This window comes from Equus caballus, chromosome 15, assembly GCF_041296265.1.
Source record: "Equus caballus isolate H_3958 breed thoroughbred chromosome 15, TB-T2T, whole genome shotgun sequence".
Lineage (NCBI taxonomy): Eukaryota > Metazoa > Chordata > Mammalia > Perissodactyla > Equidae > Equus > Equus caballus.
This window is the reverse complement of record NC_091698.1, coordinates 28,243,827-28,386,428: the sequence shown is the minus strand read 5'-3', so window position 1 is coordinate 28,386,428 and position 142,602 is coordinate 28,243,827. Positions and strand designations below refer to the sequence as shown.

Genomic DNA, 142,602 nt, shown 5'->3' with positions numbered 1-142,602 from the left:
AGGCAGAATTTATGCAGAACACAGAGACCACAGGCCATCTCTCTCCCCCATCAGTTCCCTCTCTGGTGACCCAGGTTTAGAAGCTGTGACATGGAGCTGGGCAGTATGCATGGCCTCACACTGGGCAGCCCAGGCCAACCCCCAGGACCCTGCTCCCAGGAGATGGAAACCAGCACTCCTGGATGATTGGAGGTGCCAATAGGCCCCTGGCAGGTTCAGGTGCTATGGGAGAGGGGTTGGGCAGCTGGTTACCCAAGAAAAAGGCAGTCACACAGGAGGAAGCAGAGGAGACGGTGACAGTCAACTTCTGCCGTCCTCTTCTCCTGACCTCCTGGCTGCAGGGAGCCCTGGGCTGCTGTGCACAGCTCGGAGCTGAAGGCCCAGCCAGCTCAGCCTTGGAACACGGGTGGCAGATGGCTAGGGAACAGCCTCACCCAGCACTGGAAAAGCCAGCCCCTCAGGGGAGATGGTCCTACCCACCCCCCTCAAACATTCAGGGCTGGGACTCACCAGGGAGACCCAGGAAGTCTCACCGCCATGGGCACCAGTTAGGTACAGGAAGAGCAGAGCACCAGTGCCTATGAAGCAGAACACAGACACGAACGTCACCCAGCCCTGGACCAGGGGGTTAGGCAGCTGGGATGAGGTGATCAGCATCCACACGAGGCCCCCAAAGACCTGAGGAGGAAAGGAGGGCAGGGTGAGCATCGGGCCAGGAGATCCCACGCCCAGGAAGGGCCAGACCCAGAGGTCACACTCGGGCACGAGGGGCAGAAAAACAGGAAGGAGGCAGAGAACAGCGGGGGGCATTTCCTCACCAAGAGTGACTCTTTCAGCCCCAAGGCTGTAACTTGATCTCTAATCTGAGTCTTGCCCAGTCCTCTGCTTGTTTGCCTTTATTCACTATTTAAATATAATTTATGTTTTTATTTAAGAAGCACTTATATCACGTTTATGTGCCAGGTACTGTCCTAAGCACTTTACAAATATTAACTCAGTTAGTCGTTACACAACCCTATAAGCAAGGTACTGACCCATTTGTCAGATGGGGAAACTGAGGCACATGGAAGTTAAGTAATTCATCATCCAAGAAAGGACTTACACCATCCAGCATTATCATTAGAAGGGCTAATTCCGGGATTATATCCTTCCTAGTATTTTTGATACAAAAATATCCTTTCTTTTATGAAATGGTAGTGACCAGATGATTCTTTTGGTCTTTATTGTCAAATAAATTAGCCACATTGTGTCAGTAGCATTTTTAAAATAATGGACCCCTTAAATCCCCAAGTCTCACAAGTGCTCTGAGTGCTGGCATTGGGGCTGGAGAGAAAGCCCAGCTCAGCCAGGCTCCTCGGGTGGCCGAGGATGGCATGAGAGCAACACTTACCCGTCGGCACCCAGAAGACACCCAGTTATGTTCGCAGGGTCAAAAGCCCCAATCAAAGAGGAGCATAAGGACAGACCTAGGGGTCACAACACCCCTCAGTGCCACAGTCCAGCTCCCCTGTGGACAAGCACACCCCAAGCTGGGACTCTCTATATGTCTCTTCCCTTCTCCTTGTCCCTCTTTATCCCAATGACATCAGCTCAGCCTCATTTACCATCCCCATCCGGAAAAGGGTTGTGCTGGGTGTGGGCTGGGACACTGGGGAGATGGCTCTACAGTCAGGGTTCTGAGGTAATGTGACCCTTGCACCATCGTCTTGAGCACCTGGGGGCTGAGGACAGGCTGCTTCCCAGTCCTACGTCCCCTTTGGTGTGAACTCAAGCAGCACCTTGACCTCACCTCCCTATCCCCCAGCCTACCTGCTGGGTAAGAGACACCACTGTCCTCACAGGGGTTCTCCAAGCCTCTTAGCTGAGAAGCATCAGGAGAGAATCACATTTAGTAGAAAAATCAGTGCAATGAAGAATCTGGAGTTAGCAAAACCAAGCTGGGCTTAATGAATCAGATCTGGGCATCTCTGCCCAGAAGACTTCCTCTACTGATGAACCTGAGATGGCCTGAAGGAAGGCACGTGACAGAGCCAGAGGGACACACTTTACAACTTAAAGTCACTGGAGCAAAATCAGTTAAACACAAATCGTCAGACTGCCACAGATGAGACGCGTGTGTCCATCTCATCCACAGTTGCCTTTAAGATCAAACAGGTTACCTGGCCTTTTCCATCACGGGCACTGACACAGGGACATGAGTGAGCCGATGGCTGAGACGGTCTTGGATTTAGGAGGCACGAGAGTGTGGCACGGAGGAGCAGGAGGATGGGGCATGCCCATCCCATGGGCAGAGGCAAGGGCCTGGGACACGCTTCTCATAGGCATCCTTTGCCCAGTCAATGGGTGACAATCCAAAGAGGACCAATCTAAGTTAGGTCCCCATTCACGCGCTCTCAGGGAGCCCTGCTCTGCCCCTTTGCAGCCTGCAGCACAAGACAGGTGCATCTGGTTAGTCACAAAGTGGTGCTGTCCCTGACCAGGTGAGGGAGGGGGTGAGGTCCCCCTTGCTCAGGGCTGACTCTTGGGTGTGGGACACAGGGAAGACCGTCCAGCAGTGTGTCAGGGTCCGAGTTAGTTCCCTGGCCTTCAGGGCCTCCTGGGAGATGGGTGTGCCTAAACAAGCGGCTGATGGACCAAATCCCAGAGGAGCAGCTGGCCCTGCATGCAGAGGGGAGAGCCCTCCATGATGGAATCCCACGTGGGACCCAGTGGGCCTGAGGTGCTTGTATGTGGCCAGTGGACATGGGACTGAGGGACACTAAATGCCACGTGGGGGAAACGGTTCGTTTTGTCACTCTCTTCAGTTTTTCTGACTAAGGCAAGGAGAAGGGCTCAAGGGGCAGCCAGGGGTCTGGAGCTCCCCCAGAGCATGAGCTCCAAGGACGGGCAGGCAGAGGTGACCTGGAGAAGGGCATGGCTTTTATTCTTAAGGGAGTGACATAGTTATTCTGGAAAAATTAACTGTAAAACACATAGGAGGTAAATTAAGGCACGGGGTTCCCGGAAGTGGCACAATCTGAGAAGGCTCTCAGACCCTGGTCTCAGGCTCAGTGCCCTGCACCTCGTTCAGCTCGATTCCTCCCCGTGTGGCTCAGTCAGGAATCAAAGGCAGGAAGAGTGAGGGGAAGTCAGAGCGCAGTCCCCACACTGAGTGCTCGTCACAGAGTCCTGAGTGAGCGCCAGCGAGACGGGGCCGCAGCTCTGGGCTGAGCTTCCGGCCCCCAGTGCAGAGGGAAGCTTCGAGGTTACCCCAACTCCCCACCTGCTTTGGGTGTGCGCTTCCACCAGTGTGAGGAAGAGTATGTTCCAGCTCCCTAGGAATGCTCTCTCTCTCACATACACACACTCACACACTCACACACCCTTATCCAGATTCCTAGGGTCTCTGGTAAGAATTCCGTCCACAGGAGCAAAGCCCACCCTGTGCTCCATCCCAGCCCTGACCCCTGGGACCTCAGGACCCTGTCCCAACTCTGGGTGCACCACCTTGCAAAGGGCCTTTAAGAATCATGCTGACTTTTTCTTTGTGTGGTTTCTCTGTAGCACTGAGTTTCATGGTAAGATGGCGGGGAGAAGTTCTCTCTCTGTTAGACAGCTTTAATGAGAGAGAACTCACACACTACACAGCTCACCCATTTAAAGTGACAATTCATGGTTTAGGATGATCACAGACATGTGCAGCCATCACCTCCAGAGCCAATTTAGGACATGCTCATCACCTGAAACCCTGTGTCCTTTAGTTATGGCTCCCTCCACCCCTCCCGGGCCTAAGCGACCACTGACCCACTTCCCATCTCTATGGATTCCCCTATTCTGAACCTTCACATGAGCTGAATCATATATAAAAGGTGGACTTTTGTGACTGGCTTCTTTCATTTGGCATAACATCTTTCAAGGTGAGAAATTCTCTCTCAAGGGGACCTTTACGAAATATCTCCACCATCACAGCACAGCCCACCGGCCATCCTGACACACCATGTGGGGACACTGAGTGAATTTGGATCAGCTCTCTGGAGCCTCCAACTGGAAAGAGCTGAGGATCCTCTGGTGCCCAGGGACATTCTCATGGGAAACAAGCCAGCAGGCCCCGTTTGTCCCAGAAACATATTCTAAGTGACATATCATGTGAAGGGAATGTCCTCACACAGAGGAAATGATTAAACCCTGGGGGTTTTGCTCCCAGGAGATGGGCAGTGGGCCTGCCCTGTACCCCTCACGGCCCTGCCCAGCAAGTGCCCAGGGAGAAATGTAGGGCGACCTGCACAGGGGACCATCTGGGAGGGGACCATCTGGGAGGTGCAGAACACCCCTGAGAGAGGATGGGTGGAGCAAGGAAAAGAGACAAGGCTGAGAAGAGAGGGTCTATTCCAGCTGGACATCTGTGAGCAGTATCCTGGACACAGACACAGCTGGAGCTGCTGTGCAGGTGTGAAGGCCCCGCTCCTTCCTGGCACATGTCAGTTCCCGCAGCACCTGCACCACGCAGCGTCTGCACGGGCGGGGGCGCATGTGAGCCCTGGAGAGGGGCTCTCCCAGCATGCACTGGAGGAGCTGGAGCACGTGACTCGGCCTCTTGGGCCTCGGCTTCCTCGTCTGTAATGGCATTTTGCAGCTGTCTCCCCACACTGCGGGCTGGTGCAAACTGGCTGAAACTATGGGGGTGAGTGTGAAGCTGCTGGCAACATGCCCAGCACCACCCAACAACTAGGGTAGGACACTGCTCACCCAAGAGCCCACAGACCGGGATAGACAGACGCAGAGGCAGCCTGTTACAATGCAGGATGACATCCAGCCCCAAGTGGGCCAAGCAGCCTGGATTGGGGCAGGTCCCCATCTAGCTTTGAAGGAAGAGGTGGACAGCACTAGCTGTTCTGGCCACAGGGTCACCAAGTAGCTCTTCAGGGGGAGGGAAGAGTACACGCTGACTCCAGAGGATGCTGGAGCACCAGTGAGGGCTTCCGAAGGCCAGGGAGCCACGCGCGAGGTGGGGGACAAGGAGCTCGAGGGAGGGTGAGCCTGAGACAGAACTCATCGCTGGGCCAGTGTGGAGGCCTCCAGGCCCCGCTCAGTGCAAAGCTGGGATTCGGCGGGAATCACGGACACAGCCAGCGCCTGCCGCCCTCCCCCTACTCAGTGTGCAGAGAGCATCAGGGAGAGCGGGCGCTGTGCCCAAACCCAGGGAGACCAGGCCTCCTGGGCAGGGAGCAGCCCACCCCATCCTGTCCTCAGGACCCAACTGGACAAATACTTCCCAAGAGCAAAGGGGTAGGTGAGGGTTCAAGCATTTTCCTTCGTGAAGAAAACTCTAAGCAGCTCCCAGCTTCCAGGCAGTAAATGCTCAGAGGCGATTACCTTGAAACATCAGGCGCACAAGTGGAGGCACGGCCTCAGTTTCCCTTCATCTCTGTCTACAGAACAGGCTGGACTTCCTCCACCCCCGCCTGCCCCTGGGTCACCGTCCTCCACACCAGAGAGGGTGCAGCTGGCTGGTGTGCTCTCAGACGAAGGTCTCTAAGTCAGGGGGCTGATAGTCACCTGGGTGGAGCTCTCTCTCTGGGCCCCAGGTTCCAAGCTGGAAAATGGGGGCAGGGCCTGGGCTAACGCTCTGTGGTTCTCAGCCCTCAGTCTACACTAGAATCACTGACACACCTGGAAAAATACCAATGCCCAGGTCTGGGCCCAGGGTCTGACTAGACTGCAGAGAAGCAGAGTTACAGGACAGGGAACAGACACCCGGGCTCTTTGTCAAAGGCCTGGGGATGTGTCTACACCACACGAGCCTGTGGACGATGCTCTGGTGACCCCATCAGACAGAAGAAGAAGCGCCTGCTGTCTGCACGCCCTGCCCGGCTCAGCGACGCCGGCCCAGATGCTCTGCAGTTCCCGCCTGGACATGGGCAAACTCAGGGTCTAGGTGGAAGACTGACCACAAGCAGGAGCCTGCAGGACAGGAAACGGGTTCCCCCAGGGTGGGCTTCTGGCTGGAGGTTTTGGGTAAGCTGGGCCTAAAGGACAGAGGACTCAGCCCCACCATGCCACCTGCACCAAAGGAGCACCACATATGGAGACCAGTGAGAACTGTGGGGCTGGTTCTGCAAAGTCCTAAGATATAAAAACTGGTGGCTCCTTCCCGCCAGGGCCCTCAGTCCAACGGTCCCTGGCTTATCACCAAGCAGCTGCAGGGCGGGATGGAGGCTAGGGAGGTGGGGACAGTTTTGTGCCAGAGGCTGCCTCCTCCCTGAACCACCACCCTCACAAATGGTGATGCACTGACACCGATGACAAATCAGTTTTAAATGTTTGTTCCTGGGCCCACTGGTAACTGGTCCCTTCGCCTTCGGGCAGATGCAGCAATTTGCTTCACTCTCAGAATTCACACAGCTTTACCCGACCTGCCCTGGCACCAGGCTGGCAAGGCAGTGCAGACGGAGGCTCAGGAAGTCCCCACCCCCAAGGCAGAAGGCAGGACAGGACTGCCACGGCCCCCTCTTCCCTTTGGCCACCCCATCAGGCAGATTAGGGGCAGCTCCGAGCACAGGAGCCACTGGAAAGCCCTACAGAGGGTGCTGTCTGTACAGTACTTGGGGACCCCAGGGACAAGTCATGTGTGCCCTCCACAGCCCCGCCCACCCCCTAATCTCACTCTCCCCCTGCCTCGCGCACCCTGCCCGGGAAGGGAATCAAAGGTCAAAGGTGGTGGGGATGAGCCTCACGGCCCCTCCTGTAGGTGCCCCCTTTAAGTGCGGATCATCGGCCAGTTGATGGGAGCAGCTGTTTGACTTATTAGTAAATTAATGATAATTGCACCTAATGGCTACTGAGCAGGAGCTGCGGGCACCACGTGGTTTGAAGAGCTTTGTGTATATTACACTCACTCAGTCCTCACAGCAATCCTTGAGGTGGGTGCTATTATAACCCCATTTCATTGATGAAGAAACTGAGGCACAGTGGCCCGCTCACACTCCCACAGCTGCTGAGGGCCAGCTCTGACAGGCTGGTTGTGGAGCCAGGTCAGGACGTCCATGTGTGTGGCAGTCCCCCAAGGTCATGCACAGGCGGTTCACCATGAAACCTCCCGTGTTTAGGGCCGGCTCTGGAAACGGCCATGAGAACAGTAACACGGAGGGAGAGGAGACTGCCCGGTAGCCTTCGTCCTGCTCCCAGGCGCCCTGGGTCTAGAGGAGCAGAGAACCCAAAGGAGGCGGCCATGGGAGGCAGCCTCCCCTCCCCCACCCTCCACTGGCTAACAGGCTCTGTCCCTTCAGAGGAAAGAACACCAAGGTATGTGACTAAGACCAAAAACAAGCAAAAGATCCGAACCCTGAAGGACATCGCTCCCCCTTCGGCAGGCACAGGCCTGGGGGTCTTCATCCCCGGGGCCGTCAACAGGACCTTTGTCACCCCACCCCTACCCCTACTACCAGGGTCAGGATGTGGCCTGCATCTCCTGTTCTTCCTCCTTTACTGTTTTCCTGGAGTGTCTGCCCCCAAAGCCTGTGCCCTGGGCCCTCTAAGGGCCTCCTTCAAAGGTGGATCCAGGAGTTTGAGGGTCCTCCCCCTCCTCCTCCTCTTCCTGCACCCTCCCCTCCAGCCCAACTGCCTTCTAACAGGAGGGCGGGCTCTGGGGTGCAATTTCAGGTCAGCTGAGAGGGGCTGGGTGGCCCTGGGCCTTCCTCTTCCACTGCCTGTGCAGATCAAGGTGTGATGGCGGGTGACAGGCTTTTCTTCTGGTTCCTGCATATTCTTCTCAGGCCCCAGGGCCTTGGTGCACTACAGGGATTCACCACAGGGGTGGTTCTGCCCCAGTATGGAGAGAACAGCAGCTATTAATGTGCTGGGAGTGCTAGAGAGCCTGGAGCAGAGACTCAAGGCCAGTCCATCCCCCTAGGAAGTCATTATGCTGCTGGGGCCCAGCAGGAGCCAACCAGGAACCAAACCTTCCACCAGAATGCAGAGGGCAAGTCAGGGCCCAGGATGCAGAGAACCCAGGGAGCTGCTCCTGCTTCCGGGACAGTCTGACACCTGTGAGGAGTCTGCCACACTTCCCCATGGCAGCAGTGCTCCAGGGACAAGGGGGTCCACCCACTGTCCTCATCCATCAGCACCCGAGGAGGACACCTGCTGGGCCATCTCATAGGGCCTGCCCTTGGTGGCCTTTGGTCCAAAACACCATTTCCAGGGACTGAGACTTGAGAGACCAGGAGGGAGCCCAGTCGGGCTTGTGTCATAGGTGGAGCCAGGGATCAGCTCTGGATCCATCAGGAGTCAGCCCCCAGCCCCCATCCAGTCTAGACTGGCTGCCCCCTCCAACCTCAAGGCAGGCCCCAGGGGGCCCAGACCCCCACCCCAGCCCTTCCCTCAGAGGATGTGCCTGAGCCCAGAGCAAAGCCATCCATTCCTAAGGCTGCAGACCCAGCCTCGGCCAGCAGCCCAATGCCCTCTCCCACTCTCTGTGGGCCTGTGGGTGCAACAATCAGCCTTTGTCCTGCCTGACCTGAGCCTGAGCCATGGCATCTGGGACCCTCCTGCTCTCTCCTGAAAGCTCTGGGACAGAGAGATTACCCCACCTGCGTCAGGTCAGGTTGAGGAGTGACTTATGGAAAGCTTAGGAGCAATCTTTCTCAGTGGAGCTTGGTTGTGATGACACACGCATGAGCCCCACCATCACACTTAGCAGTTTCCAGAGAATAGCTCAGACTCACTGACTGTTGATCAAGGCAGGCCTCTGGTTCTGGAAAAAGTGGAAAAGTCACTTCTCAACTCCCAGAACAAACCCCTGAGAGACCTCTGCCTGTAATTCTCCCCCTTTAGAGAGGAGGAAGGAGAAAACCCGGGCAGTGTCCTCACCCCTTCCAAACAGCCAAGAGAGGGGCCCACAGCACAGGAAGATGACACAGGGCCAGGGGTCAGTGGGCACAGCCAGGGAAGGCCAGCCTCGCCCACTGTCCTGCACCGGCCAGCAGGGCCGCCCCTACTCCCTGGGGACTGTATGAGGGTCCCAGGCTGGGGCAGCACAGAGAGGGTGCCTGCCCTGAACTTGGGAGACTCTCAGGGGCCCCTGGCTCCCTGCCCCAGCTTCTCACTGAGAACTGTCCCCACTGTCCTCGCCCCCATAACAACGTCGAGGGGGTGGGCTGGCCTACCAATGACCACTCCAGACTTCCCTGGATCCATGCGGGCTGGGCAGTGACTATCAAATGCAGATTCCTGGGCCCACCCTGGACCTAGTGACTCAAAATCTCCAGGCTGTGTATGTGACAAGCAGGCCGAGGAGGGTGTGAGCTGCCCAGTGGCTCTGAGCTGTCCCTTCACTCCCTGGGGGGAGAGCAGGGAGCCAGGCGTTGCCCAGGGCTCCCAGGTGGGCGGGGTCCCCTGTTCACGATCCCTCCTGCTGCGGGCAGTTCATCCCGGGTGTCCGGGTGAATGCAGGAACCTGGACGTGACCTGCTGTCACCCAAGAAGTCCCACCCTGGAGACCGGGGCATCTGGGCAGCTGCCGCCCCTCTCGGAGCCTCAGTTTCCTCCCAGCTCTGGAAAGTCAGGTTTCTGCTGCTACATCTCTCAGCCCAGGAGTCCTCATGGGGCCTTCTCCGTGGAACCGGAATGTGGACCACCCACCAGAAAGCTGCTCTGTCACCCTGCCCGCCACCCCACTGCCTGATCCTGGTCTGGGGGTCGTTTTGGCCGATAGGTGAGCATCTAGGGCAGGTCCCAGGTCACTGTCAAATAATAAAAAGTCCCCAGTCACCTTGGGTCACAGACATAGGCTCATGTTAGTAACTACTGTGTCCAGTTCACTGTAACAATGGAAACTGCAAACCGACTCCAGGTGGCTCCCCCACCGCATCCCAAGAAGTGCACCCTACAAGTGCTGCCTCCCACCAGGTTACCCTACCCCTCTGAGTCCCCAAGCTCCTGAGGGGCAGGCAAGGAGGGGGTGCCCTGGAGAGGGGGTGGCACTCCAGCAGGCTCTATCCAAAGAAATGTTCTCTCCATTCCAGCCATTCTTTTAGGGGCTGCTCTGCACACAGGCTGGGGGGAGGGAGCTGGGCTAATGACTTCACTGCCCCTTTCCAGGCATTTCCTTCCCAGATTCTGAAAGTGGGGGGTACCTCCTGGTATTTTGAGAGAAGTTTCCTCTTGGGGCCTGGCTGGAGCTGAGACAAACAGCGTCCTACATTAACATCCTGTGCTGTGAATGGTGTCCCAGGGTCAGGATGCCCCTGGCTTAGAAGGGAGGAGGAGGAGGAAGAAACAGAGACTGTGGTTCCAAAAGGAATGTCCCCCTTGGGTGGGGACAGGGAACAGGCCAGAAGCAGAGCCCTGGGTGCAGCTGTTGGGGAGGGGAGACCCTGGACGTTCCACCGGGGCCTGTGTGGGTGCACTGGGACCCCACCGCCTGCAACAGCAGCGTGGCCTGTGGGCTCCAGGGGCTCAGAGAGCCAGGGTCACAGGCCTGGCTGGGCTGCCTTCCACCTCCCGTGAGGACCCTGAGCTTTCAGAAGGCAGGAGCTCTGGGGTGGGGTGCTGGGCAGGGCAAGGTTGCCAGGCCCCACCCTGAGCCATCGCCCTTCCTGCTCTGGTGGGCAGTGTCCCTGCCTTGGGAGGGGAGGGGAGCCCCATCTCTTGGCCCTGGAGGCCAAAGGAGAGACTCGGATGTGATCTGCTGATCTATCTGTAAACGGTGGGGCTGGGCGTAGAGGTGTCCAGGGTTTCTTCTAGATGCCACTTCCTTGACCCTGGCTGGCCCCAGGACTTGACGTCACTCTGGATACACGCAGGTGTGAGCTCCACTCAACCCTCACAGATGCAGTGATACGGGGCCACCAGGCGACCTCAGTCCCCTTAGCCCTTTTCCCCAAACCCTCCATGGATGACAGAACCTGCTCCCTGTGCTGGTCACACCCTCCCGCCTCCAATCAGGCAAGAATAAGTTGTGGTCCTGTTTTTAAACTGTCATGTTTTTTGGACAAACTCTTTTACAACCAACTATTCCACACGGGGATGGGGGGCGAGGGTTGCCGGGAAAGGAGTCTCCGTGACTGCATCACTGGAGGCCCACAGAACACACACAGCAGCCCCTCCCAGGTAAGGGCTGGTGGCCCCTGGGGGGTTTAGGCTGAGGGTGGTCTGAAGTTCCTGATGCAGTGAGCACTGTACTCTGAGCCCAGGGTAGCAAGCGCTTTCAGGCAGCCACCAGTGGAGCTGTGTGGCTCAGCCTGAGGAAGAACCCACCACAGGTAGGGAGGCCCTTAGGACTGCTCAAGGTCAGCCAAGGCAGGGGATCCCTTGCGCCAGCCCTCTCCCCTCCTCCCACTCCACACACAGGGCCGAACGACTGTGGTAGAGCAAACCATGGCCTGTTTTATTATTTCCAGATCCAAGTTGTGGAAAATATGTTCTTTCCCCTGAAACTTGCAAAGGCCAGAGGAGAATACTCCAGATTCGGCTCCTCCCTCACCAACCCAATCTCCAAACCTGGGTTGGTGATGCTCAGGCTTCTTTTGCTGATATTTGTAAACGAAATCCTAACCCTGGACAAAGCTGGGCACCTCTACAGGGACGTCGCTCTCCCATAAGAGCTTCCTCTGCGCCCATGGGAAGCGGGTCAGAGCGCAGCTTCGGAGCAAGCGCGCAACGGATGGACCCTAGCCGGCTCCCAACATCTGACCCATGTTGCGAATTTGGTTTTTCCACCTAAATCCTGGAGACTGTTTCCCCCATTGTAGTTGTTCTAGGAGGGGCCAAACGAGTGGGTTAGGGGAGACTTTCCTCACCCTGGCCCCGCCATCCCGATGTTCCTGGGACCAGCGCTACTTGTGCATCTGGTCCGGACGGGTGTGCGGAGCCCCAGCGACAGCTCGCGGCACGGTTCGTCCCGCCCCCTCCCCGGCTCCGGCGCGCCAGCCACTCACTCACAAGCTCGAAGATGAAAAGCAGTTCGGGGAAGGTGGTGAAGACAGCGAAGCCGCTGGGCAGAGTTCTGCCGTCCATGGCGGCATGCTGGCTTATGTGTCGGGACAGGACGCGCGGGGCTCCGGCTCCGCGCTGACCACTCGCTTGCTCGGCGGAGCCGGGTGGCCTGGTCGCCCCGCAGGCGGGTTGAGATAAGAGGCGTTCGGGGCTCAGGGGGGAGGAGCCCGGGCCGCCGCCCGCCCCGCCCCCAAGGGACCCTGCCGGAGTGCCTCGGGCGCCGCCCTGAACCACCCGGAGGGCGCACAGAGGGCTTGCCGAGCTGGGGCGGGGGCCTGACTGCTGTGTCCCACCTCCGAGCGCTATTTCCCGTGGGGAACAGGAAAAGCCACTTTAGCGACGAGTTTCGCACGCTTTGCCCTCTTCGCGGGGCATCACCATCCCTTAAGAATGAGAACCATCAATAACTAGGCTCCCAAAACTCCCCACTGCGGCACCGCTCGGGTCACGATTACTTTAACTGTTTTTGAGTTGTGTCTCCATCTTTCAGTCGGTGCGTTAATATGAGCGATCTCCGCGTCCAAACTCGCCGTGGGACGAGCTCCTGGTCCTGCCCGCAGCTGCAGGCTGGGGGTCTGCAGGGGCGTCGTTGGGACCGGCTCTGGCCACCACTCCTTCGCCCTGCGGCTTCGGAGCGCCAGGTACTCTGCACCCACAGTCCGCTCCACTTGATGCTGGAGCTTCAGTCTGTCCGTCTGAGGGGAGGAGGCCGCTCTCAGCCCTGCCAGCCCCGGAGGAGGGCGGTGGAGGCGGCGCTGGGGCCGATCTGCATTGAATCCAAGGGACAGGAAGGGCCTCCTAGAGCACGTCCCTACCCTTCTCTCAGAGGGGGCGGCCCTGCGCCTCCGCGGTGGGAGGACTCCCCCTCCCCACGTCCTTCTACTACCCTATGCTGCTGGTTTTTTGTTTCTGGAGCACAATTTCGTTCCTCTATTTTGACTGTATTTTTAAACAAGTATCACACTCCAGGAGTTCGCCTGTTTATTTTAATGTAGACATGAGTACTGGGTTTTCTCCTACTGTCCTAAAGCCGAAAATCTGCCCACAATCCCTGGCAGGCCGCCAGCTCAGACTCCCCAGCACTTCTGTGGCTGCACCCACAGCCCCAGCAGGCACTGCCCCCTCTCCCCAGTGGGACCCTCACCCTTTCCCTCTGCACAGCTCTGTTTCCTTCCCAGTCTCTGTGGAGAGAAGTCAGTTCCTGGACACATTTTCAGAAAAACAAAAACTCTCATGACCATGAGCTGTCCATTCTGACTCTCACGGAGAGAGACCAGGCACCTGAAATGAGAACATCCCACAGTTCCTCTGTGAGCCTCCTCGGGGCTGCTGGCCTTGGTGGCCTGAGACCCAGGGTGTCCATCTGCTTCATCTTAAGGAGACTCTGGTGGGGACAAGCCACAACTGGCGGAAGGTGAGATAACACTCAAGCAAATCCATCCAAAGCCATTTGGCAATTTCTCTGTCAGTACTCACCAATGAAATACACAAAGGTGTTCCCAACTCTTAATAACCTCTTCACCTGGCCTTGAAGTTGATTGTTTGGTTTTCGGTTGGGTTTTCTGCTGGCTGTTTCAAACCTTTGCTGCTAAATTCCACAGCCTTGGGCTAGTGACTTTGGTGAGAAGGCCCAGCTCCCTGGTGCAGCCCAGTGAGGCTGATGGGCTCCAGCCTCCTTTGATGAGGCCCAAGAGCCACAAAGGATTTAGGAAGGGCCCTTTCTCTGTGACCCTCATCTCACCTGCCATCTTTGCTTGATGGTCCTCTTCCTGACCACACTCTGCCCTCTGCAGGGCAGCCCCCACCCTGTCCCCATCTGCCCGTCTCCTTCCTGCCATATCATGTCCTCAGTGCCCAACCAAGACCCCAGCCCATGCACGGTGCTCAGTAAATGCCCGTCTTCTGCCAGGATGGACCCAGCCTTGTTGGTGCTTGATCGCCCGAGGAGGAAGCACAATGACTCTGTTTGAACGTAGAGTATGGTCAGTAGAGACGGTCTGTCTGCATGTCACAGAGCTGCCCCAGGGTGCTCTGGGCCACGAGCCGATGATGTAGGGGGTTCATGTCCATAAGACAGGACCACACTTTGGTTTCCAGCAGGACATGAGAAAACACACTCAGCCCATAATGACTCACTGCAGGGTCCTCAGTCCTCCTAGCAGCATAGTAGGTGTGAATGTGGGGACAGGCTGGGAGGATCCGGAACTTCTGTCAAAATAAGAACATGGCCTATGGTGGGTTTCTACAAAGTAGGAACTAGAAAGTGACGATTGCTGTGCCAGCCTGCGGGTGGAAGAGGTCACCTCCAGCCAGTGTGTGTCGGGGGAGGGATTAGGGGGTGGGAGAAGGGACTGGGGGACAGGGACATGTCAGGGAAAGATTCATGGGGCAGGACTTGCCAGGAAATCATAGTAGGTGGGATTTACTTTTGGGGTCTGCAGAATGACCCCCATTTTACCGATGAGGTGATGGAGGCTCAGAAAGGTTAAGTAGCTGCCCAAGGCCACACAGCAGGTGAGTGGTGGAGCTCAGCCTTGAACCTGAGTGACGCTGTGCCTCCACAGCTGCAAGCCCCTGATCAAGACCGTACTTAATGGATGGATGGATGGAGGAGGAAGTCGTGGTGTATACAGACAATGGAATATTATTCAGCCATAGAAAACGAGGAAATCCTACCATTTGTGACAACATGGATGGACCCTGAAGGCATTATGCTGAGTGAAGTCAGACAGAGAAAGACAAATAGTGTATGACCTCACTTATATGTGGAACCTAAAAAAACAACAAGAAAAATCCCACCAAACTCATAGAAAAAGAGATCAGAGTTGTGGTTACCAGAGATGGGGGCTGGGGCAGGCGTCATTGGAGGAAGGTGCTCACAAGGTACCAACCTCCGGTTATGAGATAAAGAAGTACTTGGGATGTAATGTCGAGCACGGTGACTGCAGCGAACACTGCTGTACGATGCCTCCCGGCCCCTGGAGGCCTGGCTGATGAATACCTCAAGCTCTTCGCTTGCTCCGGCTCCCTCAATCATGGGTGGCGACTGCACTCTTGCCTTGGTTTCCTTCCCAAAGGAAGGAGCTGAGCATTTGGGCACCTGTTCATTCTGAACTTTTGCGTCGGTGTCAGGGCTGCACCTCTAATTTTATCAAAATCATTACCCTCCCTCTGGCCCCACGTTGAATAGAAACAGAGACATTGGGGAGCCCTCAGACTATAGAGTGAACTCGGGACCTGGGTTAAGAATCTCCCTTCTGCTGTTCACTCGCTGTGCAACTTCAGACAGATCCCTTGGTTTCTGAGCCTTGGCTTTCTCATCCACAAATAGCAACAGCGCTCCCTCCTCACAGGGCTGTTTGTGGATTGAAGGAGACAACGTGTGTCGAGTGTCCTGTGCAGTGCCTGCTGGGAGGCAGCTTCAAGATGTGGAAGCTGGTGTCAACAGATGCTCACAATCCCCGGGGACTCGTCACCATCACACGTGTGTGCCCTTCCACTCTCAGAAGAAAAGTGCTCTCCCCTATTGGACACAGATTCCATTAGAGAACATTCTGGTTCTTGCTCACACACCTGCGTCCCACCTCATTTCCTGGCAGTCGCCTCCCGGGCCTGAGGCTGTTGCTGTCCCTTCCTTTCAGCAAGTGGCAGTTTCTGTTCTGGTCCCTGCAGGAGCCACCAACCACGAATTCCTGTAACTCAGAAGATGGGAAGGCCATGGAACCAATCCCACAGTCAGCTGCTGAGAGCTGAACCAGAGGATGACCCATGTGAGAGGCCCCCCCGCCTAGCTGGGAGCACTTACACGGGGTCCTCACGGCCTCGCAATGCTGGGGAAGGAAAACCAATTCGAAAAGGTCCTGGAACTTTCACCAGCAAATAGAATCTCAGCCCCAGTAGGAACCGCCCTTGTGGATGCGCTTCTTCCGTGGGTCACCCCCGTTGCTGCCACTGTGCCATCAGTGGCACCACGTGATGACATGGACCAGGTGACACCTAGGGCGGCAGCTGGATGCCTGCTCCTCTGTCGGGCCTTAGTCACCGGGCCAGCCTGCTCTGACATTTCACTCTTGGGCCGGTGGGGTAGATGGGGGCCCACTCAGCTGTAATGTAGGGGACAGAAGTAGTATTGCTGAGACAGAATAGGGACAGGACTCTGCCCCTCACCCTTAACCACCAGGTCCGGCACCTACCAGCTCAACTATTTTTGAAGTCAACTTAAGCACTCTTCCAACCACAAATCTCCCCTAAGCAGTCGCCCTGACTCCCGCATGCGCACAAAGCCTCGAGATGACCTGTAGACGACCTTCCTGGGGTGGTGTAGCAAGCAACACCGCCATGTTGGATCTTCTGGGCAGGCGCAGATGACACCACCAGGGAGAAGTAAGCAGAATGCCTGTGGAGGAGAATCATGACTGACACCAGGCTGCTCCCTGACCCCATAAAAGGCTCAGGAGGGCTTCCTTCTGGGAGCCAGCCAGAAAGCCACTTCTCCTGTGCTGCCTCCCTTGTGCTGGAACATGAGCCACAGTAAAACCTTGTCTGAGAGGTTGGTTGAGCCTCTTGTCCACTAGGGTCAATATCATTGCCACTGGCAACCCTTCTGGCTCTGCCTTGGTTCACTGGGGTCCTGAGCACTACCTTCAGCCCAGAAGGCTCCATGTTGCCTCCGTGAAAACCTCTTGTCTCCCGCTCCAGCACCGCCCACTAAGGGGGGCCGCGTCCTCTCACCACCTACAGCTACGCCCCGCTGGCCTCTGAGTCCTGCCCTGGGATGTAGAGCAGGACAGCAGGACTACCCTAACCTGCTCCTTACCCCTCCGCCTCCCCACCCCCACGTCCCACTCACACTGTCCTGCCATCGCCTCCTACCCCCACCACCATCTGCAGGAGCCCCTCCCAGCCCCCAGGCTCCTCTACAACCAGGCCAGGGCCAGCTCAGTCACAGATTCTCTGTCCCTCTCAAGAGATGTCTTGTAGTTCACAAAATAGGCTGACATCTTTCTTCTGGTGATGCAGTGTGCGCATGCACTGTTGCTAATTATATGAGCAATACCCGCTCCCTTTGGCTCAAGTGTTTCCACATACTCGCTATTTTACATACGTTATCTCATTAATTGCCCAGCAACTCAAAAAGCATTTGTGTTTTATTGTGGTAAAATACACTTAACATAAAGTTTACCGTCTTAACCATTTTTCAGTGTACAATTCAGTGGTATTAAGTACACTCACATTGTTGCACAACCATCGCCACCATCCATCCCCAGAACTGTTTTCATCTTGTGAACCTGAAACTCTGTGGGCCTTAAACAGTAACTGCCCGCTCTGCTGTCCCTCAGCCCCTGGCAGCCCCCACCTCCTTTCTGTCTCTGATTTTGACTGCTCTAAGTACCTCATGTAAGTGGAGCCACACAGTATTCATGTTTTTCTGACTGGCTTATTTCACTTAGCATGATGTTCTGGAGGTTCATCCGTGTTGTAGGAAGTGTCAGAATTTCCTTCCTTCTTAAGGCTGAATAATATACCATTGTATGTATAGACCACATTTTGCTTATCCAATTATCTGTCCATGGACCCTTGGCTTGCTTCCACATTTTAGCTACTGTGAATAATGCTGCTATGAACATGGGTGTACAAATATCTCTTCAAGACTCTGCTTTCGATGCTTTTGCTATAGACCCAGAAGTGGAATTTCTGGGTCACCTGGTAGTTCTAATTTTAATTTTTTGAGGAGCCATATACTGTTTTCCATAGTGGCTACATCAATTTACCTTCCTACTTACAAGTGCACAGGAGTTCCAGTTTCTCCACATCCTCACCAACACTAATTTTCTGTGTTTTTTTAATAGTAGCCGTCCTAATGGGTGGAAGGTAGTATCCCATCGTAGTTTTGATTTGCATTTCCCTAATAATCAGGGATGTTGCAAATCTTTTTGTGTGCTTATTAGTCATTTGTACATCTCCTTTGGAGAAATGTCTATTCAAGTCCTTTGCTCATTTTTAAAATTATTTTATTGAGGTCATAATAGTTTATAACATTGTGAAATTTCAGTTGTACATTATTATTCCTCAGTCACCACAGATATTGCCTCTTTACCCTTATGCCCACACCCCAACCCCTTTCCCCTCTGGTAACCACTAATCTGTTCTCTTTGTCCATGTGTTTGTTTATCTTCCACATATGAGTGAAATCATATGGTGCTTGTCTTTCTCTGTCTGGGTTATTTCGATTAACATAATACCCTCAAGGTCCATCCATGTTGTTGTGAATGGATGATTTTGTCTTTTTTTGTGGCTGAGTAGTATTCCACTGTGTGTATATATCACATTTTCTTTATCCATTCATCTGTTAATGGGCACTTGGGTTGCTTCCACGTCTTGGCTATTGTGAATAATACTGCAGTGAACATAGTGGTCTACAAGTCTCTTTGAATTGTTAATTTCAAGTTATTTGGATAAATACCCAGTAGTGGGATAGCTGAGTCATATGGTATTTCTATTTTTAATTTTTGAGAAATCTCCATATGGTTTTCCATAGTGGCTGCACCAGTTTGCATTCCCACCAGCAGGGTATGAGGGTTCCTTTTTCTTCACATCCTCTCCAACATTTGTTAGTTTTGGTCTTGGTAATTATGGCATTTCTAACAGGTAGAAGGTGATATCTTAATGTAGTTTTGATTTGCATTTCCCTCATGATTAGTGATGATGAACACCCTTTCATGTGCCTGTTGGCCATCTGCATATCTTCTTTGGAAAAAAGTCTGTTCATGTCCTCTTCCCATTTTTTGAGCAGGTTGCTAGTTTTTTTGTTGTTGAGTTGTATGAGTTCTTTATTTATTTTGGGAATTATCCCCTTGTCAGATGTATGATTTGCAAATATTTTATCCCATTTGGTGGACTGTCTTTTCATTTTGTTCCTGGTTTCCTTTGCCTTGCAGAAGCTCTTTAGTCTGATGAAGTCCCATTTGTCTATCTTTTCTTTTGTTTCCCTTGCCTGAGTAGACATGCTGTTCAAAATATCCTTCTAAGACCGATGTCAAAGAGTGTAATGCCTATATTTTCTTCTAGTTTTATGGTTTCATGTCTTACATTCAAGTCTTTAATCCATTTTGAATTAATTTTTGTGTATGGCAGAGGACAATGGTCTACTTTCATTCTTTTGCATGTGGCTGTCCAGTTTTCCCAACATTGTTTATTGAAGAGACTTTTCTTTCTCCACTGTATGTTCTCAGCTCCTTTGTCAAAGATCAGCTGTCCCTAGATGTTTGGTTTTATTTCTGAGCTTTCAATTCTGTTCCATTATCTGTATTTCTGTTTTTGTACCAGTACCATGCTGTTTTGATGACTAGAGCTTTGTAGTATGTTTTGAAGTCAGAGATTGTGATACCTCCGACTTTGTTCTTTTTTCTCAGGATTGCTTTAGCTATTCAGGGTCTTTTGTTGCCCCATGTGAATTTTAGGATTCTTTGTCCTATTTGTGTGAAGAATGTCATTGGGATTCTAACTGCAATTCCATTGAATCTGTAGATTACCTTAGGTAGTACTGACATTTTAACTGTGTTTATTCTTCCAATCCATGTGCATGGAATATCATTCCATTTCTTTATGTCATCATGAATTTCTTTCAGTAATGTCTTATAGTTTTCATTGTATAGGTCTTTCATCCCTTGGTTAAATTTATTCCTAGATATTTTATTCTTTTTTGTTGTGACTGTAAGTGGGATTGTATTTTTTTTTTTTTAAAGATTGGCACCTGGGCTAACAACTGTTGCCAATCTTCCTGGTTTTTTTTTTTTCCTGCTTTATCTCCCCAAACCCCTCCTGTACACAGTTGTATATCTTAGTTGCTGGTCCTTCTAGTTGTGGCATGGGGGACACTGCCTCAACGTGGCCTTGTGAGCGGTGCCATGTCTGAGCCCAGGATCCAAACCCTGGACCGCCTCAGCGGAGCGCACAAACTTAACCACTCGGCCATGGAACCGGCCCCTGGGATTGTATTCTTGTGTTCTCTTTTCTGTTAGTTCACTATTAGAGTACAGAAATGCAACTGATTTTATTTTTTTTAGCTTATTTTTGTAAGTTGACTTTGTACCCTGCAACTTTGCTGTAGTTGATTATTTCTAATACTTTTCTGATGGATACTTTAGGGTTTTCTATAAATAAAGTTATGTTGTCTGCAAACAGCAAGAGTTTTGCTTCTTCCTTGCCAATTTGGATACCTTTTATTTCTGTTTCTTGCCTAATTACTATGGCCAAAACCTGCAATACTATGTTGAATAAGAGTGGTGAGAGTGGACACCCTTGTCTTATTCCTGTTCTCAGAGGAAGGGCTTTCAGCTTTTCCCCATTGAGTATGATGTTGGCTGTGGGTTTGTCATATATGGCCTTTATTTTGTTGAGGTACTTTCCTTCTATACCATTTTATTTGGAGTTATCATAAATGGATCATGGATCTTGGATCTTGTCACATGCTTTCTCTGCATCTATTGAGATGATCATGTGATTTTTATTCTTCATTTTGTTAGTGTGGTGTATCACATTGATTGATTTGTGGCTGTTGAACAATCCGTGTGTCCTTGGTATAAATCTCACTTGATCATGGTGTATGATCGTTTGGGTTTTTTTAAAAAAATTGGCACCTGAGCTAATATCTGTTGCCAATCTTCCCTCGTTTTTTTTTCTTTCTTCTTCTCCCCAAAGCCCCCAAGTACATAGTTGTATGTGCTAGTTGTAGGTCCTTCTGGTTCTGCTATGTGGCACGCCACCTCAGCATGGCTTGATGAGTGGTGCTAGGTCTGTGCCCAGATATGAACAGGCGGACCCTGGGCCACTGAAGCAGACCATGTGAACTTAACCACTTGGCAATAGGGCCGGCCGGCGTATGATCCTTTTAACGCATTGCTGTATTTGGTTTGCCAATAGTTGGTTGAGGATTTTTCCATCTATGTTCATCAGCAATATTGGCCAGTAATTTTCCTTCTTTGTGTTGTGCTGGTCTAGCTTTGGGATGGCAGTGATGTTGGCCTCATAGAATGTGTTAGGGAGTGTTCTGTCTTCTTCATTTTTTTGGAATAGTTTGAGAAGGATATGTATTAAATCTTCTTGAATGTTTGATAGAATTCTCCAGAGAAGCCGTCTGGTCCTGGACTTTTATTTTGGGGGAGGTTTTTGATTACTATTTAAATCTCTTTACTTGTGACTCATCTATTCTGATTCTCTATTTCTTCTTCATTTAGTTTTGTGAGGTTATTTGAGTCTAAGAATTTATCCCTTTCTTCTAGATTGTCCAGTTTGTTGGCATATGGTTTTTCATAGTATTTTCTTCTAATCCTTTGTATTTCTGTGGTATCCATTGTAATTTCTCCTCTTTCATTTCTAATTTTATTTATTTGAGCCTTTCTCTTTTCTTCTTAGTAAGTCCTGCTAAGTGTTTGTCAATTTTGTTTATCTTCTCAAAGAACCACCTCTTAGTTCCATTTATCCTTTCTACTGTTTTTTGTGGGTTGTTTGGCTTCTATTTCATTTATTTCTGCTCTAATTTTTATTGTTCCCCTCCTTCTGCTGACTTTGGACTTTGTTCTTCTTTTTCCAGTTCTGTGAGGTGTAGTTTAAGATTACTTATTTGAGATTTTTCTCGTTTGTTAAGGTGGGTCTGTATTGCTAGGAATTTCCCTCTTGGGACCACTTTTGCTGCATCCAATATAAGTTGGTATTTTCATTTTCATTTGTCTCCAGATATTTTTCTATTTCTCCTTTAATTTCTTCATTGATCCATTGGTCATTCAGTAGCATGTTGTTTAGTCTCCACATATTTGTATCTTTCCCAGCTTTTTTCTTATAGTTGATTTCTAGTTTCATAGCATTATGGTCAGAAAAGATGCTTAACATGATTTCAATCTTCTTAAATTTGTTGGGGCTTGCCTTGTTTCCCAACATATGGTCTATCTTTGAGAATGTTCCATGTGCACTTGAGAAGCATGTGTATTCTGCTGTTTTTGGATGGAGTGTTCTATATATATCTATTAAGTCCATCTGGTCTAGTTTTTCATATAATTCCACTACTTCCTTGTTGACATTCTGTCTGGATGATCTTTTCATTGATGTTAGTGGAGTGTTGAGGTTCCCTACTATATTGTGTTGCTGTGAATTTCTCCATTTAGGTCTGACAATAATTGTGTTATGTACTTTGGTGCTCTTGTGCTGGGTGCATATATAAGTGTTATGTCCAGTTGGTAGAGTGTCCCTTTTGTCACTGTATACTGCCCCTCTTTGTCTCTCATTGCCTTTTGTATCTTGAAGTCTACTTTGTCTAAGTATGGCAACAACACTTCTCTTTTTTTTGTTTGTTTTTTGGTGAGGAAGATTTGCCCTGAATCAATATCTGTGCCAATCTTCCTCTATTTTTTGTATGTTGGATGCTGCCACAGCATGGCTGATGAGTGGAGTAGGTCCATGCCTGGTATCTGAACCTGTAAGCTCGGGCTGCTGAAGTGGAGCATGCAGAACTTTAACAATTCAGCCATGGGGCTGGCCCCTCCACCTCCTTTCTTTTGTTTGCCATTAGCTTGGAATATCATCTTGCATCCCTTCACTCTGAGCCTGTTTGTCTTCAGATCTGAGATGTGTTTCCTGGAGGCAGCTTATTGTCAGGGTTTGTTTTTTAATCCATCCACCCACTCTGTGTCTTTTGATTGATGAGTTCAATCTATTTACATTTAGAGTGATTATTGATACATAAGGACTTAATCCTGCCATTTTATCACTTGTTTTCCATTGTTCTGTATTTCCCTTGTTTCTCGTTCTGTGTATGTCTGACTGCTAGTTCAGTTTCGTGATTCTCTATGATTATTTTCTCATTATCTATCATTTGTGTCTCTGTTCTGATTTTTTGTTTAGTGGTTACTGTGAGATTTGTGTAAAAGATCTCTTAGATGACAAAGTCTATTTTCTGATAGCCTCTATTTCTTCTGTCTAAGCAGCTTCCATCACTTTCCTCTTCCCTGTCTAACTTATTGTTGTCACAACTTATTCCATTTTGTGTTGTGAGTTTGTGATTAAAATGAGGTGATTATAATTATTTTTGATGCATTCTTTCCTTTTATCTTTGAAGTTATAATTGTTTGCTAACCTATTTTGATGGAAAGCTACAATTTTCTGATTTTGTCTGTCTATTTATCTCCTTGCTCAATGCTTTGTAAACCTTTTCTCTTTTTTCAGATATGAGGGCTTTCTTGATCATTCCTTTTGTCGGGGGTGGGGGGCCTTGTGATGATGAACTCCCTCAGCTTTTATCTTTGAAAGTTTTTATTTCTCCATCATGTCTGAAGGATATTTTCACTGGATAGAGTATTCTTGGGTGAAAGTTTTTGTCTTTCATAATTTTGAATATCTGATTCCACTCTCTCCTAACCTGTACAGTTCCCACTGAGAAATCCACTGAAAGCCTGATAGGGGCTCTTTATAGGTTATTTTCTTCTACCTTTCTGCCCTTAATATTTTTTGTTTATCCTTGACCTTTTCCAGTTTTACTAAAATATGCCTTGGAGAAGGTCATTTTACATTGATGTAATTAGGAGTTCTGATAGCTTCATTTACATGTAATTCCAGCTCTTACCCCAGGTTTGGAAAGTTCTTAGCTATTATTTCTTTGAACAAGCTTTCTGATCCATTCTCCCTCTCTTCTCCTTGTGGAATATCTATAATCCTTATGTTGCATTTCCTAACTGAGTTGGATATTTCTCAGAGAATTTCTTCATTTCTTTTTAATCTTAGTTCTCTCTCCTCCTCCATATGAAGCATTTTTATGTTTTTGCCCTCTAAATTGATAATTCTGTCCTCCATAATATCAGCTCTGTTTTTTAAGAATTCCAGGTTTTCCTTTATCTCAGTCTTATGTTCTTCATCTCCAACATTACTGATTTTTTTTATAGTTTCAATCTTTTTTTTGTGAAGAATTCCCTCTGTTCATTAATTTTATTCCTGAGTTCATGGAACTGTATTTCTGAGTTTTCTCATAACTCGTTGAGTTTATGATAACTATTTTGAATTCTTTGTCATTTACATTGTAAATTTCTGTTATTTGAAGATTGATTTCTATGTACTTCTCATTTTCTTTCTGGTCCAGAGTGTTGATAGACTTCCTCATGCCATTTGATAGGGTCAACTTTTGCTATCACATAGTGGTAGTATCTGGTCACAGATTCCACCTGCCACTACTGTAGGGGGCAAGAGCTGCGGTTTCTGAACCCCCCACAACCCCTGGCAGTTGTGCCTGTCTGTTGGAACCTGTGCCAACAGGCCCCATATGAATTTTCCTGCTGGCCACCCCTGCTTTACACACGTAGGCACAGGCACTCTGGCAGGGATACCCTGCTCTGGCTGACTGGCCAAGCTGGTGTGCCAGGCTGGAGGGAGGGGTGCTTTCTTTTGCATGTGCGATCTTTTGTGCTTCCACTCTGCAATCACTGTCTGCCCACCTGGGCTGCTCAGCTTGGTGGTGACACCCCCATGATTGCTCACCCACATCGGTGTAGAGCATTCCTACAGGCTGGGAGGAAACTCTGAGAGTGAAAGCATTCCCATGGAGGGCTGCCTTTTTCCCCTTCTCTTCTCAGAGTCATGGGCCAGCTGCCACATGAGGTCCCATGCCATAGATCACTGGCACTCAGGAGGGTGAAGAGATCCACTTACCTCCTGCCACTGCTTCCCAGTGGGGATCAAACACCCCCACATTCAGATGTATCACTTTTTGGATCTCTCAGATGTCTGTTGTGCTGTGTAAATGTCCTGTTTTGGTTTATGAATGTCCTGTTAGTTGTAGTTTATGGGAGAGACCCTAAGAGAAAAGCTCACTCTGCCATAATCCTAATGTCACTCTTCCCTTTGCTCATTTTTGCATCATGTTGTTTTCTTTTTTGTTGTTGAGTTATATGAATCCTCTCTATATTCTGGATATTGATCTCTCATCAGATACAGGATTTCAAATATTTTCTCCCATTATATGGATAGCCTTTTTACTCTGTGGATAGTGTTTCTTGATATACAAAATTTTAAAATTTTCATGATGTCCCATTTGTCCATTTTTTCTTTTATTGCCTCTGCTTTTGGTGTCCTGCCCAAGAAATCATTGCCAAATCAAGTGTCATGAAGATTTTGTCTTATGTTTTCTTCAAAGAGTTTTATGTCTTACATTTAGATCTTTGATCCATTTTGAGTTAACTTTTATATATCATGTTAGGTAAGTGTCCAAATTCATTGTTTTGCATGTGGATATCAAGTTTTCCCAGATCATTTGTTGAAAAGTCTATCCTTTCCCCATTGAATGTTCTTGGCACCCTTGTCAAAAATCATTTGACCATATATACAAGGGCTTATTTCTGGGCTCTATATTCGATCCCATTGATCTATATGTCTGTCTTTATGCCAACACTGTGCTACTCTGATTACTGTAACTTTGTAGTGGGTTTTGAAATCAGTAAGTGTGAGTCCTCCAGTTTGGGTCTTCTTTTTCAAGATTGTTTTGGCTACTCAGGGTCCCTTTAGATTCCATATGAGTTTTAGAATGGGTTTCCCTGTATCTGCCAAAAAAAGCATTAGGATTTTGATAGGAATTGCATGGAATATATAGATCTCTTTGGGTAGTAGTGACATTTTAACATTAAATCTTCTATCCATGAACATGGGATGTGTTTCCATTTATTTATATCTTCTTTAATCTCTTTCACTAATGTTTTGTACTTTTCATTGTACAAGTCTTTCATCTCCTTGGTTAATTCCTAAGTATTTTATTCTTTTTGATGCTATTGTAAATGAAATTGTTTTCGTAATTTTCTTTTCAGATCGTTCATTGTTAATATATAGAAAAGCAACTGATTTTGTGGGTTGACTTTGTATCCTGTTAATTTGCTTAATTAATTTTATTAGTTCTAACAGTGTTTTGGTGGAATCTTTACTGTTGTTTATATATAAGATCATGCTGTCTATGAAGAGAGATAATTTTACTTCTTTCTTTCCAATTTGAATACCTTTTATTTCTATTTCTTGTTTAAATGCTTGGCTAGATCTTCCAGTACTAGATGGTATAGAAGTGGTAAGAGCAGATATCTTTACTTTGTTCCTGATCTTAGAGGAAATGCTTTCAGTGTTTCACGAATGAGTATGATGTTCACTGTGGGTTTTCATATATGGTTCTTGTTATATTGAGGTAATTCCTTCTATTCATAGTTTGTTTATCACTAAAGGGTGTGAATATTATCAAATAATTTTTCTACTTTAATTGAGATTACGATGGGGTTTTTTTTCCTTCATTCTGTTGATGTGGCATATTACTTTGATTGATTTTCATATGTGGAAACATCCTTGCATTCTAGAAATAAATCCCACTTGGTCATGATGTATAATCTTTTTAATATGCTGCTGAATTCTGTTTGCTAGTGTTTTGTTTAGAATTTTTGCATTAATGTTATTAATGGATATATAGTTTTCTTGCAGTGTCTTTGGCTGTGTTTTCAGGGTAATGCTGACCTCATTGAATGAGTTTGGAAGTGTTTCCTACTCTTCAATTTTTTGGAAAACTTGAAAAGGATTGGTAATCATTCTCTTTAAATGTTTGGTAGAATTCACCAGTGAAGCCATCAGGTCCAGGGCTTTTCTTTGTTGGGATATTTTTGATCACTGATTCAATCTACTCACTAGTTATACGTCTATTTGGATATGCCATTTCTTCTTGATTCTGTCTTAGTAGGTTTTGTGTTTCTAGAAATTTGTCCATTTCGTCTAGGTCATCCAATTAGTTGGTGTACAATTGTTCATAATACCCTCTTATTATCCTTGATATTTCTGTAGAGTTGATAGTAATGTCCCCAATTTCATTTCTGATGTTTGCAACTTGAGTCTTCTCTTTTTTCTCCTCGTCCATCTAGCTAAAGGTTTGTCAACTTCATTGATTCTTTTGAAGAACTCCTTTTGGTTTCATTGATTTTCTCTATTGCTTTTCTAGCCTCTTTTTTTTTAATCTCTTCTTTAACCTTTATTATTTCTTACTTTCTGCTAACTTTGAGTTTACTTTGTCCTTCTTTATCTAGTTCCTTAGGTTGTAAAGTAAGGCTGTTGATTTGAGATCTCTCTTGTTTTGTAATGTGTTTCTAGCTATACATTCTCCCCCTTAGCACTGCTTTTGCTGCACCTCATAATTTTTGGTATGTTGTGTTTTAGGTTTACATTTATCTTTAAGTATCTTCTAATTTCCTTTTTTATTTATTTCTTTGACTCACTGATTCTTTAAAAGTGTATCATTTAATTTCCGCAATTTTATAAATTTTCCAGTTTTCCTTTTGTGAAGAAACTTCGTCTTGTTGTGGTCAGAGAAGATACATTGTATACTATCTGTCTCTTTAAATCTATTGAGACAATTTGTGGTCTGACATATGGTCTATCCTGGACAGTGTCCCTTCTGCACTCATTTGAGAAGAATGTGTATTCTGTTGTTGTTGGGTAGAATGTCCCGTATACGTCTGTTAGATCTGGCTGGCTTATTGTGTTGTTTAAGTCCTCTATTTCTTTACTTATCTTCTGTCTGGTTGTTCTAGCCATTATTGTGAGTGGGGCATTGAAGTCTTTCTCAAGTCTTCCCCTGGAAGTTGCAAGGCTTCATGATTCCAGAGTTCCCAAATAGTTACATCAGATGGATTCTACCACTACAGCTGTTGTCCAGGTGGGAAGACAGATTCCTGGTGCTTCCTACTGCTCCATCTTCCCAGAATCCTCTGACTGACAGCTGTACTTCTTAAGTGGAAACTTTGTCACCTTTGTAAATGGAAAAACAGCATCATTTAACATATATAGAAAGGAACTTTGAAAATAGATACCATGAACCCAAACAGCAGGATTACATTCCAGAAGATTCTGTGGCCAAACCAAGGTGTCCATCAGGGCCTGAGAAAGTGTGGAGATGTGGTCCCAATGACAGCATGAGGAGGATGAGATCTGCTGGCCCTCAGAGTACAGCCTCATCTGCAGCTCCCTGTGGAGTGGGGTGAATTGACTCTCCCTCCCTGAGGGCAGGGCTCCTGTCACTCCACATCTCCAATATGTAGCATTGTCAAGTTCTTTAAAGTTTCCCAATCCAAGGGATCTGAGATGGTATTTATAGGAGTTCTTTATATTTTCAAGTATTAGTCCTGTAACAGTTTTATTCTTTGCAAATATCTTTTCCCAGTCTGTGACTTCTGGGGCAGAAGTTTGTTGGTTTTTTAATGAAGTAGACTTTATCAAGCTTCTCTCTTATGGTTCACATTTTCTATGTCTTAAGAAAATCTCCCCTACACCAAGATCATGTTTTTTCTTTTCTCATGTAGGACTTCAATACCGATGGGATTGACATTTGTGTGTGATGAAGGTAGAGAACCAATTCCATTTTTTCATATGATGGATCATTGTCGCAGCAACATTCACTGAACTGTCCAGACTCCCCCACTGCCCTGGAATCTGCTTTTAGATGCCTGGGACATTTTGGACACATGCACAAGAAGTTGGTAGCAGCAGTTGCTTCCTGGGAGGTCAAGTGGGTGATTGGGGGAAAGAGGTAGAAAGAAAAATTATTTTTCCCCATAAACTATGTTGCACCTTTTGAGTTTTCTTTGAACTAATCAATAAAATAAAAAGAATGATTTATTTCAAACAATGCAAATTGGAATACTTTACTTACCATAATTTGATGCTACTTACAACCTGAAATCCCCTGTCTCAGGCACTCAGTTTGAGTGAGAGAGGGAGTGTAAGGAGTCAGTCACACCACTAAAAGAAGAGATTGGCTCAAGTAGGGCCCCTGGGGAACTGTCAGGCTACTCCCCACAGGCCAAGAACTGACTAAACAAATCCTCCCTGAATCTTTCTTGGTTGTTCATGTTCTCAACAAGCAAAAGACACCTGGCTCCCTGGACTTTCCAGGTAACTTGAAGACACCTCACGGAGCACCTCCTCAGTGACTTTGTTAGCACTGCTAAGGCTGGTATTCATAAATGATAAGTTTGGTACTAGAGTTTTCAGAGTTCTTAGTTCAATGTTTCCCTAAGAAATCTGTCGGGTGAGGAGTGTTAGGCTAAGGTGCCCACTGCTAGGTGTGCACACGACTTTTACAATTTTGAGAAAGGTCGTCATATCACAAGAGTCACCCTGAGTTTCTCATGAGTTAGTTGCTACTTCACCTGTATTAACTAAGATAGTCTTAGAGCAATTTATGCTTTCTTTTGTTGATTGCTTTGTTCCTGTGTCAATGTATCATTTCTACTTTGTTATGGTCTCTGTGGTCACCAAGTTTTTCCTGCATTGGAAAGCAGGAACCAGTCTGGTGGCTGGCCACCAAAAACTTTGCAACCTTTGGCTCAAAAGCCCACAGGGACCAGAAGGGAAGCCGGTTCTTAGCTCCTTGTTCTGGGTTCTGTCCGCCAGGGGCATTCAGCAGAGAAAGACAATGAGTCAGGTTTATTTTTATCAGTTGTGGTCTGATCAGAAGAGTCGACAGCATGGAGAAGAGAGCCCAGCTCTTGAGCAAGCAGGAGTGGAATCTGGGGCTCTGCACAGGGCAGGGGACGGGGTGGGACAAATGCATAAAAAGGGTGGTGGGGAGGGGCTGGCCCCGTGGCCGAGTGGTTAAGTCTGTGCACTCCGCTGCAGGCGGCCCAGTGTTTCGTTGGTTCGAATCCTGGGCACGGACATGGCACTGCTCATCAAACCATGCTAAGGCAGCGTCCCACATGCTACAACTAGAAGGACCCACAACGAAGAATATACAACTATGTACTGGGGGGCTTTGGGGAGAAAAAGGAAAAAATAAAATCTTAAAAAAAAAAATCTGATAAAAAAAAAGGGTGGTGGGGAAGTAGGGCGTGTGGAGCCCTAGGAAGCAGAAGTGAGAGTGAGGCTGGAAGGCGCCTCTCTCCTGCTCTAACCCAGGCCTGTGGACACCCATCAGGCAGCATGATTTACTCTCATCAGCTCCGCACCAAAGCCTGTATATCCATTGTCATCGTTCCAACCCTTCTCTCCTCACCCTCACCGCCCTGCTCCAAGCCTGAGGCCTCCCTGGTTGCAGCCACTGAGCAGCCTCCTTGCAGGTCTGGAGGAGCCTTCTAGAACTATGCTCAGGGTACTTCAAGCCCATGCTTGCACATTCTGATGGCCTCTCCTCCACAGTGCTGCCTGGTTCCCCCTGCCCACCCAGCCTCATCTCGGTTGTTGGGCTGTTCAGGTCTCTGCCCCCCTCCTCTCTACTCCTCAGACAGAGGAAGCCTGTCCCCACCTCAGGGCCTTGGTGCTCTCTCCACCCGGAACCCCTCTTCTTGGAGGACTCAGTCACATGGTCTCCTCTTAGAGAGACCTTCCCTGACACGCCCACCCAAGAAGCCCCTTCCTCCCCACATCACTTATTGTGTCCCCCTGATCACTTCTCATGGCACTTTCTTCTCTTGAGAATTGTCCAATGTTTACTTGTTTAATGAACGCTCACCCTCTGGAAGGCCTGCCTTGTCTTCCATCCTGGAATAACGCTGGCACAGAGAAGGCCCTCCACAAACAGCTGTTGGGTGAGTCAATGCATCTCATGGGGTAATGCGGTGAGATCCTTTGAGAGGCTGGAAGCCTGCCTAGTTCAGAAAGCACGGCTGGTCCTTTCATTCATACCGATGAGCATTGATCTGTGGTTAGCACTTGCTGCTGAGCTCTCTGGAGCCAGTGCCCATCACAGGGTCCTGGGATGGAGATGCTGGGTCTGTGAGCGGGGTCAGGTGGCACCATGTTCTGAATGATCTACAGTCTGGCTCATGATCTGTGCTGCTTACATGGGGCTGCCCCACTTTCTTGCATCTCTGATCAACATCATCATTTTCTCAATGCATATTTCCTCTCCCTTGGAGATCGGTCAGAATTCCCTCAGTGTGCACTCATTGTGCCCTAGAACTGATGTCTGTGTGATGCTCACAGGTCCCTGCATGGCAACCAGAACTTTTCTGCCCTTCTCTGTGCCTGTGCACTCACCTACCACCCTCTCTTCCACTTGATGCCTCTTGAGCTCAGACACCACCTTAGTAGCCCCCATACCTCTCCTTTCTGCACCCCCTAGGGCAGCTCCTTTGCAAGCCTCTCGATACACTTTATTCATCCAGGATTTTTTCTACATTAATTATTTATTAACCCCTGAAACAGACCTGGGAGCTTTTCAAGTACAGAACAATCTTCATCATCTTTCTATCTTTAAGACCTAGAGCATACATGTTTGATAAACCAGTGAATGACCGAGTCCATGAATGAGTCAGTGAGTGAATGAATGAGTGTGTGAATGAGTGAGTAAATGAATGACCTATCCTTTCTGGTTGACATGCGACCCACACGGTGGTGCTGACACAGGACTCACAGGGGACCGATGTGGGCTGGCAGCAAAGTTTCTCCTTTGGGGCTGACCTTGGAGGCAGCCTACCTACAACCATCCCCATCTTCCTTCTTCCTTGCTCAAGACCCAGATTTCCATCAGGTCCTGGGCCCCCATAAGCTCCATGGCACCTTTCCAGACCCAGTGCTTCCCAACCTTCCCTGAGTCAAAGAGCATTTGGTGCACTGGTGTTTTATAAAATTTAAAGATTCTTTGATGGTGAACACAACATGCTGACACTTGGACAGATGAAAAACATCTGGCAAGGGACAGAGGACAGGGGAGGCCGCCCCCTCCTGCAGGAGGAATACGTCAGAGGGCCCAGGGGTGGCTCCATCCTAGATCAAGGAGGCCTCCGTAGCTGTGCTGAGTTTGTGGGGTGCTGCTTTCACGACCCGAGGGCAGCTCGGTGCAGAGGGTCACAGGCTCAGGTCCGTGAGGGCCTCTGTGTGCAGGAGAGCCCGGGACGTGGTCAGCCATTGGTGCTCCACTGTGGGCAGATGGAGCTGAGAAGGACAGGCTCTGCATCAGAAGGCCAGGGGCAACTGCTGGGCAGCACAGGCTGCCCAGAGACCCCAGGAGCCCGAGGGGAGGCAGTGACCGCCTCTGCAGGGAAGGAGTTTCTAGAGCCCAGGCAGGAGAACCTGTTGATGGTCATCTGGAAGCTTCCAGAGCCTTTGGTTGGTGAGAGCCCCACGGAAGGAGGGCTGGTTTGTAAGGAGCAGCGCCAGTGAGATTAAGTAGAATTTGTCAATGAGGAATTGTTACCTCCAGAGGCCAAATGGACTAAAAAATACTGGATTGTGTCCTCAATGAAGCATTAAGTACAACTCCCTGGAGGAGGACGTCATCCCTGTAACGTCACAGCTGTGCTCCTGGGCAAAGGGGGTGCAGGTAAGATCTTGCCCAGAAGACTGTGCAGTGGCAGAGCCATGGGGGGACCCCTGGGTGGCCCAGAAAAGGTGCATCGTGTTCCTCTGGAGTGTTTTACAGTGTAGATTTTATGATTATTCAGGTCTGGGGAGGCCAACAGCTCAGTGTTCAGATGCCACTGAAAAGACAGCTTGCAGCTCACAGTCCCAGGAGGAGGGGCACGCCCCAGCACAGGGGTCACGTGGGGAGGCATCAAGGTCAGTGAGGGGGCAGAGGGAGCAGGAGCCTTGTTGTGGATTCGCAGGAAGGAACGGGCAGGGCAGGGCAAGCAGGCTGACGATGGGCCACTTTGAGTCACTTCCGCGGGCTCTGGGGCAAAGCGGTGGCCCTAGGTGTCCTGTCCCTGGCCCTGGGGATGAGGGAGAGGAATGCTGGCTTCTGGAGGGTGAGAGCCAGGCAGAGGAGGGGTGGGGCACGGGCTTTGGACTGAGTGGTTTGCAAGTGAGTCGTCTGTATCTCTAAGAATTGGCCCTGGGAGGGGCCGTCTCTCCTTATCAGCAAGACCTCAGATGCCAGGGCATCAAGAACACAGAAAATGAGAAAACACAGTTACTCCACAGGAGCAGGCAACCTGCAGCTGGGAGGCTACTGAAATAGGCTCTGAACAGCACACACCATCCAAATCCACAACAGCAGAGAAGTCACTGGCTGCTGACTCGATGGAGTCAGTGATTTCAACAACGGGTACTGGGCATGGGGGTCTGACTGGATGGACCACAGCGTGAAGGCTGCAATAATTCACCATGAGGGGCCACATATCTTTTCAGGGGTCAGAGCAGGCAAAGTTGGGCTGGCAATGGAGAATCAGCAGGAATAACCACCCAGTCATTCCTTAGAGCTTACATAAGAAGACTTAATCCTTCACGGCCTTGTTATAACTTACATAGGACCATGGTAACTGATATAGCTGGGGGTCCATGGGGTCGCATTTTGTCAAACCTACTTTTAAGTGCTAAAATCTTAATTTTATTATTCATTGTGTCAGAGCATCTGTGGGATATTTTAGGGCAATGGGACTATAACTACGTGTAATTTAGCCAAGGCTGCAATCAAAAGGAGACACACCTATCTTTTCTTTATCTTATATTTAGTTACCTCCTAAGATTATAGAGGTATCATGTTTAATTGTAATGGGGTCCCTAGATGTAACTATAATTTGAGCCCCGTGATTGATTAAGCTCATGGTAGTTTGTCAATTGGTGCATTTACACAAATGTTAAAGTTAATTTAGAATCTATGTAGCATAGGCAAAAAGCCAATGAGCACTCTTTTATTTTTTTTGTTACATAATATTTTAAAGCAAAGTTTAGATTTTCAATTGAGTCAGAGTATGGACTTTTGTTTCAATTTAATTTTACATATATGTATATATTAATATATAATTATGTACATATATAATGTTACCTCCTTCCCAACCCCACATCCAGGTTTCTTTTTTTTTTTTTTTTGGAAGGGAGTCTCCCAGCAGCCTAGAGCCCTGGTTTAGTCGCTCTTTCTGAAAACTGATGGTGCGGCCTTCTAGGAGGTTACTGGAAAAGGAGAGGGAGGGGCGTCCCCTCCCAGGGGTCCGGGTTTGCTCTGAGGAGAGAGAGCAGCCTCTCCTGGGACAGCACAGTCAGCCCCCATCTGAGGTCTCAGGCCCTTTGAATGTTGGCAGGCACCGGGGCACCATTTCTCTACCATAGAGGAGGCTAACCAATGCCTTCTTCCACAGGGGTCACCCGAGACACACCAGGGTTCTGTCCCAAAGAATAATAAAGACCAAACAACACCAAAGCAGTGCCCTAAAGTGGGCCTCACCTGACCTGGCATGCAGCCCCTGAGTTGGGACAATTAGCACCATCTGGAATATCCCCACACTGAGGAAACTGGGGTGAGGAGAGAGTGATGAGCACTGGCAGACACAGCAGCGGGCAACAAGGCCAACGGATGCTCTGTGCCAAGCCCCTCTCCATGGTCTGGACCAATTAACAAACCAAGAGCAGTCTCCCCATGAGGCCATCCAGGAGCCAGAGGTCACGGCCACGCCATCCTGTCACAGCACCAATTGTTCCATGAGATCTAAAGGTTCCTCTGGTGGGGGACAAAATACAAAGACCCTCAGAGGAAAGGCAGGCTCCTTGTCACTTACAGCTCCAACAAGGGCCAGCTGCCAGGCAGGGCCACACAGGGGCTTGCCCCGGGACAGGGGACAGGCAGCTGGAGCTGTAGGGGCAGCCTGTGTGTGGCAAGTGCACCAGGAGGAGGTGAGCGGCAGGGGCTGTGGGAGGCAGGCTTCCCAGCAACCAGGGGTCAGGGAAGGTTCCCAGAGGAGGCTGGATCGGCCTGTCTGAATGATCCCCTGGGCCATAAGGGGGCAGACACCTGCTGCTCAGGGATAAACAGGAGCCATGCCTGGTCCCTTGATAAGGAGGCTGGTTGGGCAGAGGCCTCAGCCACAGGCAGAGCAGGGAGGGGAAGGTGCGGTCATACCAGTCAGTCCTCCCGTTTCACCAGACCTCAAGGTGGCACATGACATTGGGCCTTAGTTTTAGGCCTCACAACACAGAGGGGTGCTCTGCACCATGGCGTTTTCATGTCCTTGGATATTACTGTGTGAAGATATGATGCTTGGAGCTGTGGCAGCCTCCATGAGATGATGAGGAAAAGCCATGGAAATAACAGATAGGCTGAGCCAGGACCTGACTGGGGCTGAGCTACAGAATTAATTCACCCTGCAGGCACCACGCTTTCAGGATGTGAGATCCAGCACTAGATTCCTTAGAGTCTGAGCCACTTTGGTTGGGGATTCTGTTCCCTGCACTCAGAAGCAGCCTGATTCATTGTCCACACTGCAGGATTCTGTGCATTTCAGGGACCGAGAAAAGGGCTTGCTCTGACAGCTGTGATCTGAGCCAATTAATCACAATGAATTAGGGATCGATAAAGGAGGTTTTCATTTGATCGGCAGCCATAATCAGAACACAGGTGGCTAATCTCTCAAAAAAACCATCTTCAGGGATCACAGAATCTCGAGTCAGTTAGATAGGGACATTGGGCAGTAAGGAGGGTTCAGAAATGTCAGGCTTCAGGGAGGATGGACTCCGGGCTCCTTCACTGTTCTTTTCTTCTGTCAGTGATGAAGAATATCTTGTAGGTGTGTTTCCCACCCGTGGTCAGCCTGTTCCTGAAGAGAAACTCATAGAACAAAGTTTTAATTTATCAAGCTATAGGGGAGTACATATGTAAGCTGAGGCCATAAATGAGGAAAACGTGAATTATTTTCGAATACGTGCAGAGCAGCAAGTAGGCACACACAGGGGCTGGGGCCATTTAGTGTAACAAGATGGCCTCACTTATGTTCACTGACATTAACTCTACTTAGAGCAGCTGTGGGTCCCTCTGTATCTCTCTGTGTGTCTCTGATGTGCCGTTTATACAAAGTCCCACAAGCCCCCAGTCTCCTGGAGTGTACTGGGGCACAGGGCCCCGGGGCCGCCCAGCCCTGGAGAGGCCGGGTGCAGTCCCAGGCAGGACGCCCACCTCTGACTTGGAGTCAGCGAGGCTGAGGGCAGTCACGGGCCAGCCTGGCAGTGGGGGAGGTCAGAGTCAGTGACTCACTGAACCAGACCAGGGGAAGCTGGAGGAGAGGGGACTGTCCCCTCTGCTGTGGTCACTACCTGAGGGTCTGAGGAGAAGGTCCAAGTGTTGACCACCATGAGGTCAAGGTGTTGGGACCAAGGCCCTGAGGCCTGGGCCACAGGGGGCTCTGCACCCAGGAGGAAGGGAGCCCCTGGGAGGGTGAGGCCCTGGCAGCCTGTCCCAGGGCCAGAGAACACTCCCCGGTGGGCTGGGCGCTGTTGGGGGCTGTCCCTTGCAGCCCATGACTTCTAGGCAAGGTCGTTGGTGCAAGGAGCTGTGTGCCAGGTTTCCTGTTGGTGGCTAGAGCCACGTCCCAGGTCCCTTCTGAGAGTTAGAGAGTGGGAGTGGCCATTTATTGGCCTTGTATTAAGTGCGAAGGGCTTTTTAGCCATGATCTCCAATCTTCACAACCATCCTTATTCACAAAGAAAGTGATGCTCAGAGAGGACAAGTGACTTCCTTAAGCTCACACACCAAGCAAGTGGGGAGCCTGATTTGTCCCAGATCTGGCCTGGAATGCAGAGTCTGCTCTTCCTTCTGGCCATCAGCCTGGGTATCCAAAGCCTTGGGCAGTCGCTACAGTTGCCAGCGTGGTGATGAGGACAGGTGGGGATGTTACTTCATCCCTGAGCTTCATCTGTAGAGTGGATCCCTCATCTGTAAAGTGGGGGTGGTCCTGCTGTCATTAGAGTTGACAGGGATGTGTGTGGGGCCTGGCACAGAGCAGCCCTTGACCACTGCGTGACTGGCCTCCTGCTGGACCGCCTCCTTTAAAATTTACCTCCATCCACTAAAGGAAAGTGAGGAGATGGAGCTATGATGGCAGCATGGAGTCAAGCCCTAGGCCTTCGAGAAGATCATGGGTGACCCCATCATCTCGTCTCCCCCACTGCAAAGCCAAGGTGCAGAGCCCCTTGTCCTCACAGCCCCCAGTGTGCTGGGAGCTGAAGTTACACAGGCCACTGTGCACACACAGGGGTGGGGCTGCCAACATGCTCCAGGGTTTATTGGCTGGCAAGAGACCTTGGAATTTAATCTTTGTTTTCATCACTCTGCAGCCAGAACAGGACTGGTCAACACTGGTCCCTGTTGGTCACTGGGCACCTCTAATCCTCCGTCCAAGGCTGATTGGTAGGTTTGGAGCCTGGTGAGCCCATGGCAGGACTCACTGACTGACTGGGGAGAGAGCTGGGCCCCGAGCTCTGCAGGCTCCCACAGCATAGGATGGAGTGGACGTGGGAAGGCCCACTCTAACTCCTGGAGCCTGGAGTGGAGGGCGTGGTGGCTGTGGGGTGAGGACAGAGGGGGTCTAAGGAATGGGTCCTTGGTGGGTGCTGTGAGGCCTGCTTGGCGCTGGGTGACAGAGCATGAGTTAAGTCCACTTCTGTCACCTGGAAGCTGAGGCAACTCACTTCACTCCCCCAGCCTCAGCCTCCTCCTTGTGAAGCAGGTGCACTCATGGTCCCTCCCCTTGGGATCCTTAGGGATTCACTGAGTCTTTCCTGTGTCGAGTGTATCCCATCTGAGCAGCTAACAAAGGAGAGCCTCAGGCACTAGTTATCACCCAGAATCCTCCCCATCTCTCCCTGCACTGTGCATCCACCCAGCCTGCATTCCCACCCCTGGGCCTTCCCCCTGTCCTGGTCCAGGACGGCCGCTTCCTCCCCACCCTCAAATCCTGCCCCTCCCACAAGCTCCTCCATCAGCCTTCCAGCCCGCAGGAGCCTCAGGCACAGAGTGGGACACTCATCTGAGACACCACTTTGCCCACAGTGGGAGGAAAGGCAGCAGCGTGCAGTGAGAAGACCATCTCCTGACAGAAGGAAGCCCTTGTGTGGCCCTGTCTCCTGGCCTACTGTGTCCTGGATGTGCTCCTGCTGTCTGTCCTCCAGGCCTTTGCTCAGCATGGTCTCCCCCTGCCATGTGCACTCCCTCGACACTCATCCTCCATGGAGCCTGCAGCTGCCGAGGTGCTATGGGCTGAACTGTGTTCCCCCAGGTTCCCAGGGGGAAGCCCTCACCCCACTGTGATGGTAGCTCGAGGGGGCCTTGGGAGGTGATTAGGTTTAGAAGAGGACATAAGAGTGGGGCCCCATGATGGGATTAATGTCCTTATAAGAAGAAAAGAGAGACCAGAGCTCCCTCTCTCCACCACGTAAGGACAGAGGGACAAGGCAGCTGTCTGCAAGCCAGGAAAAGAGCCCTCACCAAGGACAGAATCTGCTGGCACCGTGATCCTGGACATCCCAGCCTCCAGAACTGTGAGAAATGAATGTCTGCTGTTGAAGCCCCCAATCACTGGTGTTGTTACGGCAGCCTGAGCTGACTCACACACAAGGGGAGAGTCTCCACCCTTGATTCCAGCTGTAAACCCACCACGTCCACTAAGAGCCACCAAGTGTCCTGGGCAGCAGCCACTGCACTGAAGCTGATGGAGACGAGCCCACACCAGCTCTATCAGGAAGTCTGCAGGAACGCCCACTGTAAGGACAGGAAACGGGGGCACAGAAAGATGGAGTCACTCGCCTGAAGTCACACAGCCAGAAAGCCCGGATTTGCACCTGTTCTGCTGGGCTCCAGAGTCCATGGTCTTAACCACAGTGCTGGATTCTGCCCCAACCCAGAAAACACACCTCTGGGTCTCAGTAATTCAAATTTAGAATTGTTATTTATACACTCACAGTTTGCAAAATTTACATAAAACTTAGCTACTTGAGCCCAATACTAGGGTCCCCTCCCTGGGCCATGGAAGGGCCTGGAACCTGAGGCTTCACAGCTTCACAGCCAAGTCCTCCCCTGTCCTGGTCTAGGCCAGCAAACCTTACAAACAACTGAAGAGCAGATTGATTAAATAATAGGATACATGATGGATTTTGAAATTACTGCCTAGATAATGGAAATTTAGAGCAATATATAAAAACTGCGGCTCCTAGAGAGAAATCAGGTCTTACTTGGACCAAACTTCCCCTGTTTTGATCACGGCTCCTTCTTCTTTTCATTGTTTTTAGTCCGTTTCTCTGCCCACAGGGCTTGGGCTTTGGGGTCACTGTGGTCCCTCTCCAGCCCCCCAGGAGGCCTCCTCCATGGCCCCTGTCATCGTCCCTGAGGGAGGGTTGGTGCAGGACCCGTCAGGCAGAGCTTCCTCCACTTTACAGTTTAACACCCAACCCACCAGACTCACAAACTCAACACCTAGTGTTACTGAAGCATTAATTTCAGCCAACACATTTTTAAATTTTACATATTTTATCTTACATATTTAGCAATCATTTTAAAGGTGACTTTATTTCTTTGTTTTTAAATTTACGTCCTTTTAATCTGATTTCATTAACTATCATTATTCAATTCATCCTCAACCTAATTAATGTGCACAACTGAGGATATTTGGAAACACCATGATCAGAGAACAGAAGTGGAAATATCTTAGGGAGAAGTACACTATATGGCTGATACTATATTGATTATTAAAAATATTTGAGTGCTATGTCTTTTTAATGGCTTTATTGAAGTATAAACTGCACATTTTTAAAATTTTGGTCCTAGTAGTTTATAACCTTGTGAAATTTCAGTTGTACATTATTATTTGTTAATCGCCATATAGAGGTGCCCCTTCATCTCTTGTGCCCAACCACCAACCTTCTTCCCCTCTGGTAACCACTAAACTGTTCTCTTTGTCCATGTGTTTGTTTGTCTTCCACAAATGAGTGAAATCATATGGTGTTTGTCTTTCTCTGTCTGGCTTATTTCGCTTAACATAATACTCTCAAGCTCCATCCGTGTCATTGCAAATGGGACAATTTTGTCTTTTTTATGGCTGAGTAGTATTCCATAGTATGTATATATATATATATATATATATATATATATATATATATATACACCACATCTTATTTATCCATTCATCACTTGTTGGGCACTTGGGTTGCTTCCACTTCTTGGCTATCGTGAATAATGCTTCAATGAACATAGGGGTGCATACGTCTCTTTGTATTGTTAATTTCAAGTTCTTTGGATAAATACCCAGTAGTGGGAGAGCTGGATCATATGGTATTTCTAATAGCACATATTTTACGTGTAGGATTTGATGAAAATTTTGACATAAATATGTGCCTGTGAAACCAGCACGACAATCAAGACAATGAACATATTCATCAGCTCTAAAATCATCCCCCCCATCACTGATAACTGATCTGCTTTCTGTCACTGTTGCATAGTCTACACTTTCTATAATCTTATGTAAATGGAATCTTAGAGTAGATATTATTTTGGAGGTTGGTCTGACTTCTTTCACTCTGCATAATTATTTTGAGATTTATCCATATTGCTACATGTATCAATAGTTGTTCCTTTTGATTGCTGGGAAGTATCCACTGTAAGAACATACCACACTCTGATTACCCATTTACCTGTTATTAGACATGGGGTTGTTTCCATGTTTTGTCTATGGCAACTAAAACTGCTACAAATGTTTGTATATAAGTCTTTGTGTGGACCTGTTTTTGTTTCTCTTGGGTAAATATCTAGAGTGGCATAGCTGGGTGGTACAGTAGGTGCATGTCTAACTTTTTAAGGAACTGCTAACCTTTTTCCAAAGTGTTTTTACCACTTTACATTCCCCAGCAGATGTGACAGCTCCAGATGCTCCACATAGCACCCTCGCTTGGTATAGTCCGTCGTTTCAAAACTTAGCCCTTCTAGCGGGTATAGAGTGCTGTCTGATTGTGGTTTTAATTTGCATTTCTAATGCTTAATGATGTTAAGTATCTTTTCTTGTGCTCATTTGCCAAGATAGATTCTTTGGTGAAGTGTTTGTTGAAATCTTTTGCCCATTTTTTATTGGGTCATTTGTCTTCTTTTAATTGAATTGTAGAGCTTCTTTATAGGATAGGATGCAAGTCTTTTGCTGGATATATGTTTTGCAAATATTTTCTCCCAGTTTGTGCTTTGCCTTTTGATTTCATTTCATTTTGAGGAGCAAAAGTTTAAAATTTTTTTAATTGAGTTAATGATAGGTTACAATCTTGTGAAATTTCAATTGTACATTAATATTTGTCAGTCGTGTTGTAGGTGCACCCCTTCACCCTTTGTGCCCACCCCCCACCCCACCTTCCCCCCCCCCCGCCCCCCCCCGGTAGCCACTAATCTGTTCTCTTTGTCCACATTTTTAAATTCCTCATATGAGTGGAGTCATACGGAGATTATCTTTCTCTAACTGGCTTATTTCACTTAACATAATTCCCTCAAGGTCCATCCATGTTGTTGCAAATGGGATGATTTTGTTCTGTTTTACAGCTGAGTAGTAGTCTATTGTATGTATATACCACATCTTCTTTATCCAATCATCTGTTGATGGGCACTTAGGTTGCTTCCACGTCTTGGCTATTGTAAATAATGCTGCAATGAACATTGAGATGCATAGGACTTCTGGAATTGCTGACTTCAAGCTCTTTGGATAGATACCCAGTAGTGGGATAGCTGGGTCTTATGGTAGTTCTGTTTTTAATTTTTTGAGGAATCTCCATACTGTTTTCCATAGTGGCTGCACCAGTTTGCATTCCCACCAAGCAGTGTATGAGGGTTTCTTTTTCTCCACAACCTCTCCAACATTTGTTACTATTAGTTTTAGATATTTTTGTCATTCTAATGAGTGGAAGGTGATATCTTAGTGTAGTTTTGATTTGCATTTCCCTGATGATCAGCGATGATGAGCATCTTTTCATGTGCCTGTTGGCCATCAGTATATCTTCTTTGGAGAAATGTCCATTCATGTCTCCAGCCCATTTTTTGATCAGGTTGTTTGATTTTTTTGTTGTTGAGTTGTGAGACTTCTTTATATATTACGGATATTAAGCCTTTGTCAGATATATGACTTGCAAATATTTTTTCCCAGTTAGTGGGGTTTTTTTTGTTTCAATCCTGTTTTCATTTGCCTTGAAGAAGCTCTTTAGTCTATTGAAGTCCCATTTGTTTATTCTTTCTATTGTTTCCCTTCTCTAGAAGACATGGTGTCTGAAAACATCCTTTTAATACTGATGTCAAAGAGTGTACAGCCTACGTTTTCTTCTAGAAGCCTTATGGTTTCAGGTCTCACCTTTAGGTCTTTGATCCATTTTGAGTTTATTTTGGTGAATGGTGAGAAAGAATGGTCAATTTTCATTCTTTTACATATGGCATTCCAGTTTTCCCAGCACCATTTGTTGAGAAGACTTTCTTTTCTCCATTGTATGCCCTCAGCTCCTTTGTCAAAGATAAGCTCTCCATAGATGTGTGGTTTTATTTCTGGGCTTTCAGTTCTGTTCCATTGATCTGTGCACCTGTTTTTGTACCAGTGCCATGCTGTTTTGATTACTGTAGCTTTGTGGTATGTTTTGAAGTCAGGGATTGTGATGCCTCCCGTTTTGTTCTTTTTTCTCAGGATTGCTTTAGCAATTCGGGGTCTTTTGTTGCCCCATATGAATTTTAAGATTCTTTGTTCTAATTCTGTAAAGAACGTCATTGGGATTCTGATTGGGATAGTGTTGAATCTGTAGATTGCTTTAGGTAGAATGGACATTTTAATTATGTTTATTCTTCCAATCCATGTACATGGAAGGGTGCCCTTATTTCTTGATAATTAAATTCCCTTAAGCCTTTAAAGTTGTACTTACAAATGCAATAATTTCTTTTTCCTTTTAAGAATTCCAATTATTTGATTTATATAAACCTTTCTGAGTATTTAAATTACTCATAGAAGTAATAAATTAAATTTTGAAATACTGTGTGTTTAAGTTCTCTGAAATATTGTAATACTGCTGATAAATTTAGAATGCTTTAGCTTAAAACGACAAACCTCAATTGACACATTTTAAACTAATCAAAACTTTTAGTCTACGAGGCCAAATTCTTTTAAACTTTACATCTAGAATGTGAAACATGTACAAATTTACATGCAACATTATTATCAAAGGTTTAATTCTCAAACAATTCTGTACTCCATTCTAGACCCTCCTGGGCCCTGGTTGCACAGACAAGGCAGAGCGAAGACAGCAGAGCAGAGGGAAGGCTGGAGCAATGGCGCTGGCAGAGGTGACCAGCAGGGCTGAGGGGCCGGCAGCCCTGGGTCAGGCCTGGCTAGTGGGAGGAGCAAGGCAGCCACGGCTCGTCCCTGCCCAGGAGGGGAGACTGGTTCCCTCTCAGGCGCCACACTGCTTTCCAGGCGGTGGCCACAGAACCAGGGGCCTCAAGCCAAGCTGGAGGGCTGTCATCGCCCCTGCCTCGCAGGGATTCTGGGATCTGCCCTGTGGAAACTGCAGTGTGAACCTACAGGAACATGGAAAGATGTTCCAATCCGCTACACTGAAGGGCGTGTGCAGTGTGAGCCCATTTACCCTCCCACGTGTGCAGCAGGTGTTCCCATGGAAACGTCAGTGGAGGCACCCACACTTCACAGAAGGGGCTGGACATCTGGGGCACAGCAGGAGGAGGGGCCAAGTGTGACCCACCCGAGCCCAGAAGCCAGGTTCTCGACTGGACCATCTGAGGATGTAGAGGATGCTGGGGCGCAGGTGCGCAGCTGTGCAGGAGGAAGATGCTGTGGAACAGAGACCAGAGCGCTGCTCAGAGGGGGACCATCTTTACGTGAGTGTGCACAGCACCATGACGTCACAAGTATGAATGTGCGTTTGCTGGTGGATGAACCTCAGAGAGGGCCTTGGAGGTGGGACTGCAACAGCGCTGCTTTAGGAAACATCAATTTTGTCTTTTCTAAGAACCAGCTCTTTTTTCATTGATTTTTTCTCGTTTTTTTTAGTCTCTATTTCATTTATTTCTGCTTTGATTTTTATTATTTCCTTCCTTCTACTGATTTTGAGCTTTGTTCTTTTTCTAGCTCCTTTAGGTGAATTTTTAGATTTTTTATTTGAGATTTTTCTGTTTGTTGAGGTAGGCCTACATTCCTATAAACTTCCCTCTTAGAACCACTTTTGCTGTATCCCATAAATTTTGGCATGTTATATTTTCCACTTTCATTTGTCTCCAGGTATTTTTTGATTTCTCCTTTGATATCTTTGTTGGCCCAATCATTGTTCAGTAACGTTTTGATTGATCTCTACATATTTGTGGCTTTTCTGATTTTCTTCCTGTGGTTGATTTCTAGTTTCATACTGTTGTGGTCAGAAAATATGCTTGGTATTATTTCAATCTTCTTAAATTTATTAAGACTTGTTTTGTGGCCTAATATGTGATCAATCCTGGAGACTGTTCCATGTGCATTTAAAAATAATGTGTATTCTGTGGTTTTTGGATGGAATGTTCTGCATATATCCACTAAGTCCCTCTGGTCTAATGTGTCATTTAAGGCTAATATTTCCTTGTTGATCTTGCGTTTCGATGATCTATCCATTGGTGTAAGTAGAATGGTAAAGTCCACTACTATTGTTGTGCTACTTCTGTTTCATGTTTTATGTCTGCTAATAATTGCTTTGTATATTTAGGCGCTCCTTTGTTGGGTGCACAGATATTTACAAGTGTTATATCTTCCTGTTGGATTGTCTCCTTATTCATTATGTAATGCCCTTCTCTGTCTCTTGTTGCAGTTTTTGTTTTAAAGTCTATTTTGTCTGATATCAGTATTGCTACCCTAGCTTTCTCTTCATTGCCATTTGCATGGAGTATATCTTTCCATCCCTTCACTTTCAGTTTGTGAGTGTCTTTAGGTCTGAAGTGTGTCTCTTGTATGCAGCGTATACATGTGTCAGTCTTTTATCCAGTCAGCCACTCTATGTCTTCTGATCGGAGTATTTAGTCCATTGACATTTAAAGTAGCTATGGAAAAGGACGTACTTATTACCATTGTGTTACTTTTTTTCTGGGTGTTTTAGTAGCTCTTCTCTTTTCTGTTCTTCTCTTGCTCTCTTCTTTTGTGGTTTGATGGCTCTCTTTAGTACTATGTTTGGGTTCCTTTCTCTTAAGTGTTTTGTATATTTATCATAGGTTTCTAGTTTGTGATTACCATGAGATTTATATATAGTAACCTAGGAATATAGCAACCTATATTATGTTTATGATCTCTTAAGTTTGGCTCCTTACTAAAAACTCTACTCTTTTACTCCCCTCCTCCCACATTTTATGTTTTTGATATCACATTTAACCTCTTTTTTGTGCATGTGTATCCATTACCCTCTTATCATGGAAATAGATAATTTTAGTACTGTTGTCTTTTGACCTTCCTATTAGCTTCATAGGTTGTTGATCTTCTGACTTTACTGTATATTTGCCTTTACCAGTGATATTATTGGTGTAGCCACAGATTGTAATGTTCCATAGCCATTAAAGAATTATGGAAAATCACTTACAAAATAATACTAAATTTAAAAAGAATTTAAGACAATATAATACAAACCCAAACTTTGTTTTTTTTTAAAAGTATGTTATATTCAAAGAAAAGACTGGAAGATATGCCATAAAAAGGGTAATAATGTTTACTCTGATTAGTAGGGTTGTCAATCATTTAAATCTTCTGTATAATTTTCTGTAAAGTTTCCGCAGTGAACGTCTGTTTTTTGAATGTATACATGAATAGTTAAGGGAAAGAAAACTGGAAAATTGTCCACTTAACCCATATTGGCACTTTCAAAACAAGTACTAGGTCTAGACAGTATTTGCCAAAGGATACCAATCTGAAGTTGCTTTTGTATCTTTCTAGATTTCTGTATTCATATATCACCATATATCTTTTAAAAATTGACACAAAGGAATCCTGTCATATCCATAATTTAGCCCCTTGCTTTTTGTGCTTAGTATTATACCGAGATCTTCCTTACCAGTATAAGAGATTTCCCCCTCATTCTTTGCACTAACTGCATAATACTCCATTGTGTGAATAAACATAATTTTTGTAACTTTTTCCTTATTGCTGAATATTTGCATTGTTTCCAATTTTTTACCATTTATAAAAAATAGTGAGCTTCTTGTATATCTAATTTGTTGTACTTTTGCAAGTATATCAATAGGGGAAATTTGTTGCTGAAATTGCTGCCTCAAAGTTCTGTGCATTTTAAATGTTGATGAGTATTGGCAGATTGCCCTCCCAAATGTTGCATCAGTTTATCTTCATCCATACCACCACTTCCTTGGGGCCCAGGACACAATCAAATGTTAATGATTGTCAATATGATATGGGAAACATATCTCTTAGTTCTGATTTGCATTCATTTAATTATGTGTTTGGACACAATTTCATACATCTATTGGCTGTTATTATTTCCTTTTTGAGATCTGTTAGTTCATGTTTTACCAATGTTTCTATTGGGCTATTGTTCTTCCTTATTGATGGTATAAACTCTTTGTAAGTTAAGGACGTTCACCCTTTGTGTGTCATATTTGACTTAGTTTTAAATTTTTTTCTACACATTTTTAAATTCACAGAAGTTTTAACCCTCTATATAGCGAGTTTATCACTCTTTTTATCACTTCTGGGTTAGTGTTTTGCTTAGAAAGCCTTCATTTGAAGCTTATAAATATGTTCACCCATATTTTCCTTCAGGACTTACATGGTTTAATGTTTTGTTTCAACTGAGAACTGGAATCCTGAGCCCTTTTTGTCCCAGGTTCTCAGGTGTCTTGCGTAACTCATGGAGCAGTATCCTCTTATGTTACTTTCCTGTGTATAATTTAAACATAAAAATACATCCTTCAAAATAAATAATTAATGATGACAGCAAGTAATGGAAGCATTTCTGTTAACTTGTGATAAAACCTCATTTCACGGGGTTGGGCATTCACAAACAGGAATCGTTGATTTTATTTCCTAGTTAATTGAAGTCTGAATTGCATTTGAAAGTTCCAGTGAAACTGTGGTTTTACTCTATAACAGTGTATGTTTTTTCCCAACCTTCCTGGTTATTTTAATCTATTTTCCAAAATGTTCAAAACCATCTACTTTATTAATTTAGAGCATGGTTAGTTTTTTTTTATTGAGCATACTTAATTTTATCTAGAGATTTATAAAGGTAATCTAACCTTGGATTTCACAGATGCTTCCAAATGTAATGTTTCCCAAATGCCCCAACACAGAGAAGCAGACCTCCGTAGCCTCCTGCTCTGTCATTCGTTTTGCACAGCAGCTTTTCTGTGGGCAGAAGAAAAATGAAGTGCGATGAAATATTGTAGAAGCTCAAACTTAAAATGTGAAAGACATTATGTGCCAAATTCATGTGCCTTGTCATATTTTTGCTTTTTCTCTTACAGGTTTTGCCATTGGGAAAGCCACTGAACACATGGATGCTTTCAGAAAAGTAGGTACATTTTTCCTGTGTTGACAGTAAAAGATCAATAAGCCATGTGCTAGTCACCATCAGAACCACACACAAAAAAAAAGAACTCTCCCCTGAGGTTCACTGTCAAAGGTCACTTATCCCATAAAAAGCTGTTTAGAAGTGCCTGTATTCTTTTGCATCATTTTTATCAGATTTGTGATTGTGACAAGATTATGAGACAACTGGGAAAGTTTGAAAACTGACAGAGTGTTGAAAGATACTAAGGAATTATTCCTAATTTTCTCAGGTGTGATAGTGATACGGGGCTTGTGATTTCTTTTAGTAAATCCTTAGCTTTTAGAAGTATATAATGAAATTTTTGTGTTTGAAATTTTCCATAACAAAATATTTTATGAAAGCTATTTTTTGAAATTTCTGAGAAATTGTGAACTCCAACAATAAATTTAAGAAAAATATTTCCCTTCTTTCAAGCAAAGAACAAAGCAGTTCACTATCTGCATTATATAGAACGATACAAAGACCACACAAATGAGTGTTAGTCGTTTCTTTTAAAATTCGCAGGATTACACTTGTTTCATTATGGGAGGCAGTGTATCTCTACAGGTGTCTTTGTGTTTCTCTGCTTGTTGCTACGTTCTTAAAAATCAATATATAAAGTGTAGAAACAAACTTTCTCTCCCGAGAAGGTTAGTAATAAGTGACATCAGAGTCTGTCGCTCATCCTCGGCCAGTGTGTGCTGTCTGCTTGGGGTGGTATTAGCTGCGCTGTGATATTTGGAAGGGCATTAATACTACACACCCAATCCTTCTTGTGTTTATGTGTTTACCATCCAGTATTCCACGATATTTCTTTAACATTTAAAAGGATGCATATCAAGATGATGAAACAACCCAGAGATAAGTAAAAAAAAAATTCTTATAATCTGTTGAAGATAAAGCAGAGAAATCTCACACCCATCCTGTCCTCTAATTTTGCTCACCTTTGCTAGAACTCGTTTAGAAAATACCAGAGTCGAAAGGCCTAAACTAGATTGAAGCAGGCTGAAGCTCTCAGGGAAATAAAATTAGCCAACCTACCCAGGCTCCCATGAGCACAGGCATGTTCCAGGGGTAGTTCCAGGTGGAAAGAGCAGAGCATGAAGAGGAAATAGCCACTGAGTGAGTAGCTGGGCTTGGATGAGCGGGAACCTTAGTTCCTGCAGAGAACTAAGACGGTTCTGTTCTTAGAGCTCATTCGGTTCCAGTCATGACTCTCATCATTGGGGACTGATGGAATGTCTCTGTGAGCCAGGTGCTGCGCCAAGCTGTGTGGATGCAGAGAGGGACCTTCCTCCTCTCCTGTGAGGGAGCAGGCGGGAGGGCAGGCAGTGCCCAGAGTCCCGGGGCTGTGGCGGTCGTGCCCAGTGGACTCCGAGTGTAGAATTCTTGAACATTCTGATTTGTGTTTCGCCTGTGGTTCCACAGTAAAAATATCGTCTAACTCTAGGTATATCTTTAAAAGTTTGCATCAGAAGATAAAACATTATATCTAAAATTTTTATTTGAAAGTTTCCACTATAGCTCTGCTAGAGCTAAGGCATGGAAATAAATTTTTTTATTGAGGTCATAATAGTGTACATCAATGTGAGATTTCAGTTGTACATTATTTCTTGACTGTCACCACATAAGTGCTCCCCTTCACCCCCTGTGCCCCCCACACCTCCCTTCCCCTGGTAACCACTGAACTGTTTTCTTTGTCCCAGTATTTGTTGATATTCCACATATGAGTGAAATCATCTGGTATTTGTCTTTCTCAGACTGCCTTATTTCACTTAGTGTAATTCCCTCTAGGTCCTTCCATGTTATTACAAATGGGATGAATTTGTCTTTTCTTATGGCTGAGTAGTATTCCATTGTATATGTATACCATATCTTCTTTATCCAGTAATCAGTCGATGGGCACTTGGGTTACTTCCACATCTTGGCTATTGTGAATAGTGCTGCAATGAATGTAGGGGTGCATATGTTACTTTGGATTGTTGATTTCAAATTGTTTGGATAGATACCCAGTAGTGGGATAGCTGAGTCATATGGTAGTTCTATTTTTAGTTTTTTGAGGAGTCTCCATACTGTTTCCATAGAGGTTGCACCAGTTTGCATTCACCAGCAGTGTGTGAGGGTTCCCTTCTCTCCACACCCTGTCCAACGTTTGTTATTTTTAGTCTTAATGATTACAGCCATTTTAACAGGCATAAGGTGGTATCTTAGTGTAGTTTTGATTTGCATTTCCCTGATGATTAGTGATGTTGAACAACTTTTCATGTGTTTATTGGCCATCTGTATATCTTCTTTGGAAAAATGTCTGTTCATCTCCTCTGCCCACTTTTTGATTGGGTTGTTTGCTTTCTTATTGTTCAGCTGTGTGAGTTCCTTATATATTATGGAGATTGGAGATTAACCCCTTGTCAGATATATGATTTGCAAATATTTTCTCCCAATTGATGGGTTGTCTCTTTGTTTTGATCCTAGTTTCTTTTGCCTTGCAAAAGAAATTCCCACTTGTTTATTTTTTCTTTTGTTTCCCTTGTCTGAGAGGACATGGTATTTGAAAAGATCCTTTTTAGTTTGATGTCAAAGAGTGTACTACCAATATTATCTTCCAAGAGTTTTAAAGTTTCAGGACATATCTTCAAATTTTGATCCATTTTGAGTTTATTTATTTATTTTGAGGAAGATTAGCTCTGAGCTAACTGCTGCTAATCCTCCTCTTTTTGCTCAGGAAGGCTGGCCCTGAGCTAACAATCGTGCCCATCTTCCTCTACTTTTTACATGTGGGATGCCTACCACAGCATGGCTTGCCAAGTGGTGCCATGTCCGCACCCGGGACCCAAACCCACAAACCCCAGGCCGCCAAAGCGGAACATGCACACTTAACGGCTGCGCCACCAGGCCGGCCCCTTGAGTTTATTTTTGTGAGGTAGTGGTCTACCTTCATTCTTTTGCATGTGGCTGTCCAGTTTTCCCAACACCATTTACTGAAGAGACTATCTTTTCTCCATTGTATATTCTTGGCACCTTTGTCGAAGATTAGCTGTCCGAAGATGTGTGGTTTTATTTCTGGGCTTTCAGTTCTGTTCCATTGATCTGTGTGCCTGGTTTTGTACCAGTACCATGCCATTTTGGTCACTATGGCTTTGTAGTACATTTTGAAGTCAGGGATTGTGATCCCTCCAGCTTTGTTCTTTTTTCTCAGGATTGCCTTAGCAATTTGGGTCTTTGATTGCCCTATATGAATTTTAGTATTCTTTGCTCTATTTCTGTGAAGAATATCATTGGGATTCTGATAGGGATTGTATTGAATCTGTAGATTGCTTTCGGAATATGGACATTTTAACTATGTTTATTCTTCCAATCCATGAGCAAGGAATCTCTTTCCATTTCTTTAAGTCATTAACAATTTCTCTCAGCAACGTCTTATAGTTTTCATTGTATAAGTCCTTCACCTTCTTGATTAAATTTATTCCTAGGTACTTTATTTTGTCAGTTGCAATTGCAAATGGAATTATATTCTTGAGTTCTCTTTCTGAAAGTTTGTTATTGGAGTATAGAAAAGCAACTGATTTTTGTAAGTTGGCTCTGTACCCTGCAACTTTCCTGTAGTTGTTAATTATTTCTATTAGTTTTCCAATGGATTTTTTGGTGTTTTCTATGTATAAGATTATGTCATCTGCAAACAACAAGAGTTTCACTTCTTCACTCCCTATTTGGATTCATTTTATTCCTTTCTCTTGCCTAATTGCTCTGGCCAAAACCTCCAGTACTATGTTGAATAAGAGTGGTGATAGAGGGCATCCTTGTCTCATGACTATTCTCAGGGGGATGGTACACAGTTTTTGCCCATTGAGTATGATGTTGCCTGTGGGTTTGTCATATATGGCCTTTATCATGTTGAGGTAATTTCCTTCTATCCCCATTTTGTTAAGTTTTTATCATAAATGGCTGTTGGATCTTGTCAAATGCTTGCTCTGCATCTATTGAGATGATCATGTGGTTTTTATTCCTCAATTTTTTTTTTTTTTTGAGGAAGATTAGCCCTGAGCTCACTACTGCCAATCCTCCTCTTTTAGCTGAGGAAGACTGGCCCTGAGCTAACATCCATGCTCATCTTCCTCTACTTTATACGTGGGATGCCTACCACAGCATGACTTTTGCCAAGCGGTGCCATGTCCACACCCAGGATCTGAAACGGCAAGCCCTAGGTCACCAAGAAGCAGAATGTGCCCACTTAATTGCTGCGCCACTGGGCCGACCCCATATTCCTCAATTTGTTCATGTGGTGTATCACATTGATTGATTTGCAGATGTTGAACCATCCCTGAGTCCCTGGTATGAATCCCACTTGATCATGATGTATGATCCTTTTGATGTATTGCTGAATTCGGGTTGCCAAAATTTTGTTGAGAATTTTTGCATCTATGTTCATCAGCGATATTGGCCTGTAGTTCTCCTTTTTTGTGCTGTCCTTGTCAGGCTTTGGTATCAGAGTGAAGTTGGCCTCGTACAATGTTAGGAAGTGTTCCATCTTCCCTAATTTTTTGGAATACCTTGAAAAGGATGGGTATTAAATCCTCTCTGAAACTTTGGTAGAATTCCCCAGGAAAGCCATACGCTCCTGGAGTTTTATTCTTTGGGATGCTTCTCATTGCTGTTTCAATCTCTTTCCTTGTGATTGTTTTGTTCAGATCATCTGTTTCTTCTTGATTCAGCTTTGGGAGATTGTAAGAGTCTAAGAATTTATCCATTTCCTCTAGGTTATCCATTCTGTTGGCATATAGTTTTTCATAGTATTCTCTTATAATCCAGTTTATTTCTGTGGAGTCTGTTGTTATTTCTCCTCTTTCATTTCTGATTTTGTTTATTTGAGCTTTCTCTCGTTTTTCTTTGCAAGTCTGGCTAGGGGTTTGTCAATTTTATTTATCTTCGCAGAGAACCAGCTCTTTGTTTCATTGATCCTTTCTACTGCCTTTTTTCTTTGAACAGCATTTATTTCTGCTCTGATTTTTATTATTTCTCTCTTTCTGCTGACTTTGGGCTTTGTTTGCTCTTGCTTTTCTTTCTTTCTTTGTTTTTCTTTGAGGAAGATTAGCCCTGAGCTAACATCTGTTGCCAATCCTCCTCTTTTGGCTGAGGAAGCCCAGCCCTGAGCTAACATTCGTGCCCAAACTCCTCTACTTTTATATGTGGGACACCTACCTCAGCATTGCTTGCCAAGCAGTGCCATATCCACACCCGTGATCCAAACGGGCAGACTCCAGGTTGCCAAAGCAGAATGTGCAAACTTAACCACTGCACCACCAGGCCAGCCCTTGTTCTTGTTTTTCTAATTCAGTTAGGTGTAATTTGAGATTGCTTATTTGGGATTTTTCTTGTTTGTTAAGGTGTGCCTGTATTGCCATGAAATGCCCTCTTAATAGAGCTTTTGCTGCATCCCATATGAGTTGGTATGGCATGTTATCATTTTCATTTGTCTCCAGATAACTTTTTACTTCTCCTTTAATTTCTTCAATGACCCATTGCTTGTTCAATATCATATTGCTTAGTCTCCACATCTTTGTCCCTTTCTCAGCTTTTTTCTTGGAATTAATTTCTAGCTTTGTAGCATTATGATCAGAGATGCTTGTTATTTTAATTTTTTAAAATTTATAGAGGCTTGCCTTGTTTCCCACATATGGTCTATCCTTGAGAATGTTCTGTGCTCACTTGAGAAGAATGTGTGTTCTGCTGTTTTTGGATGGAGTGTTCAATATATGTCTGTTAAGTACAACTGGCTTAGCTTTCTGTTTAATTCCACTGTTTCCTTGATTTTCTGTCTGGATGATCTGTCTAATGATGTGACTGGGGTGTTGAGGTCCCCTACTATTATTGTGTTATTTTCAATATCTTCTTTTAGGTTTGTTAATAGTTGCTTTATGAACTTTGGTGCTCCTGTGTTGGGTGCATATTTATAAGTGTTATTTTCTTCTTGATGGAGTGTCCCTTTGATCATTATGTACTGCCCCCCTTTGACTCTCTTTACCTGCCTTATCTTGAAGTCTACTTTGTCTGATATAAGTATTGTGACACCTGCTTTCTTTTGTTTGCCATTAGCATGGACTATCATCTTCCACCCCTTCACTCTGAGCCTGTATTTGTCATTGGAGCTGAGATGTGTTTCCTGGAGGCAACAAATTGTTGGATCTTGTTCTTTAATCCATCTTGCCACTCTATGTCTTTTTATGGGAGAGTTCAATCCATTTACATTGAGGGTGATTATTGATGTATGAGGGCTTAATGCTGTCATTATATCACTCATTTTCCAGTTTCCCTGCATCTCCTTTGTTCCTTGTCCTGTGTGTTTTGGTCTACCTATTGAATTATGCAGTTTTTTATGCTGTGTTTCTTTGTTTTTTCCTTATTTATTTTTTGTGTCTCTGTTCTGCTTTTTAGTTTAGTGGCTACTCTGAAGTTTGTACTCAGAATCTCATGTATAAGATAGTCCATTTTCTGATAGCCTCTTATTTCCTTAGCCTAAACTGATTCAGTCCCTTTCCTCCTCCCCTCCTAAGTTATTGTTCTCATATCTTATTCCAACTTGTGTTGTGAATTTGTGGTTAAAGTGACAGGATTGTCTTTGTTTTTGGTGTTTTCCTTCCCTTTATCCTAATGCTATAGTTGAATATTTGCTATCCTATTCTGATTCTATTTGTCTCCTTACTCTGTGTTTTATGACCCCTTTCTCCCTTTTTTTTCTTTTTTCAGGTATGAGGGCCTGTATGAGGATTTCTTGTAGGGGAGGTCTCATGGCTATGAAGTCCCTTAGCTTTTATTTGGGAGAGATTTAATTTCTCCCTCATATCTGAAGGATATTTTTGCTGGATAGAGTATTCTTGGTTGAAGATTTTTATCTTTTAAAGTTTTGCATGTCATTCCATTCTCTCCTAGCTTGTAAGGTTTCTCCAGAGAATCTGCTGAAAGTCTGATAGGGGTTCCTTTGCAGGTCGTTTTCTTCTGCCTTGCTGCCCTGAGTATTCTTTCTTTGTCATTCATTTTTGCCAGTTTTATTACTATATGCCTTGCAGTAGGTCTTTTTACATTGAGAAATCTAGGAGATCTGGAAGCTTCCTCCACACATATTTCCCTCTCATTCCCTAGATTTGGGACGTTCTCTGCTATTATTTCTTTGAACACGTTTTCTGCTCCATTCTCCTTCTCTTCACCTTCTTGAATGCCTATAATTCTTATGTTGCATTTCCTCATTGAGTTGGATATTTCTCAGAGACTTTCTTCATTTCTTTTTAGTCTCAGTTCTCTCTCCTCCTCTGTCTGGAGCATTTCAACATGTCTATCTTCAATTATGCTGATTCACTCCCCTGCGATGTCCACACAAGCATTCAGAGAATCTGTATTTTGTTTTATCTCTTCCATTGCATCTTTCATCTCTAATATTTTTGATTGATTTTTCTTTAGTTTCACTCTCTTTTGTGAAGTACCTCCTGAACTCATTGAATTGTTTCTCTATATTATCTTTTACCTCATTGAGCTTTTTGATGATAGGTTTTTTTAATTCACTGTCATTTAGTTTACTTACTTCTGTGTCCTCAGGACTGTCTTCTGGGTGCTTATCGTTTTCTCTCTGGTCTGGAGATTTGATAAAGTGCCTGATGTTGGAAGGACCAGACTTTCCCATTTTGATATTATTCGGTTGAGGTTACAGCCTATTGCCACTGGGTGGGGGTGCAGAGTCATGTATTCTGAGCCCTCCGCCTTCAGTGGAGATGGCATGGTGTGGGTCAGAGGAGGGGCGCTTTCTCCTGTGTGCAGTCCCAGGTTTCCCAATCAGCTCTTGCTACCTGGTCTCCTGGGGTTTTGGTTTGATGGGGTCACCACTACTGAAAGCTTTTGCCCTATTAGAGGGCTTCCCTCTAGGCTGCCAGGGACCCAGGGAGACCTGGGTGATCCTGCAGATATGCGGCCCCTCCCCGACTCCTTCCCTCACACATCCTCCCATGGCAGCAACCACAGTCTTTCAGGGAGGAAGTTGTCTCTTACTCTGTTCCAGCTCCTCTGAGGGGGACTGCAGCCTCTCTGCCCTCCATCATGTGGCCTCTGTGACTCTCCCAGGAATTCTGTGCTGTTAGGGTATTATCTGTTGGAATATGGTTGCTCCTTTTTCTTTTTTTTAAAGATTGGCACCTGTGCTAACAACTGTTGCCAATCTTCTTTTTCTTTTTTTTTTTTTAAGGATTGGCACCTGGGCTAACAACTGTTGCCAATCTTTTTTTTTTCTGCTTTATCTCCCCAAACTCCCTCTCTACACAGTTGTATATCTTAGTTGCATGTCCTTCTAGTTGTGGGATGTGGGACGCCGCCTCAACGTGGCCTAGATGAGTGGTGCCATGTTCGCGCCCAGGATCCGAACCCTGGACCGCCACAGCGGAGCGTGTGAACTTAACCACTTGGCCACAGAGCCGGCCCCTTTTCTTGTATGTTGGAGGAGAGAGAGTCCCAGGCAATTTCACTCCACCATGACACTGACATCACTCTGGAAATAAATTTTTAAGAAATCAAATACAGGACAGATTGTGCTAGTATGCCAGATCTTGTCTTCTGCTTTGAAGTCATAATTAATCATTCATATGCCTGATAAAACTACTTATTTCATCATTAGAGAAAGTGCTGAGCAGTTAGACACCAAGGTGTAGACCTGTGCAGGCCCACATCGTAGATACTTGCCTGAGTGGCTACTGAGCACTTGAAATGTGGCTACTGAGGTCGGCTGTAAGCATCACAGACACACCATATTTTAGACCCAGTATGAAAAAAAGAATGCAGAATATCTCAAAAATGTTATTGTATTCATTACTTGTTGAAATGATGTTCTGAACATTGGGTTAAATACATATATTTCTAAAATTAATTTATTTTTTTACTATGTTTTAATGCATCTATGAGAAAATTTAAAATTATACGTATGGGTGGCATCCTATTTCTGTTGGACAGTGTTGGTTTAGATACATTTATGTCTGAATGATTTTTGTAAGACTGCTACAATTTTAATTGCAGAAGTTACCTTTCTTATCTCCCCTGTCACCTAATCAAAGCTGTATTTTTCAGGTTGCTATATATTTAACGAATTACCTGGGCATTGGGGTTAAACACATTGATCTTGAAGCTAAAACTGTACGATAAGTTATAAATAGCATTTCCTAAATTATGTTCCTGTGCATCACTATTTCTAAGAGGAGATATTAATAGGTGTTACTCCGTAAAGGTGCCAAGTGGGAAAACTGGATTAAAGAAAGTCAAAAAGGCGTTTGTATGTGTTTGTGAATGTCACAGTCTTTAATGCACTACTGTGCAATGTGAGCATCCCAGAGGGGGATAAAGAATGCAACATCACAAACTTACTAACCATGGTACACTTCTACCTTGGCTGCAGGACAGCACTTAACTCCTCACACAGCACTGCAAAGCATTTACTGTATAACACACACACACACACACAGACATTAATTTGACTTTTATTAAACAAGTGTTCCTTGACACAGTCCCTGCCTGGGAGTCTTCACGATTGCAGTACAGTCCAATAGTTACCACAGGACAGTGACCACTATTATATGGACATTTGTGTATGTGCTAAACAGTGGCTGCCATTCATGGAGAGCCTCGGGTGCTCCAGGTGCTCTGCAGTGGGCGTGCTCCCCCTGGAGCTCACCTCCAGCTCTGCTAAGCAGGTGTCGCAGGGAGGGGTGGATCTTGCCCAGGGTCATCCAGCAGGCGGTGGCAGGGGACAGTCTGCCTCCCAGGCCCTTCCAAAGGTCTGCCTTGCACTCCCCTGTGTGTGCACCTCTCTCTCTGTGCATCTGTACACATGTGTGTGCATGCATGGACACATGTTCTGTATGTGTCTAACTCCACACAGAGAAGAAGAACCACTCCATTGTTACCTTTCCTGGAACAAGCTATGCTCTGCAACACCATCTGGCTGTCCTACAACTTAACTCAGTTTTGACACTATCTACCTGGAAATAGCATCAGATCCCACAGGTGAAGGGCTCAGTCCCACAAGACTGTCCCCACCCCACTTCAGATGCCAGTTCCAAGTCTGCTTGTCACCTGTGCTTCTGACCAATTGGCTATAAATCAGAGGTTCCCACAACTCCCTCGTTGGTTTACATTAATTCACTAGAAAAAGTTTTAATATGCTAGGAAAAAAGTTTACATGCTGTTTACCAGTTTATATCAAAGGGACATGATACAGGATACAATGAACATCCAGGTGGAAGGGACGCACAGGGCAGGGTGTGGGGGAAGGGTGGAGCTTCCACGCCCTCTCCAACTGCTGTTCTCCCAGCACCTCCACGTGGTCACCGACCTGGGAGCTCTCAGAACCTGTACTTTCAGGATTTTATGGCGGCTGCATCACACAGGCGCGATCAATCGTTAACTCCATTTCCAGCCCCTCTCCCCTCCCTGGAGAATGGGAGGTGAGACTGAACATGCCAAGCTTCTCATCACAGCTTAGTCTTTCTGCTGAGCAGCCCCCACCCAGGAGCCCACCCAGAGTCACCTCATTAGAACAAAAGACTGCTATCACCTGGGAAATTCCAAGGGATATTGTAACTCTGCCAGGAATCTGGATCAAAGACCAAATATTAGAACAAGAGATGCTCCTAGTGCTCTTGTCACTTAGGAAATTACAAGGGTTTTACGAGCTCTGTGCCAGGAACCAGGGGCAGAGACCAATATATATATTTTCTATCATCTCACACATTTCCTTTCTGCTTTGAGAACTTTAGCTATTCTTTAAGGATATGTCTATTGACAATGAATTTGTTTCCTTCATCTGAGAATGTATTTTCCTTTCATTCCTAAAGAATAATTTCACCAGGTAGAGAATTCAAGCCTTTTCTTTCACAAGGACAGAGGCATCCAAGAATTCAGTTCTTTTCTTTCAGCACTTGAAAAATGCGTCACTTCCTTCTGGCCTCCATGGTTTTTTATGACAAATCTGCTTTCATTTGAATTGTTTTCACCTTACAAACAAGGTATTGTTATTCTCTCTGGTTTCATGAGTTTTCATTTGCGTTTTGTCTTCTGAAGTCTGTTTATGACATGTCTTGGTATGAATTTCTTTCAGTTTATTCTATTTGGGGCTTGCTCAGCTTCTTAAATCTGCAGGTTTATCTATCTTTTGCCAAACTTGGGAAATTTTCTCCCATTATTACTTCTTCTTTTTTCTCAACAATTCAGAGGTTTTTAGCCACCGTCAACAACATGTGTCAACAAACCCTCTAAAAGCACGTCATCCTCAGGGCCAGGGTGAGAGGCTCAGAATGGGTACTCTCTGCCTCCTGAGGCCAGGCCTGGGAGAAGTCTCTTGGGACAGATGCCAGGGGATGCGTCCCATCAGCGTGGTCAAGGTCATTCCTTGAAGGCAAACAGAAGCCCAGGAGCCGGGTTCTCTATGGCCCTCAGGAAACCCTTGGATGCCTCTGTCCTTTGCAAGGGGAGTTGAACCTCACTCAGGCCCTCTGTTAACGCTGGGACCATAGCTGTCTTCAGAGGAAACCCACAGTTGCATCCTTCCTTTTGTCTCCTTGGTGACCAGCTGTCCCACCACCTACACCCTCCTCCTGCTTGGTGCTGTCCTGCCCTTTCCAGAGACCCAGAGAGATCTGGGTGGTGCTGCCCTGCTGGGTCCCAGCCTTCTCCTAGGGAGCAAGTCTCCCCGTCCAGCCCCGAGCTGTCCTCACCCACCATCCTGAGGGCCTTATCCCTGTTTACCCCAAGCCCATAGGCCGTGACCAGGCCACAACAGCCCCCACCCTCTGCTCCCAGGGTTGGGGAGGGCCTCTCTCCTTCCAGAGCCATCCTGGCAGCCCTCAGACTGGCAGCCCCACCCCAAAGCTGGCAGCCTCCACAGAGCAAGAAACCGCTCCCCCCACCGGGTCTGTCCGGCCCCTCGTTCCCTCTGCTGAAATCAACATGACCTGGAGGAACTCCTCGTTGTGACCCTGACGGCAGGGACGACAGCTGCCAGAGGGCCGGTGTCAAAGTGCCAGAGCAGGAAAGGCCTTCACAAGATTGGGGCTGCAGGCCCTCTGAGCGCCAGGGCAGAACTTCTGAGAATGGAAACAGGAGCAGAGTCCTAAGCATCCTGTCAGGCAGGTTCTAGCAAAACGGGACAATGGTTGGACAGGAGCCAAAACAAAAGGACCCTGAAGTTTCCTTGAGAAGGCAGGAGTGATTATTTCTCAGAAGCTCTGCGTTGACTCAGGACCAAATACAATTTCCAGTTGGGTGAATGGGGCTTGGGGAAAAGACTGTGAGAAAAGGGGTTCCAGAGAGTTCAGAATACAGACTTTACCTCACACCCACGCCTCCGGTGTCCCGTGTGCTCTGGAGATGGCAGCACGGTCAGGGCTTCTTGTGTCCTGGGACTCACAGAAACAAGGTCTGATCTCTCAGCAGGGGCCATGTGGGACTTTCAGTGGCCATCCGATTGAGCCAGCAATTCAGACACTCCCCAGATCCCCCTAAATCCATAGCTTGCTTGCACCTGGGGAAGGGCCGTGAGGTTGGTGAGGTAATCTCAGACACCCTGCCCTATGCCTCTCTTCCATCTGGATGTTCATCTGTATCCTTTATCATACCCTTTTCTAATAAACTGGTAAACGGTATGTAAACTGTTTCCCTAGCAAATTAAAACTGTTATTCTAGCAAATTAATCTAAACCAATAAGGGAGTTGTGAGAACCTCTGATTTATAGCCAATTGGTCAGAAGCACAGGTGACAAGCAGACTTGGAACTGGCATCTGAAGTGGGGCGGGGACAGTCTTGTGGGACTGAGCCCTTCACCTGTGGGATCTGATGCTATCTCCAGGGAGATAGTGTCAGAATTGAGTTAAATTGTAGGACACGCAGCTGGTGCTGCAGAGAATTGCTTATTCGGGGGAAAATCCCACAACATTGGGTGTCAAATGTTGTGAGTGTGGTGGTGTTATGAAAGCAAACAAGAAACACACAAGAAGAACTCAGTTTTCCCAACTCAAAATGTCAGTGGAACCGTGAAACACCAGCAAAGAAGAAAGAACAATTGGAAGGGCAAAAATCTGGGTAAATAGGCTTTTTTTCTTCTTGAGTTTTCTATAGTATGTTTGCTGGTTGAAGCAAAAACTGTAACATTGGCTAATGTGGTTCTCAAGGCAGGCAGACGAAATTTTAAAACAATTATAGAACCGAGGAAGGGTAAAGGGATCTAAAGGGAGGTAAGATTTCCAGGCTTCACTTGAACTGGCACAAAGCCAACCCCAGCAGCCAGGTGGTAAGTGGTGTCTGTATAATGTGATACCTAGAACAACCACTAAAATATTTATACAAACAGGTTTAATACAAAGAATTTCCAGAGTCAAAAAGAATAAGGTTTGCCTGTTTTCCTCTACTTTCTAGCTGTGTGACTAGAGTTAAGTAGCTGTAACTTGACTGCACATTATTTTTGATTAGGTCAGACTACAAGCCCTATCTCCCTGATTCATTCATTTTTGTCAGTTTAAATGAATATTTAAAGGTGCCTTGAACTAAGGTGTGTCTGTAAAGTTCCTATTGCAGTGACTGGAATATACCATATGCTCAATGAATTAAAGCTATATTTATTTATTATTTGTAAATAAAGAATGTTGGCCTTTCCTTTAAATAAAAAGGTGACATTCCAAGGAGTGAGGGGCCGAGCATCTTTCAGGGGCTCCAGACACTGCGGCCGCACAAGGCCAGAGGGGCGCTCAGGTGGCGGCTCTCTTTAAACCCAACCACGCTGAGCGCTTCATTCCCTGTGCGGCCTTCACTTCTTCCCAGTCCAGTCTGACGTCTGGAACCTCATCTTCTGGCTCCGGATCCTTTCTCAAGGGCCCCTGGGGGGAGGCGACCACGATGGGCAGAGGGCCGCATTCCTCCCGGAATTCCACCACGTGGAGGCTCTTCTTATCAGCCAGCTGTTGGTGGGTTTCCTGGGCAAGACCCGAGTGAGAACGGCAGGTTAGCTCTCTGAGGTGCGTCTCTAACTTAGAGCGGGAACTTCCATCAGCCAGAGGGAAGTCAGCAGTGGAAATACCGGACCACTTGGGGAACTTAAAGACCATTTCAGGTAATTCTGGGCAATGCATTTTGTGGGCAAACTCTGGTGACCTGTCGTGGATGAACCACCTCAGCACCACCCCCCACCCCCACCTGGGATGGCGGAAGGGCCTTGGCCTCTTGCCTTCCAAACCCTCGTAATTCTGTGCCATGCTGTGCCCCACACTGCCAGCTCTAGCTGCCAATTACAGGACACGCAGAGAGAGAAGACGGTGAGGACCCACAGGAACTGAGTCAGCACCAGACTAGGAAACTACAGACAAACAACCTGGTTTCTGCAACAAAAGAGTTGCAAGAAAAAGAAGAGTCACAGACTACAAGTGACTTAGAAGACATGCAAAGACCTACCATGTATTGACCTTTCCTGCAACCTGATTCAAACAAGTTGTATAAAAAATATTTTTTAATTCTGACAAATGGATACGTTTCTATGAACACTGACTAGATATTTGATGATATACTAGATTAGTATTAACTTTTTAGGTATGACAATAGTATTGTGGGGTATTTTTTAATTCTTGTCTTTTAGAGATACATACTGAAATATTTATGGATGAAATAAAATGCTGTCTGAGATTTGGTTCAAAATAACTGGGGCTGGGTTGGGGTGGTATTGAGAAACAAGACTGGCCACCAGCTGTTGACTGTTGACACTGAGTGAGAGGGCCGTGGGGATTCAGCAGAGAAGGGAGCCACAAAGTCTGGAAACAGGCAAATAATGCAGTAGACGGCTTACTGAAGAACACTGAAATACCTGACATGTTCAATCTCACCTTTCCAGACTTTATGGCCACCTTGTACGATTCTAACTCTATAGATGATTGAAATTGGAAGAGATGCTGTTTCATAAAAACAAAATAAAATAACTTAAATTTGCGTGTCTTACAATCAATGGCATGTTGCTTACATTGGTGGCATTTTTTTTGGAGTGGCACATTGCAATAGTGCAACTTTTTTATAGCTGATGGCATTCTAGACGAGAGGATACATGGTAATTACATCAGAACATTCAAAGTGCTAAAATAAATAAAAAATATCATAAGAAAGGACAAGTCTATGTGATTATAAATATGACCTATCTAGAACCAATAACCTAGTTACATGAAACAATTAAACCTCTGACAATGAGTTTGGATTCAGAAGTGCTTTAGAAGGATGTTTTAGATAGTACCAAATAGACACACGCACAAAGCAGTTCAAAAAAAAAGAGCTTTAAGCAAAGCTTTCGTTTTCTTTTAATTAATTTTCCTATTTTAAAGAGAGACATGGAAAACTATTCCATGGATCATTTTATTCAGAAACAGCCATCACACTAAGTGTCAGGAAGTCTGTCAAATTCCTCACCAAATGGAGGTCAGCAGACAGAGTCTCATGAACCTGGTCATCTTTCTGCTCATCAGCTCTAAGGTCCACTCAACCTTTCGAGGAATGGGCCACCCGTGCTGAGAGGCAGGAGGGCGGCCCAGGATGAGGGGGCCGTGCAGTCACAGGCCTTCCTCTCTGCTGTGGAGTGGACTGACTGTGAGCCAAGCCCATGCTGAGGGGCCGGCTGGGCAGTGGTCCAGGCCTCCATCCATGAAGAGAAATACCCTAGCACATCGACGCTCATGGTTCCTACTGACTCAGGTGTCCGTCTGAACAACCTGTGCAGGTGACCTGTGGACTGACTGAGCTGCTCCTGGAGACAGCTCTCCTGAGAGGAGGTGCCCCAGGTCACCCCAGTCTCAACTGGAAGGATGATTAGGAAACGGACCTTTTCCTTTCACTTTATATGTCTACACTGTTGGAGTTCTAGAAAAACCATGTGTTCTTTTCATAACAAAACACAGACTCTAATTACTGGCCTTTAAAAACACTTAATTTTGAAACTTCAGAACACCCATGAGGTATTTCCTAAAGGCTAAACTTCATGAACTGACTCTTCAGTTGGATTAACTAACCCAGTGCAGCCACAGACAGCAGAGAATGCCCGAGTCCTCAAGGGGCCCTGGGAGAGCCACTCCAGGAGGACCCCAGGACGTCATGGTCCCAACGCACACAAGTGAGGCGCAAACTAGAAGTTCTGTTTCAGCCCCCAGGGAAGGGTTACCTGGCGGGAGAGTCCACGGAAGAGGCCCCGGGTGAGGTTGAGCATGTTCATGGATCCCGAGACCTTGGCGTACATGTCTTTGATGCCAATGAGCCGGCAGATGGTGATGATGGCCCGGTGGCAGCGGAGGCCGTAGCCTAGAAATGGGAAGAAGACACATCTGTCACCCTGCTGGCTTTCACACCACTTCAGGCTCTGGGTGCAGGAGACCCTGGTTCCCATTCTGGCTTCATCACCTCCCAGCCAGGTGACCCCTGACTACTAAACATCCATAATGACACTTATTAAAATGAGATATTGTAAGGATTAAAGAAACAATACATATACATTTCTTGAACACGTGGGCAAAGAACACGACAGTTATGCAGATTCGCAGAGACGCCTGAAAGTTCTTGGCACCCACGCCCACATTAACTGAGGATCGGGGACAATCTGTCCTCACTCTCCTTGACTGCTCAGGAGCACTGAGCAGAGGAGTCCACCTCCTCCTGGAAAGACTCCTCTTTCGGCTTCGGTAATGCCCCCGCTCCGGGATTTTCTCCCAGCTACTGGCCCGGCCTCCCCGCTCCTTGCTGGCCTCTAGATCTTGGGTGGTCTCTCCTGCAGCTACTGGCCACACTCCAGCCTACCCGCCATCCATTCTCCAGGAAGAGCTTTAGAAACACAAAACAAACACCTCACTCTCCACTTAAAGAGCTTCCCTTCCCGCTGTTCTCGGAATTACAGTAAAATCACTAAGACAGAGCTCCACGGCCTACAGAGCCCCTCATGATCTGGCGTCTCGCTGACCTCGTCCAGACACCACCCTCCTCCTGCTGGCTTCCCACCTCAAGGACTTGACTGGGTGTTCCCCTGGGCCTGCTACCCTGCATGGCTCCTTCTCACCTTCGAGGTCTCACTCAAATGCCTCCTCCTCAGGGAGGTCCTCTCTGACCACGCTACTGAAGGTGGCGTCCTCCCCACCCTCCTCTCAACACTCAGCATCTCCACTGCCGCTTTCAGCACTTCAGCCGAACTTGTTGATCCGAGTTTCCCCTCAGAAGGATGTGGGCTCCGAGGGCTGGATACTGTTTGTTTCTACTGTATCCCCAGGGCCTGGGTCAGCACCCGGCAAATGCAGGCGGGAGTGAGGAGAGAAAAAAGCCCCACACTGTGCTTAGCCAGACACGGACCCTGCACCCCTCCCCGCTTTAAGGCAGAAGGTCGGCTCCAGAAGGGAAACATCACTGGCTTTCCAGTTTCAGATTTTTCATGGTAATTGTATATATGCATGTGAGAGCTGTATTCGGATAAAGTATGTAACATATTCTTACCCAGAACTGTCCCTATTACTTGAAAGAACCAGTTAAATGTGGACTCCACAGCTACGCCAGATCACGTGAGAACTGGGGACTTCAGAGGGCAGCTAGGGCAGGTAACAGCCAGGTGGTTCTTCTGTGTGTGGAGTTAGACACGTACAGAACACGTGTCCATGCGTGCACACACATCTGTGCACAGATGCACAGAGAGAGAGGTGCACACACAGGGGAGTGCAAGGCAGACCTTTGGAAGGGCCTGGGAGGCAGACTGTCCCCTGCCACTGCCTGCTGGATGACCCTGGGCAAGATCCACCCCTCCCTGCGACACCTGCTTAGCAGAGCTGGAGGTGAGCTCCAGGGGGAGCACGCCCACTGCAGAGCACCTGGAGCACCCGAGGCCCTCCATGAATGGCAGCCGCTGTTTAGCACATATACAAATGTCCATATAATAGTGGTCACTGTCCTGTGGTAACTATTGGACTGTACTGCGATCGTGAAGACTCCCAGGCAGGGACTGTGTCAAGGAACACCTGTTTCATAAAAGTCAAATTAATGTCTATGTCTCTGTGTCTGTGTGCGTGTGCGTGTCTGTGTGTGTGTTTATTATATGGCAAATGCTTTGCAGTGCTGTGTGAGGAGTTAAGTGCTGTCTTGCAGCCAAGGTAGAAGTGTCCCGTCCCAGGGTTAGTAAGTTTGGGACACTGCATTCTCCATCCCCTCTCGGAGACTCCCATTGCACAGTAGTGCGTTAAAGACTGTGACGATCACAAACACCTACAAGCATCTTTTTTACTTTCCTTAAGCCAATTTTCCAATTTGGAACCCTTTTTGGAGTAACACCTATTAATATCTCCTCATAGAAACAGTGACACACAGAACCATAATTTAGGAAATGCTGTCTATAACTTATCATATGTTTTAGCTTCAAAATCAGAATATTCAATCTCAATGCCCAGGTAATGGGTTAAACTATATATAGCAGCCTGAAAAATAGAGCTTTGATTAGATGACAGGGAAGATTAAAAAGGTAGCTTCTGCTATTAAATTAAAATTGTAGCAGTCTTTCAAAAATCATTCCGACAGAAATGTATCTAAACCAACACTGTCCAACATAAATATGATGCCACCCATACATGTAAGCCATGTATGTAATTTTAAAGTCTCATAGCTGCATTAAAAAAAAGCTTAAAAAGTAAAATTAATTTTAGTCATATATTTATTTAACCGAATTCCAAAACATTATCATTTTAACATGTAAACGATATTAATAATATTTTTGAGATATTCTACATTCTTTTTTTCACACTAAGCCTTTGAGCTCTGATGTGTACTTGACGCTTACAGCCGACCTGAGTAGACACATTTCAAGTGCTCAGTAGTCAGTCAGGCCAGTACCTACGATGTGGGCCCACGAAGGTCTACACCTTGGTGTCTAAGTGCTCAGTACTTTCTCTAATGATAAAATAAGTAGTTTTATCAGGCATACGAATGATTAATTATGACGTTAAAGCAGAAAGAAAGATCTGGTATACTATCAATATACAAATACAATCAGTATTTGTATTGTATACAGTATTGTATACAAATACAATCGGTACTCCACGTGATTTTTTTTAATTTATTTGCATGCCATAACTCTAGCACAGCTGTGCTAGAAGCTTTGACATAAAAATTTTAAATATAATGTTTCATCTTCTTCCGATCCAAATTGTTCAAGATGTACCTAGAGTTATGTGAAATCATTTTTACTGTGGAACCACAAGCAAAACACAAATCAGAATGTTCAAGAATTCTACACTCAGAGTCCACTGGGCACGACTGCCACAGCCCCGGGACCCTGGGCACTGCCTGCCCTCCCGCCTGCTCCCCCACAGGACGGGAAGAAGGTCCCTCTCTGCATCCGCACAGCTTGGCACAGCACCTGGCTCACAGGGACATTCCCTCAGCCCCTGATGATGAGAGTCATGACTGGAACCGAATGAGCTCTGAGAACAGAACCATCTCAGAGCGTCAATGATTCTCCTGGTTCCCGCTCATCCAAGCCCAGCTACTCACTCAGTGGCTATTTCCTCTTCATGGTGTGCTCTTCCCGCCTGGAACTACCCCTGGAACATGCCTGTGCCCACGGGAGCCTGGGTAGGTTGGCTAATTTTATTTCCCTGAGGGCCTTAGCCTTTTTCAATCTAGCTTAGGCCTTTCGATTCTGGTATTTCCAAAATGAGCTCTAGCAAAGGTGAGCAAAAGTAGAGGACAGGATGGATGTGAGATTTCTCTGCTTTATCTTCAACAGATTATAAGAGTTTTTTAGTATTTTAGTTACCTCTGGGTTGTTTCTTCATCTTGATATGCGTCCTTTTAAATGTCAAAGAAATATCGTGGAATACTGGAGGGTAAACACATAAACACAAGAAGGATTAGGCGTGTAGTGTTAATGACCTTGCAAATATCACAGCACAACTAATACCACCCCAAGCAGCCAGCACACACTGGCCGAGGACGAGCAACAGACTTTGATTTCACTCATTAGTAACCTTCTCGGGAGAGAAAATATGTTTCTACACTTTACATATTGATTTGTAAGAACGTAGCAACAAGCAGAGAAACACAAAGACACCCATAGAGATACACTGCCTCCCATAATGAAACAAGTGTAATCCTGCGAATTTTAAAAGAAAAGACTAACACTCACTTGTATGGTCTTCGTATCGTTCTATATAATGCAGATAGTGAACTGCTTTGTTCTTTGCCTGAAAGAAGGGAAATATTTCTCTTAAATCTATTGTTGGAATTTACATTTTCTCAGAGACCTCAAAAAGCAGCTTTCATAAAATATTATATTACGGAAAATTTCAAACTAGGACAATAATTTCAGTATTCTAAAATCCTCAGCTTCTAAAAGCTAAGGATGTACTAAAAGAAATCATAAGCACAATATCGCTATCACATCTGAGAAAATTAAGAATAATTCCTTAGTATCTTTCAACATTCTGTCAGTGTTCAAACTTTCCCAGTTGTCTCATAATCTTGTCACAATCACAAGTCTGATAAAAATGATAGAAAAGAATACAGGCACTTCTAAACTGCTTGTTATGAGATAAGTAACATTTGACAGTGAGCATGGGGGGAGGGCTCCTTTTTTTTTGTGGTTCTGATGGTGTCAAGCACATAGCTCATTGATTATTTACTGTCAAGACAGGAAAAATGTACATACTTTTCTGAAAGCGTCCGCCCTTTCAGTGGCTTTCCCAATGGCAAAACCTGGCAGAGAAAAAGCAAAAATATGACAAGGGGCATGAATTTGGCACATAATGTCTTTCACCACATTTTAAGTTTCAGCTCCTACCATATTTCATCACACTTCAGTTTTCTTCTGCCCAGAGAAAACCTTCTGTGCAAAACGAATGACAAAGCAGGAGGCTAAAGAGATTTGCTTCTCTGTATTGGGGCATTTGGGAAATATTACACTTGAAAGCATCTATGAAATCCAAGGTTATATGCATAACTTTACTTTTTATAAATCTATAGATAAAACTAAATATACTTGGGCCAGCCCAGTAGCATAGTGGTTAAGTTTGTGTGCTCTGCTTCAGTGGCACGGGTTTCGTGGGTTCAGATCCTGGGTGTGGACCAGCACACCACTAATCAAGCCACGCTGTGGCAGTGTCCCATATACAGGGTCAAGGAAGACTGGCAAGGATGTTGGCTCAGGGACAATCTTTCTCAGGCTAAAAGAGGAAGACTGGCAACAGATGTTAGCTCAGGGTCAACTTCCTCAGCAAAAAATAAATAAAATAAAATAAAAATATGTTAAAACAAACTAAATACACTCAATATAAAAAAACTAACCATGCTCTAAATTAATAAGGTATATGGTTTTGTGCATTTTGGAAAATAGATTAAAATAACCAGAAGGGTTGGGAAAAAACAGACACTGCTATAGCATAAAACTATGATTTCATTGGAACTTTCAAATGCAATTCAGACTTCAACTAACCAGGAAATAAAATCAACAATTCCTGAGTTTGTGAACGCTCAACCCTGTGAAATGAGGCTTTATCACAAGTTAACAGAAATGCTTCCATTACTTGCTGTCACCATTAATTATTTATTTTGAAGGATGTCTTTTATGTTTAAATTATACACAGGAAAGTAACATAAGAGGATACTGCTCCATGAGATACGCAAGACACTTGAGAACCTGGGACAAAAGGGGCTGAGGATTCCATTTCACAGTTTAAACAAAACAAACTAAACATGTAAGTCCTGGAGAAAAAACACAGGTGAACATATAATCTTCAAATGAAGGCTTTCTAAGCAAGACACTAACACAGAAGTGATGAAAGACTGGCAAACTTGCTATATAAAGGTTTAAGACTGCTGTGAATTTAAAACTTTGTGTAGAAAAAAACTAAAAACTAAGTCAAGTATATGATAGACAAAGGGTGAATGTCCTTAACTTACAAACAGGTTATACCATCAATAAGGAAGAACAAACACCTAAGAGAAAAAGGGGTAAAACATGTGAACTAACAGGTCTCTAAAGGGAAATAACTGCAGCCAATAAACATGTGAAATGGTGTCCAAACTCGCATAATCAAAGAAATGCGAATCACAACTAAGAGATATGTTTTCCACATCATATTGACAATCAGTAAAGTTTGATCATATGCTGGGCCCCAAGGATATGATGCTACAGATGAAGATAAACTGATGCAACATTTGGCAGGGCAATCTGCCAATACTCATCAACGTTTAAAATGCACAGAACTTTGAGGCAGCAGTTTCAGCAAGAAATTTCCCCAGTCAATATACTTGCAAAAGTATAACAAATTACATGTACAAGAAGCTCACTATTTTTTATAAACAGTAAAAACTTGGAAACATAAATATTCAACAATAGGGAAAAGGTTACAAAAGTTATATTTATCTACCCAATGGAACATTATGCAATCAGTACAAAGAATGAGGGGGAATCTCTTTATGCTGATACAGGAAGCTCTCTGGGTATAAAAATAAGCATGAAAAGCAAGGTGCTAAATTATGGATATGATAGGATCCCTTTGTGTCAATTTTTTAGAAAAGATATATGATGATATATGAATACAGAAATCTAGAAGTATACAAAAGTAACTGTTAAGAGTGATTTCCTTAGGGGCCAGTCCCATGGCCGAGTGGTTCGAGCTCTGCGCGCTTCGCTTTGGGCCGAGGTTCACAGTCAGTGGCCTGGTGCAGACCTTCTCCACTCATCAGCCGTGCTGTGGAGGCACCCCACACACACAGCAGAGGAAGACTGGCACAGACGTTAGCTCAGGCAGAAACCTCCTCTCCAAAATAAATAAACAAATAAAGAGTGGTTTCCTTGGGCAAACACTATCTATACACATTACTTGTTTTGAAAGTGTCAGGATGGGTTAAATAGGACAGTTTTCCAGTTTTCTTTCGCTTACACATTCACATATACATTTCAAAAACAGATGGTCACTATGGAAACTTTACACAAAAGTATAAAGAAGAAAATTTAAATGACTGGCAAATTAGAGTAAACATTATTAACCTTTTCATTGCATATCTTTCCAGTCTGTTCTTTGCATATAAACATACTTTTTTAAAAAACAAAAATTGGGATTATATTATACAGTCTTACATGAAATGCTTTTCTTTTTAATTTAGCATTATTTTGTACATGATTTTCCGTTATTCTTTAATGGGTACAGAATATTACAATGTGTGGCTATACTCTCTCTGTAACTATGTCCCCATTGTTGAATATCTAATGTTTTTCCCCCTAATTTTTCCTGTTAATTATAATACAATGGCATCTTGAGCCTTTTTAAATATCCAGTGTCCTCACAGGAAAGGGCAGGTGTAGGAAGATCTAGTCTTTCTTGTCCCTCTAAGGGATCTCACGGGCTTCAACAAGGTTGTGCGCTCGAACCACTAACAGATTTAATCAGGAGGAAAAGTCTGGCCGCAGCGTGAACCCGCTGACCCCACAGTGCAGCCCGGCCACGTCTGTCCTCTGCCACCACCACCAGCACCGCGTGTGCCATGGCACCCTGTTCACCTGCAGCTCCTCTGCCGTTCCCCACAGCGACCAGGACGCGGATTGATTTCTTTCTTCCCTCTTTTGCCGTCATATTGAAGACATTTCTGACCTAAAAGACAAAGTGTCTCATGAATACTACACCTTAATAAAATTCTGAAGTAGGAACTAGAGTGACGACCTTACACACACGCACACGTGGTGAATCGTCCATCGTCCTCCAAGTCCACGAGCACAAACTGCAAACTTTCCCCAAGGAAACCTCTGTCGGGACTGTTTCTTCAGGAGCAAAACGGAAATAAGTCTTTCTCTTCCTATTTCATAAGCTTCTTAGAAGGTTCGACTGAGATAAATTTTAAATGGATCTGAAACTATACAATTCATTATACACTATTTTAATGAATGAAAAGAAAGAAAGAAACTTGCTGATTATACTTTGACATGGTTTATAACTGACTGACTATAAGACATACCCAATATCAAGAGATGCTAAAATATGGAAAAATGTGCATCTTACAAATGATGAAATGCAGTATATAGAAGGAATCAACATAGGACTGGATCTCTGTGCTAAGGATTAGCCTCAATTGAGAATAGAAAATTTGGAAATATCTGCTTATCATGAACTACAGGAAAATCTGCATTTATGGGCATATTTAGAAGGGCCAAACTATTAACTAAACTATTCACATGGCGGCCCCTTTCCCATAAAATGGGTTTAAAAGAAAAGGGAGCTCAAGTCCCACGCCCATGGATAATTTTACTGGAAATCACCACATACACAAGAATTCTTCAGAGATTAACTTCCAAAAGGTATAAACTGGGATCCAAATACATAAAATACTTCTAAACATATTTTATTTATTTTTTTTTTAAAGATTGGCACCTGAGGTACCATCTGTTGCCAATCATCTTTTTTGTTCTTCTCCTTCTTCTCTCCAAAGCCCCCCAATACATAGTTGTATATTCTAGTTGTAGGTCCTTCTGGTTCTGCTATGTGGGATGCCACCTCAGCATGGCTTGATGAGTGGTGTTAGGTCTGCACCCAGGATATGAACCAGCAAAACCCTGGACCACCAAAGCAGAGCTCACAAACTTAACCACTCAGCCAAGGGGCTGGCCCCTAAACATATTTTAAATTCTATAACGCAATTGATATTGAAGAAACAATATACATATTCAATCACAAACTCAGTAAATGATCATTCCATGTGGTATTAACACCACGTGTGCAGCACGAGCTCAGAGGGAAGTTGACCACTGTAGGGAACACCCCGGAAAGAGTGACCGAAACTCACTGGGGACAGGCTTTAGTTTCAGGTGCCTGCAAACAGCCCAGAAGGTCACTTCCCATCAAGAGCTGGACATTCACGGCCACTCCAAGCTTTCTACCCCCACCCCACGGCTCCTCTCAGGCTCTGCTCCCTGAATTCAGTGCCACATACATATGGTTTCTAATTCTAAGACAGATTGCTAATGTAGCTTCAGGAAGGTGGAAATTTAAAGGTCATCTCCAAATTCTGTTAGCGACAATACCTTCAAAGTTACCATGTCATGAGACCTCAACTGGTAACCCCCACGAAGGGCAGCAGTCAGGAAAGCCAGTAACAAGTGACTGAAATTCAAGTTCCATTATTTACTTACTCAGATCAGCTCTGTGTCTCAGAAAAGCCATGCACCAAAGCTTTTCCTCACTGTTCCTCTTGCCCCATCCCCACCGCCCACCCCAGCTTCCCCTAAGGCTTAACTGGGTATTTAATTCAGTGTGCCTACCTCAAGTATCCTGGTATCAAAGTCGTCATATGTTTCTGGAGGGAAAGAAGAAACAGGCATACAGATAAATGTGTCTGCACAGTTAGTATATGAAAGCACTTTTCAACACAGGCACCATCACCGACTTTTAAGTGAGAAGAATCTCAGATCTTTTGGTGCCACTCCCAAGGCCACACCCTGGTCCTCCATCATCCCCAGAGACTGCTCCACCACTAAACTCATCACCTCGGCCACCATCTCCCTGACTGCATCCTCCTAACCCTCCAGCTCGCTCACTCGTCCACTCCCAAGACAAGGGTTCTTGGAGCTCCCCAGCACCTCCAGACTCTTAACCACTGTCCTCCCCTTCCCTCTCACTCCCTCTGGTCCTCACAGCCTCTCCACTCGGCCAGGACACCACGGTCCATCACGTCCACCAGATCTGGCGAACGTCCTCAACTCCCTCACCCTCTTCTCCCTCCACTGCACTATCCAGGCCTGAATCCAAGCAGCTGTCTGGCCACCTCTGCCTGCTGGGTGCTGCTGGAGAGAAGTCAAAGCATAGTGCACACCTGGGCCCCTAGAAACCCATGGTCTCCAAGTCAGTCATGTCCTCCCTGCTGCCTGCTGGCCTTTCAGGTCCCTTTAGTTAGCTCTCTCTCCATTCACCAGGCAGCCACTTCAAACACTCTCTGTGTGCTTTTATTTTTATCAACTTTTTACTATAGAAAACTTCAATCATATACAAAGATAGAGATAACAAAGTGAAAGCATATGCACCCATTAGCCAGCTTCAGCAATTATCACCTCATGGCCAATCTTCTTTCCTCTGAACTCTGTCCAATTCTCACTCCCCTGGATAATTCTGGAGCCACTCCCAGATACCCTGCCTTTTCATCAATATCCTGGTGGCCGTGCTCATCAGTGCCCCCACCCTACTTTCAGCAGATGACCCCACCTCCTCCTCACAGACTCAATGAGGTCACCAGACAGATACACTCACACAGCCCACCCCACACGCATTTCCACCACTAACACTCCAGGCTCCCCTGAACCTGCACTGTGCCCTTTCTTTTGTCAAGGATTAATCCATTTGTCTACACTCTGGATCTGGGCCCTCATTAGGGACTGAGTTTATGGTTTTTTCTCTCCTTCCCATATTTTTATCCTCCCAATGGAAGCACTTTGCTCAGTTCTAAGCATTCTGCCTAAGCCTCTCCATCCCAGCCTCTCCTCTCCTCTTTAAGCCAAACTGAAGGAAGCAGCCAAACTCTTGTCTGTCTCCTCATCTCCTACTCATCGACAAGAATAAATTTCTCAGAGGATTTTTCCTTCTTTACAGACTCAGGTCAGGGGCAGGACTTAGTTTTCTCATTTGGCCTGATAAGTATTATCAATTTTTATTTCCTGGGTGCTTTCATGAGGCTTAGTGACAACCATCCGGTTTATCTTCTGTTACGGAAGCAGCTCTCCTGAGCTCTGCTGCTCCCTGGGCCCCCAGGACCAACTGTGTTTGGGATACTGCGTCCTGTTGGGGCCTGTCCAGATCCGTGACGCCCCCACCACATTGATGGCTCTGAGAAGCGGCACAATAAAGACTCCAGAACCCAGGGCTGTGCAGCTCGTTTGTGGAATCTTCTTGGTTCTGGGCCTCTAGTGTTCCATCAAATACAGTTGGATAATAATGTGGAGTGATTTCAGTGATGTTCAAATCTTTTTCCGGAAAACAGCAATCTAAGCAGATGTGTAAATAAAGTCACAATAAGGAATTCTAGAAGTACAAGTGCTCTGTCACAAAGGTAAGCAAAACCAGGACTCTGATACCTCCATAGGGACCAGGGTCTGGGGCGCCGAGACTGACACCTCCCCACGTGTTTCCGCTCCATCCTCGCTCCCGTTTAACCTTCATCTTCCTCTTCCGGTCCCACTCCTCTCTCTGCTGGACCATCTCAGCCTCCACCTTCTCCTGCTCTTCCTTGCTTCTTTGGGCAATGGTCTGCACAGCTCCATTTCTCAGAAGAGGGACATTCAGACCAGGCCATAGGAAGCCTTGACGCCCTGGAGTTGTTTAAAAACATACATAAATAAGAATTTTTAAAAAGTATTCATTTCTTGAGTTGTGAAATGCCAGGCAATGGGTGAACGGATAATGACACTGCTGGTGGGAGCATAAAATAATATAAATCGCTTGGAAGACCACTTGGCATTACTAAAACTGTAAATGTACCCATCCTAATGGCTAGTAATTCCTCTTCATGGTATCACCTAAAGAAACCCTCCACACAGGGACAAGGCACCGTGTGCTTGGACAAGGATGTCCAGTGAAGCGCTATGTGTAAAGGCAAAAAACTGAAACAATCCAAATGTCCAGCAACGTTGCGATAGTTAGATGAAATATGGCATATCCAACCTATGATGTATTCTGCACTAAACTGAGAGAATGAGGTAGCTCTATAGGTTCTGATGTGGAACAATTTCCAAGACCTACTATTGAGTGAAAAAAGTAATTACATGACAGTATGTACCATATGATATAATTTATTTTTAAAAAGAAGAAATTATCTATTTCCTTTAGGGTGTTTATGTTTGTAAAAGCATTAAAAACTGTCAGAAGGAAACACATCAAAATGAGATCAGTGGTTTCCTTGAGTATAGCAACTGGGTTGGGGGAGAGAGAAAGGGCATCAAGGGGGACTTTAGTTTTCTCTGCAGTCTGAATTTTTTACTGAGAAGGTCTACATATATAATTGTTATAACTTTAAAAGATGTTAAAAAATAAAATAAGACACGAGGTAAGTCAGAGAAAAGTATCCAAGTAGACACGCAGCAGCTAGAAGGGCAGTGACAGGCGTTCTCTTTCTTTATGCCCAGAAGGCCATTACTATCAAAGACAATTTGTTAGCAAGCACAGTACAAAATGTCGATTCAACTACACTGTTCTATTTTTATTCTTCAAAAAACACATGTATAAAGCATCATGTGTTCCAGAAGTTGGCAAACTAAAGCCCATGGGCCAACTCCAGCTCACCACTTGTTTTGTAAATAAAGTTTTATTGGGACACAGCTCTGCCCATTCAATCATGTGTTGTCTGTGACTGTTTTTGTGCTCCAACAGCAGGGTTGGGTAGTTGTAACAGAGACCGTGTGGTTCACAGAGCTGAAAATATTTACTCTCTGGACCTTTGCAGAGGAAGTCTGCCAGCTCTCCATTTATTCCATCTTCTATCACTGAATCACAAGCTCTTTGAGGGCAGGGACTGTCACAGCAGATGCCACACAAGGGCATCTAGGCTTGTTGAATGAATAACTGAAAGAATAAATCCCTTTCTATGGGATTTTCCTCCCCTTGAATCATGAGGCAATAAGTAAGCCATTTGGTTGGACTCTAAAACCATAGATCCTAGTGTACTTCAAGAGAAATGTTTCTAGTTTGTAAAATATCTATAAAATTTTCGGGAAAAAAATCTTAAAAAGCACACAAGCTGTTTTTTATAAATAAGTTTACCTTCACCAATGATTTGACCCCGGTTCAAATCCTTCCTTCTCTTTTTCTTTGTTCTCTTGCCTCTTCCTTTCCTTGCTCCAGCACCAGTCTCTGCTAAAGCACCTTTCCACAGCTCATCTGCTGTCACTGTAATGAAACAGGCTTTTTAAAAAACTTTTCAAGCAATGATCGATGGTTTCCTATTGAAGAAAAAAGGCAAGAAGAGGCCAGCTTCACTTGTATCACTGTGGCAACGAAAGCAGAACTAAATCGTTCTTGGCATCTGTTCACATTTGAAAGCCCAAGAGGAGACGATTCTACTTTCAAAGAATATGATTTTCCTCCACAAAAGACAGCTAACATTTAAATCCCACTTACTTTCTAGTAGGTTTGTTTCCCAGACATTTTATCAACTATGGCACAGGTCTCTTCCCTGCCTGCTTGCCTCCATTGCAACCATTGAGATAATCAATAACTATTCTTCCTAAATACAGGTTTCTTAGCCCAAACAAAAAGCAACACTTCAATCTGAACCCAATAATCTTAATAATTTGATTTGCTCTGTTCTTCTGTGTATCCTTCAAAATCAGATGCCCAAATTCACCTTCAACTCTAATTAAAGTCTAACCAACATATAGGAAAGAATGAGTATGTAGGGGTCTGATAGTTAATACTTGCATGTGCGTGTGTGTATTTCTTCTATCATGCTTGTCTTTTACTTTATGTATAGACTCTGACACTGATTTATTTCCATTTGTGAATTTCTAGGATTCCAAAATTTTTTTCTATTGTACATTTCACTCACCATTTTCCCCTTTGTACTTGTAGAATATTCACATTCTCTACTTTTGACCACTCTTGAATTTTATTGGTGTAGTTACATCATTTATTAGACTTAAATTGTATTCCCAAGGACTTCCAGCCTTTCGCAGTATCACCAATTGCCTTTATAACCATAGACTGTTTCATCATCAATTTATTTAATAAAGAATCAGCCACACACAACTAACACTAGTTGCAGTAGTCAAAAATCTAAGATACAAATATCTACATGTCTAAAATACTAAACATATTCTAGAAGACAAATGAGTATCTTCATTCTTCTTCTCTTATGAGCCCTTAAGGTTTAAAAGTTCTATCTCCTGCTTCCTGACAGGCCTTATCTTGATTCTCTGGGTAGATAATATGGAAAGAGAAAAACGTTTTGGATTTATAATATTTTTAGTATCTGTACAGTATCCCATTTTTCAACACACACCTATTATTACAGCTGATCTTTATAACGGAAGCTCAAAAAGTGAGATTCCATGTCACATGCTGTTTTGTGTAGCCCTGATCAGAGCAAAAGGTTAAACTCGAACTTTAGCTTGACACTGATTCATTTAAAAGAACCACAGGTTCGAAATAAAATTACAAACCTCACCATGTGCTAAATTCTCACTAAAGATTTTATTTTCTTTTTTAAAATGATGGTACTAGAAATGCCATCAAAAACTTCAGGGCCAGCCCAGTGCCGAGGGGTTAAGTTTGTGTGCTCCACTTCGGCAGTCCGGAGTTTCGCCGGTTCAGATCCTGGGTGCAGACATGGCACCGCTCATCGGGCCCCGCTGAGGTGGCATCCCACATGCCACAACTAGAAGGACCCACAACTAAAAACATACAGCTACGAACTAGGGGGCTTTGGGGAGAAAAAGGAAAAATAAAATCTTTGGGGAAAAAACTTCAAAGTTCACAATGAAAGCACTTTTAATGGGATGCACTCTAAGAGTTAATCAATTACAGAGTTTTTCTTCACTTAGAAGCAGAATAAGCAAACCACTCATTGCGACTAAAAGGGATTTGATGTTTTTTTTTTTTTAAAGATTTTATTTTTTCCTTTTTCTCCCCAAAGCCCCCCAGTACATAGCTGTGTATTCTTCGTTGTGGGTTCCTCGAGTTGTGGCATGTGGGACGCTGCCTCAGCGTGGTCTGATGAGCAGTGCCATGTCCGCGCCCAGGATTCGAACTTACAAAACACTGGGCCGCCTGCAGCGGAGTGCGCGAACTTAACCACTCGGCCACGGGGCCAGCCCCAAAAGGGATTTGATTTTTAAAGGAAGTTAATATTGAGACAAAGATATAAAAGACTAAAGAGTTTAGTTCATTTTTAAAATGAGGAAAATAAAATTTCTAACTACATTTGAAAAAGAGAACAAGTCATATGTCAACTTTTGAATGCCATTATGCTATGAAAAATGGTTTTAATCTTTTTTTCAGATGATAAAAGAAATAGCTATTTTTTTAAATCTGGAAAATATAGATAGTAAAAGAATATAAAAAATAATCACCACTATTAGATCAGAATGTATATTTTGTTTTTTTCTTTATTCATGCACGCATACATAAGTATATATATATTTGTTTTAAACAAAACTGAAATTATATCATATGTAGAATTTTGTATCCTGCTTTTTTACTTAATATATTACATTGTAAGCTTTTACTATTATTTCAACCTTTTCTATCATTTTCTGGAAGGATTTAGGTAGGTTAATATATACACTTATTAACTAGCACAGTTATGTAAAATAAAGTTCATGTTTATACACACATACACATAGATATATACAAAATCCACTATTGCATCCAATTTGATACACTGAGCTAGTACTCTGTTAATCATGCTACATAACACTGCTTGCTAATTTGGATCAAAGGGATTTAAATGGTGGACCTGCTATGGCAGAGGGATAGATTTACAAGTACAACATTAAATATTCTTAGGAAATCTTAATGAGTTTTGAGAAATTATGCTTTTTATTTCTTGGAAGAGATTTAGAAAATCAATGTAGAAACAGCAAAACCTAGCCCCATGCTGGTTTCAAGTGAGTTTGCCCCCTGAAGCTAATCTCAGCGTGACTTGGGAGCAACAAACTCAGAAGGGTACAGAGTCCTATAACTGAGGAAGGACGCAGGCTAATGGAGAGTCAGAGGCAGGTGTGGGACAAAAGGGCAAGGACAGGGGTCTCAGAAGGCAAGGGGCACCTCTAGAACAAGAGCTGGAGATAAGGTCTTCTGGGGCAGGAAAAAGACTACTTAAAAACACTGCCAAGGCCTGTAAATCTGATATACCCCCCCAAAGTACAAAGTCAGCTCTTAGAAAAAAAGGGGCTGGGGCACCAAAGGAAGAGGCTAATGGCTCCAACTCTACCCACCTCTCTTTCCTGTGTGCCAAAATCCAGATACAACCAAGCCTACATTACCCATAATGCCCCGCCACCTGGTCCTCTTTCCTGCAGACTACACAAGTGACCTAGTTACTATGAGACTTCCAAATTAGGGGATCTGTACCCATACAATGAGAAACTCTACAGTCACAACACTGCACGGGAGAAGGCTATGTACTGACAGAGAACAACATGTGGCAAATCCAGTATTTCAGGGTCATAGGATTATAGCTGATTTTCATCTTTTTGATTTTCTGTATTTACCAAATAGTCTAAAATGAATTATAATCCTAATTTCTTCTAATTTTCCTAATGGTGAGTTGCGAATTCAATCTCCATTTATTACAAGCTAATTTCAGTGCAGATTGGATTCTTTTAAATACTATCACAAGTACGAGTGATGTTAGCAAAACATCATCTACTTAAAATTAACTTTTCCTGATTAGATGTCCCATCTCCTCAACTGAAGCACAACTGAAAATAGACTTTGAGTGCGTTCTTGGTGTGAATCTGCATCAGCAGGGAGTTGGGCCACAATTCTATACCCTTTAGGCCACAGGTGCTTCAAGTGAGGGGATTAAATAAACCAGCGCTTCCTGAAGCAGAGCACAAACACAACTGGCAGCATGTGAGACAGTTCTAGGAGGAGCACAGAGGAACATTTTTATTTTAAGAGTACATCATACTTGAGTCACTAAAGTGTTACTTCATTTAAGGAAGAAGATGAAGGAGAAGAAAAATCAAGATATGAAAGTACCTTTTATTTTCCCGTTTCATGAAATGGGACGTTTGTGGATAGTCTACGTACATTTAGTGAAGAAACTATAGGATCTATACTGTTGGCCCATCAAGTTACTGCAAGAAGAAATACAGCATTGTGTCTGCAGTGCACGGGTCAAGCTGGTGAAATGACGGTTGTCTCTGGGTCCAAGAGATGACAAACGGCCTGTAGGTAGATGGAATAAAACTGAGTTAGATGATTCATGCTTGTGGAGAAACACTGCCAGCACCAAATAATTAATAGTTACTAATAAAAATAAGTCACTAAAACCCTGAACTTTTAAGAATCACATGTTCAGGACAGTCTTTCTTTAAAAAATAAAACAAAGGTTTAGACTGATAACTTAAACGCCCATCCTAGTTACAGAAATTACGGCTCATCCACACGATAGATGTAGCTGTCTGAAGAAGTAGGTCTGTCCAGACCAGGGTCGCTAGGCTGCATTATACAACCTCATGCTGGGCATTGTCTACTCTGGGCTGTATGCAGCTGGACAGTGCACCCATGTGGAAAGACCTGTAAATGATCTGGTTAGAAGAGCAAGGCGCAGCACAGTAGAGCATCCCACCCTTCAGGTTTGAAAAACAAGGAGGGACATGAATATATTTTATAGACTAACTCCGGAAGCATATACAAGCAACTGCTAACAGTGCTTGCCTCTGGGGAAGAAAACTGATGCATCTGGGGTCAGACATGAGAGATTTGCTTTTTTGTGTTTTGGGGAATTTTTTTAACCATATGCATGTATCACTGAATGTTTTTAAACAGCCATTCTTAGAGGCAGCCATTGTATCAGTTCCACAGATGGGGGTGCCCTGTGAGGAAGACAGCAGGGCTGAGAGGCAGCAGTGGACTCGAGGACACAGGAATACCGATTACAAGAACAGCACACACTCTCGAGCTCTGGGTGTGAAGGGAGTCTCTGACCAATCTGCTGTAACATTTAGAAAAATATAGGAGTAGGTACTAAGAAAACTAAACTAAGCAACTGTTTTAAAAACAAGGCAATTACTAATTCTAGGGAAAAGAAAAATGTGGTAGGAGAAAGGAAATGTAATGACAGAACACGACCTAGCTCAGCCGTGAATAACGTATACATGACCTTGATAATGACAAGGCTGTCCAGACTCCATCAAAACTGTGTTTACAACTATGATGGGAGAGCAGGGACGGGGATGTAAGTGTCAGCTCTGCAATTAGCATAACGGTGCTAACAGAGAAAAGAGCCATACACAGCTTCTATTTAGAAATATAACCAGAAGAAAGCTGACAGAATCAAAAGTGGCACCGGAAGATGGGAAGGAGTCAGAAAGGAACTAGTTTTAAGATATAAACCTTTTAACAATGTGGGAACACAATATTTTAAGAAATAATATAACAATCTTCAAAGCAAGGACCACTGTCCCATTTTATAGACGAGAATACTGAGGGTCCAGGGGGTGACATCTGCCCACGGTTGCAAAGGTGGAAAGTGGCAGAGCAGAGAGCCAGGCTGTCATTCCACCAGGCAGTGCTCTTCCCCACCAGGGCCTCCGGCAGGGCTATGCCGTCAGTAGAGAACTCCCCTCTGGCCTTCCTCAGACGCCTCCTCCAGGCCCCACACCAGCCCAGGTCGGGGACACTGCCTGGCTAACAGAACAGCGCACAGTAAGTGGTTCATGAATGAATGAGTCACCCAATCAACAAATGAACAGATAAAGAGAAGAGCCCAGGTCCACCAGACTCCTCTGCTGGAGCACTCAAGCAAGGTATAAAGGCATCTCGACAGGAAGGGTTCACAGGCTAAAGGGAGCAAGACTAAAGCAAAGCCCAACACACAGACCTCTGGAAACTCAAGGACACAGTAAGATTTCAATTCTGCCCTAACCACTGGCCACCTGGAAAAGGCAGGACCTAACTGAGCACAGCACAACCTGGGCTCAGCAAGGACTGGCTTCCTTCCTTCCTGGAGAGTGACCACAGAGAGGGCCCTGTGCTGCACAGGTGCAGGAGGAAAGGCCTTCTACAGAAACTCCGTCTCGAGGACCCAGAGTTGCCATTCACTGTCTGTGTGATCGTGAGCAAGGCACTCTGCTTCTCAGATACTCACTGCATCATCTGTAAAATGGGAATAACAATTCCCTCACAAAAACTGCTGTGAGGGGGCCAGCCCAGTGGCGTAGTGGTTGGGTTCACATGCTCTGCTTCGGCGGCTCTGGGGTTCGCAGGTTTGGATCCCAGGCTCAGATCTACACTGCTCATCAAGCCATGCTGTGGCAGCATCCCACACACAAAATAGAGGAAGACTGCCACAGATGTTAGCTCAGTGACAATCTTCCTCACCAAAAGAGTAAAAATACAAGAAAAACAACAAAAAAAACTGGTGTGAGGATTAACCAGAATAACATGTTACAAGCCTAACACACAGTAATTACTCAATAAATCATAGCTATTATCTTTTAAAGCCCTAAACTGTAACAAGTGTAATCATAAAAATTTGAAAAATACTCTTTAGACCCAATGCATTTCCATTATAACGAGGGTTCACTTACATTTTAAAACATACATGAAGTACTCTAACATTAGACCTTATAAGAAAAAGTAGCTAGATAAATGAATCTCACCATTGCTGAGAACAGATGTCAATGCCCAAACGGAAGCTGTTGGAAAGGTGTTTAGGTAAAGCTGCCTAGACCATAAATGACCTGTAAATTAAAAAAAAAAAAATTAAGATATATTTCTACACGAAAAGGAACATTTTAAACAGTAACACCTATATTAATATTAATAGTACTACCTCTAGACTAAAAGAACCAAGATAAGTAAATGAGTAACTTCTGGGATCCATGACCACTTGCCCAAGTAAGGGACATCACAGCACAGCTTCTCCTTCACCTCACACCCAACCAGTTCCCAAGCCCCATAAAGTCTCCTCAAACATCAACCCACCCATCAGCCACATCCTCTCCCACGGTCTCACTGCCCCTTCTCTGTTCAGGCCTCACGGTCCCTCAGCCACATGTTGACAACAGTCTCCTAACAGGTCTCTCCCTCTACATCACCATCTGCTGTCGGGCAGGCCTTTCTAAAATAACAGGTCTGGTCACTTCACAGCCCTGATATATCATTCCTTGGCTCCCTACTGCCTGCACAACAAAGTCAAAACTCCTCAGCATGGCCTCCGGGGCTGCATGTTGGCCCAACCTTCCACAACAGCCTCGACTCCCACCACTCTCCTCCACGCTCCCTCTGGCCATGCCACATCTCTAGTCAGGCTTGAACACACTCTGCTCTTTCATCCTTTTGTGTGTCTCTCACATGTCCTCCTGGTTTGTCTGAAACATCACCTCTCAGTGAAGCCTACCAGATTCCCGCAGGCTCTGTCAGCACTCCACTCCCCCTCCCTCTGCAGCGCCAGGCTGAACCGTGCTGTGCGGCACTTTGTACAGCGCAGGGTTTCCGAACAGGCTCTCACAGCATTTACTGGCAAATGATTTTTGAAAACAGTGGCCAAGTCAAAGCAATGGGAAAAAATAATCTTTTCAACAAATGGTATTGGGAGAAGTGAACATCCACAAGCAAAAGAATGAAGTTGGAGCCCCAATCCACACCATATATAAAAATAACTCAAAATGGATCAAAGGCCTAAAGAGCAAAAACTGTATCTCTTGGAAAAAACCATAGGGGTAAATCAACATAACCTTGGATTTGGCATTAGTTTCTTAGATATGAAACTAAAGGCATAAACAACAAAAATAAAAAATAGATAATATCAGACTCATCGAAATTTAAAAATTTTGTGCTTCAAAATACAACAGAAAGAAAGTGAAAAGATAACACAGAATGGGAGAAAAATTTTGCAAATCATGTGTCTAATACTTATATCTAGAATACATAAAGGACTCTTACAATTCACTAGTAAGACAACCCAATTTTAAAATGGGCAAAGATTTGAATAGACATTTCTCCAAAGAACATACAGAAATAGCCAATAAGCACATGAAAAGATGCTCCTTAGCCATCAGGGAAATGCAATCAAAGCCCCAAACTGATACCACTTCACACTCACTGGGATGACTATAATCAAAAGGACAGATCAGAAGCATGGGCAAGAATGTGGAGAAGTAAGAACCCTTGTGCACTGCTGCGGGGAACGTAAAATGGTGTAGCCACTTTAGAAACAATTTAGCAGCTCCTCCAAAGGTTAAACATGGAGTTACCATTGGATCCAGCAACTCCACTCCCAGGTATACACACAAGAGAAATGAAAATATAGGTATCTACAAAAACACCCCACACAAACGTTTATAGCAACATTAGGCATAATGGCCAAGAGGTGGAAACAATCCACATGGTCATCAACTGATGAATGGACAAACAAAACATGGTATAGTATACATACAAAAGAATATTATTCAGCCATAAAAAGGAATGAAGCACTGATACATGCTACAACATGGATGAGTCTTGAAAACATTACGCTAGGTGAAAGAAGCCAGTCACTAAAGACTACATACTACATGAGGCCGTTTAAATGAAACGTCCAGAACACGCAAACCATAGAGATATAAAGTAAACTAGAGGCTGCCTAGGGCTGGGAGCAATGGGGAGCTGGGGGGATGATAGCTAAAAGGTACAGGGTTTCTTTTTGGGGTGATAAAAATGTTCCAAAATTGGTTGTGGTGATGATGGCACAGCTCTGTGAACACACTAAAAAGTATTGAATTGTACACTCTAAGAGGATGAATCGTATGGCATGCGAAATGTATCTCAAAAAAGCTGTTTTATAAACCAAAAAAAGAAACAGGCTCTGGAGCCAGGTAATGTGGGTGCAAAAACTTGACATCCTCCCAGCCTAACCTGGACCAAGTTTCTCAACCTCCATGTGCCTTAATTCCTTCATCTGTAAAACGGGAATAATAAAGTCATCTATCTCATAAAGGCACTGTGAAGATGAAGTGAGGAAAAAAGCATAAAGAGCTCAAGATAGTCCCTGGTACACAGTGGGAGCTCATGAGGGAAAGCTACAAAGGCTAGGTGATATTTGAATGGGGCCTCGATAACGGAGAATGTGGTCACGACATGGGCAAAAGCAAAGAACGTTCAAGTCACATTTTCCATCAAATGATTTCTGGTCAAGTTTCCCAGCAAAATGAGTTAGAAAAAAGAACTTTTCGGCTTTTAGAGGTCTTTGGGCTTCGGAATTACGAATGCTGGAAAGTGGGTTTACAGTAAAATATAGCGAACAGAGAAGGCCAAGTCCACCACGAAGCGGTTCCTAGAGGTAAACGTCATGCTGGACCAGGGCCGACCGCCCTTCCTTGGGCTGCAACCAACCCACAAGGGGGTGGGGGTGGGGGGCAACAATAGCAAAACTACTGACATTTGAAACATCCATCCTTCTAATAAAGGCACTGATCAGCCGGACTCTAAAATGACGGAGACTAATCCTATGCGACTCAAGCTGCAGGACAGCCTCTTCCCTTTTCGAGCCCCGCGGGCCGCCATATGCCTCGAACCCCACATCGACATCACCAAATGAGCCTGTGGGTCGCGCCCGCCGACAAGGGGATGCTTGCTTCCCAGTTCCCGGCCCCTCTTTGCCGCGCACACACGGCCCGTTTGGTGAACTAGAAGGGGCCTCGGACGGCGTCCAGCCCACCCTCACTTTACAGACATAAGCCCTGCGACCCAGAGAGGGCGCGGACGCGCGAGGTCACACAGCCGGGCCAGGCGAGACAGGAGCCCGCGTGAAGGGCCCAGGGGCTGCGGCTTCTCGCATCTTTCCGCCTGGGCGTCTGTAGGCCCGGGGCGAGGCCCCCGCTCCCGCCCAACTCAGAGCCCCTGCCCGCGGCGTCCCGGGTCTCACCCGCTGGCGCGCAGCACACCGCAGGCAGGCAGCCCGCAGCAGCGCGCACCACAGCCGCCATGGTGGAGCCCTACGAGCGCCTGCGTCCGGGCAGCCTTCCCCACCGCCTGCCGCGACTGCTCCTCGTCAAACGGCGGGCGTCGGCCCGCGGCTGAATTCCCGAGGCCAGAGGGCCGCGCCGCAGCGCAGGCCGGGGTGGGAGAGGGTTCGTGCGGGCAAAAAGGTAGGATGAGTCCGGCGCGGCCGCGGACAGCCGCCGCGGGGGTCCTCGCGTTAGGACCCGAGGGCGGGGCTTGCGCTGGCGGCCCGTGTGGGCGGGGCTGCTCAAGGTGTTCTCTCGAGGAGGGGGCGGGGCTAGCCTTCCCCGGAGGGCTGCAGGTGCGCGGGCTGCCCTAGGTCCTTTTCCCGCCAGCGGGAGCTGGTGGTGCCGGCCATTCCCAGCCAGAAGGACGAGGTGCGGCCGAGCATGGGAGGAGTCTAACGGAAGGTCTAAGGGTTGAATAAGACAGCCAAGGCGTACAGAGAAGTTGTTTATACCCAACCCCGGTAAAACTCTGAAGTTTCTTAGATTTATTAAAGTACTTTGGTCGGATTTCACACGCATTTATGCATTCATTCTGATTCTAACGTTTGGTCACGTTCATATCCCAGGCCTAGCCTACCGTTTTTTTTTACTCACCCTGGGCATGGCTTTATACCATCTGGGCCTTCCCAGATGACCCAAGTAAGTAGGAGGAAAGACACGGACGTCTTGTAAGAAGCTAGGAGTCCTACTCAGCCAGACCTCTGATTTTCAAATTTAGTATAAAAATTTTAAAACATGCAGAAAAGTAAAAATAGTGACAAGCTAGACTCAGAGATTAAGATTGACACAGTTGCTTCATCTGTTCCTCTTTTTCCTTTTTCTTTGCTGAAGTAGACAACCTATTTCACTCCTACTTATTTTATGATGCATCCCATTTGCAATAGACTTTTAACATATCAAATTGGCTAAATTAAAAGAAAAGAGATTGGAAAGTGTATGTTTAGTTTTTTAAGAAACTGCCAAACTCTTTTCCAAAGTGGCCATACCATTTTATATTCCCACCAGCAATGTGTGAGATCTAGTTCCTCTGCATCCTCATTGGCATTTAGTATTGTCACTTAAAAAAATTATTTTAGCTGTTCTAATAGTTGTGTAGTGATAGCTCATCATGGTTTTAATTTACGTTTCCCTAAAAGCTAATGATGTTGAACTTCTTTTCATGTGTCTCTTTGCCATCTGTGTGTCCTCCTTGGTGGAACTCTGTGTGTTGGGCTTTACTTCAGTCTTACTCCCTTTATCCTGTGAACCCTTCCTGTCGAGATGCCTTTATACCTTGCTTGAGTGCTCCAGCAGAGGAGTCTGGTGGACCTGGGCTCTTCTCTTTATTTGGTGAAATGTTTGCTACCTCTCTAGTTGGACTGTTTGGTTTCTTTTTTGGTTGAGTTTGGAGAGTTTTGTTTTTTTTTTTAAAGATTTTATTTTTTGCTTTTTTCTCCCCAAAGCCCCCTGGTACATAGTTGTATATTCTTCGTTGTGGGTCCTTCTAGTTGTGGCATGTGGGACGCTGCCTCAGCATGGTTTGATGAGCAGTGCCATGTCCGCGCCCAGGAGTCAAACCAACAAAACGCTGGGCTGCCTGCAGCGGAGCGCGTGAACTTAACCACTCGGCCACGGGGCCAGCCCCAGGTTTGGGGAGTTCTTTGTGTATTCTAGATGTAAGTACATTTTCATATAGGTGTTTTGCAAATAGTTTCTCCCAGTCTGTAGCTTGTCTTTTCATTCTTTTAACAGGGTCTTTCAGCAAGCAAAGTTTTCAATTTTGATGAAGTCCAGTGTATTGATTTTTTTCTTTAGTGGATCATGTATAGAAATATTATTGATTTTTGTATATTGATCTCATTGTATCCAGAAACTTTGCTAGCCTCATTTATTCTAACTGGTTTTTAGTGTATTTCTTAGTATTTTCTCTATATAAGATTATCCATCTGTGAATAGAGAGAGTTTTACACTTCCAGCCAGCTAACATCTCAAGATATTCTGTTACTCTGTCCCTCTCACACTTCTGTTCACTACTGCAGCAGCCTGAATCCTGCCACACTCCTGCTCCTAACAGAAGAAGGAGAACCTCATGATTGTCTTACCTCAGCTAGGGAACTTTCCATGCCATGCCTTGCTCAGATTTGTTAGAGACCCCAATTAAGAACTCTGAACTAATATTTTTTGTTGATGAATCATATCTCAAAAAATGAAACTGGAAGTTATCAAGCAAGATATGCTATCACTAATTTAAGTTCTCTTTAGAAAATAGCCCTCTACCTGAGGTAATATCAGCCCAGATGGCAGAACTTATTCCACGTCATGTATATAGTTTGTCAACTAGCCAAAGACCATAGAATAAGTATATACACTGATAGCAGATATGCTTGAGATCAGTACATGACTTTGAGATGCTTTGAAAACAAAGTTTTCCTAACCTCTGCTAGAATCCCCATCGGAAATAGACTACAAGCTAAGGGACTTATGGATTCACTCCTACTTCCTAGAGAGGTGGCTATAATAAGGCTGAGGCTCATGTGAAAGAGATAACATGGAACTGAAAGGAAATGCTGTAGCAGAGCCTTATGCCAAACAAGCAGCCTTATCCAAGGTGAGGTTCCTAACTGCATCCCCAAAGGATAAATCTCTGGAGGAATTCAAAGGGGCCATTATAAAATATCAGCGTTTAGTCCTGATTCTGAAAAAGGTTAAAAATTTTACCCTTCACCCAAAGCATCTCCAGTGCTCCCAAGATGGCTTCTTGGTGGCTCCAGATGGCTTCAAATGGATATTAGCTCGATTGATTGATTGATTAATTGATTGATTGATTTTGCCGGACATAACTACCCATCATGGTACAGACAATTGGTTACTATAAACTTTAAAAAGAGAGATTTTTAACAGGTTATTTTCAGGTCATGTATCACCTGTCAACACAATCCTCGAAAAATTGTAAAGGTGGGACATGGCCAGGAACCAAAGCCTCCAGGGTCCTTGGACACCTTCAGATGGATTTTATTCAGCTTCCACCCTCCATGAGATCTGAATATGTTTTAGTTATTATACGTCTATCTTCAGGATGGGTTGAAGCATTTCATTGCTGAAAACCTATAGTCCTTAGAGTCACTAAAAGCTGCTTGATTTTGTATTTCCAACCTGGGGCATCTCCTTTTTTATATCAAGTGATTAAGGCACACACTTGACAGGAACCATTATAACAGAACTCCATAAGGCATTACTCGTACTCAAAAACTATGTTGCCCTTACCATCCACAATATTCTGGAAAAGTTGAAAGAACCAATGGCAGCTTTAACTTAAAATTCACAAAACTTTCAGAAACCTTTAGCTTCCTGGCCAAAGGTACTTTGAGAAACCCTATGGCCATATGATTCACTCCCCTGGGGATACATCGTTTTGCCCCTAAGAGCTGATAACTGGAAGGCCTGTTTATTTAGAGATTTCACTGCCAGTCCTAGACTCTACCCTGCTGCCTGCAGACACGGCAAAATATTGAAGGGATTCACGTACTATACCCAGTCCTATCATCGACAGGTTAAGGACACCTTCCTACAGCATCTTCCTAAACAGCCTCTTTATGATCTTCAACCATCAGATTTTTGTCTATTGGAGGAGACATCAGAGAAAAAATGCTCTTGAACCTCATTGTATGGGACCTTATCAGGTACTGTCAACAAATATAGCGATGAAATTCCAAGGAGTCAATTCTACATATTTCACAGCTAAAGAAGAAATTCAGAATTGACACAACTGGAAGCCAACTCCAATAAAAGTCTTCAAACTGAGGATTCGCCAAGATACTCAAGAAGCAGGTGATCTTCAGAAGTATACGGCTGACCAAAGATCTTTAGAGTAAATAGATGACCTCAGATAGTGGATAGCTTCTGTCCAAGATGTCAGACCAAGACCTGTGTCAAAGTCCTGTTTTGTTTTTTGGCTTCTTGCTTATAGTTATTCTTATGATTTCTATAGATCCCTCATGGTCATCCACCCATAGTGGCCCCCTTTCTCTTTTCTTTCCTCTTTATTATAATTGTTAGGCCAGAACATACTCATTCTAATGTCATTCTTAAAATTATCCCAAACAGTACCCACTACTCTCAATCTTACCAACTGCTGGATATACCATTCATTGCCAGACCACCATGATAAATATATATGAACAATTCTGGTCTCAGCAAATGAGACTATAGGGAATTATGGCCAATAGTTTTTCCACTTGCCCCTACAGGGACAAATCACCTTAAACAAATCAACCTGTGACTGTATTAGTGTCCCTCCCTCTCAGAAAAAGAGCCAATTACTACAATCTATTGATCAGACCCCAGGTAATTCTAAATTTGAATCAACAACCTTCATAGGGTAATGGTTCAGTCATCACCTGGAGGAAACTAATAGGGATCCAAATACGTAACACAGCTAATGTAAGGCTTTGGTTCCAATCTCATGTCATGAACGACTCCTTTTTTCCTGGTTCTCTATGTGGATCTCTATGGATTCTACTTCCTTTGCAGCCAGGCCAACTGGCCTTGTTTTCCTGACTAAAACCTCGTGCAGTTTAAGAATAGTATTCCAAGATTCATCTGTATACAGAATCCTAACTCTATCAGTCACCAATGCTGGAAATTCCAACTCAGGCAGGAGCTCCAAAATGAAGCCACCCTTGATTATTCAGGGACTCTACCTTGGAGAATTGCTGACATTGTTTATGTGAACAGTCAGAGCAGTATTTCCAATGACGGTAAATAAAAAGAGTATAAGACTCCTATCACTAACTCTGGCTGAAGTTGTTAGTGACGTCACCTCTTCCCTAGATGGAAGATCTGTAGATGTGCCTCAACTCATTGGCACAAGTAGTTATGAGCAATTGCATTGCCCTAAACTTCTTGACTAATCATGGTGGCATCTGTGCCATTGCTGTTACATCTTGTTGTACTTGGATCAATGAAACAGGCATGGTAGAAACACTACCTGGCTCAGTGCTTCTGCACAACTGCTCTCTTGCCATGATGATACAACAACAAAAAGATCTCATGATACAGTTTACCATGGAGATAACTGAACAATCCCCAAGTGGAGAAGATCTGGATCTCTAGTGTCTCTAAATTGCTTAACCTCTCTCAAGAAAGAGAATGACCAAAAGGGGGAGCTGAGGAACTAAATATATCAATGGACAATGGATACACCATATATGACAATAGAACTTTGACCCACACCTTTGCAGCAACCAGCGTGGAAACCAAACCACAGCATCTATGGCAATCAGCTCAGAACAGACAGAACTTGGTCAATGACTGCTAGTTCCCCTATTTTTTGCCCCCACTTCCAACTTAGGACCAACCATAGAAAGCTAAATATGCTCCTCAAGCTAATCACGTAAGATGTCCTGTTCCTGTTAGCCTATCTCCAGGGTTCCCATACCAACAACCTCCAATCAGGGCATGCCTGAAGCTTCCTTTTTGTTTTCTTCTCATTATAAGGCTTTCTTACTCCCTGCATGCCTTTGGGTCTCTGTCAAATACAGGTGATAGTGGCAGATCCTTTGCTATAGGAGGCTCTGAATAAATAGCCTCTGTTTGTTCTCATTTGAGTGGTCTTCATTTATTTACACAAGTGCAAAGCCCTTCATCTTACAGAGGAGAAGACTGAGACTCAGAAAGTATCATGGATGTGAACTTGCTCCAAAATGGCTTTGGCATATATGGGTCTCGAGGCACAGACTCCTGGTTGTCTGTCAATATCCATCCTCCTCTTCCTCCTTAGTAATAGAATCCCCAAATTTTAGCTGAGCCTCTTGCTGCCCAGGACAAAGATTTCAATTTCCAGCATCCCTTGCCATCAGCCATGGTTCTATGTTTAAGTTCTTGCCAGGTGTCTGTAAACAGAAGTGGTATATTGCAGTTATTTGTTGAGGAATGTCTAAAGGACAATCTTAATGTTTATGACTTATTTGAATAATAGTCGAAGAAGTATTTTTACATTGATTTGAGTGTGTGTGCTTGTGTAGTAAAGTACTTGGCTGGCCTTCCTCCGCGGTTCCTAGGGGGTAACCTCTAAAACCTGGGAATTTCCTGATAGGAAATGTCTTTGTTATTCACAGTGGGCCCGTGACCACACCTGATGGTTTATGCTAATGAGGTGACTCAGGATGGGGGCTGGCCATAACAGAAAGGCCAAGTGATTAGAGGGTTGGGGCTTGGAGTTGTGTGATATCAACCCAACCTCCAGGGATGATAGGGGCACTGGAGATTCAGTTCAACTATGTGGTCAATCGGTCATGCCAACATAATGAAAACCCAATAAAAGCTCTGGACAGTGAAGCTCAGGTGAGCGGCCCTGGTTGGCAGTTCTCTGCATATTGTTACACATCAATATGCCAGCAGGGTAATGTGTTCCTGGGGAAGATGGAAGCCTCACATTTGGGATGCTCCCACAGCTCATCCTATATGTCTCTTCCTTAGGCTGGTTTCAATTTGTATCCTTTTGCTATAATACAAACATCATAATAAATACAGCACTTTCCTGAGTTCTGAGAGTTGTTCTAGAGAATTATCAAAATTGAGTGAGTAGCGCGAACTCCCAAATTTGTAGCCAGCTGGTTAGAAAGGTGGCCTAGGGACCCCCAAATTTGTGGCTGGTGTCTGAAGTGAGAGTAGTCTTGTACTGTATCCTTAACCTGCGAAGTTTGGCCTAATGCTGGGTAGTTGGTTTGAGAAGGCATTGTAGTGCTACAAAATAAAATAGCAATGAATTTTTATATACACACACACCAGCCCACCCCCAAAAGATGGCACATTGTTAATCTGTATTGGAATTTGAAAAATAATTACAGGAAACATATTTTTCTAAGAAAATATTTAATTGGTAGTTTTCTAGAAGGAAAGCTTTTCATCTAGTATGAAAGTGTGAAGCCAACTGGAAGCACTGAGAAAACCTGAGCAATACAAGTTGTTTTTCAAATTGACACATTTAGTAAGCACTTACTGCGTGCTCATTTCTGAGAGGAAGTGTGAGAAATGACTTGAAGCACCTAGTCTGGTTCAGGAGACAAGAAAGTGGCAAGATGATAAACCACCAATGATTTAAATGGAGCAAGACAGTGATAAGAACTATCCCAAGTGCAGATATCTTTCATTTTTAAAAACTTATGCAAACAACAAATGCTTTTACAATTGCACACAAGTAAGATATGACTTCACCTCAGTGTTCAAGAGAACTCTTCATGAGGAAGGGTACTGTGAACAGGGTTCTGACTGATTATTAGGCTTTAGATAAGGGGAGAGGGCACTCTAGACTCGTGGAAGAGCTTAGGCAAGTGTTTACAGGCCAGCAAGTGTGGAGGCACGGCTGAGGCAGGGCAGGTGAGCTAGTCTGACTGAAATAGAGGTTCTTGTCAGGAGCAGCAGGAGGTTAGGGCAGACTGCAGGGGGCATTAAATGCCAAACCGAGGAGTGAGGATTTATCCTGTAGGCAGTAGAAAGGTTTTCAGAGCAGGGCAATGGGTGCGCACTGATGAGAATGGTTAACACAGCAGACACACACAAGGGACAGATTTTAGGCAAAGACTAGCTACAGGTTGTTGCAGGCATCCAGGTATGTAACATGACTTGGGTGGGGGTTAGAGAAGAGCACTGGGAAAAAAGAAGGTGAGAGAGAGCAAACTATTACTAATGTAAAATATTTGCTATTTCTGCTCCTGTGAACCTCAGCTCTCTGGGAAGAAACTCCTATAGGATTTTTAGGCTTCTAGACTAGCATCCTGATCTCAGCTGTCCAGATGCTTCCTGTGCATCCTACCTGCCTTCCCCCCTCTGCCTTGGCCAAGTACAAGCTAATTCTTTTTAGTCAAGACTCCTCTGCTCTATACTAGCTCCTGGTCTTAACTTCTCTACGTAAGTTGCAGAGGCAAATATGAACTTGAGACTCAGTAAGACTTAGGAGTAACTGTTACAGAAAATAAAAAGTGATACCAAAGACACGCAGATGGCTTGAAGTAATAGATGAGATAGGAAAATTAGTTTAGCAATCGTTGGCATATCTGTATATTTGACTTTTTAAAAAACAATTTTATTGAGGTATATTTACATACCATAAAAATCATCCCATTTTATATGTACAATTCAATGATTTTTAGCATATTTACCAAATTGTTCAACCATCACCATAATCCTATTTTAGGACATTTCCACCACCCCAATAAGATTCCTTTGAACACGTGCAGTCACTCCTAGTCTCAGGAACCACTAATGTACTGTCTCTGAAGATTTGCCTTTTCTGGACATTTCATATAAATGGAACTCTATAATATGTGGTCCCTGGCATCTGGCTACCCTCACTTAGAATAATGTTTTTGAGGTTTTGATTTTTTTTTAATAATACCCATATTTTAGTTACTTTGATGTTTAAAAAAGTTGTCATTTTATTTCAAAAACTCCAAATCCAGTAGCATAAAGATCTAATAAAAACTGCTTCTTGCTCAGACTTTGAAATCCCACTCCGTTGCCTCTTAAAGACAGGTAACATGTATTACAGGCAACAAGTGCCCGGAGGTTTTGTACAGGGAAGGCCTGCAGTCTCTCAATCCCCCAACTACAGCTGTGAACAGGAGGAAGAGGCCCAGCCCGGGTGGGTGTGTAGGCCAGGGCACAGCACTTTCTGAAGATCAGTTTCCTTAGCTCTAAAATATGGTTAGGCCAGATCACTCGTGGCTCTCTTTCTTCCTCAGCCTCCATTGTCCTCACCCACACAATAACACCCCTGCTCCCATCAGTAACAGGATGGGGAGGCAGAGCACAGCGCGGTGACAAAAACAGTCCCCACCAAGTAGAAAATCACCAGACTGGGCAACTCCTGAGCTTCCTTTCAGCTCTAGTTTCATGAACGGCCAGTCTGAAGGAACTTTCCTCACATTCATTAAGCTCCCAGGGGTTCTCTTATGAGTGAAGCCTTAATGTATGCTGAGGCCTGAACTATCATACCACTGGGTTTTCCAAGTTTCACTAAATTCAGAGTCACCCTAGTACAAATTCTCTGATGTGCAAAAAGGGCAGACATCCATCAAAGGCTTTCCCAAGTGCATTACATTCCCTGGGATTCTAATTAGTAGGGCAAGTTCGCTGATACTTATAAAGGGAAGAGGTTTGGCTAAAGGCTCTCCCACATTCACCATATCCATAGGGTTTTTCTCAAGAATGAATTCTCTGTTGCTTAAAGGATGAGCTCTGACTGAAGGCCTTCATTTACTGCTTTCATAGGGCTTCTCTTGTGTGTGTTCTTGATGCTTAGAAAAGGAAGTATTACTGACGGCTTTTACCACACTTGCAGAGTTTCTCTCTAGTATGAGTTATCTGATTTTTTTTTAGGAACAACATGTGACTGAAGGCTGTGCCATACTCATTACACTGATAAGGCTCCTCCCCAGTGTAAACTGTCTGATGTTGAAAAATGTGTGTCCTCTGACCAAACCTTTCCAAATTCATTACATTCACATGGTTTCTCACTAGTATGCATTCTCTGGTGTTTGATAGGGAGGAGGAGAGACTGAAAGCCCACCTTCTCTTGATACCAATAGAGCTTATCTTTAGTGTGTCCTGTCTGATGTCAAACAAGATGTGTCCTCCAACACACAAGATGTGTCTTCCTACACACATGACACTTAGAGGGTTTCTCTCTAACATATATTCTCTCAGGTTTTGTGGGGTATGTACTCTAGCCTTCCTACAGTTGCTGAATTCATAGGGGTTTTTTCCCAGCATGACTTTTCTGATGTTTAATAAGGGATGCAGTATGAGCAAAAGCTCTTCCACATTCGTTACATTTGTAGGGTTTCTCTCCAGTATGAAATCTATAATGTTGAGTGAGAGATGAACTCTGGCTGAAGGCCCTCCCACATTTATTACATTTGTAGGGTTTCTCTCCAGTATGAAATCTATAATGTACGATGAGAGATGAACTCTGGCTGAAGGTTCTCCCACATTCCCTGCATTCATAGGGCTTTTCTCCAGTATGAGTTCTCTGATGTTTAATAAGGGATGAAGTATGACCAAAGGCTCTTCCACATTCGTTACATTTGTAAGGTTTCTCTCCAGTATGAAATCTATAATGTAGAACAAGAGATGAACTCTGGCTGAAGGCTCTCCCACATTCACTGCATTCATAGGGCTTTTCTCCAGTGTGAGTCCTCTGATGTTTAATAAGGGATGAAATATGGCCAAAGGCTCTCCCACATTCACTGCATTCATAGGGCTTTTCTCCAGTGTGACATCTCTGATGGCGCCTAAGTTCTGACTGGAAGTGGAAGGACTTCCCACATTCGTTACATTTACAAGATTTCTTCCCTGGATGGGTTCTCTGAGAGTTATTTCTCCCTGAAGTCTGTCTGAATTCTGTATCACATTTATAGGATCCTTCTCCTGTGGGAACACCTTGTTGGTTAACAAAGACTGATCTTAAGCCTAAACTTCTCCCAAATTCACTCCATTCATGATCTCTCCTAAGGGTGGTAGATTTGTGAATGAGTGACGTTTCTTTCAGATGCTGTTCCTGTTTTTTTGGATGCATCTCTAACTGCTCATCACAACCACAGGCTGCTTTCAGTTTGGAGGACCAGAGTTCATCTCTAATGTGTTTTTCCACTGGTGGTACCTGGAATGATTCTTCTTTGGAAATTCCCTGACATAGTATTGATTCCTTGGCTTTAGGCCTTCTCTCCCAGTCTGGGGGAAAAAAAAAAAGACATTCTCGTATTACCTGTACTATGTGCCAAGAGAAAGTAAAGTCTTACAATGGATGCAAGATAATTAACCCTTAAAATAATATCTAAAAGATATGTCCAGTTTAAGAATGGTGTATATCTGAAGAAGATTTTGGAGGTATCAAAAGTAAGAGACAAGCAGGTAATTGGAGACTGGGAAAACCTGAAAAAACAGTGTTTGGATTACAGTATACAAGGTAAGTTCAAAGATTGTAAAGATGAAAGGAGGGTAGGGAGATGCCCTCCACAAAGTCTTCCCTCAGCACCTCAGTCCACACCTTACATTATTATGTATTATGTACATATACATAGAAAAAGTATTATATTACTATATATAATTCTGGCAGGCAGAATAGTTCTCTCCCAAACATGTCCCTGCCCTAATCTCAAGAAGCTATAAATATGCTACCTTACCTGGCAAAAGGAACTTTGCAGATGTGATTAAGGGCACAGACCTTGAGATGGGGAGTTTATCTTGGATTATTTAGGTGGGCCCAATCTAATCACATGAGGTTTACAATCAGAGAACATTTCCTGGCTGAGTCATGGAGATGAAGTGTAAGAAGGACTCAATCCACCATTTCTGGCTTTGACGGTGGAGGAGGGGCACCATGAGCCAAGGAATCTAGCAGTCTCTAGAAGCTGGGAACACCCCTCAGCTTACAGCCAGCAAGAAAACAAGGCCCTCAGTTCTGCAGCTGCAAGGAACTGGTCCTGCCAACAACTCAAATGAAACAGATTCTCCCCTAGAAGCTCCAGAAAGGAAAGCAGCCCTGCTGACACCTTGGCTGTAACCGTGTAAGACCCATGCCAGACTTCTGAACTATAAACTGTGAGATAATAACGTTCTGTTGCTTAAAGCCACTTAGTTTGTGACAGTTTGTTTCAGTAACAATAGAAAGCTAATACAATAATAATGACCCTTCTGAAGAGGGACATGACTGGCAATGCCTAACCAGTGCTCCCAGAAGCCAGATTCCGAGTCAAAAGGTCTTGTGTGGCTCCTGGGGATCTAAATAGTTAACAAGCTCCCTGAGAGATTCTGAAACACAGCCATGTTTACAGACCACTGTAAACAGACAGATATTAATCATGAGACTAGATCCAGATGTCAGACCCTTGCTCTCATTCTGGAAGGAAAAAAGATCAAGAAAGTACTAATACAGAGGAGATCAGCATCTTCCCTCTGTCCTCTCTTCTAGGTTCCTATATGGAGGCGCAGCCTGTGCTCCAGGACTTGAGTACTGCTTTCCTGAGCTTTAGCTCTGGCCCAAGGCTGGGCCTTATGATGTGGATACTGCTTTGGTCTCATTCACTCACCTGAATGGTCACCTGTTGAGATCTCTCTCTCCGATATGCATGGCTCTTCCCCTTCCTCCAACTGGCAGATGATATACGGTTTGGACACTGGAAACCCTGATGGTAGAGAAAGAAAAGGATCATGACTGTATGTTAGAGGCCAACGCTTTGGCCCTTGGTCTTCAGGGTGGAGAAATTCTATAGGTGTGGACAGCCTCCAAAGAATAGGCATTGTGAAACAGCAGGAGCACAGTCATGAGACTTCTTACTCCAATTTCATTTGGAGCGGGACCTTTCCTAGCTATCAGGAGCAGAAAGACTGCATCCATAGTCCCCAAAGAGAATGTAAATGTCTGATTCCAGAAGCCCAGGGCAAAACTCAGGCAACAGGCCCTGACACCCCTAACTTTTAAACACCAAGGAGATAGGCCTGATAGGCAGGCTTTGGGCTTTGGAGGAGATGAGCTCACCCACAGAGGCCAGGTTCTTGAAGTTCTCCAGCATCACCTCTCGGTACAGGTCCTTCTGAGCAGGGTCCAGCTGCCCCCACTCCCACTGGGTGAATTCCACAGCCACATCCTCAAATGTCATCAGGTCCTGAAATACAGAAGACACTCTTGCACCCTCAGGCAGCACACTCACAGCCCTGGGGAGAAGAGTGGACGGGTGTCTGACTAGAACTTCAGGACATGCAAGAAGGGATTCCAAGAGTTCTAGCTATCTCAATGCCCAGTTCTGGGTTTTATCATCTCAAAAATATTTTAAGCTGTTCCACAGATTATATCATCCTTACTACTTGGTATCCCACCCAGGGCCCACTATGTCAACATCAAGCTGCTTAGAAACAGAATCAGGGTCTCAGGAGAAATCAGGCCTACAGAGACATTCTGCTCAGGTGGGGAGAGAAATGCAATCATTTCCTCAGTTTTCAAGAGGTTGTACTCTCAATTTAGTTGCATTTAATTAGAATCAATTAGAACAGACTAATATGCTTTATATTCTCAAATGCACTAGTATCACATGTCTCCTAATTAAGTATTTTTGAAACTTGTGACCTATGATTTCAATGACAATTTTTACTAAGACTGAATCAAATAATTTAGGGTTTATAATAATTTATCCCTTTACCTGCCTGCCAGCACACAGTTCAGTGAAAGTATATCACGTAGCCTTTTAATAGTGAATCAATAAGTCTTTTGTGAGTTTAATTACACCTCTCCCCCAAAGCCTGATCATTTTTCAATTACTGAATGTGCACATTGAGAGTGAGACCCTGGATCCCAGGTCCCCACATGGCACAACTATTCTGTGGGTCCCACCCAGAACTATCGTGTCACCCTCTATAACAGCAATTAGAACTCCTCCTATTTGACTTGTATTGTACAATAATCCATATATCCATATACTATCAACTAAAAAAGCAGATACGTGAAGGTAGTATAAACTCCTGTTACTCTTCCCCCAAAATTTTTAAAAATCAAATCCCATTAGGCACTAACAATTCCAAAGAATAAGTCAAAGTAATGATTTTACATTAGCATAAAAGTCAGTCCAAAATAATCAAATTTGGAAAACTCACTACTATAGTTATCTCTTGTGATAGATTATATTATGTGTTCAAAATATTCAGTGGCCCCTCCCTACAGAATTGATCTGCCTGCCCCACTGATCCAGGCACGGCCAAATAATCTGCTTTCACAAAAGGAATGTGAAGGAAGTGACAGGAGCTACATATAAGCAAAAGCTTTCAGAGCCAGTGGGGGTTCTGCAATTGCTTCTTTTCCCTCTGCTTTGAGAATGACAAGTGATCCCAGAGTAAAGAAGACGTGGGGTAAAGCGACAGCTTGCATGTAGTGGGGGCAAGAAATAAACCTTTGTTAGTCTAAGTCTCTGAGGGTTTGCTGTCATTATCACAGCACAACTAGCCTAAACTGACTCATTAAAAAACTGGAACTCCAAGTGAGGTTCTGCCATAACAAAAAGCCTAAAATATGTGGCATTGGCTTCAGGGCCAGGCAGTGAGGAAACTTATTGGCAAGATGGCAACCCCTGTAATTTGGTGGTGAACTGTTTGGTAAAACTGTTGCCTGCAATAATTTGAAAGATGAACAATGTAAGCACGAGCTTGTGATGTTAAGACAAGAGGCTGGAAACATCACATCAGTAGCATGAGTTGGTTGTTGACAAAATATTATGAAAAAAAAAATGAGCTCAAGAGTTTGCTGGTTTGCCAAGTAAAAATGGAAGGCAAAAGAAAGTATCCAGAAATTCCAGGACTTGCAGGGTTGGAGATTTAACCAATTCTCATTTCCAACTGGTCAAACACAATAGACATGATTCTTTTGCATGACAAAGGATGATTAAAAGCCAGCCTACTGGCAAGCACCAAGTCACAGGTGTGGTTGCCAAACCTTTTGTTTAAACCTCTGAATAATTTCAGATGGTTCTTAGTAAATCCTTTCAGTGGGACCAAATTGCTCAGGGTGACTAAAAGGATGGCTTTCCCAAGGAAACCCCAAAGGCTCTACAATGAAATCTAAAGAGAAGGGCATATCCAAAAAGAACTGTGCATAAAATAAAACTATCGACACATGGAGCTGATGGAAGCAAATACACAAAAAGCTGGCTAAGTTTTTGAGAATTACACTGAATGTTCATAACTTGAAACAATCCTCGGGCTAACAACTTTCTCAGGCAGGATGAAAAAGCTGTTTAGCCCTCAAAAGAGCTTATTATCCATATTATCTTCATATGTGATCAAGGAGGATACTATAAAAAGAAGGAACTTCTGGAGGCCAGAACCAAGAGCCAAGGAGAACACAGGACTGGGGAGCTCCACCCAGGGAGCAGAACCACGGCATAACCAAATGACTTGCCCACTCCCAAGGTCAGTGGTCCTCACTGAGTCTGCCCAGCAGAAATTCATAACTATCATGGACCTGGGACTGCTGGGCTCCTCCCATGCTTCCCCTTTCTGAATGGGGGTGTTTATTGTGGTTATCCTGTCCCCATTCCTCCACTGTATGTTGGATATATGGATTTAGGCAATTTGTCCTTTTAGTTCATAGGTCTCCAGATCCAGAGGAGAAACAGCCAGACCTCATGTCCAGACTATTATACCATCCAGGACTTTGATCCTGATGGCTCTGATGGGATGGGGCTTTTGGGTTCTCTCTGTTGGCGAGAGCTTTTGTGTGTGGGAAGAAGGGAAGTGAACATCTGTGAGTAAGAAAACAAGACAGTGGTAGACTAATTATCTGTTCAAAATATTCAATGCCCTTCCCTTTGGGCCTCTCACTACGGGAGGCTTACACTCCCCACCTCATTTAACATCAGCTTGGCCACATGACCTGCTTTGGCCAACGGGTTGTGAGCAGAAGCAACACATGCCACTTCTGAGCAGAAGCTTGAAGAGCAATCTCCTACTTCTAATACTGTGCTTTCCCCCTGCCTCAAGGACAGCATATCCCAGAGCAGAGGTGATCCTTCAGCCTGAATCCCAGAGCGAAGAGGATGTGGAGCAGAATCACAGCCAGCCCACTACTGATAAGTAACATAAAGGGGAAAGACACCTTTGTTACTGTGAGCCATTGAGATCTGGTGGCTGTTGTTACCACAGCATAACTAGACTAAGCTCTACTTATTACTCTACTAATTACTTGAGAGAATTCCTCATTGGTAGGGGTTTCCCCCATTGGCTGGAAGATTAAATATAAATGTCTATCATTAAGCCAGAACCCACTAAACTACTATCTTGGATAGAGGAAATGATGCAGGCTGGCATTCATGGCCCTCCATTTGGTTCTCCCTCCACATCCAGCCTACTACAGCCAAACTTGAGTCCACCTCTCGAGTCAGTCACCATTATCCCCATCATCCTCAACACAACTGAAGCTGATGGACTAAGCAAGTCCAATTGCTGAAAGAGTCCAACAACCACATGAGGTAGTTGTATTATTGAGTGGTTAAGATTTTGGAGCCAGACAACTTGGATTTGAAACTGGGCTCTCTTCCTTACTAGCTAGATAACCACGAACAAGTTATTTTATCTCTCTGTGCCTTGGTTTCCTCAGTTTACCCCTCTGTGCCTCAGATGCCATTCTTCATAATAGGAAAGTTTTAAAGATGAAATGAGTTAGTATAAATTGCGTAAAATAGTTCCTGATATATGTTTGGTTCTCAGTAAATAATAATAGTTATTATTATTTTCATCATTTTCATTAACATGATTATCATCCTCATTTTACAGTTGGCAAAACCAAAGCACAGAGTTTAGGTGACCTGTCCAAGCTCACACAGCCAGGAAGAAGTGAAGTTACATCTGTCTCCTCACTAATCCAGGAAGATAACATTTGAACGGGGACCCAGCCACAAACAGCCTCCTCACCTGTCCATACCCTCAGAACCTCTTGTTCCCTCTTCTCCACGAGCCTCCCCACCCTCTCCAGCACAGCCTGAATGTCCTTTTCCCAAATCCTGATGGAAAGGCCTATCTGTGCCACTCCACCTGCCATCAAACCATGCACATCCTTACTGTGATTGGGGCTGCATCCTAGGTGCCAGAGTCCTCTCCCCTCTCTGCTTGTGACACTCCTTCAGGGCCAGGGTGCTCTCACATTACTTGGTACTCACCGCAGTGCCCATTACAGAAATAAACCAAAGGAGCTGAGTGAGTGCATACTGAACAGAGAGGAAAGGGCCCTGGGCAAGGGGCAGGGAGGCCAGCATCCACCTTGATGGGCTCAGCCTCCTGCAAAGCAGGAAATGGGATCAGTTCCCTTTGGCAAACAAAGAGGCTGCAGAGAAAAGGAGGCAAAGATATCTATAGTTCAGGCATTTGAGGAAAAATTAAGAGAACTCCAACTCACCTGGGGCCTGGCTTTCAGGAATAAACTGGCTGTTCCCTTTTCTCCCTGGTTTCTCTCTGGAGGAAGAGTAGGGTCCTGAGAAGGGAGAACTAGGAAGGTAAAAGGAGCCATGAGGAAGGCTCACCCTCATGGGATTTACAGCTCCCAGGCTCCCCAAGCTGGAGACCCCTACACAGGCAGCATGTCACCTCCACGGTTCTGGGGACTGAGCTGGGCCAAAGGGAGCTGAGGGGCAGCCTCTAGCCTGCCCACATCAGAGAGAAATGCCCTTGTACTCAGCTGTGTGAGGCCCCCACCTGTCCATAGGCCACAGCAGGACATAGGTAGGTGAAGTGTGACTCCATTGGAGAGTTATTTACTGGGCCTCCAACATGCAGGTCCTCTACGGAGGCCTTTTGAAAATATAAACAGGGAGAAGAACTTCAAGGAACTTTAAATGTAGCGTGTGAGTAAAAGGCAGGTTAGCAATACAAAACAAGGCCCAGGGCAAGGCCACGGAGGGATATACGACTTGAAGGGGAAGAAGTTACACTCTCCCCCAATCCTCAGGAATGCAGCTCAGAAGCCAGCTCTTCCTGAGAAGCTGCCCTCGGTGCTTCTTAGGTCTCTGAGCATATTCAGAAAGCCCCTCTATTATAGGGTTTTGTATCATACTATTTTTAAAGCCTTAAAACAAAAGCACTAACCCCAACCATGCCAGAGAAGTGGTTATGACTTCAACAAGAGCAGCACAGAGGTGGGCAGGCAGGAGATTATATGGTTGAGGTGAGCTCTAGAGCACTTCTCAGACTTCAGTGTGCACATGGATTCTTGAGGCTCTCGTTAAACAGACTCTGGGTCAGTGGATGGGGCATAGGGCCTAAGAGTCTGCACTTCTAAAGAGCTTCCAGGCGATGCCTGTGCTGCTGGTCTACAGACCACAGGCATAAGGGAAAAAAGAGGGGGTGGGAGTCCCAGAGATGCGGCCCAGCTCTGCCACTGGCTAGTTTTGTGACCTTGAGCATGTGCACTGAAGAATGAAAAGTCAAATTCAAATGCCCAGTTGGTGAAAGACGAGAGATTCTAAACCTAGAAAGCAAGGGCTTAAAACCTCCTGGGTCACCTGGATTGCCCTGTTCCCAACACTAGTGGGGAGGTGGTCACAGGAGATACCCACCGCGTACACTGCTGACTTTGTACACTGCTGAGCTAGAAGAGCTGGAAGAATCTTCCTACTTAATGAAGTGATAAAAGAAGTGGATGGCAAGGCTCCAAATGGCCCTGCTGTCCTCTGATCCCTGGCCAAGGGCCACTCCCTCACAGGTTTGTTTGCCCTCTCCCTGACACAGCAGGAGGGCAGCCTCTCCTGCCTTCCCCTCTCTCCTCTGGCCTTTGGCACAAGTCTCCCGCGGCCATCCCCTCCACCGCCGCTGTGGTCTCTCGCAGCTAGCACTGCACGCTCCTGAACCTGGAAGAGTAGAAACCGCCACAGGGAAGGAGTTGCAGGCTCTGTCCCTCCAGTGGGATTCCCTGGCCTCGTCCTACGGTCCTTTACCTATGCCCGGCACTAACTCCCCAGGAGGGCTTCCGGCCCTCTGCACCCTCGAGAGCCAAACCTGATGCTGTGGAGTCCATAGCTGGGGCTAAAGGGCGATGTCCCTTTCACTAGGTCCAAATCTCTGTCCTTCGGCCGCGGCCCTGCGGTCCTCCTGAGGGTTCCGGGAGCGGGAAGCAGGCTGGGTGACACGGGGCATCCCCACTCCGCGCGGCGACGCCCCGGCGACCCGCAGGGCTGTCAAAGCCGGGCCCCGCCGGGGCGCGCGGCGCTGCTGCTCCGGGCGGCGCTCTGCCCCGCTCCCAGGCGCGCTCAGACCCTCACCCTCCGGCCGCAGCCCCCTGGCTGCGCTCCGCCGCCCTGCTCCTCGGGACCAGGCTCTGGAAGCCAGTCCCCACGCAGCCAACCAGAAGGCACGGCCGCAGCCACACTGCGACCACCTCGGCTGCCCCGAGACAGCGGGGGTTCCGGGGAGGGCCTCACAGGAACACGGCCGGCCCTGCGACTCTGCCCCAGCTCCAGGCGCCCACAGCCACTGCCGGCGGGCAGCCGGAGAGACCCCCAACTCCGCCACCAGCTCCGGGCGCGGTCCCAAGGCAGGTCCGCGCACCCGCAGTGGCAAACCCACAAAAAGCAAGGCGACACCCCCGCCCCAGCCCCGCCTCCCGAGCCCAGTCTCCCGAGCCCCGTCCTGCGCCTGCGCAGACGGACCACCGCGCGGGGGGTCCCACCAGCGAGCGTCGGGGGCGGGACGAGCGGCGCCTGCGGCCTGGCGGCCAGGCGAGTTCTGCCGCTGCGCTCTCGCTTCTGCTGGGACGGTCCGTGTGCATCAGCGCCGTGGCTGGAGCTTTCACCCTGCTCCCCGCCACCCGCTGGGAACTGGAAGTAGCTCTTGTGTTGGGAGTGCCCTTTGTGGCTGGGCCCCACAGCCCGGTTTAGAGCTGTTCAACAGAAGCCACTGGAAATGTGTTAAAATGAGAAGCGTACCGTGAATGCTTCAAATAAGAATTTCCAGGAGGCTCTCCGGGCGTGTTTATTTCTTGCAAAGTGCCCAGGAGATACTGATGGCTCATTGCTGGCTACTGACTTCTGTTCCACAGGCTGTCCCGTGCTTCTCCGCTTTTCTCCCATGCCCCCAGTTTGGAGTTCAGCAGAGGGGGAGCTCAAAGAAGGGGGCTCTTTGGACTCCCTCCTGCTCCAGACACGAGTATCTTTGAGGACCTAAAAGAAATGGAGAAATGCTCTGAATATTAAAGCGACGGTTCTCAGGAGGCAGTCCTCAGCCAGAGAGGGGACTTATGAAGACTGACAGATTGGTTTATAGACCCTATTTAGGAGTTCAAGGACAAATAACCTATTAAGTCAGGGCAACAAGACCATTCTCCTTTCTTGCTTTTTCAGTCTCTTTCACTTTTCTGCTAGCACTTACGGTGGCACAGACAGCCAGGATGGTACAGCAAGTGCCCGCCAAGCAAGCCCTCTGCCTCCCAAGCAGGGAGTGCTGCCCCCCGGGAACCCATGGCTGGCACAGGAGTTTCTGTTCTCTTGACTGCTCTGGAACCAAAAAGGTGAGGAGACGAACAAATGAAAAAAGACTGTCATCTCATTGGTGCTGACATAAACAGACAGAAATGGAACTGCTTCAGATGAACTTGAGGGTCACTGCCTGTCCCTGATACCTTTTCTTTTGGCACTGGCCTGCTACAGTGTCTGAAAATTTCCCCCTCTTAAATGCAGTCCTTTGGGAGAGACCTTGGTCCAGAGGCCCTTTTTACACATTCATTACCCAGGAGAGTTCATCGGTAGCTTAACAGGTATGTCCCCTCCCTAACTCAGTGTGCCATCTGATGTCAAGTACTGTTAGGGGAGCTCCGGTCCCAGCCTGCTAGGTTTCCCCATCACCTCCAACATTCCCTTTTGCCCCTCCTTTGTAGTCAAACCCTTCTCCCATCCTAACCCCTGTGTCCACTACTCTGTTCTGTCCCTATAGTTTCCCTTTTCCAGAATGTCACATCAACAGGATTATACAGTATGTAACCTTTTGAGAGTGGCTTCTTTCACTCAGCATAAAGCCCTTGAGATCCATCCATGTTGGCATGTGTATCAATAGTTCATTCCTTTTTATTCTGATTCCAGCTGTCCTTTAAGGTAAGTTGTCGGAAGGTGCCATACAACACATCCACTTACATCCTATTTACCAGAACACATGACCACACCTACCTGCAAGGAAATGTAGTCTTTATTCTTGTGCCCAGCTAAAATTCTATTGCCACAGAAAACGGAGAGAAAGGATAACGGGGGATGGCAGATTTTAAGAACGATATTGATAAACTGTCGTTTATCCAGAGGAAGAACAGATAGCAAGAGCATCTCTCTAACTCAAATTAGCCTGAAGGAGATGGCTTACTCTAAAGAGCTAAAGGAGTTTTAAGAACTAATTATAAGAAACAAAAATGTGAATGATTGACTGGTGCTTTTGTAAGGCAGAACTGAAGCACAGAGATTTCTACAGGTTCTCTGTGCTCTGGCAGACAGAGCCTCCTTAACTAACGTGCAATGTTAGAGTACCACCATCCACACCCTCCAACTTACCTGGGTAAGAAACCCCATGGTCAAAACAGGAACCTGTTCACAAGTGGGGCCCAGGCATACACGGTCAGTTAGGGTGGACTAAAGATGACCCAATGGTAGCCATTAAAAAAAAGATATTAAACAAACAAAAACACAGAAGTAAAGAGCCAATCTGACTAGAATCAGACCTAGGTATCAGAAGAAGCAACATTTTTCAGGTAGAGCGTAAAACTGTGCCTGCATCTCTTTTTTTATCCCATCCACCTAGCTTCTGATGAGACACATGCACCCCAGGGAAGAGAGAGCTGGTTGTAGAAAATAAAGATTACTAAGTAGCCAAATCTCTTTGCTCAGGGACCAACCATTCCCAACCCAATAGACTGAGTGGTAAAACAAAACACTTATCACTAAGGTCCCATACTATTCTGCTAAGATAATACCTCTATAAAGGCCACACAATATAAAGGAATGACACTTTCTTCCGAGAGAGAGAGAGATGTAGATATGGATACAGGGTATTAGGTAGCAGCAGCAAAGAGGAGAAATGCTTAGAGAGAGAAGTTCAAAGGGTGTCCCAGAAGAGGGATCTTAGAACAGCAAGAGGTGGCCTGGGAGGAACAGAAATGGCTGGTAGAAGCAACTTGCAACAGCTTAGGAGACAACCACCCAGGCAAGCAGAACAACAGTGAGGCACAGCAAAAATGTTCGTTGAAACATGGACACTGCAAAGGTACCACCAGGGTCTCTGATTACAAGTGACCCTTCTCTTCTTTCTACACTCCACCCCGGCCTCCACCTCTCTCACAGAGAAACACCCATACAAGACGAAGGTTAAAATCCACGTGGCAGGTTTTTTATTTTAATGGCCACAGATTCTTTGACATGTCTCCCTTTCAGAGCTGGGCTGTCTGTTCCCTGCCCTTGAATCTGGGCATGTTTGTGGCTGTTTCAACCAATAGCGTACAGCACATGTGACACTATTGATTTTTGAGGTTAGGTCATAAAAGGCCATGCAGCTTCTGTCTTGTTCACTGGGACACTCCCTCTTGGAGCCCTGAGCTGCCATGTAAGAAGACTGATTCCCCTGAGAGACCGCCAGGCTGTGAGAAAGTCCAAGCACAAAGAGAGGCTATATGTAGGGACTCAGTCCCAGCTGAGCCCAGCCACTAGTGCCAGTCCAGGTACCAGACCTATGGATGAAGAAGCCATTTGAGTCCTCTCAACTGAGGGTCCAGAAATCGTGAAGCACGAAAGCAAAGACAAGCCATCCTTGCTGTGCCCTGTCCAAATTCCTGACCCACAGAACCTGTTAGTATAATAATCTTGTTGTTTTAAGCCACTAAGTTTGGAGAGGTTTGTTACACAGCAGCAGACAGCCACAACATCCTGCAATTTGGCAGAGCCCACAGCTGGCGGACCTAGGAGACATCTGTTTTATTCTAAACAAGATGAATATCTGTTGTTTCTTGGCTGCTCAGCATCCATATGCCCTTCCTCTTTTGAGAAAATGAGCTAAAATTCTCTTAATCTTTCCAGCAACATGGCCAATTGGATACCCTGAACAACCCTCCTAATTGAAAAATCTAACAATGCTGAAAAGTTACATCTTTAGAAACACACTGGTCATCAGGCATGAAAATGAGGAATTTGCAAAGATTTTTAAAAATGAAGTGAGAGCTAGAACTCTGAGAGGTAAGCTAGCAGCAAACCCAACTTTTACACTGCTAAACCCTGGAGAACTTCAGTTTCCACTCTGACAGCTACCCGGGGCAGTAAAGAGAGAGATGAAGACTAGGGCATACCCAGGGGTGGGAAATTCTAGAAGGAAACTCATCTAGGACCCCAAGATTTCTGCTGTCAGCATAAGGCTAAACGAATAATAAAAGACACTATGCAGAAGGCAACAGCAGGAAAATATGTATGTCTTGGACATCATGACTTTAATCAAGTCCTAATCTTCTTGGAAGGTCCAAACCCTTTACTACAGCACAAAATCGTCCTCAACCTGGCCCCAAGTTACCGTTTATCAGCCCCTAAACCTTATCTGCCAGCCACTCATCTTGCTACTAATTCTTTGCACGTTGATCCTCTAGTCTCTATCTTTGCAGGTGCTATTCTCTCTGCTTAGGTTGCACTTTTCTTTCTTCTTAAGAAACTAATTACTCTTCTTCCAGTGTACCAGTTAGAGGAAGCCTTTGCCAACTTTCCCAGCCACAGTTAATTGCTTCCTCTGTTGGACTCCTATAGTATCTTGGAGGTGACGTAATTGTAGAACATAGTGCACTGTATTATAATAATTTCACATTCTGATTTTTCCATTGGACCTTGACTTCTCTGGGGGCAGTAACTGTGCCATTTATATTTGTAACAATGCCTTGCAGTTTAGATTTTTTTAGTGAAAGTGTAGACTTCTTCCTGAAGTAGGATTTTATCATATTCTTTGTGTAATCTCCAGTCTTCCCTGAACCTCTAGCTCAGGGGTTCTTAGCTTTAGCTGCACATTAGAATCACCTGCAGATCTTTTCAAACCCTCGCTTCTCAGACTGGGTCCCCGGCATCAGTATGTCGAAAGCTCTTCAGGTGATTCCGGCCTGCGGCCAAGGCTGAAAATCCCTGCGATATGTCCAACAAGGGCCCTTCCAGACGTACCAACACGGGCAGGCCCGTGTGTGCTCAAAGTGTCGGAAGTCGGGCCGGCTGCCCAGTTAACTATACGTATATCGTGGACTCTTCTCTTCTTCCAACGCACAAATGTGCACGTTCCCTGCTTCAGGCCCAGCCCCGTCCTCAGAAAACTCTGCGTCTCTCCGGCCCAAATTTTAGAACCAAATTCCTTAACGCGGACAAACTGAAGCAAAAACAAGCCCCTTCCGAGCGCCAGAAAACTCAATGTCGTTGGCAGTCTTCTCGGGCGGTAAGAACCAGGGGTAGGGACGGGCCTCACGGATCAGAGAGACATATTTCCTTCGGACGGCCTTCTCATCGAAGGACTGGAGGGACGTGACACCACACGTAGGCAGTACTTCTAGGGTGACCACAAGCCTCCCCGGAATCCACAACAGGTCCCTCTTTCCGAACTGCAGCGTTTGATACGATTCGGCGCCGCCTAACCCTGTCTCAGAAGTGTACGCTTGCGCAGATTGTCAGACGTCATATTAAAGCGCGCCGACCGCTAAGACTTCTGGGAAATGGAGTCCTTGCGAAGGCCGAGCATTGATTGGGGGCGCGGACGTGAGAACCCTCTGCGCAGGCGCATTGCTTTCCCCACCTGAAGAGGCGCCGTCTTCCTGGGTCCCGAGCACTCTGTGCCGGAGGTGAGGGTTGTGGGTGTGTGTTTTCGAGGAGGGGAGTGAGCGCAGCGGCCGAGAGAAGGGGACGCTGAGAACTTGGGGGAGGTGCTGTGGAGATAGAACGGGGTGACGCGAGCGGAGCCAGCCTGCAGAGAGTGTGTGTTTGTGTGTGGGGGTGTGTGTCTGTGTGTGTCTGGCGACGTCTCGGCTCGGAGAGGTGCTGATGGAGAGTTGTCCACACCTCCCCACCACGTGTGCGTGTGTTCCGTGGGGTGTGGATACTGTTACCAGTGGTCTTTCGGCGTGCACCCACTATATGTCAGATCCTAGCTTTCAGGTGGGAAGTTTGGAGCCTTCCCGTACCTTCTTCGCATAATGAACGCTTAATAAACGTGGGTGGAATTGACACTAGATCTAGGGTGCCACCCACTCTAGCCCTCCCTCTCTCCCAGCAAGCTCCTCAGATTATTTAGCTCCCTCATCTGGGCCTCCACACAAGTGATCAGGGGGCCTTCATAAGGAGGTGTGATTTGCCATGAAAAAAAACACGAAAGAAGTAGCAAAGTGCTAGGCAGATTTGAGAGGGAAACTGTTTTTACTGGAGTGAAGTGTGGAGGAATAGTGGGAAGCAAAGGTGAAGAAAGGTGCAGTAGGGCTGGGGCATAGAAGATCAGGACAAGACGCAGTAGGCAGCGTGGATCGTCTGGGTCTGATCCCGGGACTGACAGGAATAAAACTCTCTAGGGACAGTTATTCTGCAAGTCATATCCAGGACGGAGAGAGGAAGGGCCTAGTGGCAGGGAGCCAGTTAGCAATGTGTGGTAGTGATGGAAGTTCTCAAGCAAGCTGATAGGGACCTCAATTATGATAGTGTCAGTGGGAGCAAAGGATGCAAATGACATTGCAAAAGAAGAGTCCAAAGGACCTGGTGACTAACTAGATTTGGGAGGAAAGAGCAAGTTAAGAGTTTGAATTTGGGACAACTGGGAGAATAATAGAACATCTGATAGAAATGTAATGCCAAGGAGAGGGGTTGATGTGGGGAGTTACATAGGGGAAGATGGTTTTGAGGTGCTGGCAGAATGCCTAATTCAAAATCTGGAGTCATTTAGAAATTCAAGATGAGTTTGGAAGAGGGATTGAGACTAAACTGAGGAACCATCTCTCTAGAGGTGGAAATAGAGCGCCTGGTGTGGGTAGACTTTCTGAGGGATAGGAAAAAGAACATTGTACAAATACTGTACACAGAGGGAGCCTTGGCCAGCATCCATGTTTCCAGGGCAAGAGTGGGAAAAAGTCACAGAGAGATGCACTTTTAGTGGTAGGAAGAAATTCAGGCTAATATAGTATCCTAGCAGCTGCAGTATCTGCTTGAAGAAGCAGAAACTTGTCAAAACAGTCAAAAGCTGCAGAGAAATAAGGAGAAAAGGATCGTTGGAATTAGAGATCAGAAATTCATTGGTAATTTTCAAGCGTGCAGTTTCAGGTGTGTGTGGGGTGTCGAGAGCAGAATAACGAATTCAAGAGGAGGTGGTGATGATGATGTGGAGTCACTAGGTATGTAGTACTCATCCAAGAAGTTTGATTGTGAAAGGAAACCTAAATGAGAACTCTCTTGCTAGAGGGAGGCCATGGAATTCAGTGAAGATACTTTCACATAGAGGAGGATTGTATCTGTTTGAAGATATGGGAAGAAGCTACTGGAATGGTGGGAGATGCTTGAGAGAGAAAGACCGGATAATGCAGGGAGCAGATTCTGAGAGGGAATAGTAACGGAAAAGAAAGTAGGACAGATGTAGGACACTAGGGTAAAGTTCTGGAGACAGAGACATTTCTGTTTGGTTGACCTCACACCCATGCTGCCTAGCACATAACAGGTACTTGGAAATATTCGTTGAATGGTGGAAGGAATGAGTGGATGAATGGGTTGGTGTTGGGCAGTAGAAAGGAAAGAAACAGACTGTAAGATAAATGCTTTACATGAATTGTCTCCTTTACTATTTATGACTACTCTGTGAAGTAAGTATTAAACATCTGGAGGTTGACTGTTAGCTTGAGTAACTTGCTCAAGCCTTCACAGTTAATAGTTCCAGGCCTGTGGAATGCTTTCTACCACACAGTCCTGCCTCCCTTGGAACTCACTTCTATGAAGCTTCAGTGTAGTAAAAGACGGTCTTCTGCCGAAATTGAGCGGTAGCCGTGGGGGTTTGGAATAGCTCTATAGCTAAGATGGGAATAGTAAAAGCTTTCTAGGCAAGAGCTCCTTTGAAGATCTAGAAGAATTTGAAGAGTGTTTTCTCGAAATGCTCTGAGATTCAGGAATAGGGAAAGAGAAAATGGAAGTGGAGGTGACCCTTTGCTGGCAGTGACTCCATGTGAATTTGGGTGGATTCGAGGAGTCTTGAGTGCTATTGAGGACTTACTGAAGTGACTGCTGGTGGAGTCTAAACGTAGCAGAGAGTAAAGTCGGCCTGGCAGGGAGCCCACGGATGAGGAGCACCCTGGGAATATCGGCGGGTTGTTTTATGGCCGGGGAGCTTTTACGCTCACCACCATGTGTAATTTGTTTAATGCTCACTTTATTATAGTCATGATCTAATAAATGAAAACATTTAAACATTGAGCACTTTCGACTGCAATTTCAGATGTAGTTCAACGGATTTGTTCAAAGGCTCAAACACTTTAGATGACGTATACAAATACTTTGATCCCAACGTTATTACTACAGTTACACTAAGCCTACTCTAAAACAGCAACAACACAGTGTAATCAATATTTTCGTTACTTCTACCTGCCTAGGTTTATGACGTGACTTTTGGCTAATGCTAACACTTACCTAGCACATTATTCTAAATGCTTTTTACATATTACCTATGTAAGCATCACGATAATTGTAGGAGATAAGTACTTTCATTATTCCAATTTTACAGATGGGCAAACTGAGAAGTTAAGACACTTGCCCAAGATCGCACAGGTAGGAAGAGGCAGAGCTAGACTGAGGTTTCAGGCAGTCTGCCAGAGCCTCTCCTCCTAATGGCTGTAGTCTCCTGTATCTCTAAATGCTAATTGTGACATCTTCTTAGGGCTTAAGAGTAATATTCTGAGATCCTCCTGGGGATGGAGGAATCTTAACAGACCAACAGGTGATAGAATACCGTCTTAGACAACACAGGTTGCAGGCTCCACTTATCAACTGTTGATATGTATTTGTTTCCATCTGTACCTGGATCACTGTCTGCCTCTTCCTAGCAAGATTCAAACCCCAATCTCTCCTCCTCAGGTTGAGATTCTTTTTTGTAGTTAACACTAAACCTGTTTTCCCAGTAAGATTTTTTTTTTTAAGTTTTTGCCTTTCACATAGGTTTAAGTTTTTGCAAACTGGTATTCACTCTCAAGGGAATATTCTTTTAAAGTTTTGCTTGGCCAGTGTTAACCCATTGTCTAGTAAATGTATAGTGATCTGGTCTTTCGGCTTTTTTGAAAACTTAACTGTACCTTACTAGTATCTTATAATTACTAAGGCCAGCTGGAGGACCCATCTCCTAAGGGAGGAAGGATTAAGTCTGCATGGTTCCTTTGCCTCTTTAGAATCTGAGATTGGTTCCTCATGAGGAGCCCATGTTCTTCTTTCTACCTGGCCCCATTGCTGGTTAGTCCTTCCTGTTTGGGGTACTTCGTTCCTATTTCTGGGATTACTTGGTTTATCCCCTTTCCCTAGGTTTCTTTTTTCATGCTTGTATGAATGGATACAAGTACACATCCCAAGGATACATCTATACTTTATGAATAGTCATGTAATTAATAGAAAAAAATAAAGTACCTATTTATATAACCAAAGGCTTAAACGTTGCCTTCTTTGGTGTTACAACCACTTTCCTATTTTGACTATGAAACTCATGGTTTTTCAAAGTTCACATTATTTCATTTAGCAATAATAATTTTTACAACTTGGCCAGGGGAGCCAGCATCATCTCATTTTTCCTTCAAGAAGGTGGGAACAGCGCAAATTCTAAATGTCCAAAACCGTACTTATTAGCTTTCCCCCAAATCTACTTTTCTGTTGCTCCTCCCTGTGAATGGTACCATTATCCACACCATTACTGACATCAGTGACTGGGAGTCATCCTTGCCTCTCCCATCACCTTCAGCCTCCATTTCCAGTCAGTCTAATGTCTATTCTTAATGTCTTGACAGTAGTTCCCCTTCTCTCCATTTCTGCTGCCACTACTTTTGTTCAGTTTTTCATCGTTTCTTGCTTAGTTAATGTAACAGTCCCCTCACTGGTCTACTCACCTCCATTCTTGCCCTCCTCTGGTCCCATTCTGCCACAGCTACCCAGAGAAGTGTGGCTGCCTGTGCCAGGGGTCCCCAAGATCACCCCACATGCAGGGATTTGATAGGACTCAAGACTTGGCCTCTAGTTGTACTCATAGCTAAGATTATGACAGCAGTCTTGCAAGGATACACAGCCAGGTCATAAGGGGACGATAGGTAGAGTCTGGAGGAATCTGTGTCCAGGCTTCCTCATGCTCTCTCTCTCCCATGATTGATCACACAGAGCACAGCCTCCTCCAGCAACGAAAATGCAGCAAAATGTGTGTGATGTTTCAGCCCAAGGAAGCTCATTGGAGACTCAGAGCCCAAGTTTTTTATTGAGGGCTAGTCACATAGGTACCCTTTGCCTAACACATACCAAAGTTCCAGACCCTCTAGCAGGAAAGCAAATGTTCAGCATATTCCACATTGTTTGCACAAATAGTTTAGGCATAATGGGCCCCCTTATCTCTTAGGGAACCCTCCAAAATTGAAGTTCCCAGACCCCAGCCAAGGGCCAACCGTACAAGTAGACCTTTGTAAGAGTAGCAGGCTCGGGTCTACTATAACTTTTCTGCACACCGCCTTTCCTTCCTTCCTGTTATTTTCCTGTACACCAAAGTAAATACATACTTTTGTTAACAAATCAGAATATAAAGAAGTGTAAGAAATAAAATAAAAATCACTTGTAATGCCACCACTCAAATTCCATTTACATTTTAGTATATATTCTTCCAGTCTTTTTTCTGTACTTATATGCATGCACAAATATGTAATTTTAAAAGTATGCATTCTTCATTTAATTTTGTGTGAATTTGTTTTTTTTTGTTTTGGATTTTTTTTTGACAAAGAAAACATTACAAAGTTGAAGTCTCCTGGGTATCCCTCCCCAATCCCATTTCCCTACCTTCCCAGAGATGCTCACAACTTGGTGCTTAGTCTCCTGGGTTCACATTCTACCTCAGCCTCTTACAAAGCCTAAATTTCCAATCTGCAAAACAGTACCTAACTTATTGATTTACGAGAATGAGATTAAACCATCCTTGTAAAGAGTACTTAACACAGTGCCTGGTAAATAGCAACAGCTCAATGAATGCTGGTTATTGTTAATATGATGTTTAATGATATTCCATTGTATGCAAAGACTGGACCATAAATTATTTAATCAAATCTCCTATTTTAAGAGGAAGATTGGCACGGATGTTGGCTCAGCAACAATCTTCCTTAAGCAAAAAGAGGAAGATTGGCAACAGATGTTAGCTCATGGCCAGTCGTTCTCACACACACACACACACACACACACACACACACACAAAAACCTCCTGTTTTAGAAACAGGATACTTCAAATTTTTGCTGTATTATTGTAAAGATTAAATGAGATAATTCTTGTAAAGTACTTAGGAAGCTGCCTCATAAAACTCAATAAAGATTAGTGTTAATGATGAGTAATAAAAAGCTTTGCATGTATTCTTACTTGTTTCCTTAGGATAAACTTCTAGGAGAGAATTGCTGTGTTTATGATTAAGTGTTTCAAGGCCTTTGATACAAATTACCATGATCTTTCTAAAACACAAATCTGATGATGACACTTCCATGCTTAAATCTTTCTGTGATCGCATGCTTGTGGAAAAAGGACCATACAAAGCTCTCCTTGATCTAGCTGGCCTCTGCCTGCTACTCCTTCAACCTCATCTTTTCCCACAGCACTGCTCACAACCTGGACATCTACCGTTCTAAACTAATTATAGTTGTTAATCCTTTCCACGTAAGGATTAACGTTTTGGGAAAACTTGGTGTTTTTCCTGCCTAGAATGTTCCACCTCTTCCCCCAAATCAAAACTTATCTTAGGTCCCACTTCTGCCAAAAAACCTGCAACATTCCTCCCTCCCTCCCATCCAGGTTAGGCAAGCTTCTGATGTGCTCTCATAGTTTGCTGTGCACATCTCTTTACATCCTGCTGTGAAATATTATTTTGGTTACTTGTTAGCCCTGTGTGCTAAGCTGTAAGCTTTTAGAGGACAAGGAGAGTGTCATACAGTTTTTGGGCTTGGCATAAATAGTTGGTGCTGAGTAAATGTTGGTTGGATGGATGGATGAATGCAGAACAAATATCAGTGAATATATTCGCTTGACTGCAGGAGAGTAGTCAGTGAGCCACAAACACACCTTTTCCTACTTCTCAGGACGACACTCCCACCCCACCCCACTCATGAATCCCAGAAATGCTTGATTTAACTAGGTTTTAATTGGACTCTTGACTGTGAGAAACTGAGATGTACTCAGTTAACTCAAGTAAAGGGAGTTTTGTGATAAAGATTTGTACAAAGCCTAAGAAGGTTAAGAGTTTTATGGAAATCCAAGAATAAATAACAATGAATAGGGCTGGTCTGCATTCAGAGTGGAGCCCGGGCTGGTACTAGTGAATTGAGGGACTTCAGGGCCAAGAATTCTTGGGTCTTTCCTTCAGTGCTTCCCCACTAATGTGGCTGGGCTGTCCTTCCCCTGCCTGTGTTAGTCCCACTGTCTACTGTAGCCTGTTCTCTGCCTCGTACCTCACACGTACTCATGGGTTCTGCTTCCTTGTGACCTTGGCTCCCCTCATCCTCATGGCTACTTCTGTCCCTCATGATATCCTTTCAGCTCATCACTCACTTTTTGTCTTGACATTTTTTTAGTTCATGTTGCTGAGGAAGGGTGGCATCTTTTCAAGCCAGATCACATCTTAGTCTACCGGTCAGCATGTGCATTGCCCACCTGTGGCCTAATCATTGTAGCTCCAGGAGGGAGACACAGGGTAACATGGAACAAATCGTGGCTGCCCAAGCGCTGTTCCTTTAGCACAGGGTATTGCTGTGAATGAGGTATTTTTCCTTTAAAGAGGCTACAGGTATTTACTTGATGTGACTTGTCCATATAGCCATTTATAAAATTTCTTATGCTTTTTGTCTAGTAATGATTTAGGGCAATATTGAATGTGAATTTATAAACAGAGTATGAGCTTTAATAAGTTCTTGACTCCCAGGAACAGAACTTTGTCTTTATGATCATGATAAAACAAGCACCACATTTTGTTTAGAATAACAGTACCCACAGCCTTTTGATCCAATTCTGGGATGGGGTGGACTTGCTCCTGGCCTTGCTTTCCTTTGCCTTTCCTTTTTGTAGGGTGTCGAGAATGAGAGTGAGTACATAACTGTATGGTATACAGAAATTTCTTGCTTCCTGGGTCAGAAAAGTATAACACAAGACTGGTCTTTCTCATCGCACACCTCTGCCTCATCAGGACTCTGCCCTTTTCTACACGGAGAGCCGCAGGAGGGAATGGCTGCTGTGTCTCCACCTGCCAGATGCCAGGTGAGGTGGACTTTTGTGTTTCTGAAATACTCTGTCTCCAGAATGTAACCACTTTTCTTTCCCTGTTCTGGAGCTTCTTTGATTGGACCCAACCAGGTGGATGAAGGACTCCATAGGGAGTGCTTCCTTGCTATTTGACTTGTGGTATCCTTCAGGGATCTTTTCTTACCTTGAACATGTGCCCACTAGCCCATCACCAGGCAAACAGCCCCTGTGGTCTTCGCTCTGAGTGATTTTGCCTAAAACCCAATGGTATGGGTCTGAGTAGAAGGTTTTGGGAACAGCAGGCTGGTTCTAGTCCTGACTTCCCTGTAGTACATCCACGTATGGACTGAGAGTGAGCCCCCATATCCTAGGGAGTGTTGGGTTAGGCAGGGGAATGTGACACTCACGGTAAAGCACCTCAGTGAAGCTGAAAGAATCCTGACAGAGAGTTTGTGTGGGTAGAGACATGCAGCTTGCCCCATTCCTGCCCAAGGGCAGAGAGTCTTGAATTCTGTGCTCTGGCTTAGATCTTCTACAGAGACACTGGAGACTCATCTGGGGTTATAGGATTGGGATAAAGGTACAATCGTAGAGTCACAGAGCATCAGAGTGAAATGAGAGGGATCCTGAAGATCTAATCAACATCATTATTTTAAGGATTTGTAAAAAAAAAAAACAGACAAGGGGCTGGCCTGTGGTGTGGTGGTTAAGTCTGGCGCACTCCACTTCAGTGGCCCAGGTTCACGGGTTTGGATCTCAGGCACAGACCTATACCACTCATCTGCAGCCATGTTGTGGCAGTGACCCAAATACAAACTAGAGGAAGATTGGCCCCGATGTTAGCTCAAAGTGAATCTTCCTCACCAAAAATAAATGATTAATTTTTTAAAAGCCAGGCAATTGGTGAAATTTGAATAATGTTGTAGATTAGATAACAGTATAATATCAATGCTATCTTGATTTTTATAATTATACTGTGATTATGCAAGACAATATCCTTGTTTTTACCAAATATACACTGAAATATTTGAGTAAAGGGACATCATGTGTGAAGTTACTATCAAGAAGTTCAGAAAAAAGATAGGAGAATGTATTTATATGGAGAGAGACAGAAAAATAAAGCAAATGTGGAAAATGTTAACGTTTGGGGAAGCTGGGTGAAGGGTATATGGGAATTCTTTGTTCTATTCTTGAAAGTTTTCTGTAAGTCTGAAAAAAGAGCCCCTGATATTAAGAGGCTCTGCTATGAATATAGCGGTGTGGGATTATGACTGAGAACTTCATGTCTTGAGGGATTATGCCACTTTCCCCAAGTGCTTCAAAGCCCTACTTTGTCAGAATCATTTCCCTTCCACTCCCCATCCTCCAAGGCTGTCATCTTTATGACAGTTTTGTCTGGTCCATGTAAAGAGAAGGATTATGAGTAAGGGAGAATGTGATTGTGTTTCCAGGAATCAGTGACATTTGAGGATGTGGCTGTGATTTTCACAGATGAAGAGTGGAGACATCTGGTCCCTATTCAGAGGGACCTCTACAAGGAGGTGATGCTGGAGAACTATAAGAGCATTGTCTCATTGGGTAAGGAGAGCTTCCCATATGAGTTAGACTGTATACTGTGTTAATGTGGAGTTGAGGGGCTAACAAATTGATGCCTCTTCCTCTCCCACCTGAGTTCTGAACCACTCAGAGACAACACATAGGAGCATGTGGCTTAGGTGTGCAGCCACAGTGGGCTTCTGAGTCCTGAACCCCAGCATAGGACAGTCTTGCTTCCAGAGCTGTAAGCAGGCTGGACAACCACAGGCTCCCTTGCTCAGCAGCCTGCCCTGTGACACAGAGGGCCAGGCCAGGAGGAGTAGAGCAGAATGCGTGCCTGCTGCAGGGAACTGGCTCTCCAGAGGGGTGTGAACAGAAGAGGCTGAGTTACATAAGCCCAGTCCTTCCCCCAACTCACCAGTCCAGTGGCTTACTCAGCTCCATCCAGGGGACTAAGGGTTGGGGGGCAAGTGAAGAAGTGTTTCCCTTTAAAAAGAGGGCAGTGTGGGAGTGGGAATACAAGGTTGTACCTCAGAGTAGGTCAATAGCAATGTTTGATTTTGAATATTTGTCTTAAGTGCAGTCTTAGAGAGATGCCCACAGAAGGCACTTTGCAATTACAGAGAGTTATGTGACAAAAGGAAAATTAAGAGCTACTGCCGATGTCAGGTATTTGTGAGACGTAAAGTTGGGCTCTTAGGTAATGAGAAGCTCTCAGGAGCTTCCAGAGTAAGAGGCTGAGAAATGTGCAGATTTAGAAACAGGCTTAAAATAAGCAGCAGGTGACAGTAAAAGAAGTCACATTGCAGATTTCGTGCAAGACAGGTCAAAAAAGCAAGGATAACACCCCCTGGATTAGCTGAAACAGGCCAAATATGGAAAATAGAGTAGAATGTTTGGGGAGCATTAAGGGAGACTGCTGAGCCTTTGTCACAGGCTTTGGTGGGATGAAATATTGGGGAAAATGGAATTCCTAAGGTCAGAGACAGGAAGCCACAGGGAGGTGATGGGTGTGGCCATTTGTCAGCAGAGAATCAACATGCAACTGGATAGATGATCCTTGGGCCCCACAGGAAAGTGCCTCTTTCCTGAGTCGGGGGTCCCAGTGCAAGGAAGTTTAGACCTCAAGACCATTTCTAGGAGGGGATCCTTGTTTTTACATAACCAAAACTGGACAGATTCACCTCTAGAAATTTGTCCTAAGGAAATAATGAGATTGACAGCCTGTGGTCTTCACAATTGTGCATGATACCATTGTATGTTAATACCAAAATATTAAAAGCAATTGGAAATGTCTGTCAGCAGGAGATTAAATAAATAGTTATTCCATACAGTGTAATATCATGTAGCCATTAAAATGGTGAGGTGGAACTGTGCTAATTGAAATAAAATAATATTTTAAATTTATTATTATGTGAAAAAGTCAGATTTACAAATCAGCATTATTTCATCATCCAGTTGTTTTGGGTTTTTCTTTTTTTGCTTTCTTAGTGAGACTCTTCTGCCCAAAATGATCTTTTACACATAAAAGGGACTGGAGTGATATGTATTATATATATAGTGAATCATGTTGGATTTAGAAATTATCTACTTGTGGATGTCAAAATAAATCAAACAGAAATTATTTTAGATGGAGTAGTCTTAATTATTTTCCAAATAAGTCTCTCCAATAGTTTTTTATTTATTTTTAAATTGAGATATAATTGTCATTATCTAGTTCTTAAACAGAATTTATCTATAGGTATCTTTCAGTATCAAAATGAATAGAAAAAGAAAAGAAAGGAAAAATGACTACAAAGTACAAAAGGTTATTTATTTTTTTTACTTGTACATACCCCTGATTTTCCTAGGATGAGCATGGTCCACTTGTTTAAATAAAAGCATAATACTAAAGAGTAAACAAACTAACAAAAATGGACACCTTCATGACATGTTTTTACTCAAGGTGATCTTTGTTCATTCTCTTCTTCCCCGAGCCAAGGACTCTTTCCCCCTGTTCTACCAGTGCTAAAGCTAGGGGCATCCCATTCACTTCATGGGGAAGAATAAACATATTAATTCAAATGGATTTTATCAACTTTCTGACCAAATACTGCTGCTTCCTTTTTATTTTGTTTTTTTGTTGTTTGGTTTTTAGTTTTGGGGTTTTTTTGTGAGGAAGATTGTCACTGAGCTAACATCTGTGCCAATCTTCTTCTATTTTTTTCTTATGTGGGATGCTGCCACAGCGTGGCTTGATGAGCAGTGCTAGGTCCACGCCTGGCATCCAAACCTGCGAACTTCAAGCTGTTGGAGCAGTGTGTGAACTTAACCACTGCGCCACTGGGCCAGCCCCTGCTTGTTCCTTTTTAGAAGCTCAGTCTTGACCTCCGTTCAGAGGTTCCTGCATTCTTTCACATTAGTTTGTACTCTGCATTCCTGGCGTGCACTTTCTGCCTTTTGCATATTCTCTCTGAAAAGCTTAGACACTGGGATTAAGCTTTGGAATAGTTGTGTGATTTCACCACATACGGCTTGTTTATTTCTCCATGTGCAGGACTTCCAGTTCCTCGGCCTGATGTGATTTTTCAGTTGAAGACAGGGGATGAGCCTTGGAGAGTTGATTGCCATGGAGCTGAGGAGAGGGAATGTTCAGAGACCGTCCCTCTAGGTAACTGGGTATGAACAGAGCAGGGCAGAGTTTTGTTTTGTTTTGTGGTTATTATTTGGGTGCTTGTGGGAGGGAGTATTGGGTAATACCTTTTTCTCAAAATCAAATCTTCTGCTTTAGTGTTTCTTCACTATCACCCACCAGCTTTCATGTTTCCTTGAAATGTTATTCACCTTTATTCACCAAATGTTTATTTTCTCAGATCTGTCACGTAGCCAAGTCACACTTTGATATTCCCATTCCTCACTATCGCCTCCACTTAGCATACTCTCCTAATTATCCTCTAATGGAAATTCTCCTCTTTTCTGAAATGTCCACTATCAGTTCTATTCCCTGCCTTTTTCATTCCCAAGTCTTGGTCTTTCCCTAGAGTATAAGACTATTTGTGGGAACAAGCAATGCAGTGACCATACAGTACTCCTCAGATTTATCATAGTATCTCTTCTTTCTGCTGTAATATTTGCTAGCCCAGGAAAGAAACTGCATCTGTATTTTCTATCCATTCCAGACTGGGGGACTAAACCTGAGATTCAAGGTGCTTCAGAAGAAGAAAAATCAGAAGGAAGATTGAGGGAAAAGCTTGGAAGAAAAAATCCTCTGTGTCCTAAATTTGAAGTTCATGCACTGGAGGCGGGGTTGGAAACAGAGAAGGAAAGCCTTGCAGTGGAGACCTACAAGAAGTCCCTCTCCCAGAAGGAGAGCTTGCATCAAGGGTCAACCCCTCCCAAGAAAATTCTCACTAGAGAGAGAGACCAGGAATGCAGTGACTGCGGCAAGACCTTTTTTGATCACTCATCCCTCATCCGCCATCAGAGGACTCACACTGGAGAGAAGCCCTATGACTGTCATGAGTGCGGGAAAGCCTTCAGTCACAGGAGCAGTCTCAGTAGACATCTGATGTCTCACACTGGGGAGAGCCCCTACGAATGCAACGCGTGTGGGAAAGCCTTTTTTGACCGTTCGTCCCTAACTGTACATCAGCGAATTCATACTGGAGAGAAGCCCTTTAAATGCAACGAGTGTGGGAAAGCCTTCTTTGACCGTTCGTCCCTTACTCGACACCAGAGAATTCATACTGGAGAAAGTCCTTATGAATGTAACCAATGTGGGAAAGCCTTTAGCCAGAAAAGTATTCTTACTAGACATCAGCTAATCCACACTGGCAGGAAGCCTTATGAATGTAACGAGTGTGGGAAAGCCTTCTATGGGGTCTCATCACTGAACAGACATCAGAAAGCTCACGCTGGAGAGCCTCGCTATCAATGCACTGAGTGTGGGAAAGCTTTCTTTGACCGCTCATCCCTTACACAACATCAGAAGATTCACACTGGAGACAAGCCATATGAATGCAGTGAATGTGGGAAAGCCTTCAGCCAAAGATGCCGGCTCACCCGACATCAGAGAGTTCATACAGGAGAGAAACCCTTTGAATGCAGCGTGTGTGGAAAAGTTTTCAGTTCTAAATCATCAGTTATTCAACATCAGCGGCGTTATGCCAAACAGGGAATAGACTGAGTTGGGTGAAAGCTTTAGTCAAGGAGCCTCCATTAAAACTCAAGATAGATCTTCCCCATCTTAAACAAATCCATCATTTGATCATTCTACCTATTCTGGCTACTACTCTTCTTTCCTGCCTCTGCTACCACACTGTTTGAATAAACACTCTACCTACTGTGTTATAGAAGCAATGTGGGGTGCTGGCAATTAGGATGTGACTGAAGAGTCAACATTTTGCAGAAGTTCATCAGACAATAGGATAAATGTTAGGAGGCAATCCTCAGACACACCTCTTGTCTGAGGCCCAGGTATCACTGCACTTTAAATAACCAGAGGCTACAACAGGAGGGGAAAGGCCAAATTATATCAGAGCAGCACTGTTGCTTCCAGAGCAGTTCTCTTTATAGCTGTTAGACCCTCTCTCTTGGAGCTCTTCTGGGCACTGACCTTGTTCTTTTGTGTCCCACCTGTTAGGTCTCTTAATACTACCACTACTACTAGGAGGTAGCACTTATTGAGGCTTGTTATGGGGTAAGCACTCAGCTGAGAGTTTTGCAAGGAGTAGATTATTTAGTCCTCTCACCAATCCCATGAAGTAGGTACTGTTACTATCCTCACCTTACAGACGTTCAAACTGAAGTTTAGAGGGGTTAGATAATTTTCCCAACGTGACACAGCTAGTAAAAGGTGAAGCCAAGTCTTGAATACAGGTCTTCATTCAAAGTCTGTTTTCTTTACCATTAGGCTATAGGGTTTGTTTTATAATTTATGCACATGTATTATCTCCTCAGCTAGATTGTAAGCACTTGGAGGTGTGACTTATTTGTCTTTGTATCTCACACAGTGCCTTGCAAATAATAGGTGCTCAATAAATACTTACCTGAAGTAATGACTTTTCTACTTAACAAATTCTATTTAAAACACCTGTTGGATTTATATCCTTTCTCTGAATTTTCACAGTTTAGCCTATTCCTTTATCACTTCCTGATGCAGATTCTTCCCTCTTCTTTGTTGAAGAAGGGTATGCTAAGCTAGGGTGCCATGACAACTTAACTCCCAAATAATCAAAGACACATTTCTCACACAAAATCTGATGTGAGACAGTCTGTCTTACTCCATCCTGGTCATTTAGAACATGTTGCCTCCAAGATTGTTATGGAAGAGAAAGCTGGAGGATGTTTTGGGATGTTTTTTAAAGACCATTACTTCTGTCCACATCTCATAAACCAGAACCCAGCACCAAGAGGCTAGGAAAGTAAACAAGTACCTCAATATTTGGCTAACATCAACAGCCTCTGTCACAAGTTCCATTTTGCTTGTTACTGTTAGTCCAGTCTTTCCAAATGACCCCTTCCTGCCCATCATCGCCTTACTCCAGACCTAAAATAGCTCCCAGTTTATTGAAAGCTTCTCTGAATATTTAAGATCTGCCTTGATGTGATCCCACATTGCTGAATCTTAAGTACTCACTCCCAAAGCTTTTCCCTGGGCCCAGCCCTATATTTTTATTTCATTAAAGGTCAGGCACTAGGCAACTTTCACTCTGGGCATCTGTGTTCCCTTTCTATTTGCTTAAGGTGAAGGCTGGAAGAGGACTTGATTCTGAAAGGCTGTCTGGAATTAGCTCACCCTGCATGAATCCCAGTGGACCAAGATGCATTTCTCCTGGGAGTTAAAGTCCAGTTCAAGAAGTTGGATTGCCAAACAGACCCCTCCCCAACCTACCAACAAACCTATTGGTCTACCCTTCTTAGAGCAAGTGAGCAGCAGGGAAGACGTCACGTGTGGACTGGTGAAGCAAGTTGAGGAAAAACACTTTACAGAGTGCGGAATCTATCAGAGTGGAAAATATCTGGTATTATTTAACAATGTCAAGTAGAAAATAAAAGAGACTATTGACAAACTTTTGGCTAATGACTGTCTCTGAGAGTTCTGACTCTAATTTACTGCCTTGTTAAAAGTAAATTGAAGGTCAAGTATTTCCCTAAGATATTCTGCCATTGTCAGCAAGGTGAGACTAGAACGAATTCAGAATTCTAACGGACCTTTCAGCACAGTGATAATGAAACAGAGTGGGGACAAATTCCATGGTTCTCCCTCTGTTCTCTTTCTAAATTTGGTGGTCAGCAGAGCTTTTTTTTTTTTTAATGTGAAGTACTGTTGCCTCTCCAGCTAAAAATTCTGAGGAAAGGGCCATTTTCCCTTTTAATTGAAATCTCGCAATGGGGCAGGCAGTAGTGGAGGCCTTAAATTTTGAGGTTTTAGCTTCACTGAATGGCCATTAGTAAGGTCAAATCCTGGAATCAGAAATTGGTCAAATTGGAAGTGTGCCAGCATTCTTAAGCTATAAGGCAAAGGACTTGCTAGTGTTTGTAGGGTTTTAGCCTAAGACTTAAATGAAACAATCTCTCTGGTGCTTAAATAAGCCCTATCTAAGTTTTGAGAGAGAATTGAATACTTACCACACGAATTAACAGAAGCACTCCATGAATGAGTTCTTCAAGGAAAAGCATCAGCAATGCTAGGGAACCTTGAGATGAAGAGAATGTGGTAGATAGAGAAAATCGGTGCCCTGAAGCCTGGACAGAGAGCTGGTGGGACTCCCAATCCCAGAAATCCATCTTGGGTGTTAGGACGCCAGGATGGCCAGCGGGAAGGCTGGCCAGCTTCTGAGCTCTGCTCCACCCACCCCCCTCACTCTTCCCCAGGCCTGTTCTTCTAGAATAAATTAACCCTCAAGTCTTACATAAATTAGAGGCGAAGGAGGAGCTGGGGAGCAAGGCTACCCAGTGCCAGTCATCAGACAACATATTGAAAAAGAATGATGATTCCTCAGGAAGTCCAAGAGAAAGACAGCAGTGGATGTCAAGTTCCTTAGTGGTCTACATTATTGAAGTGGGACTCCTGTGGTAGAGAGGCAGAAGTCAAAGTGGACCGTGTTGATTTGGGGTGATGGGGATCCTAGTGAGGGTGCTTCCCTGAATACTCATTTGCAAGATCCTGAATGTACTGGGGAGATGTATATATTAGCTCATATTGATGGTAGAAGCGTGAAGATCGCATGGTGCCAATATGGAGTATAAGGACACAGATCTGGCCTGGGAAAACTGCAGAATCTTTTCACTCCAGAACCACTAAATACCAGGTCAGTTTGGAGAGACTGTATGTCTCTGTCTAGGTATTTTAGATCAGCGCTGCCCAATAGGAATATAATGCTAGCCATATTTTTAAAAATGAAATGAAATAGTTGAAATTAATTTTGATATTTCATTCAGTATTTGAATTCCATTCAAATATTTTAAATTTTTCATTCAATATCATTTCAACATGTAATCAATATAAAATTATTGAGATACTTTTTTTTAAACAATCTTTGAGTACTTTACACAACAGCACATCTCAAATTTGGACTAGCCACATGTCAAGTGCTCAATAGCCACACGTAGCTAGTGGCTACTGTATTGTACAGCACAGTTTCGTATAATCAGGAACTTTTAGAGGTAAAAAGTAAAGGGATTATTTTGATCATTAGAGATGTTGGAGGGATGCTTGCTCTGGCCATGTGGCAAGCAGTCTACACCCACAGCAGGCAGTCTTCTGCTCCCAGTAGGATGTGTCTGGGTGGGGTCCAGGCCCGGAAAGCCTGTTGTCACCATCTCTCAGACACATTTTTCAACAACTTTCAAAACAGCTGTTTTGATCTCTGTATGCCTGACTCCTTTGTTCTCTCTGAGTTGGATCAGGACTCAAGTGGAGAAGAGACGTTGCTTAATGAACCTCTAACAACCCAGCAAAGATATGGAGGAGGAAGTATCTAAGGTTGCCAGTTAGTGAAAGATAAAAGATACTTCATGGGATCATTTCACCTCTCTCTGAGCAGGCTATAAGAATCTGTTTATTACAATTCTGGAGGGAGGAGGATGCTCTATTAGAATGGGCAACGTATGAGTGAGTGCTGGCAATGAATGTGCCCAGTAGAAACCCCTGGAGCTCCCCCACCAAAGTTGTAAATACAAAACAGTGAGGAAAATTGCAGCCATGATGATAAAGTTGTTGGACCTGGGAGTGACTTGTCCCACCATTTCCCTTCTGATTCCTTGCTATGGCTGGTCAAAAAGCTAGATCCTGGAAGTTAACTATTATGGATATTACAGAAAAGTTAATGAAGTGGAGTCAACTGTAGTCAGTTCTGTGCTTCACCGTGTTGCTATGTTGAAAGATAGTTGCAAGTCGCCCCTTGACTGGTATGCAGCCATTGATCTAGCTAACACATTCTTGTCTGTACCCATTAAATTGATCCACTAATAGTAAATTTAACTTTGCTTAACACAATAGCAATTTGCTTTTCTTGTCCTACCACCAAGATATTTGAATTTTTTGCCTTATAATCTGATAAATCAAGATTTAAATAATTAGAATACTGAAGTTACTCGTTACATTAATGATAGGTATCTGTCAAAAAGAGAAGGAGAAAAAGCCAGTACAAGAGTATGTAATCAAGTTGGTCAATGCTGTGGGCAACTGAGGCTCAGTCCGACTGGGACCTGGGGAGTTATGTTGAATGAGCCTCAGAATTGTCTGCCCTTAATACGGAAGTGGGGAGCATTTATCTACCAGTTCCCATCCCCCATTGGTTAAGTGTTGCGGCATGAATACCTAGGGTTTCTATAGTCATCCCTTGTTGCAGAGTCAGAGAAACTCCAGGGAGGAAAGTGAGAAGTATGGGGTACAACTGAGTGATTTGTTATCTGATTATATCTGTGCAAAAGTGGCTGTTGCAGCATGGCTGGTGTGAAATCTGGCTCGAGAGAATATGAGGCAGTGCAGCCAAGGTATCTGATGTGAGGGTGGAGAGTGAGTTCATTAGAATATAATGAGCTTGAGATGCTTGAGAAATATCCAGACATATGTGGGAATGTTCTGTAGGCAGACTGACGCTGAAAAGAGTGATCTCAGATATATAGAAGGTGTGGTGTAGGAAGAGACTAGGGCCTGGGACAGGTCCTTGAGGAACACCAAGATTTAAGGGATATGAAGAGAGGAAGAGCCCATAAAAGCAGAGTGAATAGAAGAGGATAGAGAGGTCAGAGAAAGCCAGAAGACAGCAGTGTCACAGAAGCTAAGAGAAAAGACTTTCAGGAAGAGGAAAAAGCATTCAGTGTTGCCAAGCGGTAAGGAAAGACAAAGCGTCCAGTGGTGTTTGTCGGTAGCTTGGATGGTGGCGCCAAGGCCATGTTGGAATGAATTCGGTTAAGGAATGAGTGGGAAGTGGCAGGTAGAAATAGCAAGTATCCGTAATGCTGAGTAGTTTGGCTTTGCTAAGGAGAGAGAGAGAATGGTGGTTGGAGGGGGATGTGAGATTGAGGGAAGGTTTCTTTAAAAATGTTAGAGATGTGAACATTTATCAGAACGCCTTCAGGTGTAAGAGGCAGAAAATGCTTCCCCAACTTGCTTAAGCCTAAAAGGACTTTATTGACTAATGTAATTGCAAAGCCCAGGGATAGCTCTGTTTATTGTTACAATTAGGGCAGAAAGAATGGATGTGAAGAAAGGCAAATTGGTAGATCTCATTACAGGCAAGTATGGGAATTCTCTCTGATGCTTCTTCTCCACCCCGTTCCCCCTGAAGTGAGGGAGAAGATAAAGTAGCAGGTGCCTGAGGACAGTAGAGAAAGTTTAAAAATATCCTCTTGGAAAACTGCATAGAAAGCTGCCTAGGAAACAGAGACATCCGCGGCAGGGCAGCAGGTCCAGCTGGGACAAGCGAACAGGGCTAGGAGACAGCTTTCGTTGTTCACTCGGCGGCTTTCCTCCGTTTTTACTATGGGTCGCAGTTCCACTTTTTCAATGATGCACCGGCCTACCTTAGGGGGCGGGGCCTCTGCAAGGGGACGGGGCCCCGACTCCGCCGCTACTTCCGAGGCCCTCTGGGAATCGTAGTTTTCTGGGATCATTTTGCACCGGCACTCTGCGGTCTTTGCGCCTTATGGGGTCGCTGCAAGCAGGTTGGAGCCCCAGGTGAAGAGCTGGGACTGGGTGTGGTGGGAGTGCGGTCAGGTCAAGGAAGTGTTGAGGAAGGGGAGGGGAGTTAGGGAGCGATGCAAAGCGCGGTGACGTGAGAGTGGAAATGGGGTGTTTTCGAACTGTCTTTGGCCCCCGCCCCCAGGCTGATCTCGATCTGGCCTGCTGCGGGGCAGGGGAGAAGGCGCCAGCTGCGGCAGGGCGCGCCTCAGGGTGACGCCGTGGCCGCGAGGTGAAGTGAGACCAAGATAGCCTGGGCGGGAGCGTCAGACTACGTGCCTTGGGGTGCGCAGGCCCGCGCTCCGCAGTGCGTGTCCGCCGGCGGGATGGCGCGTTTCAGCTCCGAGGCCCCGTGATGCGAGCTCGCAGTGCGATCCTTCTCCTGCTTGCCCTTATAGGGGCTCCGCACACCCTGATTGAACTGACTCCGCTGATTCCCGCTGATCAGTCTTTCTCGGAAAGCCCCTCAGATTGCTCGTTTGTCTCGGCTCCCTGGACCTGGTCGAGGCTTCAATCCCGTCCGCCAGGCTTGTTGCAGCTGGCCAAAGTGCTCCTTCTTATAATTCTCGTTACTGCTCTGCCACCCCAACCAGACTTTCTTGCAAAACTTGGTATTTCAATTAGTCTGCAGATATTTCTTGAATACCAAATATGTGGCAGTAGCTTTCTTAGTGTGAGAAAAGCAAGATTTGACTCCCAAGACTCATCATCTACGTGGAAAGATAAAACAAAGACACAAATAGCTATAGTATAAGACGGTACGTACTCGGTGATTGAGAGAAATTTTAGAGTTCAAAGATAATGACCCTTGGGGCCGCCCGGTGGCTTAGTGGTTAAATTCATGTACTCAGCTTTGAGGGGCCTGGGGTTCACGGCAGGATCCGGGCTCCGACCTACACACCACTCTTCAAGCTGGGCTGTGGCATCATCCCACATAACAAAATAAAGGAAGATTGGCACCAATGTTAGCTCAGGGATAATCTTCCTCAAGAAAAAAGGAAGATTAGCAACAGATGTTAGCTCGGCCAATCTTCCTTGCCAAAAAAAAAGGAAAAGGAGAAAAGATCATGGCCCTAATCTTCATTTTGTGATGTGGATTCTTTTGGGAGTGGATTGGAAAAGAGTTTATAGGCTTGGCTGGAAACATCCACAGCTTATTTTCATGACATTGGTGGGCATCTTAAGATTAATGACCACCTTTTGGTTTTGTCAGCTACATTGGATGCTTTGCACCCCCAGGATCCCAAAGAGCTCTAAGAGTAGAGGTTGTGGTAGCAGAATATGAACAATGAAACCTCAGGTGAGGGAACTAGGAAGTAAAAGCTTGCTTCTGCTACCTGTCTTAGATCTCTTTGGGTTGCACGTTATGGACACCCAGCTCCAACCTGTATAAGGGGGATTCATTTTGAGCTTCCTTGGGTAGGTCATGGAACTCATGGAGAGGACTGCAGGTGTGCCTGTAAACTGAACCAGGGCCAGAACAAATTCAGGACCCTCTCCTAACCCCTTACCTCTGTGTACGAACTTAGGCTTCATATTTGCCGGTCACTGCTGACTGGCTTTTTCTGCTCTCAGATGGCATGACAAGATGTGACTACCAAGGGCTCCCAGGTTTTCATGCCCTCAAATGGAGCCTCAGAAGAGACTGACCTCTTTTTATTGGTTTCACTTCCAAAATTCCAGGGGAAAGGCTCTAATTGGGTCAGATGCCAATCAGCTCTGGCCAAGAAATGGACTCAGTTTTTATTAATGCATGGTTGGTGGGTAAAGGTATTTTCTTGAAAAGTGTGAAGTATTGGCACAGCTCAAAAGACCGAACAATAGCTGCTGCTAGCTGCCTGTCACCTTGAAATACTGCTACTCAGAAAACTACTTTCTATAGAGTAGTAGGCCTGGTCTGGCCATAGTCCCTTTCTCTGAGAACTGCTCTTGTTCGTGCTCCTTCGCTACAGCTGATTGGGCAAGAAGTGGAAACATGATCAGAGACCATTAGTCTCTCAATGGCCAACAACCAACAGTGTCTTGAGAATTCCAACTAGGAGACACAGAGACAATAGTCAATTGATTGTGGGTATTAGACCAATAAATTCAGGAGGACTGGGCATTAAAGACATCATTGAACCGTGTCTGTATAGAGGAGAATGTTCTCCGAGAACATTCTCTTGAGAGATAAAGAGATGTAAGACCCATGTAGCCCTTGATGGCTTTGGAGAACAGTCTTGGTTCCAGCACCGTTCTCATTTGTGGTTCACCATTAGGTACAGGTCAGAAGCCCTGCCCACATAGAAAGCATAAATATATCTTACTGTTATATTTCTGTAGTGTAATAGCATTCTAAATGTCCTGCCATGCTAAATGTTCAAGATGGCATACCTAGGTTCTCTGTCTAGAGATCTCAAGGAGCAAGAGATAAAGATGTGTACCATCACCATTTATCCCTTCAGTATCCAATAGAGCACGTCTATTAACAAAAGAAATAGAATCTCATTGGTAGTGGATCACAACCGTAGTTGGAGTCCAGAAGACGGTGCCAAATGTGACTTATCCCATTGGATTGTATAACAGTGTATCACATAGAATCCGCCTCAGATGCACACTAATGGGTCCCTTTACCCCTAATTCCTTTCTCTCTTTCTTTTTCCAGCCTGCTACCCTCCCTCCTGCATACTGACTTCATCTTGTAACAGGCTTTGTGATAAAAACCTGGGAGAATATTGGTTCTGGAATTCCTTGTGGACAAGTCTGGGGAGACCATTGGTCCTGGCTCCACTCCTGGAAGGGTCTTTCAGATTTTCAGAAGAAAACTCCTGGCAGACAAATGAATCTTTCCTGTGAGAATGTTGTTACCTCTTATGTCTTCCAGGTGCCTTTCTGTCATGAGGCTGTCTCCATACCAGGCCTAAATATGAGAAGGGCTGGAGAGAAGGGGACAGGGGTTCTCCATCCTGCCCCAGATGTCTCTTTACTCTGTGTAGTGTGTTTGCATTTTTTGATGTTGGTCTGCTGACAGCTTTTAATCCTCACACCTCCTCTTCTTCTTGTGCCCCACACCTGGACAAGCTGATAAGGAAGCCTGAATGCTCTCTCCTTTGGCACTGGCAGGAGATTCAAACCACTCAAGCCCCTTCTCACAGGCATGTGGGAACCCTCACCCTGGCCCTACCCCATAACTACAATAAAAACCCAGGCCTGTCTCCATTGCTCCTTCTCTCAAGCCATTTTGGACCTGCTTGAGAGGCCTGCCCTGCTCTCCCCAGAGACCTCAATTACATAAGTGATGAACCTTTTCATCCTCTTGGTGTATGTGTGTGGCGTCATCAGTTTCAACGTTGGAACCAAACTTTGGATGGGGTCCATCTGCCTCTGCGGGTGACCATAACTCTCCAGATACTCTAGCTCTCTGGCTAATACTTTATCTCCCATGGTCCTCTGTGATACCAGCCAGTGCTGCAGGGGCCGTGGTCAGTCAGTCCATCCCGTTCAGTCCTGCTGCCCTTTTACCCTTGCTGGAGAAGCAATGGTATCCAGTCTTGGACTGAACATTGAATAGCTGGGTATCATTTTGAGGACAGGCTCTTAGTTCTGCATTTAAAAATGACCCTAACAAAGAGACTGGCAGGAATTTCTAGCATCTGGCTTCTGATTCCCTTTCTTAGCTGGAGGGGACCCAGTCCGTTTCTTGAACCTGTACTTGGGACCCTTGACAATCAGGAAGGAATTAGGACAGAGACTGATGCTCTTCAAACCCAAGCATGAGCCACCGTGCAGTTTGAATACAATATCTTTATAATGCCCATTGTACCCTAAAAATAACACACCACTTATCTGAGCTGGCTTGAATGTATTTCTGGTCCTTAGAACTAAACAAAACTGGACCAATACTCAGTCATCTGTTTGCTTTTTTTTTTTTGACTATATAGGCTTCACACTAGCATTTTTTAAAAAAAAAAGTTAGTATAAGCATATACTGACTTTATGTTAGTATATCCTCCTGGTCCTTAAGTTAGTATATCCTCCTGGTCATATTGAATTTAAAAGTCAAATTGAGTTATTTATTAAATTGCTTATTTATGTCAAAAATACTACAGAGCACAATGCTGATTGTAGATTTATAAGATGGGGTAAAAATTAACTTCAGTGTAAATTATTTGATTTTTAATAGTTTTCTGATGCTTGAACAGAGTTCTGTTCCCAGGAATCTGTTAACTCAGGAACAAAGTCGTGGCAATATCCATAATATCCATACCCTGGGAGAGGGTGAGTTTACCTCTAGGCTTGCTCTGCTCTTAGTAGGGTATTGGGAGGAAGGGCTGTTTCAAACCTAATTGATTTGGAGAGATTTTTAGCCTGGGTCAGACAACTACAAAATGGGATTGGTCTCTGTCATGTTTTCTTCTCTAGCTCTGCAGTCTCGGGACTGGGCCTTTTCCAAGAGGACACAGAAGAGGAGAGAATGGCAGCTGTGCCCCTAGCAGCCAGATGGCAGGTGAGTTGGACTTGCTTCAGTCTGGAGCTCCCTTGCCATCCAGAGAGTAGATGCCTCAGAGACAGGTCCTGTGCTGGTCAAAGATGGGCTCCGTTGAGAGTACTCACCAGTATCCTCCTGGCTCTAGATTCTCTTCTTCCTCACCGTACAACACAGCAGGGACCTTCCTTCTGAACTGCCCTTCATGAAGCCTTAATGACTGGCCCCGTCATGAGTTTGTAATGGTTGGGGAGCAGAGGGTTGAGGCAGCTCTGCCCTTAGCAATGGGCCCAGTGGTTCAGGGGGTGCTTAGAGAACTTTCATAAAAATTCTGAATCCTCTTGTCTGGACAGGATGTTATCTTCCTTTCAAAGGGGCACTGTATCCTTTTATTTTTAATGGAAGTAACATTGGTTTATAACATTATATAAATTTCAGGTGTACATCATTACATTTCGATTTCTGTGTAGACTACATCATGTTTACTACCAAATGACTGATTAACATTTGTCACCATACACGTGTGCCCAGTTACCCCTTTCGCCCTCTTCCTTCCCCCCTTCCCTTCTGGTAAACACCAATCTAATCTCTGCATCTGTGTGTTTGTTTGTTGTTGTTGTTGTTTTTATCTTCTATTTATGAGTGAAATCATATGGTATTCGACTTTCTTCATCTGACTTATTTCACTTAGCATAATTACTCTCAAGTTCCATCCATGTTGTCGCAAATGGCAAGATTTTGTCTTTTTTTTTTTACAGTTGAGTAGTATTCCATTGTGTATACATACCACCTCTTTATCCCTTCATCTGTTGATGGGCACTTAGGTTGTTTCCAAGTCTTGGCTATTGTGAATAATGCTGCAATGAACATAGGGGTACATATATCTTTATGCATTTGTGTTTTCATGTTCTTTGGATAAATACCCAGCTGTGGAATAGCTGGATCATACGGTAGTTCTATTCTTAATTTTTTGAGGAAACGCCACACTGTTTTCCATGGTGGCTACACCAGTTTACCTTCCCACCAGCAGTGTCTGAGGGTTCCCTTTTCTCCACATCCTCTCCAACACTTGTTATTTCTTGTCTTATTAATTATAAGACAATTAATTATAGCAATTCTGATGGGTGTGAGGTGATAGCTCATTGTAGTTTTTATTTGCGTCTTTCTAATAGTTAGTGATATTGAACATCTCTTCATGTGCCTGTTAGCCATGTTTATATCTTCTTTGGAAAAATGTCTGTTCAGATCTTTTGCCCATTAGTCAGTTGGGTCGTTTGTTTCTTTGTTGTTGAGATGTATGAGTTCTTTGTATATTTTGAATATTAACCTCAAAGGGGAACTATATGTTTGATCCCATTTTTCCGGTTTCAGTTCTTTAGAGTATCCTTTATTACTCATACACTCATCATGGGTCTTCCCTTGACCTGAGAACCAGTTAGTTAGGCTGAGATCTCATGGATCCATTAGCGTTAGAGCTGGAAGAGACTTTAAAGATCATCTAACCTAATTCTTTCATTTTAGAGTTAAAAATTGAGGCCAAGTGACAGTGTCCTTGAAATTTGGAGGTTCTGCCATGAATATAATGGCATGGGGCCATAACCAAGAGTTTCGTGACTCAAGTCACAGCTCTGTACCTCTTCCTTAAAATATCCAGTGCCCTTGACATCATAAAAACCATTTCTTTCCCATCCCATACGTCTTCCAGTGCTATCGTCTTTCCTCTTCCTCAGTGAGACATAAAAGAAGACATACAGGTGAGTAAGCATATGTTTGTCTTTTCAAAAGTCACTCACATTTAAGGATGTGGCTGTGAAATTCTCAAAGGATAAGTGAAACAACTGGTTCCTACTTAAATCGCCCTTTACGGGGAGGTGATGCTGGAGAACCATCAGGATTTTGTTTCTTTGGGTAAGCATGACTTTCCTCAGTGACTCAGAATCTGCCATTGCGTGCGCGTGCAAAGAATATGGCTTTTCTTTTCTCACTGGGGCAGAATTGTACATCTTTGGATAGATCCCTAGGAAGGGTAAAAGGATGGTTTGTGAGTTTATTTATTGTTTGTTGTTTGTTTCTGTTTAATGCCTGTCTTAGTACTAGGATTCGGTCGCTGCTTTGAAAACATGTTGCCTAGGAAAGTAGTAGTAAAATCCTACCTCCTTACCAAGAGGTGAAGAACAGGTTCCTCTAGATGTCAAAAATCATTCAAAAGAGCGTGAAGTGCAGTCATAAGGAAGAGTAATGAAGGAGAGGTATAGAGGGAGCATACAGAATCTTGTAGGAAAAGGAACCACAAGACAGTTTTTTTTTTGTTTTTTGTTTTTTTAAAGATTTTATTTTTCCTTTTTCTCCCCAAAGCCCCCCAGTACATAGTTGTGCATTTTTACTTGTGGGTCCTTCTGGTTGTGGCATGTGGGATGCCGCTTCAGCGTGGCCTGATGAGTGGTGCCATGTCCACGCCCAGGATTCGAACTGGTGAAACCCTGGGCCGCTGAAGCCGAGTTCATGAACTTAACCACTCGGCCACGGGGCCAACCCCACACAAGACAGTTTTTAAAATAAGAGAGGAAAGCCTGAGATAATGCCAGAACTCCTTGGACCAGTGTAGATGAACCAGAAGAACAGTAGGCAGAACAGGACATTGAAACAGAATTAAGGAGAACTGCTGAGTCCAAGTCACAGAAGTTCCTAAGGCCAGGGGCAGGAAAGTTCAGCAAGGTGGCCAAGGATGTGGCTGTCATGTCGGTAAAGTCTCCATGCAGCCTGAGGGACACCCCGGGCTGAGAGGAAACAGCCTTTTTGATATGGATGGAATCTGTTGGATAAGGGAAGGTTGGACTGAGACCCTAGCTTTAATTAGGTAAAACTGAAAGTGAGTATGCTCTCTTCTGGGAATTGTCCTAAGGGAAAAAATTTTTTTAAAAGGTTTATCTCAATTTTCCCTAAAATTGTGAAAAAATGGAAACAACATAGATACTTGGTAATAGAGATTTAGGTAAGTGAATTATTGTACATCCATAATGGACCACAGTATTGTATGAACCTTGAGGATGATATTTATACAGTTAGAAATATATTACTGATATATTGTTAAATGATAAAAGCAGGGTACAAAATGATTGGAACTTGAGTACATTTATAGCATATATTTACATGCATAGAAAAAGTTTGGAAGACTCTACACCAAAATTTTATGCCTAATTATCTTGCACCAGTAGGCTTACAGGTGACTTTTCGTTTTCTTTTTTTGGATTTCTTGATTGTCTACAATGAACATGGAATATTTTTAAATATTTTAAAAACTACAAAGAAGAAGAGGAAACACATTTTTAAATGCAGAGTGATTAATGTAAAATTTGGTGTAGTGGCTCCCTCATGAGGTGGAAGGAAGAGAAGATGAGGGGCTTCAATCTTGGTGTTAACGTTTATTTCTTAAGTTAGATGGTGGGTTCGTAGGTGTTTGTTTTGGTCTTTATGCCTTTCGTATGTCTTAAATATTTAATAATGAATTTAAAAACTAAACACAGAAAATTAAGGCTTTATAAATGTCACTGCTTTAAATTTTTAAAAGCCAAAGACATCATAGTTTCTTTTTAAGGATTTCTAAAAAATTGTTTATTGGTGTTTTCAGTTTTAAGTGTTTTATATTAACTGTACGTAAGTTGAATTATATTTCTAAAACTCTTCCAGTTTGATTTCTAGTTTCATCAAATTCAATACAATTGCACAGAATTATAATTAAGGGATAAAAATTTATTTAAAAAACTACAAAAGAAAATGGGATGGCTTCTTCACTTGAGTTCCTTGAGGGGCAGAACCTTCTCCGTGTTCCACTCCCCTCAGCTAAGAATTTTCCCTCAATTTGCAAGAATACTAATTTCATCTGGAGGAGGTTCCTAGATATTTATCAGGGAAAAATAGTGAACTATCTCAATAGATACAGATCAGATTTTCTAGAAAGTCAGTCCTGACGTACCCTTCAGAGAAGGGAAATTATCCTCTTCTTCTAGAAATAAGCATGTGCTGTCTGGATAGTTCCATTTCCCTCCCTCGAGAGTAAGGAAAGTAATTAAACCCTGAGTTGGCTAGGGATTTCCATCCCAAATAGCCATTTGTCATTTTGTTCTCTGTGAGCAGAACTTCTAATTCTTAAATCTGGTGTGATTTTCCAGTTGAAGAGAGGCAAAGAGCCATGGAAACTTGATCATCAGGAAGCTGAGGAGAGAGAAGTCCCAGGAAGCACTTCTCTAGGAATGCGTGAGCTGGGCAGATGGGGCTTTGCTGGACAGTTCACTTAGAGACCACTCCTTAGGATCGCATAGACCTATGAGATGGCCACTGCCACACTGGCCTTTGCCTGGAAAACTCGTACCATGTATAGCCACATGGCCTTCTTGTCACCTTTTTCAAGTTTTTGCTCAAATGTGCCACCTTCTCAGTCAGGCCTGGCCTGATGACCCTATGTAAAATTGAACCCTCTCCATCCCTTTGTCCCTCCCAGCCCCTGCACCACCCGCTCTCTTCCCGACTCTGTCTTCCTAACATACTATAGTTTTACTTCTTCATTTTGTTGGTTGTCTGTCCACACCTACCCTCTGTTAAAGTATAAACTCCATCAGAGACTTTTTCTGTTGTTTGCTACTGTATCCCCAGTACTTCAAACAGTACCTGGTACAGAGCACACACTCAGGTATTTGTCAGATGAATGAATAAGTGGAGTGTGCATAGCAAGGCCCGCCCCCGTTGGGTTTTTTGCAGGGAGGGTTGAGATCTATCATTATTTCAACTCTGATATCACTTACTTATCTTTTCTGCATATCCTTTACCGTATCTCCTCCTCTTCCTTTAAATTACCATTCAGTGGCCATTGACAGTTCACTTTCTCAGGTGCTAGCCTGTCTCCCCACTTTTTCTCTGCTGTTTATACTCATCGAGTAACAAACTGCCCAGTCATTTCCCCGCTTCATTGTGTATCTCCTATTTTTATGCACGTATCTCTCTCTGAAATGCTCTTCTTTTGGCTGTGTACTTGGTTAACAACTTTCAGATCTCAGCTTAAATGTCACTTCTAGATGACCGTTCTTAAGGGTCCCTCTAAAGAAGTCCCCACTCCAACTCTCATTCATCATTTCCTTTGCTGTACTTATCACCATCTGTTATATTTTGTTTATTTATTCTTTGTCTTCTGTCTAGTAGAATATAAGCATAACAAGGGTGGGGACCATGTCTGTCTTGTTCATTAGGGTCCCAATGACTTTTACCATGCCTCCTTACCACTAGGCAGGCCCCTAGTAAATATCTCATGAATGAATAACTGAAACTTGTTCAGTGGGCTAGATGCCCACCTTCCACTTCTGGTCTCTATTCCTCTTTTTTCCTCTGCCATTTTTCAGCCTCTCCGTAATGTTTTTTCTCTGAGGAGCTACCAATAAACCCAGCAGTATTTTGCATTTGTTCTTTTCTTAATATATATACAATGTTTTCCTTTTCACTAGCACTCAAACCCAGTTATATCTGTGTTTTCTGTTTGTTTTATACCAGAAGGCTAGACTTAAGAGCCAGGACTCAACTGAAAAGCAGGATGTTTCTAAAAAAGTAAAGTCATTACTGAAAATACAAGACATGAATGAAAAACCTCAGAAAAGATGGTCCTCTGGGTCCTGTACTTGGCCCAGAAAACCCTGAGGGCACAAAGAAAGAAAATGCTTCAGGGGAGACTTTGAAGAAATCGTCCCCCAAGGAGAAGGACTCAGGCAAGGATACACTCTTGCCAAACAAACTGACAATAAGGAGATACAGTTGGAAGGCAGTGTATGTGGGAAGACCTTATATAACCATTTACCCCTCACTTGCCATCAGAGGACCCACACTGAAGAGAAGCCCTACGACTATAAAGAATGCGGGAAAGCCTTCAGCTATAGGAGTAGTCTTAAGAAACATTTGATGTCTCACACTGGCAAGAGCACCTCTGAAGGCAGCGAATGTCAGGAAACTTTCCATGACCAATTAACCCTTATTGAACATCAGCGAAGTCATACCAGAGGGAAGCCTTTTGAATGTAATGAATGTGACAAGGCTTTCTTTGTCCACTTGTGCTTTACTCCACATCAGAGAATTCATACTGGAGAAAGACCTTGTGAGTGTACAGAATGTGGGAAATCCTTTAGCCAGAAAAGCAATCTCAGTCACCACATGCTCACTCACCCTGGAGAGTGGCCCTGTGGGTGCAAGGCATGTGACAAAGCTCTGCTTGACCACTCCTCCCTCGTTCACCACAGGAAAGCGCACACTAGAAAGACCCCTTTTGAATGTAATGAGTGTGGGAAAGTTTTCTTTGACCCCTCATCCCTTAATAAACATCAGAAAATTCATAGTGGAGACAAGCCCTATAAAGGCACTGAATGTGGGAAAGCCTTCCTCCAGAAAAGACAACTTATTCAACATGAAAGAGTGCACACTGGAGAGAAATCCTGCAAGTGCAGCATGTGTGGGAAAGTGCTCAGTTGAAAGTCATCTATCATCTGACATCAGCGACATTATGCAGACAGGCTTCAGAGTATCACGAAGGTGCTTCAGCTGGACAAGGGACCCCCGTAGTGACTTTGAAACCAGAGGCCAACTTGCTTTAACTATACTCAGTTAGTTGTCTGTTTGCAAAAGTAGTTAGATAATGCATTGCTAAAACCTGCCCTATAAATAACGTCTCTGATGCCTGGGTCACCGTAATAACAGGTGCTTGAGTTTTTCAGGATCTGAAAGTCGACTCCTTGTCCAGTTCAGGCTGGTTAAGACAACCAACTCATCAACTGGACCTGCACAGATGACCAATAGGTGACACTGTGACATCAAGGAGCTGAAAACTCCACCCTCAGATCATGGTAATGCTGCCATTTTGTGAATATGTGTCCTATGAAGAGCCATGAAGCTTGACTAGACTTGCACGGATCATCAATTACCTCACTTCTCCTTCCCTCCAATCATCTTTTCCCACTTCAGACCATCCTGCCTGCCCCCTTATCCCATAAATATCCCTCGTCCCCATTTTGGGGGGGAGGTAGATTTGCCCACCTCCTTGCTTGGCTGCCTTGTGATTAAATCCTTTCTCTTTGCAGACTCGTCATCTCAATGATTGGCATAATTGTGTGCCAGGAAAAACAAACCTGGTTCAGTAACTTCAAGATAATGAAGATTTATCTTTGAGCGCCTTCTAACTACTGTTAATTCTCATGCCTCCATTTGGTACCAGAGTCTCAATAAATAGTCTCAGTAGATCACACCATGGACTTCCCCTGGGGTACTTGAAATTTAAGATAATAGTCTGAGGAGCCCCAAATTGGTCAGATCAGAAGCTTTCCAATCAACATGCTTTGTAAGTGTTTGAAGGGGATTCTAAGATAAGCATCATATATTTTATTTATTTATTTATTCATTCATTCATTCATTTATTGCTAGACTGCTCCATGAGAACAGGAACTTTTTCATATCCATGCACTGCTGTGTCCCCAGTGTGGTGCCTGGCACTTATTACATAGTTTCTGAATGAATGAATACCTGTCTAGTCATGAGAACTTGAGTCCCAAATCAAGTGCACTTTCTAGAACTAGAAACTTCGGTACCAAAATAAACATCAAGCTAATGTCTACTTAGAACTGCAAATACCTTCACTGTAATTGTGCTGTTAGTTTTTAATCCACCCTTCTTAGAGCTTCCTGGAGCTCTGATTTGGGCTATATGCTCTTGTTCTTCACTTCAGCTCCTCAGGACCCTCCTCCTCCCTGAACTTTGGCTCTTCTGCCCTCTACCCTGACCTCTGGGCTCCGGTAGCCTAACCCATCACCCAACTATTCTTGTTTCTAGGATTGTGGTGGTTTTTATCTTTGTTTTAATTTCATTGATAACTGAGATTCCTTAGCCTGGCTCTGCAATTCCATAGATACCCTGGACACAGGCCTTCTCTTTCTCATGATGTATTCACTCATAGCTGCTGAAGGGAACAATATTCATACCAACAGTTCAAAGTCCAGTTGCAACAACCAGCTGTAGCCGTGGCAGCTGGGTGAGGTCCCAGGCTGAAGAAGTCAGCCACAATGACCCAGGGGATGGGGCTGCGTCTAAGCTCAAAGAATACCACAGAGCCAAAGTTAACTCCAGACAGAGCTCATCCATGAGTGGTCATCCTTCAGTAGTAAAGCAGTGGATGCGAGGATGTAACTGAAAGCTAGGCCATCACATCCTATTAGACATGATGTCCTTCTTGCCCACAACATCGGTATCTCTGAAACCAAAATACAGGCTGTCCACACCTACACAGTGAAGACTTAGATTAGCTTCCTTATACCTACATCTTTGCGAATTCCTGCTTAGTAATAAAGCAATAATTCCAGAGAGCAGCTGAGAGAGCATGAGCACCAAGATGAGGAGGAGGACAGATTCCTAGTGTCTGGGTGTTTAAAAAAAAAAAAAAAGCACAATCATTTTAATTTCTTGTGCCATATCAGCACTCCAGTGAATGAAGGATAGAGAATTAGC

At 44.8% G+C, this 142,602-nt stretch overlaps 4 protein-coding genes and 1 pseudogene across 14 annotated transcripts in view; 2 read left to right on the top strand and 3 right to left on the bottom strand.

Annotated features, from left to right (window-relative positions):
* Nucleotides 1-16,313, bottom strand: part of LOC102147773 (uncharacterized) — an 18,034-nt gene extending 1,721 nt beyond the window's left edge. The window contains exons 1-4 of the mRNA XM_014731019.3: nt 16,253-16,313; nt 12,500-12,739; nt 11,920-12,275; nt 511-678 (exon numbers count right to left, since the gene is read on the bottom strand). Coding sequence (XP_014586505.2) covers nt 511-678; nt 11,920-12,275; nt 12,500-12,739; nt 16,253-16,313 — 825 coding nt within the window. The remainder of the gene's footprint in view (nt 1-510; nt 679-11,919; nt 12,276-12,499; nt 12,740-16,252) is intronic.
* Nucleotides 16,314-37,952: 21,639 nt separating this feature from the next.
* Nucleotides 37,953-86,165, bottom strand: MRPS5 (mitochondrial ribosomal protein S5). 4 transcript variants are annotated; one of them, XM_070236146.1, is made up of 13 exons: nt 85,858-86,145; nt 82,613-82,693; nt 80,037-80,174; nt 76,044-76,169; nt 74,363-74,596; nt 72,560-72,594; nt 70,808-70,898; nt 67,955-68,001; nt 67,433-67,490; nt 67,064-67,126; nt 63,446-63,582; nt 46,949-47,057; nt 37,953-38,431 (listed from the first exon to the last, which is right to left on the bottom strand). In XM_070236146.1, the coding sequence occupies exons 1-13, from the start codon at nt 85,916-85,918 to the stop codon at nt 37,968-37,970; spliced, it is 1,644 nt and encodes a 547-aa protein (XP_070092247.1). In that variant the 5' UTR covers nt 85,919-86,145; the 3' UTR covers nt 37,953-37,967. The 4 variants fall into 4 exon arrangements, with proteins under 4 accessions (XP_070092247.1, XP_070092248.1, XP_023474457.1 ...); XM_070236147.1 differs by having other exon boundaries at nt 79,986-80,174; nt 85,858-85,985; XM_023618689.2 differs by lacking the exon at nt 37,953-38,431 and having other exon boundaries at nt 46,869-47,057; nt 85,858-86,165.
* A 6,612-nt stretch (nt 86,166-92,777) lies between these two features.
* ZNF514 (zinc finger protein 514) lies at nt 92,778-110,089 on the bottom strand. Of its 5 annotated transcripts, XM_070236150.1 has the most exons (6): nt 109,474-110,089; nt 105,379-105,612; nt 102,858-102,946; nt 98,460-98,586; nt 98,011-98,106; nt 92,778-96,652 (listed from the first exon to the last, which is right to left on the bottom strand). In XM_070236150.1, the coding sequence occupies exons 4-6, from the start codon at nt 98,578-98,580 to the stop codon at nt 95,670-95,672; spliced, it is 1,200 nt and encodes a 399-aa protein (XP_070092251.1). In that variant the 5' UTR covers nt 98,581-98,586; nt 102,858-102,946; nt 105,379-105,612; nt 109,474-110,089; the 3' UTR covers nt 92,778-95,669. The 5 variants fall into 5 exon arrangements, with proteins under 5 accessions (XP_070092251.1, XP_014586498.1, XP_014586497.1 ...); XM_014731012.3 differs by lacking the exons at nt 105,379-105,612; nt 109,474-110,089 and adding an exon at nt 104,453-105,092 and having other exon boundaries at nt 102,858-102,913; XM_014731011.3 differs by lacking the exons at nt 105,379-105,612; nt 109,474-110,089 and adding an exon at nt 104,453-105,090.
* Nucleotides 110,090-110,119: 30 nt separating this feature from the next.
* ZNF2 (zinc finger protein 2) lies at nt 110,120-125,493 on the top strand. Of its 4 annotated transcripts, none has more exons than XM_023618691.2 (5): nt 110,120-110,276; nt 117,734-117,922; nt 119,359-119,485; nt 121,980-122,093; nt 122,602-125,493. In XM_023618691.2, the coding sequence occupies exons 2-5, from the start codon at nt 117,890-117,892 to the stop codon at nt 123,606-123,608; spliced, it is 1,281 nt and encodes a 426-aa protein (XP_023474459.1). In that variant the 5' UTR covers nt 110,120-110,276; nt 117,734-117,889; the 3' UTR covers nt 123,609-125,493. The 4 variants fall into 4 exon arrangements, with proteins under 4 accessions (XP_023474459.1, XP_023474458.1, XP_070092253.1 ...); XM_023618690.2 differs by having other exon boundaries at nt 110,153-110,276; nt 117,852-117,922; XM_070236152.1 differs by lacking the exon at nt 119,359-119,485 and having other exon boundaries at nt 110,215-110,276; nt 117,852-117,922.
* A 4,054-nt stretch (nt 125,494-129,547) lies between these two features.
* LOC102147725 (zinc finger protein 2-like) lies at nt 129,548-140,816 on the top strand (annotated as a pseudogene).
* Nucleotides 140,817-142,602: the final 1,786 nt, after the last annotated feature.

What these genes read in the sequence shown, in the direction of transcription:
- MRPS5 (XM_070236146.1), bottom strand. Translation starts at nt 85,918, where the DNA reads ATGGCGGCTGTGGTGCGCGCTGCTGCGGGCTGCCTGCCTGCGGTGTGC. An exon ending in GACATCTGTTCTCAGCAATG is followed by an intron (nt 80,175 to 82,612) that starts GTGAGATTCATT and finishes ATCTACCTACAG; the next exon opens with GCCGTTTGTCATCTCTTGGA. An exon ending in GAACGGCAGAGGAGCTGCAG is followed by an intron (nt 68,002 to 70,807) that starts GTGAACAGGGTG and finishes TTTCTCTGCCAG; the next exon opens with GTTTTGCCATTGGGAAAGCC.
- ZNF514 (XM_014731011.3), bottom strand. An exon ending in CAAGAACCTGGCCTCTGTGG is followed by an intron (nt 98,107 to 98,459) that starts GTGAGCTCATCT and finishes CTCTACCATCAG; the next exon opens with GGTTTCCAGTGTCCAAACCG. An exon ending in CTCAACAGGTGACCATTCAG is followed by an intron (nt 96,653 to 98,010) that starts GTGAGTGAATGA and finishes TTTTTCCCCCAG; the next exon opens with ACTGGGAGAGAAGGCCTAAA.
- ZNF2 (XM_023618691.2), top strand. Translation starts at nt 117,890, where the DNA reads ATGGCTGCTGTGTCTCCACCTGCCAGATGCCAG. An exon ending in TAAGAGCATTGTCTCATTGG is followed by an intron (nt 119,486 to 121,979) that starts GTAAGGAGAGCT and finishes CTCCATGTGCAG; the next exon opens with GACTTCCAGTTCCTCGGCCT. An exon ending in TTCAGAGACCGTCCCTCTAG is followed by an intron (nt 122,094 to 122,601) that starts GTAACTGGGTAT and finishes TATCCATTCCAG; the next exon opens with ACTGGGGGACTAAACCTGAG.